This window comes from Halichoerus grypus, chromosome 5 (assembly GCF_964656455.1).
Source record: "Halichoerus grypus chromosome 5, mHalGry1.hap1.1, whole genome shotgun sequence".
Classification (NCBI taxonomy): Eukaryota; Metazoa; Chordata; class Mammalia; order Carnivora; family Phocidae; genus Halichoerus; species Halichoerus grypus.
In genome coordinates this window covers 186800093-186916334 of record NC_135716.1, presented here as the reverse complement: position 1 = coordinate 186916334, position 116242 = coordinate 186800093, and the positions used below count along the sequence as shown (strand labels likewise).

The 116242-nt window shown below is 55.6% G+C and overlaps 9 protein-coding genes and 2 long non-coding RNA genes across 22 annotated transcripts; 5 read left to right on the top strand and 6 right to left on the bottom strand.

Moving 5' to 3' along the window:
* Nucleotides 1–482: 482 nt before the first annotated feature.
* AURKAIP1 (aurora kinase A interacting protein 1) lies at nt 483–2141 on the bottom strand. Of its 3 annotated transcripts, none has more exons than XM_036089615.2 (4): nt 1984–2141; nt 1497–1586; nt 755–1185; nt 483–651 (listed from the first exon to the last, which is right to left on the bottom strand). In XM_036089615.2, exons 2-4 carry the CDS (start codon nt 1546–1548, stop codon nt 550–552), a joined length of 585 nt encoding a protein of 194 aa, XP_035945508.2. In that variant the 5' UTR covers nt 1549–1586; nt 1984–2141; the 3' UTR covers nt 483–549. The 3 variants fall into 3 exon arrangements, with proteins under 3 accessions (XP_035945508.2, XP_035945509.2, XP_035945510.2); XM_036089616.2 differs by lacking the exon at nt 1984–2141 and adding an exon at nt 1910–1928; XM_036089617.2 differs by lacking the exon at nt 1984–2141 and having other exon boundaries at nt 1497–1765.
* An 850-nt stretch (nt 2142–2991) lies between these two features.
* On the bottom strand, nt 2992–11456 carry CCNL2 (cyclin L2). Of its 4 annotated transcripts, none has more exons than XM_036089607.2 (11): nt 11114–11452; nt 10751–10825; nt 10393–10502; nt 9428–9548; nt 8414–8478; nt 5871–5970; nt 5560–5664; nt 5332–5473; nt 4373–4484; nt 4196–4288; nt 2992–4019 (listed from the first exon to the last, which is right to left on the bottom strand). In XM_036089607.2, exons 1-11 carry the CDS (start codon nt 11405–11407, stop codon nt 3665–3667), a joined length of 1572 nt encoding a protein of 523 aa, XP_035945500.1. In that variant the 5' UTR covers nt 11408–11452; the 3' UTR covers nt 2992–3664. The 4 variants fall into 4 exon arrangements, with proteins under 4 accessions (XP_035945500.1, XP_035945501.1, XP_035945502.1 ...); XM_036089608.2 differs by having other exon boundaries at nt 4373–4481; nt 11114–11451; XM_036089609.2 differs by lacking the exons at nt 8414–8478; nt 9428–9548; nt 10393–10502; nt 10751–10825; nt 11114–11452 and adding an exon at nt 7406–7817 and having other exon boundaries at nt 5871–6617.
* A 2853-nt stretch (nt 11457–14309) lies between these two features.
* On the bottom strand, nt 14310–18706 carry MRPL20 (mitochondrial ribosomal protein L20). The gene is made up of 4 exons (XM_036089620.2): nt 18546–18706; nt 18343–18453; nt 16126–16203; nt 14310–14717 (listed from the first exon to the last, which is right to left on the bottom strand). The coding sequence occupies exons 1-4, from the start codon at nt 18630–18632 to the stop codon at nt 14544–14546; spliced, it is 450 nt and encodes a 149-aa protein (XP_035945513.1). The 5' UTR covers nt 18633–18706; the 3' UTR covers nt 14310–14543.
* A 134-nt stretch (nt 18707–18840) lies between these two features.
* LOC144382009 (uncharacterized) lies at nt 18841–22476 on the top strand. The gene is made up of 2 exons (XR_013448431.1): nt 18841–19150; nt 19375–22476. It is a non-coding gene; the product is annotated as an uncharacterized LOC144382009 (long non-coding RNA).
* A 3217-nt stretch (nt 22477–25693) lies between these two features.
* Nucleotides 25694–27550, bottom strand: ANKRD65 (ankyrin repeat domain 65). The gene is made up of 3 exons (XM_036089611.2): nt 27280–27550; nt 26618–27149; nt 25694–26163 (listed from the first exon to the last, which is right to left on the bottom strand). The coding sequence occupies exons 1-3, from the start codon at nt 27522–27524 to the stop codon at nt 25723–25725; spliced, it is 1218 nt and encodes a 405-aa protein (XP_035945504.1). The 5' UTR covers nt 27525–27550; the 3' UTR covers nt 25694–25722.
* LOC144382010 (uncharacterized) lies at nt 27351–29959 on the top strand. Its single transcript, XR_013448432.1, has 2 exons — nt 27351–28260; nt 29308–29959. It is a non-coding gene; the product is annotated as an uncharacterized LOC144382010 (long non-coding RNA).
* Nucleotides 29960–30863: 904 nt separating this feature from the next.
* On the top strand, nt 30864–34173 carry TMEM278 (transmembrane protein 278). Of its 2 annotated transcripts, XR_013448430.1 has the most exons (3): nt 30864–31424; nt 32254–33365; nt 33666–34173. XR_013448430.1 is itself a non-coding variant. In XM_036089613.2 (2 exons), the coding sequence occupies exons 1-2, from the start codon at nt 31152–31154 to the stop codon at nt 32506–32508; spliced, it is 528 nt and encodes a 175-aa protein (XP_035945506.1). In that variant the 5' UTR covers nt 30864–31151; the 3' UTR covers nt 32509–33566. The 2 variants fall into 2 exon arrangements, 1 of the variants encoding a protein (XP_035945506.1); XM_036089613.2 differs by lacking the exon at nt 33666–34173 and having other exon boundaries at nt 32254–33566.
* Nucleotides 34174–39720: 5547 nt separating this feature from the next.
* Nucleotides 39721–45072, top strand: VWA1 (von Willebrand factor A domain containing 1). The gene is made up of 4 exons (XM_036089610.2): nt 39721–39888; nt 41020–41577; nt 43273–43551; nt 43681–45072. The coding sequence occupies exons 1-4, from the start codon at nt 39816–39818 to the stop codon at nt 44016–44018; spliced, it is 1248 nt and encodes a 415-aa protein (XP_035945503.2). The 5' UTR covers nt 39721–39815; the 3' UTR covers nt 44019–45072.
* A 5400-nt stretch (nt 45073–50472) lies between these two features.
* Nucleotides 50473–74719, top strand: LOC118534063 (ATPase family AAA domain-containing protein 3A). Of its 4 annotated transcripts, none has more exons than XM_036089605.2 (16): nt 50473–50787; nt 56212–56288; nt 57410–57511; nt 57840–57899; nt 59118–59187; nt 59480–59645; nt 59846–59915; nt 62177–62332; nt 63334–63390; nt 63797–63922; nt 64130–64254; nt 64754–64805; nt 65360–65430; nt 66395–66562; nt 67672–67780; nt 74386–74719. In XM_036089605.2, the coding sequence occupies exons 1-16, from the start codon at nt 50586–50588 to the stop codon at nt 74548–74550; spliced, it is 1776 nt and encodes a 591-aa protein (XP_035945498.2). In that variant the 5' UTR covers nt 50473–50585; the 3' UTR covers nt 74551–74719. The 4 variants fall into 4 exon arrangements, with proteins under 4 accessions (XP_035945498.2, XP_077930048.1, XP_077930049.1 ...); XM_078073922.1 differs by lacking the exon at nt 74386–74719 and adding an exon at nt 73274–73724; XM_078073923.1 differs by lacking the exon at nt 62177–62332.
* Nucleotides 74720–75400: 681 nt separating this feature from the next.
* TMEM240 (transmembrane protein 240) lies at nt 75401–81946 on the bottom strand. 2 transcript variants are annotated; one of them, XM_036089618.2, is made up of 4 exons: nt 81657–81935; nt 81086–81192; nt 76715–76923; nt 75401–76219 (listed from the first exon to the last, which is right to left on the bottom strand). In XM_036089618.2, exons 1-4 carry the CDS (start codon nt 81711–81713, stop codon nt 76071–76073), a joined length of 522 nt encoding a protein of 173 aa, XP_035945511.1. In that variant the 5' UTR covers nt 81714–81935; the 3' UTR covers nt 75401–76070. The 2 variants fall into 2 exon arrangements, with proteins under 2 accessions (XP_035945511.1, XP_035945512.1); XM_036089619.2 differs by lacking the exons at nt 75401–76219; nt 76715–76923 and adding an exon at nt 80418–80679 and having other exon boundaries at nt 81657–81946.
* A 964-nt stretch (nt 81947–82910) lies between these two features.
* SSU72 (SSU72 homolog, RNA polymerase II CTD phosphatase) lies at nt 82911–107381 on the bottom strand. Of its 2 annotated transcripts, none has more exons than XM_078073925.1 (5): nt 107183–107381; nt 98389–98532; nt 85548–85687; nt 84897–85011; nt 82911–83417 (listed from the first exon to the last, which is right to left on the bottom strand). In XM_078073925.1, exons 1-5 carry the CDS (start codon nt 107260–107262, stop codon nt 83261–83263), a joined length of 636 nt encoding a protein of 211 aa, XP_077930051.1. In that variant the 5' UTR covers nt 107263–107381; the 3' UTR covers nt 82911–83260. The 2 variants fall into 2 exon arrangements, with proteins under 2 accessions (XP_077930051.1, XP_035945588.1); XM_036089695.2 differs by having other exon boundaries at nt 84893–85011; nt 107183–107379.
* Between the last annotated feature and the right edge of the window lie 8861 nt (nt 107382–116242).

The following is a 116242-nucleotide window of genomic DNA, read 5'->3' as shown; positions in this document are numbered from 1 at the left end:
CTAGCGGAGGACAGCTCAGAGAGCCACTTGAGGCCCAGGTCTGTGGGGACTGCAGGGCACCATCCATCATCTCTGGGGGCAGAGCCTGCCCCCCTCCCCAGTCTTCCCCATGAGGCCCTCCCTGTCCCCTCTCACATTTTAATCATACCCCCAACTCAATCTGGGCACTCCCTAACCCCCCAGCCTTGTCCCTTGGTACTTTTGCCATCAGTGTGTTTAGAGTCTGCCTTCCGCAGTGGAGTCCAAGTGCCTAAAGGGCAGACCTGGGCCTCTGTTTGCAGCTGTCGTAGCATCATACATTCATAAATAGGGAGGCTGTCGTTCCTGCGGACTTGGCACCAGGACAAGGGCCCTCTCGGGAAAGGGACCCCGATCTGCACCCCGGGACCCTTGTGCCTCCTAGAAAACCAGAGGTTGGCACCAGCTCAATCCCAAGATAGCTCACGCTAGGCCGCAGAGGGACCAGGTCACCCGGGGACAGCTAAGTTCCTAACATTTATTACAGTGGGTCATCAGCAGCAACAGGGGTGGGGGAGAGGAGCACTGGGCTCATTTGCCCTTCAAGTAGATCTTGGGGGTCTGCCAGCCCGCAGGGGCTTCCTTCAGGCCCGCCTTCAGCCAGATGCGCCTCAGGTCTCTCTCGAACTTGATCTGCAAGGGCACAGGAGGGACCACTGACTGGTCTGTGGCACAGTCACACATTTCCAGCCGCCTTGCCCCACCCTAGGCTGAGAGGCCCACCCCCCACACTTACCTGCTTCCGTTTCAGGCGTCCTTCCCGGACCTTCCGCCGCAGGAACCGGGTCCTCTTGACCAGTTTACGGTACTTGTGATGATTCATCTTCCGCCGGCGAATCTTCAGTACGTTTTTGCACTGCACCTGGGGTGCATCCCAGACCTCCTCCATCCCCTGCTCAGCCCCTTGCACTTGGCTAGGTGGACACTCATAGAGCTGAGATGGTGCCACGGTCCCTGGGGTCCCGGCATCTAGTCTGGGTAGGAGGTAGTGGGCGGTCAGCCAGCTCTCCAGAGGACTGATGGACATCTTCCTGGGCACCAGCATCTCCTCAAGCTCCAGCGCGAGCCCCCCGCCAGGCACGGAGGCAACTCCACTGGGGCCTGCTGGCCGTGTGTTGTGGCAGGGCCTGCCTAGCACCCCCGAGACAGGCCAGGGCCGACCGCAACCTGCGCGAAACCAGGCAGCAGTTACCACCCAAGCAGCTCCGCCAGGGCTGAGCACAGCCAACGCCGCCGCCCCACCGGGGAGCAGAGCGGCCGTCACGCACCAGGACGACCCGCACCTTATCCCAGCCGGGATTCAGGCTGATGTTCTCAGGCCCGGACTTTCCCTTTTGGCTACTTGGATGTTTACACGGCGTTTGTGTGGCCAGGCCCCCGCCTCCAGCTGCCAGGTGGGGGCCGCTGGGATTTCTTACCCCACATTCCTAACCCGGGGCGCACCCTGCCCATCTGCCTTGCCCCACGGGGCCTCTCACCTGCCCGAGGAACAGCCCTCAGCAGCGGAGACGTCAGGCGCACCAGGAACATGGTCCGCGGGTGGTGGCGGCCCCAGGTGCTCAGAGCGGCTGCAATACAGGTGCGCGTGGCGGTCACGCGGGAGTGGCCGGGGGCGCCAGGACTCCCACAACCCATCACCCTCATCACCCTCTCCCACCACACAGGGCTCACTCCCTCAAGCGACCAGACTGAGGCGCGAGCCCCTCGTCCGCCGCTCCGCGGCTGCGCCCCTCTGAGCAGTCGCCCACCCCTCCCCGAGCCTCAGCTCCAGCCCAGGGACCCACCACCCGGGCGGAGCCGACGCTCGAGGGCGCGGAAGGCCGGGACTGGCGCACGGCAGCCGCGGCTCCCAGGCCCCGAGCGGGCGGCCCCCGTCCGGCCCCAGCCTCACCCGACCGCCGTCCCCCTGCAGCCGCGGCCTCCCACCGACCCTCCCCAGACCTAAGCCGGGTGACTGAAACTGACCACTCTGTCGCCCAGTTTAGGCACTTCCGGTCCGTCCCCAAACCAGCCCCCAGTCCCGCGTGCGGCCGCCCGGCGGTACCCACTCCCGGCGCCCCCTGGCGCCCTCACGGCGTCCGACTCCGCGTCGGCGCAGGTCCCGCCGGGCCCAGAAAGCAGCCGTTTCCGGCCAGAGGAGCGGCCCACCCCGCCCACAGCCCGCAGGCTCGGCCCCTCCCGGACGGCGGCGAGAAAACTACATTTCCCACAATCCTAAGGGATGCCCTCGACCACATCACGTCCCGACCAACCAGTGGCTAGTCGTCCAAGGCGGGCGGAAGTGGCGTTAGCCCAGCGGCGGAAATAGAGTTCTCGGGGCGACGGAAGCGGCCGGAGCCACTGCGTCCACGGGGGCTGGGCCGGAGTCCCGCAGGAGGCGCGGGTGGTGCGTAAACGCGGCGCGTTTGAAAGCCGACGAGCTCCCCTCCTGTGCCTGTGTGTGCGCGGAACTCCCGGAAACCACCAGCACCTCGGTCTGGCTGAGTCGGCAAGGACAGTGGACCCTCTGCCCCGCGGCCTTCCAGGAGGTGCCGCTCGCTCGGCTTCCCAAGTAGCAGGGTCTCTGAGGTGCCCGCGAGCCCCCTGGGCCCCAGGTGCTGGCCCCGCCGCGCTCACAGCCCCTGGGCTGCGCCGACCCAGCACCCACTCCCAGGGGCGCCCAGCCCCCAGGGCCGGCGCTCCCGCTGCCTCCCGCTCGCCGCCAGCCCGCCCGACACACCCAGGCTGCCCCTGGGACCCATCTGTCCTTTCCCCGCCCGCCCTCCGCGCCCCCGCAAGAAGCGGCCTCTGGCCCAGGCTCTTCAAGGCAAGCCGGCCACGGAAGAGCAGCCGCACAGGGCTCGATACAAAAGCCGACACTGTAATGAGATGAGGGCCAGCAGTGCAGACAGACCACTAGAACGGGGACTGCAGGCCGTGCACAGGAACAAGCGAGCAGAACGACAAACTACACATTCTGGAACGTTCCAAATGTCCTGAGTAGAGAGAATTGTGTTTATTTAACCACGTAAAATGCATATATAGGAAACTTCTCTATTTGGGAGCTGGTGGCCTGCACTCAGCATCGCACAGATAAAAATATACGACTTTCAACACAGATCTAAATACCTTCACATTTTAAAAATCAGAATTCTCTACACAAGTTTTAAGCCGACAGAATTCAAGTTCTGAATTTTCATATATAGCTTTAACTTGTATTAAACACGTTTATTTACAGGGCGAATAGAGAATAAGGGGCTATTAAGGCCATTTTCTCATTGTGAAACACTGCAAAATATGTACATAAGTACAACCTAATATAGGCAAAGGTTCTAAAAGTCATTTTCTTGGTTTAACGTAATCGAGTATTGGTACGGGAGTAAAGACGGCCTGTCGTTAGCACCAAGCCACACCACCAGGACGTACACATCTGCTTCCACATCAAGCTGCCACAGGGCTGCTGCTGAGGCGGGCCCTGTGCTGACACGAGTGTGCGCCGTGCCCAGGCCGGCCTGAAGGGCACCTCGCCGGCCTCTTGAGTCCATCTCCAAACTCATCACAAGGTCCAGAGCCAACAGCCATTTCCAAAAAGAGTTGCACCGCAGGGCCAGTCATGCCACGGGTGCACACCGAGGGGCAAAGGGCAGCACTCTGGGAGCCCAGCGCCTCACCTCCGATGCCTGCTGTGCCCAGGGTGATCCCGCTCATAGCGATGGCTCGTGCGCTCGTACGACCGAGAACGCTCCCTTCGCTGATCTCTATAGTAATGACTTTTTTTCTTATATTTCCCGGAACTATCTGCCCGCTCCCGTGAGCGGCTTCGAGACCGAGAGGAGCTCCGACTCCGGGACTTGTGTGGCTTCTGGGTGGGGTACTTGCAGTCCTTAGACTTCCGGTAGCTCCTCACCTTGGAGCTTTTGTAGGGAACACCTCTGTGCACCTGTCTCGGAGGGGAGTCACTCCTGCTCCGTGAACGGCTCTGCGACTTGGACCCGCCAGACGTGGAGCCGCTGTCACTTTTTCTGTGAGGAAGGACAGCACCACCAAACAGGTGACCACTCACCCAACCACCTGAGGGTCAGGAGTGACTTTCCTGTGAGGGGCAGCCACATCACCAATAGCCACCCTGGGGAAAATATCCCTTGCCAGGTGCAGCCCCGCCCCCCCCGGCCCCCCATGAGCCCTGAGCAGCACATACCTCCTCTTAGGAGAAGCAGATCGTGATGGGGACCTTGAGTAGCTCTGCTCACGACTCCCACTCCTACTTCGACTCCCTCGCCCCTTTGGCAAGCTGAGAACAAATGGTGGGAACAGTTACAGGCTTCAAGTCTCTCCAGCCAACCCCAAAGGCCAGCTGGGGCGCTTGGGTACTCACCCATTCACCGGGCTGTCAGCCTTAACTTTCTTCACGCCCTCCATTTTCCTCTTGGCGTTCTTTACAGAGAGCGGGGAAGGCTTGTTTCCTTTACCTTCTTTAGGGGATTCTGCTAGAATCAAATACAAGAAGTTAAAACCTCACCACCAGGAGAACTGTTCTGAGAGAAAACACATTAGCAGAGCAAGGCAATACCACTTCTATGGGATTTACGGAGACTCCCTGTTCCCGGCCTGGGACTCAGAACCTAAACATGCACCCGAAAGACACAGAAAAGCCACCTGTCTCACTTGCCTTCCCTCAGGGACTGGGGATGTGCATCATGCTTAATTCTAACATGACCCAAAAAACACAATCTACTACCCCAGATTTATAAAATTTTCATCAGAAGACAAGCTAATTAGATGAGCTGGGTTAAAAAAAAAAAAAAAAAAAAAAAGGCATTTTGAAAAGCTTGTCCACGTCCCTCACTAATGAAAATATAAACACAAGGGGTGCCTAGCTGGCTCAGTTGGTGGAGTATGCAATTCTTGATCTCAGGGTTTTAAGTTTGAGCTCCACACTGGGTGTAGAGACTACTTAAAATACTGGGGCACCTGGGTGGTTCAGTCGGTTAAGTGTCTGCCTGCAGCTAGGGTCATGATCTCGGGGATCCTGGTATCAAGCCCCATGTTGGGCTCCCTGCTCAGCGGGGAATCTGCTTCTCTCTCTCCCTCCGCCCCTCCTCCCCACCCCACTCGTGCACACTCGCGCGCATACTCTCTCTCAAATGAATAAATAAAATCTTAGGGAAAGAAAACAAAAAAACTATGAAAACTCCTTTAGGAGTGACCTTCTCACTTCAAAAATCAACAAATGTCCGCTGGGGACCCTGGTGCCTGCAGAGAGCTCAGGCCAGCAGCAGACACAGTTCCAAGAGAAATCTGGAGAAAAGGAGGGCCACACACCCTCACACTCACCCAGCTTGGGGGCAGGTGAGAACCCTGAAGTGCTGTCCAGAACCTGGGTGCCAGCAGGCAGCAGGCCCTTAGCTTGTGCCTTGGCCTCTTCAATGGCGTGCCTTCTCTTCTCGACTTCACTTTCAAGGTGTGTAAGATCAACCTATGGGAGTCAGAATCCAAAGAAATTCAAGACCAGATGCTTCTAGTTAAACACAAATGCATATATTACATGAAAAAACATAGAACCTTTTTCCGAGTATAAAGCTGAAGGATTTTTAAGCAGATTTCCTGAATTTCGTCTTCAGTTGCTCCAAACAAAAGAAACCAATGGGGACGATTGGGCAAAGGGATCTGTAAACACAAATGCCATCACTGTTAATACTTTCTTTTTTGGCCAACAAGATTCTTAGGGCAATAAAAAACAAGCCTTGCTGGTCACCAAGAGACAGGCTTTTTATTGGCATCGATAAGCATAATCTGAAGAACACTACACAGAAGTTTACTGGAGGCTGGACAAAGAATCAGACCAGGATCCCCTGTGGTGGCGCAACACTGACCTCCAGTGTCCGGGCAGCAAGATAAATGCAGGCACAGGCGATGCTCTCAGGCTGGAACCTCACGAAGACATCTGTGCGAAGGCTGTCATTCATGTAATTCCTGAAAACCAAATGCAGGAAAGACTGCAACGCTCCGGGCACCCCCAGGATACCCGTGTGCATCATCTAGATACGATCACTACTCTACGCAGTCTACTCCTAGGCTTAGAGCTACACAGTCCTGTGAGGCTCAGGATTCCTGGAGAGACATTCTAGCTGCTTTTTGTGAGTACAGGGATATTACTGGAAAAAAAAATCTAAAAAGCTGGCTGAATGTCAGACAACACATGTTGCTATGAAAGAGAACCGACTTTAACTTTACTTTTCCCTCAACTTCTGGCTGTTCTCGTGCAAAGCACAATGCCTCAGAGAGAAAATGTCTACTGTAGTGGTTGAAATGTACTTGATGAAAGAAATCTAAATGCTCAAAATCCATAGTGCAGAGAAACATGCAAACTCAAATGAATGGGCTGAGCAGGCAGCCTGCGAGGGCTCTTCTGAGACAAGCCGTCCTCTTGCATCCCTTTTCCTCGAAGAGGTGCTCAGGGCCTGGCCCTTCTCCTTCCATGAGGGAGTCCACTTGGAAAGGGAAAACACCCCTGGGCGCATGGGAACATCATGCAGAGGAAGACTCAATGCCCAAAGGGAAGTCCTCTTCTCAGGCATATCAAAGAACCGTTTCCAAATTGTCCCATCTCAATAACGAGTCTTAAAATGAACATTCATAAAATCAGACAAAAGCAACAAAACACTACAAATTTCATCATAATCAATACATTTAAAAAACATTATTGTACTTTAAAAAATATAAAAATACAAAACATTTGCATTTTTAAAAGTTTAAGGGTTTTAAAATTGGCTACATTTTCAACATTTTCTTTTAGATATTATTTGTCTAGAATTTAATAGACCAAAATCAGGATCTCATATTCACATATCTCATCAATATTGCAAAAACAGATTCCATGAGAAAACAGTCGGATAAATGATACATTTGCTGCTCCTAACATACCCCACTATGGCAACCCTTGAGAGTCAGGCCACACACAGGGTAGCCGCATCCTGCTGTGTGATTTCACTGATACACCCCCACCCCAACCCTCGTAACTTTGCCTGAAACCCTGGAGAAGGTGACACACAAACCCACTCAGATTTCTCAGTGATCTATTCAACATATGCCAACTAGTGGCACCTGGCTCTGGAAGCTCTTGCTCCAGGCATCAAGAGATAATCAAGGAAAAGACCTACATGATGGCCCCAAGGCCATGGGTCTCAGAGCATTGCAAGCGAACAGTTCAAACACGTCATAAACATAAACATCAGTAACTTTTTTCGTTCTAATAAATTTTCAGTACTCAAATAGTGATACCATTAATCTATTAACTTTTAAATCCTAAAAACAAAACAAATGAAGTCCTTGAAATGTATATTTAAACTTATTGCTTATCTAAGTTACAATATAAAAAGTGTCCATGAAATAATTTAAAGATGCACACCTTTTACTAAAACGTGTCAACACTTAGCTGCTAAAAAGAGCAACTTTAGGACTTCTAGGAATACTGGCACAATCCCGTACTGAAGTGTGAATCCCCATCAGCCAATTCGTACAGCTTTCCACAGAAATGTTTTTAGGAGACAGGTACTGCATCTTTATTGCACACGTACAGCAGTTTTAAAGGGACAAGATTCAAGTCAAGACAGTGAACTCTCATCAATACAATTACCAAGCACGACAGGGTTAACAAGCAGCGCCACCGTCAGAGAACCACAGCAGCAGTCGGCCAGCACTATACTACCGTGCGCATACCACCATCTAGAGCCGGCCTTCGGTGGAGAGCCTGCACTGGATTGGCTGAGGACGGCCGCTGTCCCTGCACCAAAGCGCTTGGACAGTAGAGGAGAAGTCTTAGTCACTTACCCTCAGAGGCTACCCTTTGATTGAAAGAGTACAGAAAAGAAAAGTCAAAATAGGTTCTCTATTAGATAGGGCATAGCACCAGACAATTCAGGCAGCAAAAATATGACCCTTACAGACTTAACTCCGTGGAAAAAAATTCACAAAGCACCCAGCACTATTACTTCAGGTTTCATTTCTAACATATGCATTGTTAAAATCAGTCCCAGAGAAAGTTTATCCTAACCCTCCTTTTCCCACAGGATCCTCTCTAGTAAGAGGCAGTTAGAAGCAACTTCCAAGGAGACATAAAACCACTACATCGACGCTGGCACCTGTGGGAAAGATCCCGATGTGCCAAGTCACCAGCCCTCAAAGGGAAGCCCAGTGAATGCTCTCCTGGAAGGCCGGGGGAGGGTGTGGGCCACCTTACTGTTACACTAGTGCCTGATATTTTGGGAGGCTGGTTAGAATCTACACAGCAGGAACACTGGGCACTGAGACAACTCCAGCCCACAACCGGACTGACTACCCACTGCCCAAGTGCCTCAAATCAACATATTCCTGCACTGCCCTTGCTGGTCTCATAAAACAAGGAAGGTCAACTCACCATGAGGTCTGGACCAGGTGCTGGTTACGCTCACACTCTAACACCTGAAGGTACATAACGATTATCTGGAAGATACAGGTCAGCCAGTTATTACCAAGAACCCCGAGAACCCAAAATTCAGATCTTGAGAGCATCCATGCAGTAAATATGAGCCTCATGCTAGATCCCAGGGGTGGCTCCTGGTCATATGCCCGGTGCACAGCTCAGCTGGAGGGGAGCTTTTGCTGAGAGGCCCCGCTACCTGCTTTCGAACCCAGGCTGCACCCACAGCAAAGGCAGCTGCATTTTTCATGGCCATCACAAGGCTGATTCTCATTCTCATCTTCGACATAGTTTCCACCAGTGAGATCAGCTTGTCCTAAACATCTCTGTACCCTCGTCACCACTTTACACAAAACATGGTGTGAAAATACTTTCAGCAAAAAAGAAAAAGTCTAAAATCTATGGTAACTTATCAAGAATTTGAATTAATACCAGAAAGTCAAACAAACAAGAGAGAAAAAATATGAAGAAACCCACCAATAAAAAGGGAATAAAGGAAAGGTGCAAATTGCAATCTTTTTTTTTTTTTTTCAAGTTTATGCGTCACATAAAAGGTTCCCGTGGTACTGTATGGCAGCCGTGCTCAACTGTCATGCGCTGCAAAGCTGCTTTAGTTCATTTCCAAATAAAGGGTTCAGAATCCTTCCAATTCCCCACTAGAGAAAATAAAGCTATCACTAAAGCAACTTTACAAAATAAGCTGTTGAGAAAAAAAAACGTAAACTAACAGATTCCATTTTTACAAATTCACTATTTTTTTTGAAAGCCCAAACTTAAAAAATAACCATTCCAAAACTCCTGAAAACATAAAATTAACAGGTAGTATAAAGACAACTAACAAACTACTTTCAGACTTTAGATATAAACTGGAAAAACAAGTCAGGAACACATTTACTCTTCTTCAGAGTTTTCAATCTTGGTGAGAACGGAGCAGTCAGGTGGGCTCCCGTGGCAGCTGGGCCCCATACCCACCTTGTGAGGGTGCTTCACGTGGACACAGAAACCCAGCTCTTTGAGAACTCGTCTTTCTGCCTTTATAATCTGATTCTTTAAGTTAACGTAATCTTGATCCAACAGCAGAGGCACAGGTTTCCTACACAGACAAAGCACACGTCCACATAAGGGTCAAATAAAACAACGTCTTTCAAATCCCAGTTACCTCCAAGTGGTGAAAATCCACTGTAAACACCACAATATAGATGTAGCCTTTAACAAAACCAGAGACTCTTCCTCAAACCCCAGTGCTAACCTGCTTATCCCTTCTCAACAATATTTTCTTTTCCTTCCAAACAGTTCTCTGATGCACAACGAACACAGGGCGGAAGGTTTCAAAATCTCATCACACAAGTACTAACCGCACATTACCCGGCTCAAGACAAAAGTGCATGTGTTATGGGTGAATGGAAAACCAAAGAACCAACGGCAGTAGAACATGTAAACAGCCTGAGGCTCTATTTTCCAAAGGACCGTCCACCTGAGGAGCATAAAGTCTGGGTTGTCCAGGCAGTGGTTCTCAACCAGGGACAATTTTGCTATCCCAGGGCCAGGTCTGGGGACGTTTTTGGCTGTCACAACTGAGAGATGAACCGTTAGCACCTAGTTTGTAGAGGCCAGGGATACTGCTCAATATCCTACAATGCACAAGACAGTCCTCACAACAAAGAATCATCCAGCCCAAAATGTCAACAGTGCGAAGACTGCGAACCCAGCTCTAGGACATTCAGCGACAGGCATGGGCGAACAGGGAGACCAATGTCGACAAAGCCATAGCCACAGTTCCCTGCCTTTTTTACTGTGGCTCCTTCACTCATTACACAGCATCTGCTGGGTACCTCCTGGGCAGCAGGCCCTCTCCTGGACACAGCTTAACACCTCACACCCTGAGTTTTGTTTCAGAAACGTCTGTGGAACTTAACCATAAAAACAAGGAGACTCACTTTTTCTCTCTCAGATGCCGAAGGCGATGAAACACATTGATGACATCCCGGATCCGTCTTGGAGCCTCCTCTATTTTGGAGGCCAGGTGAACACAAGCCATTGACACATGCTGAAATGCAAGCATTGCAACACACACGTGTGTTCCTTCCACTCATCACCGTCTCCAACGGCTCAAGAGGAGAGATGAAGAGCGAAGAGCAGGGGCACCCAAGGAAAAAGCCACCGCGGGGAAACCACTCTACGTCCAGGGGGCTAGGATCCCAATCCCTCAGGTACAGCACTCCAAGCCCCAAAACAACAAACCCGGGGTTCCCCTCCACGTATTTCTGCGGGAAGGAAATACCAGCAAACCCTTACCTCCATGGAATGCTTCACAAAAGACTTGGTGTAGAAAAACCGCTGGAACAGCACCTGCCCGGTAGCCATAGCCACCTGGAGAAGAGAAACGTTCCCATCACTTCTAAAGGCACAACTCGCAGTTAAGTCTCTTGTTTCGTGCAACTGACACAGACCCAGACACTAAAACGTTCTGCAAGCCCACAAAGGCTCTTCGCGTCCCGCCGCCTCGTCCCCCTCATCGCCCCCGAAGGACAGCAGCGGTGAAACGCGGGGCCGGGGTCGGCGCTGGACCCGGCCCCACCGCCAACAAAGGGCCCGGCCGCGTCCCCCGGCGCCGGCGCGGCGGTTACCTCGGCCCGAGGCTCGCGGCCGCGCCCTCACCTGCGGCAGGCGGAGCAGGATGCCGGCCGCCTGGATGAGCTCGCAGCCCACCACGCGGAGGTCGGTCTCCGTATCGGTGTCGAGGCCGCTCGACATGGACGGCGTGAAGCGCAGCTTGTCGTCAGGCAGGAGGCAGTTCTCCAAAGTGATGAGCACCCCGGAGTACAGCCGGTCCCCGATCAACATCCCCTGTGACCCGGGGGCTGCGCTCCCCGAGCCCGGGGCACAGGCCGCTGCGGCGGGAGCCGCCGGCCCCGGAGCGCCGGCCGCGACCGTCGCCGCCGCCGCCGCCATTTTGTGCCGCCGACTCCCCTTCGGGCTCCTTCCCGGCAGGGCGGCTCCTCGCGACGCACTACGTCCGCGACCGCCCCGCCCCTCCACGTGTCATTGGTTCGGTCTGCGGACGACCCGGCGCCGCCTTGCCGCGATTGGCTGGGCGGCCTACCCGTCAGCGTTGCGGCCGACGTCGACGCCGTAGCCCAGCGCGGGCGGGGGCGGGCTCGTTACCCAGAGAGCCCCGCGGCGCCCGGGTGAGCCCGAGGTCCACATCCCGACCCGGAAGCACTACCCCGGGGGCCGGCCCAGGCGCCCTTAAACTCCGACTTCCCCGGCGCGGCCGTACTTTCAGCACAGAGACCCGGCAGCTCGTGGAGCTCCCACCCCGCAACCTCGGCCTGCCCTGAGGGGGTCCGCGAGGGCGCGTGCGGGCGCACGGGTGCCGGCGGGGGTCGTAGGCCTCCCCGGGGGGCCGCGAGCGCGAAAGGATTGGCGCGCGCCGGTGAGTTGTCCCCAGCCCACGCCCGCAGCAACGGGATGCGGATTGCCTGCGTCCGTACGGGGCGGCTGGCGTGGTCATTCCTCTCCGGTCCTCACTGAGCCCGGGCTTCGGGGGGCAGATACTAACACGGGGTTCCTGAAGTTCTTGCCTCCAGAACGGAGTCCGCAGGGAGAGGAGTAACTGAATGCGAGGTTTCTGCAAAGCCTGGGGAACAGCAGGAGTTGCTCCCGGGATGGAGGGGAAGGGAGCTTGGACTTCGTCCTGCAGTGGGAGCCTTCGGAGGAAGCCCTCTGGATTCCTCAGCAGTCCCACCGGGCGGCCTCAGGGGTGTGCTCGCGGAACCTGACGGCAGTGCTGCCAGAGTCCGAGCTGCGGTACTCGCTCTCTGTTGCTGCACGGTTAACCCAAACTTTCAGCACGACTAGTGCAAGAACCCACGTGAGGGTGGTGGGAAAGCCTGGGTGGGGTATGCTGGGGAGGAGATTACAGGGTAGAAGCCTGGGTGGGACAGGTCAGACACTTGGAGATACTAGCGGCTGCACCCAACTCAACTGCCCAAACCGAGAGGCCACCACTGGCTTTCACTCCTGGTGAAACTTACCCTGCAGCTCGTATAGTGCCAACCAAGACCCAGGCTCTCCGCTCCAGGATGTCCCCGCTCTGTGGACTGAGCAGCATTGTTCGGGAAAGGAGGAACTTTCTCCTCAAATAAGGAAACAGCTTATTTCTCATTGGCCCTGCCTGGGTTGTTCTACCATCCGCTAAGCAGTGGCCAGGAAAGAGGGAAAAGCTGATGGCTCTAACCAGTCAGAGCCAGGCCATGCACCCAGGCTTACCTTAAGGAAAACTTGGGTCCTGCTGCTGGAGGGGGAGTGGGTGCTGGGAGCAGCCCACAGTTGTTTACCATATCGTTGTGTTCCTTTATTGAGATGGACAAAGGAAAGGCAGCTCCCGTGTAGGAGCTCATTGTACAGAGCTCAGTTCCACACACCAAAGGAGGCTTTATGTGCTCCACCTTTGTGTGTATGCCAAACCCATTACCGATGAGTGGTGTGCTCTGAGCACTTTGTGTGCATAGCCAGGCACTAAACTAAGTACAGCCAGGGACACTGAATAAGACTGAACAAGCCCCACACCTCCAAATGGTCTGGTGGTCATCAGACAGAGTGACAAGAGCCAGGAGGAGGGGCCTGTTGGGCCAGTACAGTAATTGGAGCCAGAAGAGATGCTGGGCTGTAGTGAGGATGAAGAAAAGTGGACAGATTCAAGAGATCACCAAGTGGTAGGTGGCCAGGATTTGACTGGCTCTCCATGGGTCTGGGAGTGGGTCTTGAGTCTACAATAGGAACCCAGAATGACTTCCAGGGGACTGCTAGCAAAGGATGGAGGACCCAGCATGGGAGCATTAGGAGTGGGGGGGGGGGGAAGGTGGGCACTGCCAGATAAATGCAGACAACTGCTACTGTGGGCCTCAAGAACAGCTGAGGGCAGAGGGTGTGTGTGGAAGGGTGAAGTCAGGGCCGAGCAGAGGGAGACAGTGCAGAGAAGGAAGAGGGGAGGAAGTCCATGGTCCTTGGAAGGCAAGGACTGACTCTCTGTTGGATTGTGGTTCCGGATGGCTTTGGTAAAAGTTACCCGGGCATGATGGGGCCGACTACAGACCCAGTGGCAGGAAGCAAGAGGTAGAGACCAGAGCTGGCCAAGAGGGGAACAGACTCAAGCTGGAGGGAGCTCAGAGTACATGCGAGAGAAGCTGAGGGTAGAAGCAGCTCACCAATAGGGTAATGGAAGGGACCTGGACCTGAGCAGGGAGATGGATGCCCCTGTAAGGCAGCAGGCAGAGATGGATGGACATAAGGGAGGTGCAGAGTTAGAGCTGCTGTGAGTGAGCATGTTGGGAAATTGTTCTTGGACTTGACTCTATACTTAATGAAGTAGAGTATCTGGAGAAGGGATCCAAAACCCTTATGTTCATGTCTCTCCACAGGTGATGTGATGGTCACCTGTGAGCACTCAGGTGAGACTGGAACCAGGAGAGCCACCCAGCTTGCTGCTCTTACTGGCCTGGGGAGTGAGGTAGAAAGCAGAGAAACTGGAAGTGGGGCACTCAGAGTGGCCAAAGAGCTGAGCAATGGAGTCCCTGCTGGAAGGTGGAGACCAGGGGAGGGCTAGAAGGATAGAAGACTAAGTCAAGCATAGGCGGGGCCAGAGTGGGGTTGGGAGGCTTTGGGTTCTGGACAGGCTACCAGCACAGCCCTGAGCGGGGAGCCAAGGTCAGAGTTCACAGAGATCTGGCTCAAACTCCCCCAGCTGTAGAAGATCATGCTCAGCTGACCCCTCACCCTTGCAGTCTCTCCCCACCTCCGACAGGGCACCCAAGGCATGTGTGCTTATGCCAGAGAACACAACTCAAAACGCTGAACACCACACGAGCTTTATTTGTACAGTCTGTAAGATTTCTAGATCTGTCCCAGTGAGGGAAAGAGGAGCCTCGTAAACCTGTTACTAAAATGCAAATTAATAATTGTTGAACACACAGTGTTGACAAATAATTCTTAGCCCCTATTTTAACTACTGTGATTATCAGGGGAAAAAAAAAAACCTTTTCCTAAGACACTCAGCTGCAAAGGGCAGGCAGTGTTGGAATCCCCCTCAGTGATCCTGCACCACTCTGGAAAATACGCCTTCGGGCTCTTTCCCATCCCCCAGGGCAGCAGCAAATCCTTCCTGTCGCCTCCTTTTGGCCAAAGCAGCCAAAGATTTAAAAGTCTTTGGTTCATAGATGGCTAGATCCGCAAGTACTTTCCTGTTGAGCTCCACCTGGCACTGGGAAGAAAATCAGAGCCCGTGTCAGAATCAGAAATATGTTTCAGTGAAAAGCGGCAAGACTGAATGCAGCCGAGAACCCTATGGTTTGAGTTGGCGGGAAGCATCTCCTCTGCTGAGCACACTCTGCATGGCTCCAGGGCAGTCTCTGCCCTCAGTCTCATGCCCTCACCTTTGGGGAGGTGGAAAGCGTGTGGCGAATGTATCCAAGCAGGATGCTGGAGGATAAATGTGCACAAGGGGAAGGCATCCCTGCAAGAGGTGATGTCACATGAGCAAGGATGTTTGGCATCCGGTCCTGGTGCCAGCCATGGAACTAACAACCTTGTTAGGGTCAACAATCGATCATCAATCACCCAGACAGAACTATGACTGCTGGCCTGGGGTAACCCTTTAAGTCAGCTTCGAACAGAAAATCACAATTCCCCTTCTACGAACAATGAAATGAGACACAGAAAAGTATGAGATGCAGGCAGAGGAGTAAGGAACAAAAGCAGGTGTTCTCAATTCCCACAAGGGAGCGAAACCAGATCATCTATCAAGTAAAACTGCATGTGACTTCCAAAAACTGACGAACTTGAAAAGCAAAAGAAAGGTAGGATGATCCCTGAGTGTTAACCACAACTATGCAGGGGTGGTTCCTGCTCTACTACCTGGGCCTTTTGTGTCTTGGCCAAGGTTCGCTCTTCTAAGCCTCAGGCTCATCAGTAAAATGGCAATGTCACGCACGAGGATACTTGCAAAGTACCAAAGACAGGATCTGGTACAAGCTAGAAGCACAACACCCACTCCCCTTTTTAAGAAAAAATTTAAATGCACACAAAAGCAGAGGGATTAGCATAAACACTAGATTCAACAATTAACCAAGATTTTGTGACACATGCTTAATCTCTCCTGTCCAAGACCGTCCCCGTGCTGTTTGACTACAAGTTTCAACTTCATCTGCTACCTCATCAGAAATCTTTCAGTGCAGTGGGAGGATGGGTTAGCCTGGTGATGGGTATTGAGGGCACGTTCTGCATGGAGCACTGGGTGTTATGCACAAACAATGAATCAGGGAACACTATATCTAAAACTAATGATGTAATGTATAGGGATTAACATAACAATAAAAAAATTTTAAAAAAAAAGAAATCTTTCAGTGCAAAACTTTGAAATTACACTTTAAAGTTAAAGGCAAGTTTTTGCCCCTTTTCTCTTGATGGGGAAACACAAGGGCTCATGTCCTGGTATCAGTTGCCCTATTTCCAAGGCAAAGCAATTGTGATGGGTCCCTGAACCTGCCAGAACTCCACCTTGAGAACTTGTCAGGGAGCCAACACTCCACTGCCCATTGTACTGGACGACGTCAGTTAGATCACTTTCTATAGATTTCAACATCTCAACAGGACCACATCCTCAACCATACCTTAATTAAATTGACAATGAATGCGGGGTACTTCAGGCCGTGTTCCTGGGAGGCAGCTGTAATTCGATTAATCCAGAGCTGAAATAAGAAAACATCGAGATGCTTAAGAACTAGTTGTGCATTATGTCCACACCTACCAGCAAAGGTTCTGAGTCAACTAAAAGTCAAACTAAACTCTTTTTGCACAAGTAAATAGAAAAATCAGTGATTTCTCTTCAGGCACATTGGCCTGCAGTACAGTCAGTTAACAAAACTTGATGCTCTTCATTCAAATGCCAGCTTCCTTCTAAATAAGTAGTTAAGGGGCGCCTGGGTGGCTCAGTTGTTAAGCGTCTGCCTTCAGCTCAGGTCATGATCCCAGGGTCCTGGGATCGAGCCCCGCATCTGGCTCCCTGCTCGGCGGGAAACCTGCTGCTCTCCCACTCCCCCTGCTTGTGTTCCTGCTCTCGCTCTCTCTGTCAAATAAATAAATAAAATCTTTAAAAAATAAATAAGTAGTTAAGTCACATGCTGTAAAGCATTAATTCAATACATATTTTTAGGCCCTGAGAATACAAAGGTGAGCAAAAGAGTCTGTGGCAGACACAGCTCAGTGCAGAAAGGATCCATGTGAATGAATTACAACAGCCACTGAGATCAGTGCTACCAGGTGGGGATGAAAAACTTGAGGTTGAAGCTTCACGGAGGTGGAGGTAAAATGGTCTTGAGGGAAGAGCAGGGCTGGAGGGGAGAGGAGGCATCAGGAGAACCTTCCTGGCAAGGAGTAGCAGGGTAAGTTCCAGGCACAGCAAAAGGTCTGAAAACTGTAGGGAAATCAAGGCTAGTGGTTAGATCCAGAATGATCTGTCAGAGTGATATGGAAGCTTCCGAATAGATTTGGTCTGTTAAACAAGGGGGTGGATTATAGGGCTCAGTTGGTAGAGCATGCAACTCTCAATCTCAAGGCTGTGCGTTCAAACCCCACACTGAGTGTAGAGATTACTTAAAAAAATCTTAAAAATAAGGGTTTGGATTCTTAAGCCATTCTTTACTCAATCTTAAGACAGTACTCAAGTGTATTTCTTCCTTCAGTGATTCTAAACTTTGAATATGCATGAGAATTATGTAGAGGTTTGTTGTAACATTTCTAGCCGCCCCCTGCCCAGAGTTTCTGATTGAGTAGGTGTGGTGGGGCCTGAGAATCTGCATTGCTAACAAGTTCTTAGGTGAGGCCGAAGCTGTACAGGGACTCCACCCCACCTTGAGATACTCTGCTCCCGTTAGCAGCAAACACGTGTGTGCTACCAGACACTGCTCACGAGTCTTCCCATACACATGTGGACTGACCTGATCCCTGCAGGGTCATAGGAAGCAGCACCACCTCTAGCATGCTGAGTAAATGAAACGCATAAAGAACAGAGCTGGGATGCAGAGGTCACTCCTGCACACGAGACCGTCGTGCACAGGGATAGTTTGTCATGCTGTGACCCTGACCGACAGTTAATGAAGCACTTCTGACTTTAAAGGGTCAGAATTCTCCTCTCTTCCTTATTCGTTCAGCCAATATTTACAAAGTGTTACCGATGTAGGCCGGAGGTTACAGCCTTCAACAGAGCGGAGAGATCCCTCCTAAAACTTACACTGGGGGCGGGGAGCAATAACCAACCAACCAAGTCAAATACGTGGTATACTGGTCGCTAAGTGCACGAGAAGGGAGATCCACTGCAGGACAGTGAGGCGTGACCGGAGAACGCAGAAGAAACCGCAAGCGCTAGACGCGAGAGGAAGCAGGCTTGGCTTCTTCCACGTGCAGATCGAAGCCAAGAGCGGCCATGCAGCCGGTGGGCGAGGGGGTGGCCAGAGACAAGGTAACCGAGTCGGGCTGAGGTCGGCCCTCGTTAAGGGTGTGAAGGGACGCCACCAAGGGCTTCAAGCGGAAGAGGGGTGCGCAGCAGAGAGCAGAGCGGTGGAAGCAGGGGGACTGGCGAGGCGGCTTTCACACCGGCCCAGGCGAGATCTGGACATCCCAGACTCCGTCTTGGGGCAGGCGGACTCTGCCGGGGGTTCGCATGTGACGTGTGAGAGAGAGAGTCAAGAGAACCGAGGGTGGTACTGAGAACGGAGAAGCCATCCCCTGAGCTGGGCGGAGAGGGTCAGGACCGAGCGGCCCCCTGGGGCCCAGGGGAAGGGGCGGGTGGAGGGGCCGGCCGAGCCCAGCCTCCCCGGGTCCGCGCTTACTGTCCTCATGTTCCTCTTCTTCAGCCTTCGCGCTTCCGTGCATTTCACAAACGCTCTGGTCACAGCTCTCACCGCCAGCTTGTAGCACCGATTCTTCCTTCCCCGGAAGTGCTGGGTCAAGAAACGGGAGGGGAGGGTTGTCAGCGCGGCCCGCAGGCTCCACGGCCCGCCTGCGCGCTCCGCGCCGGGAGGAGACGACTCACCCGCGCATGCTGCAGCACCTCCTGCACCCGCCAGTAGCGGTCAGTGAGGCGGCTCCGCAGCCAGAGCTGCGCGCTGAGGAAGACCATGGCGCCCGCCGGCCGGCTTCTCCGCTCCGCCGCGCACGCGCCGCGCCGCACCGCCTGCAGCGGAAGCGGTGGCGGCGCCCGAGCGCTTCCGGGTCAGCGGCCCGGCGGGACTTCCGGGACGAAGGGAGTCTTGTGGCGCGGTTCCTTGCGCGGCTGGTCCGAGGCGGTGGGGCTCGGGCGGGCTGCTGCGGAGCGCCGTTTCCGGCGGCTGGCTGCACCTGCGGCGGTGGGGCTCGCAGTCTGGAGAGTGTAGCGGGTCAGGCGCGGCAGGTACGGTGGAGGAAGTAAACACTAGCGGTTCCGTTCGTCCGAGATGCCCGGGGTACGCCGGTCCGCAGAGGGCAGCCGGCGGGGAGGGCTGCCAGTGGGCACGGGTGTGATGGAGGTTCTGCAACAGGATACTGCTGAGGGCTGCCCAACGTTGTGAAGATGCTAAACACCATCGAATTGTACGCTTTAAATGGTCAAAACGGGTACTCGCTTCGGCAGCAGTTATACAAAATGGAAATGATCGAATGGTAAATTTTATGTGTGTTACCACCTTATCGCTATATTACCATGATAACGAAGTGGGGGGCAGAATGGGAGAGTGCACTTTCTTTGTAACTTTTTAAACGACAGAAAAGTTGCGAGGCTACTTCATGGAACTCCCCAATGCGCTTTACCCAATAGCACCAATTGTTTACCTTTTTTTTTTTTTTTTTACATTTTTTTTAAAAGATTTTATGTCTGTATTTGACAGAGCACAAGCTGGGGGGGCTGCAGGCAGAGGGAGAAGCAGGCTCCCCACCAAGCAGGGAGCCCGATGTGGGGCTCCATCCCAGGACCCTGAGATCATGACCTGAGCTGAAGGCAGATGCTTAACCGACTGAGCCACCCAGGTGCCCTTTACATTTTTAAAATTATTCTTCCTGTAAATGTTTATAAACTCAATAGTAGGGTTTTGGGTGTTTTTGTTTTTGTTTTCTGGACTATCTGCAAGGAGGTTGCAGATATTTAAATACTTAACTATATATTTCCTAAGAACAAGGACATGCTCATGCAAACCATAGTTAAACTATCAAAATTGGGAAGCTTAACATTAATGCTGTTATCTAACCTACAGTCTATATTCCAACTTTGTTAAATGTTCTTCCTTTTTTTTTTTTTATTTTTTTTTTAATGGGCTCCACACAGGGGCCACACGCTCAGGTCACCTGGGTGGCACAGTCAGTTAAGTGTCCAACTCTTGGTTTGGGCTCAGGTCCCGAACTTGGTGTTGTGAGATCCAGCCTTCTGTGGGGCTCCGCGCTCAGTGTGCAGTCCGCTTGAGGATTCTCTCTCCCTCTCCCTCTGCTCCTCCGCTATGGACGCTCTCTCTCTCTAAAATAAATAAATAGGGGCGCCTGGGTGGCTCAGTCGGTTAAGCTCAGATCATGATCTTTGGGTCCTGAGATTGAGCCTGTGTTGGGCTCCCTTCTCAGCAGGGAGTCTGCTTATCCCTTTCCTTCTGCCCCTTCCCCCCCACCCCGCTCATGCTCTCTCTCAATCTCACTCACTCTTTCCCAATAAATAAAATCTAAAAGATAAATAAATAATAAAATATAAATAAAAGAATCACACACTCCACTGATTGAGCTAGCCAGGCACCCCTGTTGAATGTATTTTATTGCTCTTTTCCCTGTCCAGGATCATGCACTGTATTTAGTTCTAATTTTGAGTTTATTTATTTATTTTTTTTAAGATTTATTTATTTATTTGACAGAGAGAGACACAGTGAGAGAGGGAACACAAGCAGGGGGAGTGGGAGAGGGAGAAGCAGGCTCTCCGCCGAGCAGGGAGCCCGATGCGGGACTCGATCCCAGGACCCTGGGATCATGACCTGAGCCGAAGGCAGACGCTTAACGACGGAGCCACCCAGGCGCCCCTAATTTTTAGTTTAATCCTCAACTTTTCTTTATCTTTCTTGACTCTGGATTTCTTGAAGAGTACAGGTTGTTTTGCAGGATGTCTGAATTTGAGTTTGTCTGATGTTTCCTCATTATTGGAATCAGGTTATACATTTTCAGCAGAATACTACAGAAATTATATTGTGTCTTTGTCAGTTCATGCTATCACGATGGCAGCTTATCCCAACATGGGTGCTGTCAGCTTTGACCACTTGGTTAAGGTTTTCTTTACCAGGTTTCTCCACCGTTTTTATGCTTGTAAGTAATACGTAGCTTGTAAAGAAATACCTTGTAACTCATTACAGGGGTTCCTGTAAGTAGACCCTGAGATAGAGGTAGGAGTACAGAGGTGTCTTGTCCAGAGGGAGGAAGCAGTGATGTCTGGGTGGTTCAGTAGGTTAAGCCTCTGCCTTTGACTCTGGTTATGATCTCAGGGTCCTGGGATCGAGCTCTGTGTCAGGCTCCCTGCAGGGAGCCTGCTTCTCCCTCTCCCTCTGCCATTCCCCCTGCTTGTGCTCTCTCTCTCTCTGTCAAATAAATAAATAAAATCTTAAAAAAAAAAAAAAGAGGGAAGAAGTGGGATCAAACAGGGAGGGCCTCAGATAGGATGCAGATCAGACAACATGTCAGCTCACCCGGTACTTCTGAGCAAAGATTGCTATTAGAGATGCCTTGTGTTGGGCGGAAATGGGAGACCCCAGTAGCTTTGCCGTGCTCAGCCTGTGTCTGGAGCCACCAGGAGAAGCATACCGTCCGGTGAGAGATGCTGCAGTGGACTTGAACCTGAATGGCGAATGCAGTCTGGAATAGGTACCTAAGCAGCACCCCTCCATGGCCACGCACTTTGAGACAACATAAATATCCTGTTTCCCATCAAATTTGCATTCATTCATTGTTGATTTTCTAACCCCATCATTCTTCCCATACTTATTGGTATTCTACTTAAGAGCTTTCTCTTTTGGAGGGTACAATTTTAAATAGTGTTAGAGCATGCACTGAGGGTGGTGTTGAGTAAAGAAGGAAGTGACTGAGGCAGGCAGATATCTGTGGGAATAGTACGGCAGGCAGAGGAGTCAGCAAGTGCAAAGGACTAGAGGCAGGAGGACACCTGGTGTGGTCAAGAACAGCAGAAAGGCCAGTGTAGGGGCACCTGGGTGGCTCAGTCGTTTGGCGTCTGCCTTCGGCTCGGGTCATGATCTCAGGGTCCTGGGATCAAGCCCTGCATCAGGCTCCCTGCTCCGCGGGAAGCCTGCTTCTCCCTCTCCCACCCCCCCACTTGTGTTCCCTCTCTCGCTGTCTCTCTTTGGCAAATACATAAATAAAATCTTAAAAAAAAAAAAAAGAAAGGCCAGTGTGGTGGGAGTGAGGCAAATGAGAGTCCCATGGGCCCCTGAACCTCAGTAAGCAAGTCAGAGGCCAGAGATGGAAATTGGTGAGGATGTGTAGGCCCTTGGTCATGTAAGGACTTTGATGTTCTGGTTACCATGCTGCATTTAGGCTTCCTCACACCATGGTGGCTTCAAGGAAGTCATTCCCTACATAGTGGCTGAAGGGCAAGGTGATATGGATGCCTTATCGTGCCTTCTTGGCTTACCCTGGAGAGCCACACAGCATCATTTCAGCAGCCCAAATAGTCACAAAAGTTCAGTCAATGTCAAGAGGCAGAAACATGGACTCTAGTTCTAGATGAGAGTGTTAACATTAAAAATTAAACTGCCAGGGGCGCCTGGGCTCAATCGGTTAAGTGTCTGTCTTCAGCTCAGGTCATGATCTCAGGGTCCTGGGATCGAGCCCTGAGTCGTTCTCCTTGCTCAGTGGGGAGCCTGCTTCTCCCTCTTCCTCTGCCTGCCGCTCCCCCTATGCTTGTGCTCTGTTTGTGTCGAATAAGTAAATAAAATCTTAAAAAAAAAAAAAAACTGCTCGTTGTTTTACCAGCAAAAAATAGGTTTATTTGAAAAAAGAAGAGAATTGCAATCCAGGACAAGCAAGCTACTGCAATACTGGGAGAACAACTAAAGGAGGATCTTTTATAAAGGAAAACAGAATTGGGAGGGGCCGTTGCAAACAAAAAGTTCACTGGAGTAAACTGAGAGTTTGAAATACAGTGACTTCTCATTGGCTAAATTGTGGCTGTCTCTCTTTTTTATTAAAGATTTTTTTTTAATTAATTAATTTATTTATTTGAGAGAGAGAGAGAGAGACATCACAGACAGGCGTTTGGGGTAGAGGGAAAGGTAGGCTCCCTGCAGGATTCAATCCCAGGACCCTGGCATCATGAACTGAGCCAAAGGCAGATGCTTAACCGGCTGAGCCACCCACGCACCCCCCGCCCCCCGCACCACCACCCCTCCCCCTCCCCCTCCCCTCCCTACCCCCCCCCCCCCCCCCCCGCAAGCTGTGGCTGTCTCTCATTGGCTAAATTGTGACAGTCTCTCATTGGCTAAGTTGTGGCTGTCTCTCATTGGCTAAGTTGTGGCTGTCTCATTGGCTAAGTTGTGGCTGTCTCTCATTGGCTAAGTTGTGGCTGTCTCTCATTGGCTAAGTTGTGACAGTTTCTCATTGGCTAAGTTGTGACTGTGTCTCATTGGCTAAGTTGTGACAGTCTCTCATTGGCTAAGTTGTGACTGTGTCTCATTGGCTAAGTTGTGACGGTCTCTCATTGGCTAAGTTGTGACGGTCTCTCATTGGCTAAGCTGTGGCTGTCTCTCATTGGCTAAATTGTGACAGTCTCTCATTGGCTAAGTTGTGGCTGTCTCTCATTGGCTAAGTTGTGGCTGTGTCTCATTGGCTAAGTTGTGACAGTCTCTCATTGGCTAAGTTGTGACTGTGTCTCATTGGCTAAGTTGTGACGGTCTCTCATTGGCTAAGTTGTGACTGTCTCTCATTGGCTAAGTTGTGGCTGTCTCTCATTGGCTAAGTTGTGACGGTCTCTCATTGGCTAAGTCGTGGCTGTCTCTTAGGCTGAACTGTTGCTGGGCGGATGAGGAAAGCCTTTCTTCCTCCTGCTGGGGTAGTGAAGTAACATCCCCCTGCAGGGTCCCTCTCTTCTTGTTGGGTCAGCAGTTGATGAGGAGTGGTAGGGCCTGAGAGCGCCCCCCCACCCCCCACCCCCGCCCCAAACCTCCCAACTACATTTTAGTGAGGCTGTTATTAATTTTCACAGGAGGACACGGAGATCCCATTGTAGAAAGAGCATGTGAGCTGGGTGAGGTCCCTGGGGCATCTGAACAATACAATATCCCACATTTGGTTTTCGCTTTCATTAAATGAGGAGTCGTTGGGGGCATTTTGAGCAGGAGAGCAGCAGCATCCAACTTATTAAATAAGCTTATAGCTGCTGTTTTGGGAAGACTGCAGAGAGGCAAGGGCTCAAGCAGGGAGACCAGTTAGGGTGGGAGCTGGCTTGGCTGTGGCAACATTACATTCCAGGCAAAGCTGACAGTGGCTTGGACCGTGGTAGACCCAGTGGAGGAGGTGAGAGGCCGCTGGGTGCTGGGCATGCTCTGTGCTGGCCAGCTGGTGTAGGGCCATCCGGCACCTTTGAAGACCATTCTCACTGAGGATCCCCGAGATGTCACTCCAGCCCTCACCTTTCCCCCCGTCTCATCCCCTGTGTGTCTGCTCTCCCCATGGAATAAAAGGTCTAACACCCACCCCCCAACCCAGGTCTAGGTCTCACAGGGAGTCACTGTTATCCCCCCTCCCTGGCCTCCCATGTCCAACCGTCAGCAAGTCCGAAGGACTCTGCCCTCGGAGTCAGCCCGACTCTGCCTGCTTACCCCAACCCCTGCTGCCAACGTGCCACCATCTCACTGGTTTCCCTGGACCTCCCTTCCCCAGGTGCCATCCGCTGTGTATTTGGCAGGTTCCTGAGCAGATCAGACCATGTCACAGTCACACAAAGGCTTCCTCAAGGCTTCCTGTTACCCTGGATGTAAATCCAAGCATTTCCATGGCCCGTGGGCTGAGGAGCTAATTTGGCACAACTCGCACTTTCGAAAAATGAAATTTGTCCCGTAAAGCCGTTCTCTGAGAAAAACTACAGTTTTAAATTGAATAATGGTGATGATTTTCTATGAGGATCCAGAGGTGGGTCATCAGAAACAACTGTCCCTCTGTTTCAGTTGTGCCACAGAAGTTTTAATTTATGGAGCTGGCTGAGTGATGACAGGGACAGGCTGACATCATTGAAAGGACATTTCTTACCACCTGCATTTCCTGAGAGGAGAGGACATGCCATGCCTTACAGAGCCCCAGAGAGAGGCACCAGTGTTCTCTGGAGGCAGAAGCAGGAAGGAGTGGAAAGCTCGGGCCAGAGCCTTTATTGGGGTTCCCACAGGAAAGACAAGGCAGGGCAAGGGAAACAGGTTAGGACTGGCTTATCTGAGAATCCCAGTGGTCCTCGGTGCATAGGGCCTGTCCCTAGTTGTCTGGTACCTGACCCTAGATAGTTCAGGACAGGGGGAATATCAACTGGGTGTGTGAGAGATAAGACAGCAGTTCTGAGGGCGCCTGGGTGGCTCAGATGGTTAAGCGTCTGCCTTCGGCTCAGGTCATGATCCCAGGGTCCTGGGATCGAGTCCCGCATCGGGCTCCCTGCTCTGTGGGGAGCCTGCTTCTCCCTCTCCTCCCCACTTGTGCTCTCTATCTCACTATCTCTGTCTCTCTCTCAAATAAATAAAATCTAAAAAAAAAATTAAAAAAAAAAAGCAGTTCTGAGAGCGGGCCCTGGATCACAGGGGAGATGTAAACAACTGTGGCCATTAGTTTGGCCCTGTGATAAATGGATGCCAACAGACAAATCCTGGATATAACAAAACACAGGAAGAACATCCCCATGTACAGCGAGAGCAGCTGAGAGTGACAATCCCAAGTGGACACAGGGGAGACTGTCAGGTTTTAGTCAAATCTATTGCCACGACTTAGTCTCTCTGCTAAAGAGTGTGGAGAAGGCTAGAGCTGCAGGGGTGATGTGCCCCCAGGGGGCAGTGGGGCAGTCCCAGGTCCATTACTGGAGCTCAAGCCACTGCCCCCTTCTCTTCTGGGAACCTCTCAGCTGCCCTCCCCTCAGGCAGGCAGCCTCAGTCCAGAAGAGAGGAGCCTGGCACACTCGGAAGGCTGTGGAAGCCCGAAGACTTCTGTCCAGCTCAGGGCCTCTGGGGCTATGTGCCGCTCCCACTCCTGCTCTCGGCAAAGGGTGGGCAGTACCTGGGGCAGACCCCTTCGGACACCAGGTCCTGGACCGCTTCACCCCATTGTGTCCTCAGGGTGAGGCTAGCCCCTCGGCTCAGCAAAAGCTCTGCGGTGGGGCCATGGCCATGCTCCGTGGCAAGGTGTAGGGGGGTCTTGTGGAGCCATCCAGCAGCATTGACCTGCGCTCCCCTGTCTAGGAGGTGGCTGGCGACCTCTGCGTGGCCTCCCCGAGCAGCATGGTGTAGGGGTGTGAGGCCCAATGAGTCTCGAGCATCCACCTCTGCTCCCCAGGCTGCTAGCCGCTGGACAGCAGGTAGATGTCCCCCAGCAGCAGCCCTGTGGAGTGCAGAGCGACTGTGCCTGTCCTTGAGGCTGGGGTCTGCCCCATGGTCAAGCAGCACCTCCATGTCCTAGGAGAGGAGGGAGGGAGAGGACAGAGGCTGGCCTCCCCCACCCAACAGCCTCTTTCTCAGTGCTGCTTCCCTGTTGGGTAAAAATGAGCCCGCACCTCTGCCACTCAGGGGGGCGACTCCACTCCAAGACAACCACTTGTCCTAAACATCCTCAGATAAAATCCAAGACTAAGCAGTCCTCGGCCTCCCTTCCCACGCCTAGGGGCTCGCTGGGCTCAAGGACAGCCCTGGTGCTCGCTGCGTATTTGTTGCTGCCCGTCACCAGGATAAAGTCCGAATGCCCGGCCAGGCATCCTCACCGGCCTTCCAAGAGAGGTTACAAACGGGAGAAACGGTCAAGGGGCCCCTGGCAGCCGGGCCCTCCCAGCCACCCTCCCACCCTCCAGTTTCCCTCCACCCGTCCAAGGGGCCCACCTGTCCGCTCCCTCCCCGCGGCCAGGCCGGGACGTACCTGCCTGCGGCCCAGGCTCGCCGCTATGCCGAGCGCCGTGGTCCCCATGCTGTCCCGGGCGTCCACCCGCGCCCCGCGAGCTAGGAGGAGGCGTAGCGCCGCCGTGCGCCCGGCCGCGGCTGCCACCATCAGGGCGCCGTCCAGGCCCGCGCCATCCGCCGCCAGCAGCTCCAGCACCGGCAGCCGGCCGCCCGCGGCCGCCCAGTGTGCCGCCGTCCAGCCGCGCGCATCCGCCGCCGTGGGACCCGGTCCCGGCGCGCCCAACAGGCGCCCGGCCAGCAGCGTGCGGCCCAGTGCAGCGGCCCAGTGCAGCGGCGTGAGGCCGGCCCCCGAGCGCGCCGCCGCTGGGGCCCCATGCTGCAGAAGGAGCTCGGCCACCCGCGAGTGTCCGTGCCAGGCGGCCTCGTGCAGTGGTGTGCGCCCCGCTCGGTCGGCAGCTCCCACCGCGGCCCCGCGCTGCAGCAGGAGACGCACCAGGGCCACGTGGCCGAGCAGCACGGCCAGGTGGAGCGCTGTCCTGCCCGTGTGGTCCCTGTGGGCAGCGAGGGTGGCATGGACTAGGGCAGGAGCGCCAGTAGAGGGGCCCTTGCTGCCCTGCCCAGAGAAAGGACCCCTGCCAACTCCGCCCTGGTGAAGATTCTTGGTCCAGCCCTGGGGCTCACCTCTCCTCCACACTGGCCCCTTGACGCAGTAGCTTTGTTGCCAGGCCCAGGTGACCCCTCCACACAGCTTGTAGCAGGAGCCCCCAGGCTTGCGGGGCACTGGGGCCCTCTGTCCTGGCTTCCAGGGCCTCCTCTGAGCCCAGCTCCACCCACCGAAGTTCCTGCTCAGCCCCTGCCTCTGTCATGTCTTGCTCCCCTGGCTGGGAGCTCTCGGAGTCCATCTGGGGAGAACAGGAATCCCTCATGGATACTGGGGGCCCCTGGCCATCCCCAGTCCATGTGTCCCCAGCCAATATGAACTGCCCCCCCCACCACCACCATCTCCTCAGGGGACCCGACTACCACTGAGCCTTCTGGAGGGTTTAACTCCTAGTTACCCCAAGGGGGAGTCCACCCTGGGGCTCTGTCCTCCAGTTGGGGGTCCTCTCCACGTGGTTCCCGGGCAAGCCACAGCCTGGTAGCCCTCTCATGGAGGCCTTCTGAAAGTGTGGAGGTGGGGCTGTCTGCTTCCAGAGGGCTAGAAGGCTGGGACTGCAGCCGTGGGGTAGGGAGAGCAGTGCAGCCTCCTGGGCCAGGCACTGTTTACCCAGCAACTTAAAGGGACACCCTGCGGGCTGGCAACAGCCCCTGCCCCAGCACCTTTCCTCCCCTGCCAACTGCCAGGGCTCCTGGCTTGGCCTCCCTCCTGGGAGACAAAGGCCAGGCAGGCAGAAACAGGCCCACAGCCTTTGACGTGCCATGACTTGCCCCCGAGAGGCACACACATGCCTTCCCCTGGGTCCCTCCCTCAGGCCCTGCTCCTCACCCCCACTCCTGTCCCTGCTGGGTCTGGAGCTTGGCTTCTCTCCTGATTCCAGGCTGGGGAGATGAACAGGGTAAGTGGGACCCCTCCCCCACAAGCAGATGCCACGCCAGGATAGAAGATTTACCACGGATGCCAGGCAACCTGGATGACCCTATGGAGAGTAGGAGCCCCTTGGGGTAGGTTGAGGCAACTCAGCAGAGGCTGTGAAAGGGGCAGAGCCCTGCCTGAACACTAGAAGGAGGGAGTCAGGCAAAGAGAGGAGAGCCAAGTCTAGAGGAAGGGAAGTGGTACTTCAGAAGGGGGCCTGAGTAAGGCCTCCAGGATTGGTCACCTTGATTCTGGGGCCCTGACCCCGAGGGTACCTTACCATCCCCAGTCCCTGGGTAAGGCCGCCTGTCCAGAACCCAGACAGAAGGGGGTATAGCGATCTCCTGAGCCTCCCCCTGTCCAGCTGCCTCTTGTCACTGTCCGCTGGGAGGCAGCATGGCTTTGGGTGGTCATGCCTTTCCCAGCCCCCTCAGCCCCCCATCCCCGCACACACACTCCCAGGGATGAGGTGTCCTGAAGGCCCTGCCCTGTCACACAACACACACACACACACACGCTCTAGAGGGGCAGCTGAACCTTGACCTTTCCCCCACCTCCCTGGAGAGCAGCCTTTCCAGGTGCCAGATCCAGAGGGTGGGTCTCTGGCAAGGGGCTGAGTGGCCGCATCTCACCCCTAAGCCACATGGACTCTATCCATGAGCCTCAGTCACTCTGTTCAAATGTCACCTCCCCGGGGCGCCTGGGTGGCTCAGTCATTAAGCGTCTGCCTTCCGCTCAGGTCGTGATCCCGGGGTCCTGGGATCGAGCCCCATCGGGCTCCCTGCTCAGCAGAGAGCCTGCTTCTCCCTCTGCTGCTCACCCTGCTTGTGCGCTGTCTCTCTGTGTCAAATATAATTAATTAATTAATTAAAATTAAATGAAGGTTTTTACTTATTTATTTGTCAGAGAGTGGGAGCACAAGCAGGGAGAGCGGCAGGCAGGGGGAGAAGCAGGGGGGAGGCTCCCTGCTCCCCACCCCCCACCCCACCCCACCCCCGCCGAGCAGGGAGCCCAACGCGGGACTCGATTCCAGAATCCTGGGATCACCTGATCCGGAGGCAGACGCCCAACCGACTGAGCCACCCAGGCGTCCCAAGTATCTACTCTATTTTTAAATGCTTGCCTTCCTCTTCTAGAATGAAAGCTCCATGAGGACACACCACACAGGCTGACAGATTCAGCGGGTAAGGAAGCAACATGATCTGGGTGGATGAGCACGGTTTACAACCTAAGTAGCCAGCAAAAGCAAGAGAGCAAAGCTGTCAGTTCCCTGACTCCCTTGACAAGCGGCAGGCGTGGGGGTGGGGGGACAGAGGGGCTGTTGCTGCGACTTCCATGCTTCACTGCGCCCTGGGAGGCCCAGGGGAAACTCTCATAGCTCCTGAGAGCCAGGGAAGCCTAGAAACCGCCTTCCTGAAGGCAGAAGTCCGTGAGAGCCAGCTGCGTGGCCGTCCTCCCACCTTCTGCCACAGCCTGGCGCGTGGCAGCTCACTCAGCTATGGAACTGTGCAGGCCTGTCAGGGCAGCCGCACAGAGCAGAGGCCCACACTGGCCCCCTTCACCACTGAGTCCACAGAGCCTAGAGCAGTCCTGGCACACTGAGGGAGCTCAGCGAGTGTTGACTGCATGAGCAAATGAATGCAAGAGGGACCTGAGCAGAGACTGGAGCTTAGGAGATTAGACCGGCACCCTCTCTACCTGAACTGTGCATCTGAACATTATCATTTGCAACATTTTCTACCCTAAGTTCATTATCTGAATAAATCAGCAGCTACTATAAGATCTGGATATGTGTGTGCCGGTGAAAATTAAATCGTGTATGTGTGTCGGGCAACAGGGCTTGGCATGTGCTGCAGGGAGCCTCAGCTCACGTCCTCACAGGGGCCTGACTTAGGCTTGCGTTCCTTAAACCCGCTGTGCACGATCGCTGCCATCCCCCATTCGTATGTGTCTGAAGGGAATTTACGCGCTGGAAAATGTTAGAAGAAAAGTTGGACGTGATAAAGCCAATGGTGGGAGAAGGTGTGAAAGGGAGACGTTCATATCTGATGCCACACAGCTTGTTCATTCAGCTCACAGGCAACCTACTCCAAGTGTCAGCTAGTTATGTAAGTGGTGTTTAAAATGCCAAGTGCTTCTCTCTGTGTCAAATAAATAAATAAAATCTTTAAAAAAAATAAATAAGATGCCAAGTGCTATGCAAGAAAAACCTAACATCTGATAGGAGTTAAGAGCATTTCAGTAATATTTGGGGAACTTAGTTGGGGTTTACGGAAGATCGGGGAATGCTTTCTCCCCGGTCGAAATAACAGAGTGCATGCTCCCACTGTTTTCAGGATGGATGAGACTCCAACACAAAGGATGCTTGTCATCGTAGCTGCTATTATTGAGCACCTACTGTGTGCTGAGTCCTGCAGTAAACATTTCACATGCATTGCCCACATGCCCTCTCAACAGCCCTACAGTCCAGGCACCCAGTGTTTTCCCTGTTTTACTGAGGCTCAGAAAGGCTGGGTTTGGGGATGAGAGCACCAGCAGGGACTAAGGCGGGGAAGTGTGGTGAGTGGCCACCCCAACACGGCAGCAACTGATGGGGCCGCTGTCAATGTCAAGACCTATGAAATGAAGTCGTTGTGTGGGGGAGCGGGAAGCGGGGCAGAGGGCGGGACCAGGAGGGAGGAGCGCCCCAGTGCCAGGACAGCTGTGCAAGCCCTGACCACAGGAGCTGGATGGGGAGACTGACCAGGGCCGGAGCTGCAGTCGCCTGGCAGAGAGAGGCCCAGCCTGGCAACAGGGGAAACTGAGGCAGCGGTGTGGCCCTGGAGACTGAGGGTCAGAGCTGGACCTACTGGGGCCAGGGCGCTGTCCTCCGTCTGGGTCCACAATGGTTGCTGGGGTCTGGGTGGGAGTCTGACCTGGGGACCTAGGTCCTGCCGTCTGACTACCTCTGGGAACCCACCAGGCCTGTTGCCCGGAGAACATGAGTGAACAGGAGAAGGAGATGGAGGAGGATGAGGGAGGGGACGCTTCCGACACAGCGCCCATGCTGCCAGGAAGACTTCCTGACTGCCAGGCCTCAGCCCTGATGTCCCCAGGGTGGGTAGGCCTGGCTGTCCAAGGCTTCGGGACCCTGTTGCTGCCTGGCCAGGCCCTGGCGGGACTCCTGCTGGTGCTGCTGCCCGCCGCCGTGTTCCTGCTGGTGCTGCTGCCCGCGGCGGCCATCGTGTACCTGGGATTCCTGTGCCACTCAAGGGTGAGCTAAACCCCGGGGGGGGGGGGGGGGCTCCTGCAGAAGCGCAGGGCCCTGGGGCTGTAGGTGAGTCTCACCCTTTCAACATGGCCCCCTTGTCCCCAGAGACATATGTGCCCCTCCCTGGAAAGCCCCTTCTTCTGCCAAGCACCACCCCCCCCCCCCCCCAGCCACAGCAAAAGAAGGGCTTTTGTTTGTCGCTGGAGCGCACAGCTCCCTCCCCTTGCGAGGCCTCCTAGCCTTGTACCAAGGGCCACCAGGGCCTGGACAGCTGGGCATGGTGGGAAGAGGAGGGGGGTTCCAGGACGAGAAGGTGAAGATATTGCCCAAGTTCTCCAGTGCACCACCCCTGCCCGTCCCCGCGGCCCGTGGGAGACGCCTCCTGCCCTGGGCCGGCTTTCCCCGTGTGGAACGGGCTATGGCTTGGCCTAAGGAAGGGGCGCGTGGGCAGACGTGCCCCGGGTCCTCCTTCCGTAGGCATGAGGCGGGGCCGCGGGAGAGAAGGTGGCGCCATCGGAGAGCGGCACGGGTAGGACGCGAGGTCAGATGCCAGCATAGGGCAGGGCCCCAGGAGAGCCCAGACGGGAGGAAAGCCGGGATGGGACAAACGGGGAACAAGTCTCTGGGCCTCCCCTCAAAGGACTCCCACTCCGGCCATTTGCCGCGTGGGCCCGGATCTCGCATTCTCCACTCGGAAGTGCCGGGCCCCAGCCTGCCCCAGCCTGCGCGCTCCGCCAGCCGTCAGACCCGCGCCCGGGCCCCACCCCGCCGGCTGCACCCACTCCCGCGCGCAGGCGCCCCCGGCCCGCCTGACCGCTCGCCTCGCCCCCAGGTTCACCCGGCACCCCGCCCCGCGTGCCGCGCGCTCCTCTCGGACAGAGGCTCCGCGGCGCTCATCGTCCTCGGCTTCCTCTCGCTGCCGCCGCTGCTCGTGCTGGCCTCGGCCGCCCGCACCCGCCTGGCCCGGCGCCTCCTCACGCTGCTACCCCCAGCTTGGACCCCTGGACCCCGCCGCCACCCGGGGTTCAGCGACCGTGGGCGAGTGGGACACGCCGACGGGGAGGAGCAGCTCTGCGCCTGGGTGTGAGCCCCAGAGGCCTCTCCAAAGGACAAGAACCCCAGATCCGGGAAGGCCCCGAACTCCTCCCCCCGCCCCATAAGAGAGCCCCAGGCCTGCGAGCTCGGGGTCTGCGTCCAGGTTCTGTCCTCCAAGATCGCGGGCATACCTCGGGGCTTCGTACGCAGTGCTTCGAGTGGCCGCGAGATGGCACCAGACTCCCCCGAACCGAGGTCCCCCCCTTCCCCAAGGTCTCCCCACCCCCGCAGTCCCCTCTGATCGGAGGGGCTGGGAAGCCCCCAGGGAGGAGGGAGATGCCTCTCAGAGAAGGGGCGCCCGGCCAGGCTCAGAGAAAGGGGGCCTTCCTGGCTTCTGTCCGCAGACCTACGGGCCCCTTGTGTGGTCAGAGGGCCTCCAGAGGGTTCCAGAAGTGGCGAGACTTGCCCGGGAAGAACATGGTTCCAGAAGCTCAGCAATGGCCAGCAGCCCCAGGCCTTGCAGGGCTCAGCCTGGGATGGGGTTGCGGGCTCAGCTTGTGACCCGGGCTAGCATCTAGACAGGTTGGACAGGTTAACTCAAGTCTGTTCTCTCTGGATAAGTTTAAGATCTTCTCTGTCTTTTCCCATCTTTGGCTTTAAGCATGTTTCTAGTTGTGGATATGTTCTTATTCATCCATTTGGTATATAATGTGTTTCCTGTTCCTACAGATCCCTATCCTTCATCAGTTCTGGAGAATTCTCAACCATTACCTCTCCAAGTTGGCCTCCGGTTCATTTTTTGGGAGCATCTCTTCCCCTTCGCTCCCAGTGTCCGCTGGCCTCTCTTTTGTATTTCCATCTCCCCAACTCTCTGTGCTGCATTCTGGGCAATTTCTTCATCTTCTTCAGGTTTCACTAATTATTTGATTGTGTCTAATTTGCCAATTAATGTGTTCATTTAATTTTAAGTTATTATCATATCCAAAAGTTATACTTGTTTCTTATTCAAATCTCATCATTTTTGATGGTCTCCGTGCATGTTCGATTTTTGGATCCCAGTTTTGCTTCAATTTCTTGAGCATTTCACATATAGTTATTTTATATTCTGTATCTAAAAATTCCAGTTTCTTACTCTTTGGGGGAGGGTGTCCAAATCTATTATTTGTTGTTTCTGATGATTCTCACTAATAGTATATTGTTTCTTTGAAGGGATGCTCATTTTACACTGTCACCCCATACCTGTGAACATCCTGAGGACACATCCCTCCGGGAAGGATTCCCTCTGCAAGGCATGCCCTACCTGGGCCCTGCTCGGGTCCTGTGTGGGCTTTCATAATTGCAAGTTCGCCTCTCCATCCCTGTGTAGAGGGGCCTCCCTGCTATCCCACCTGTTTCCTTTCATCTTCCTGGGTTTCTGTTCATTACCCTTCTGTTTCTTTCTTTATTTATTCTTAGTGTTTTTAATTTTGGGGGAGCCTTGAAGATATTTACTTCCTTGTAAGCCCAGCAGTGTATTAAAAATGTATTTCTTGGGCGCCTGGGTGGCTCAGTCGTTAAGCGTCTGCCTTTGGCTCAGGTCATGGTCCCAGGGTCCTGGCATCGAGGCCCACATCGGGCTCCCTGCTCAGCGAGAAGCCTGCTTCTCCTCCTCCCACTCCCCCTGCTTGTGTTCCCTCTCTCACTGTCTCTCTCTCTCTGTCAAATAAAATCTTTAAAAAAAAAAAAAAGAGTCATATGCTCTGCCGACTTGAGCCAGTCAGGTGCCCCAAGAAATACATTTTTTTTTTTTTAAGATTTTATTTATTTATTCGACAGAGAGAGAGACAGTGAGAGAGGGAACACAAGCAGGGGGAGTGGGAGAGGGAGAAGCAGGCCTCCCGCTGAGCAGGGAGCCCGATGCGGGGCTCCATCCCAGGACCCTGGGATCATGACCTGAGCTGAAAGCAGATGCTTAATGACTGAGCCACCCAGGCGCCCCCAGATTATTTTTTTATAAAGGTATTTGCTTTTATTTATTTTTTTAAAAGATTTTATTTATTTGAGAGAGATTGAGATAGGGAGAGAGAGCACAAGCTAGAGGGAGGAGCATGCTCCCCGCTGAGCAGAGAGCCTGACTTGGCCCATCCCAGGACCTGAGCCAAAGGCAGACACTTTACCAACTGAACCAACCAGGTGCCCCCAGATTACTTTAAAAAAAAACAAAAACGTGTTTCTTGTAATTTGTCCAGAATTAGGGGTAAATGAAAGGCCTCTTAAAGGATCTAGCATACTATTTTGCCATCAGGGCTCTGTGTGTGACCAGCAGGGTCAGGACTCAGATATGCCCAAAGATCAGGGCTCAGGGCTCAGGCTCATTCCGTGGCCTTGAGCAGACCCGGTGTGTGGCTGGCTCAGATCCCACAGGAGTTCTTGGGGTTTTCCATTTGTCTGCGCCCAGTCAGACAGGAGCCTGGCTGGCCGCCCAGCGCCCAAGGATATCTTCCCCTGGTCTAAAGCCGCCTTCCTTCCCCTCCTGCCCAAGGTTGGGCAGGCTCTGGCCAGGCTTCGAAGATGAGGACTCTCCTGAGGATCCGCCTGGGCCCAGAGTCATCAAAACAACAGCTGGGCCTGATGAGGGGGGAGGCCTTGGTGGGGAGCTCAGCTGCCAGAGCCTCAAGGGTTCCTAAGGTGTGTCCCAATTTCCCAGGCCTGCCCCGGGGCTCTGCATGGCCTCTGGCTGACCCCAGGGATGACCTGCTTTCAGCCCCAGCTCTGCCCCACCCACTCACAAAAGGAGCACCTGTGGGGGGCCGTAGGGGGTTAACAGAAGGGACCTACTGGTCTGCTTTTAGAGGGCCAGTCAGGAAGGTCAAGGGCAGAGGCACTGAGTTACTGGTGGGGCAGGCAGAAATCTCTACTTTGGGCAACAAATGCTTTTTTCCCAGGTGCCCAGGCCCCTAACCTGTAAGTGTGCCTGGTCACGGGGGGGTCTCCAGAGTGCATGTTTGTGTGTGTGTGCGCCTATGTGTGTGTGCACTGCGTGTTTGTGTGCATGCATCCCTCTGCCTGCTTCCCCTAACACTCCAGGCAGAGACATTGTCCCAACCCCACAGATGGGGAGATTGGGCTCTGTAAGGTTCCTTGACCTGCCCGAGGTCATTTATTCATTCACAAAGTATTTCCTGGGATGGGAGCTCAGGTGCGTGCGGGCGCACCCTCAGACGCTGGTGGCAGCTAGTAGGCGTCCAGGAGATTTGGCCAGTTCATTCCCCCCAGCCACCCACCTGGTGTAAGCCCTGCCCCCATCCAGGCATGCGGGCCAGGCAAGGGGTGCTGGACTGCAGCTGAGCCGGGTGGGTGAATTGGGTAGTGCCTAGTGCTGGCTCTGAGGGCTGAGTTCCTCCCCCCTGCCCCCTGGGCCCTACCCTGACCTCTGGGGAGCCCCCCACCAAGGTGTTGACGCTGGTCTGTTCCTCCCTAGTCTCTACTTACCAATCCAAACTGGTCTGGACCCTGCCTGGGGCTGGGGCTGGGTGCGATGATCATCTCCCTGTTACAGAAGTTTCCAGCAGAGGGAACCAGAGCAGGGGTCCCAGCTCAGGAGGGGCACACTATTCAGGTCTCTGCACAGGCCAGAAACAGGGGTCTGGATGCCGGCCTCCCTTTCTGCCTCCCGCCCCCTGTCCATTAGGATCTACCTAAGACAGCAGCTACCTAGGGGCCCCTTAGACACCTGGCATCAGCCGCCTGGCATCACCCTGCCCCTGCACACACCACGGGCCCTTGCCTCCCCCATGAAAACCCCACAACCTGCCCCACCCTTTCTGCCCCCAGGCCTCCTTACTGTCCTGACACACCGGCCAGCTTCCACCCTCGGGTCTTGGCACTTCCTGTAGCTTGTGCCCACCTGGTCTGACATGGCTCACCCTTGTCAGGGAAAATAAGTAGACCCACATCTTGGCAAGCACACCACTGCTTGCCCCCCATCAGCCTGGCAGCCCTCAGAGGACAGGGTGTCTGCATGTCCCCAGAGCAGAATCTGGCATGTGGCTGACCGCAGCAGAGACCTAATGGGATGAATGCAGACAGGGTGGTACCCACCCCACACCCAGGCTGCCCACCCTGCTGTTGCCAGCTCTGGGATCACAGGGGGCAGGCCTGGGCTCCTGGGGAGTGAGATAACAGGGACTCCAGACCCTCAGGCCTGGTCCCTTAGGTGCTGGCATGTCCCTGACCACAAACAGGCAGGTGGAGTCTAGAAGGACACGTGGGTGTGGCAGCTGGGTGGGTGGCAGAAGGGGCCTCTGGGCCCTGCTGCTCTGGCCGCCCCCTCCCTCTGCCCCCCTTACTGTTGTGGGTGGGTTCTGGGGGCCTCCGGCTTGCCCCACACCCCGCCTCAGGACCACAGCAACCCCTGTTCCTGTTTCCGTGTCCCCCAGCACGTGCATGGTTGCATATGTAGGTACAAACACATAAAAAACAGCGGCACAGGGCACCCCACCGGGTGAGGGCGGGGACCCACACTGCTCTGCCCCTCCGGCCCAGAGTGCCCTCAGGCTGGGGTCAGAGGCCCCGGGAGCTGCCCTTTTCCCTAGGGTCAACATGACCACAGTGAGCTAGGGACAAAAGGCCCTTCTTCTCTGCAGAGGCCCGGGCTGTGCGGAGGAGGGAGTGTTCCTGTGGACCCTGTGGGGGCAGGGGCAAGGCCTTCGGAGAGCAATGTCCCTGGGTGTCACGGAACCCCCTCCACCTGCCTGTGAAGCAGCGGGTGGGGTGGGCCAGTGCCAGGAAGTGATGCTCTGGGGCTCTCAGACGGGGCCAAGGCAGGGGCTGGACCTGGGGGAGGGAGAGGGCGGGCGGGCAGGGCCTGCTGTATCCTGGCTGCCTCTGTCCTTCTCAACCCCCCAGCCTCCCAGCCTGTCTTTCTTCTGAGAGGAGGCTTCCGGACAATTATATTTGTGCTTCCTCTGGCGTCTGCCTCAAGCGCAGCCCTGACCCTGACTGTTGCACTCCTGGCTGACCCCCAGGCTCCCTGGGGACCCTCCATCTGCCGGGGTCTCCCGCTGGGAAGTGCAGGACGCTGGAATGAGACTGGCCAGGATGCAGTAGCAGGAGAGCCTCGGGGCAGAGCAGGGGGCCAGGGGAGCACAGCCGACCAGATGGGGGGTGGGGGGCCTCTCCCAGGGGTCAGGTGAGAGCTCAGCTCAGCATGCGCAGCAGGAACGGCAGCAGGAATGACGAGCGGAGCTGAGGAAGAGCTCTACCAGGGCTGGTAGCCGAGCTCAGCCAAGTCTGGGCAGAGGCCCTGGCAGGCCAGTCCTAAGACCGGGCTTCTCATCCTTTCTCTCTCTGATGGAGAGGCTGGGGGGAGGAGGGCGGCTGCTTCCTCGAGGGCCTGAGTCATGGCCAAGGAGACCCGCTCAGTTTTTCCAGAAGGGACGGAAACTTCCCTGTCAGCCCTGCTGCACAGGCCCAAGTGTGACTGGCCCGCCTGCTACATAGGAGTTGGGAGACAGGCAGGGGTAAAGCGCTGCCTTACCAGTGGGCAGTCCACCATGGCCCGGCTCCCTGCCCCTGGCAGCGGGTGCCCAGTGAGAGGGAGGATGAACCAAGGAGGGTTTGCACATGTTTACCTGGGTACCTCAACCCCAATGCCCCCTGCCCGGGTCAGCTCTCGGCTGGTGCCCCAGCCTGCCTGGCCATGGCCTCTACTCACTGTCCCCAGCAGCAGCAGCTGTCCTGGTCAGCCTGGTGTGCTCCGGGGCTGGGGGCCACACGAGGCCCCCCTGGGAGGCACACCCTGGACTTCAGGGGCCCAAGCCCATTGCCGCCCACCCCCAACACCGGGGTTCAGGCGGAAGCACCAGGCAGTTTCTGGTCCCAGCAGAGGCCTGAGGTCTGTGGAACTGAGCCAGCACCACCACTGCCAAGACTCCCTTCGAGGGGGTGGGGGCGGCGGGGACATAGTCCTCGCCTGTTCCTGCCCCAGCTCCTCCAGCTTGGCTGGGCCACTTCCTTTTTTAGGCAAAGTTGGAGCTCCGGCCTGTCTCACAGAGCGTCTCACCCTCACCTGCCATAAAGGGAGGAAGGAAAACCATTGAGTCCCATCCGTCCTTGCTGCTGAGCATCCTCCTGGGGAGGGGGTAAGGGAGGGGACATCCTGGCAGAGACGCCCCTGCCACCTTGCACTGGGGGACCTGTGTCCTCCCAGCTCCACAGAGTAGTGGCTGGGAGAAGGCAGTGGTCTCCCTATAGTAGTGAGAGACCTCAGGATGCCCGGGTGGCTCAGTAGGTGAAGCGTCTGCCTTGGGCTTGGGTCATGGTCCCGGGGTCCTGGGATCGAGCCCCGCATCGGGCTCCCTGCTCAGCGGGAAGCCTGCTTCTCCCTCTCCCACTCCCCCTGCTTGTGTTCCCTCTCTCGCTGTCTCTCTCTCTCTGCCAAATAAATAAATAAAATCTTAAAAAAGAAAAGAAAAAGTAGTGAGAGTCCTCATCTGGACCCTCAGCTCCTGCCCAAGGGGAGGGAATCTGCCCCAAGGCCTGAGCGGTCTCAGGATGCCCCCTGCAGTCGCCACCTCTGGTGCTAATGGGTCCCTCCAGAGGGCTGGGGGCCTGCCCTCGGTCCTGGAGTTGGATCTTGGGTCAAGCCCTGGGCCCCTCATTGGGCAGGGTGTATGGGGACAACAATAGCTCCAGCATGGTCACACTGGACAGGTCCTGAACCAGCTATTCCCAGCTCCCATGCCTCTTCCTCCAAGAAGTCCGGTAGGGTGGGGGGCTTTGGGTCCCTCAAGAAGCTCCCCTTCAGGCCTCTGCCCCTCCCAATGTCCCATTTTCTTTCTAAGTGTCCAGCCCCTAGTACCTACCCCTCTCTCAGCCCTGTGGTAGAGGTGAGTCCAGGGCCTGGGCCTTGCCAGGGTGACCTTGTTCTCCGTGTCACCCCACCCCGTCGCACCCCTGGGTTTCCCTTGGGCCTGATTTCAGAGGCTCTTAGCACTCAGGGGTCACGGGCGGTGGGCCTGGGGATGGTCCAGCTCCATAGCTCCCTGCTCTGCTCCTGGCTGGGGGCAGGGGACAGTGCGGACCCCGAAGCCTCCCAACCCGGAAAGAAAGCTGCAGTATCTGTGCACGCGCGCGTGCCGCGGTCGCATCCCCGTGAGTGCTGCGTGTCGCAACCCGCCCGGGTCCCTCCGCGCGCGCCTCCCGCCTCCCGGAGTCTGTGCGCCTCAGCACGCGGGGTGAGTGTGCACCGGGGGCGGGGCCTCGGGGACGGGGCCTCCCGGGGGCGGGGTCGGGTCCGGCCTGCGCGGCGGCGCGCCCTGCAGTCCCCGAGCGAGCGAGCTGCGAGCGGAGGCCGAGCGCGCCCCTTCCCGTCGCGCGATGCTGCCCTGGACGGCGCTCAGCCTGGCCCTGAGCCTGCGGCTGGCGCTGGCGCGGAGCGGCGCCGAGCGTGGTGAGTGAGGCGGGCGGCGGGCTGGGCTCCAGCTCGGGCGGCGCCCCCACCCCCTGCCGCCTGCGCGGGGCAGTCTCTTTCCCTCCCGCGGCCGCGGGGTAGGGACGGCCGCGGGGCACCCCACCCACCTGCGGTGGGCGGGCCCAGGTGCCTCAGGCGGCTAGGGGGCGCCAGATGTTGGGGAGGGGGCTCTGGAAAGGAAGGGGGTGGTGTCTGTCGGGGAGGAGGTCCCTGCCTCAGTTTCCTTCTCCTTGGGAGGACGCTTAGTAGAGGGATGGGATGGTAGGAGGGCTAGAGTCGCCCCACCGGATTGGAGGATACAGAGGCCGCAAGGCACAGATCAGAACCGAGACACCCCAGCTCCTGTCTGCCCTTGGCCCAGCGGTGGAAGGGGTCCTTTTGCCCCCTGGGGTGCCGGGAGCAAGGGGAGGCCTTGGAGGGGCTGGTGGGCCCTCAAGCTGCTCCAGCAGGTAACCTGCTTCCTGGGTCCAGATGGAGTAGAGGATGGGTCCAGAGGAGGGGTGACATCATCTGTAAGTGGGGTCACGACTCCAGCCTGGCCATATGGGCTGTGGGAGGGGCTGGGATCATGCTCTGTCCCTCTCATCTATCCACCTCAGCTCCCAGTCTCCGCAGGGGCTTCGTGCCCCACCCCTCCAACAACTAGTTGCTTTACCCGGAGGCCGGGCTGTGGGCCTGAAGCCAAGCCTGAGCAAACAACCCCCCTGTGACCCAGGCCTGTCCATTCACACTCCTGGGTGCTGGGCCAGGACCCTTGACTCCAGCCTGCACAGAGTCTGCTGAGCAAAGGGAGGGTGGAGGGGCTTAGAGGGGTTGGCTCTCCTTTACAGATGAGACTTGAGCCCAGAGAGCACCCCAGGTACATGACCAGGGTGCAGAGTTAGAACCCACTGAGACTGTGGGCCACTTGTTGGCTCAGGACCCCTCTCCCCCTTCCCCCAGGGCTGCCACCTTCAGGACCTTTGGGCGTGGGGCTGAGCAGGCTTTCAGGGCCTACTTGGGTAAGGGTAAGCTCCAGCTTAGGGAAAGCTCAGACCCTGGGGGTTCTGCCCTGGGTGTGGGGCTGTCTGGGGGCCACCACCTGGGGCTGAACCCTCCCCTCTCCCCCAGGCCCCCCAGCATCGGCCCCCCAGGGGGACCTGCTGTTTCTGTTGGACAGCTCGGCCAGCGTGTCTCATTATGAGTTCTCCCGAGTTCGGGAGTTTGTGGGGCAGCTGGTGGGCCTGCTGCCCCTGGGTCCTGGGGCTCTGCGTGCCAGCCTGGTGCATGTGGGCAGCCGCCCGTACACCGAGTTCCCCTTCGGCCAGCACAGCTCAGGCGAGGCTGTCCAGGATGCCGTACGTGCTGCAGCCCAGCGCATGGGCGACACCAACACTGGCCTGGCGCTGGCTTACGCCAAGGAGCAGCTGTTTGCAGAGGTGGCGGGGGCCCGGCCAGGGGTGCCCAAGGTGCTGGTGTGGGTGACAGACGGCGGCTCCAGCGACCCCGTGGGACCCCCCATGCAGGAGCTGAAGGACCTGGGTGTCACTGTCTTCATCGTCAGTACTGGCCAGGGCAACCTCCTGGAGCTGTCTGCTGCCGCCTCGGCCCCCGCTGAGAAGCACCTACACTTTGTGGATGTGGATGACCTGCACATCATTGCCCAGGAGCTGAGGGGATCCATTCTCGGTAGGTGGGAAGAGGCAGGGCCTGGGGGGACCCCAGCAAGGAACCTCGGAAGAGGTGCGGGGAGAGGTACTCGAGTGCCTGTAGCAGGGGCCAGGGCTCCGGGGACAGTGGCACTTCGTGGGGGTCCGGCAGGGAGGCAACACACATGGCTTCTCTGTGCATCCTCCAGGGACGCGCTCCAGCTGTGTGCCCCGTAGGCCCCACTGCCTGGGCTGTAGTGGGACAGAGGGCCAGGCCTGAGTAGACATCTCCAGGTGGGGTTCTCTGCGGACAGCGCCACCCCAGAGTGGAGGGCCTGGAGTGGGCCGAGAGACCAAGGGGCTGCCTCTGGTGGGATGTGGTTAAATGGAGAGGAAGAGGGGGAGGGTCCAAGCCTGAGGACTCTGCAGATGGACAGCACAGGCTCCTGTATGTGTGTCAGGTGCTACCATGCCTGGGGGTGAGAGAGCCAGGTCGGGATGGGCTAGGATTGCCTCCCACAGCGCTGGGGCCCTACCACCCTAGGGGTAGAGACAGTCAGAGGAGTGGGAGTGGGTTTGCACCAATGGTGGTTTTGGGAATTCCTAGAGAGGAGGCTGGACCAGGGAGGGCCCACTGCAGGGGCCAGCAGCTCCCCACCAACTTTCTTACAGACCACCCCCGCACCGCCCATCCCCAGCCAAACCTCATGGTGGGAGGGGCTGGAGATGAAGGGCCTGATTACCAGCTCAGCCGGCTCTATTCACTGAAAAATGCCACTAACCCCAGGGTTCTTCCTGAATTCTGCCTGTGGGTTAATCATCCACCAAAAACCGGAAGGGGTTGGACTGTGGATTGCAGAAAGGTAGAGGGTCCTTCCAAAGGTTTCCCCCGGGGACGCCTGGCCCCTGGTGGCCCCTGAGTCAACCACTGTGGCTGAGCCTGGAGGGGACACCAGGAGGAAGGGCAGCAGCTGGACAGGAAGAACCCAAGGCTGCAGGGCAGTGAGGCAGTAGGGTGGGGGCTCCTGGGATAGGGGTGGGGTGGGGTCTGAATATGGGGGATGCGTAGGAGAATGAGTGCCAGGCTGACAGCTGGAGCACCCAGCATTCAATAAGGAAGCATCAAGATCCCGATGGGCATAACGCTGCCCAGACATTTATCAACCTTACCTACTTGCGTGGTCACTCACGTGGCCATGTGGTGTCATGGGCTCAGGAGTAATGCACACTTGGGGGTCCCACTCTGGAGCCCTCCTCCTAGAAACCTGAGGCAGGTGGTACTGTGAGCCCACATCCAGCTACTCCTGGAGTTGCCCCGTCATCACTCCCCAGGGTGTCCCCCCACCCAGAGCCTCCCATCTTCTGGCTGCACCGGTGCCCCTTTGCCTTGACTGTCCAGAGCTGAGCTGACCCCACACTCTGTGCTGGCCACTCGGGCTAGGGAGGGTGGCTGGTCCTCTGTTCTCAGACACCACCTCTGAGGGGCCACTGGAGTGGTGGGAAGTGGCCATGATAGCTCCTGTCTGGGTTTGCAGCTGAGGCAGGCAAGGAAGCACCTGATGGAGTCCCAAGTGGGCGACTGCACTCTTTTCCTAACCCCAGCCCTGTCACCGGTTCGTGTTATCATTAGCACTGCCGGGGCGGCGGCGCCTGGGCTGTTCCCCACGTCTCCTGCCCGGTCAGTCAGGGCCCCAGGCTGGGCGAGAGGAGACCTGACCCCCTGCACCACCCGCAGACGCGATGCGGCCACAGCAACTCCGTGCCTCTGAGGTCACGTCCAGCGGCTTCCGCCTGGCCTGGCCGCCCCTGCTGACCGCAGGCTCTGGCTACTACGTGTTGGAGCTGGCGCCCAGCGCCGAGCCGGGGACCGTGCGTCGCCAGCAGCTGCCGGGGAACGCCACGGGCTGGGCCTGGGTCAACCTCGACCCTGACACCGACTACGACGTGGCGCTGGTGCCCGAGTCCAACGTTCACCTCGTGAGGCCGCAGCACCTGCGGGTGCACACGCTGCCGGGTGAGCGGGGCGCGGAGGGCGGGCTGCGCGGGGGGGGGGCCGCGGGCGACCGGGCGGGGCGGGGCGGGGCGGGGCCAGACCGAGGCCGCGCCCCCACTCCGCTCAGGCGCGCGCTTCCCCCCCCCGCAGAGGAGGCCGGCCCGGAGCGCATCGTCATCTCGCATGCCAGGCCGCGCAGTCTGCGCGTGAGCTGGGCGCCGGCGCTGGGCCCGGCCGCCGTGCTCGGCTACCACGTGCAGTACGGGCCGCTGCTGGGCGGGGCGGCGCAGCGCGTGGAGGTGCCGGCGGGCCGCAACAGCACCACGCTGCAGGGCCTGGCGCCCAGCACCGCCTACCTGGTGACCGTGACGGCAGCCTTCCGCTCGGGCCGCGAGAGAGCGCTGTCGGCCAAGGCCTGCACGCCCGACGGCGAGCGCAGCCGCGCCCCGCGCCCCCAGCCGCAGGGGGCCGGGGGCCGGGAGCCGTGAGCCGGCCGCCCCGCCCACCCGAGGGCCCCCTTCTCCCCACCGCCAAAACCTGGGCCTTGCTCCGCGGCGACTCCGTCCGAACCCCCCCCCCCAGAACTCTCCTGCGGCGGCGGAGGGCTCCCTGCTCGGGCGTCTGCCTTCTAGGACCCAGGGCTCGCCTGACCCCCCGGCCATCGCGACCCCCTGCCCTGCCCGGGCCCAGAGCTGGACACGCGGTGCTGTCCTTTGGGCAGGAATTAGCAGGAAGATGGACAGGGAGTCTGGGGCGGGCTGAGAACATCAGATGCAGGACTGGCCTCGAGCGCAGGACAGGAGGCAGCTGAGCGGAGCGGCTGGACCTCTCACTTGTGTGAAGGCCCAGTCCCTCTGGTCGCAAGGGCTGGCATCGGTCTGAGAGGGCTTGGTCCGGCTGGCCGCGCTGCGTCCCTGCGGCCTCAGGTCCTAGATGTTGGTGGAAGGTGGATGGGGGAAGGGCGGGAGCTGGCTCCGCCTGGGTTCCAAAGGCTTCCCGGAGGGGACAGGTTCTGGAAAAGGTCAGGGCGTTGTGGTGGCAGGTCGATGGTGTGGTCAGCAGCTGGGTCAGCAGAAAGGTGGTCTTTACCAGGGTGTTCAGTTGGCCTGCTGGGGACAGTGGCCCTGCCTTCCTGCCCAGGACCCAGCTGGGTCCAGCTACAGCCACAGGGATGCAGATGGCACCTTCCTGGAGGAACAGGACCCTGGAGACAGGAGGGCTCCTTGCCCCTGCAAGCCCCGAGGCTTGCACTCACAGGGAGCCTCCCTGCTTCTGGGTGGCGAGCTTCCATGCATGGGCAGGGACAAACAAGGTTCCCCTGGGTGGGTTCACCCCAGCGATTCTCTACAGCATCTTCTGACCCCACCTCCTGTCACCACTACTCTACTGGGGCCACCAGACGAGTCCTAAGGGCAGTACCTGCTGTCCCTCAGCCCCGTCAAGGCATGTATGTACTCCCGTCTGCACCAACTCCGTGCTCACTTTGCCTCTTCCCCACTAACACCCCAGACTTTAAAATACAGTAAATTAGATGTAAACTGAGCTGTGCCGTCTCAGAGTGCTTTACTCCGTCCCCACACTCCAGCCCTGTGAAAGCTCCCGGACGGAAGGCCAGTGTTCTGCGGCTGTGCTGGGGAAGGGGAGGGGAGCCGAGCCCCTCCTGGTGCTGGGGCTCAGAACACCCTGCCATCTGCACCTCCTCCTCAGAGGGCCCTGGCCGTTTCCGTGGGCGGGACTCTGCGCTTTGGAGCAGAGTTGCCAGAGGCAGGGACGGGGACCTGGCTGTGCAGGGCTGTCCCCACCACAGCCTTCAGATCAGGGGTGGGGCTGTGGCGCCCTCTGCTGGCCAGACCACTCCCTCAGCAGCACTTTGACTCGCCGGCCGCCTGCTAGTGGGAAATGGACACCCTAACCCAAGCAAACTGCAGGGTTGAGAGAGGTGGTCTTCAAGTCCCTGACAGTGTTCTCAGTTTGCCCACTCGGGTTTGGTGGGCAGGTGTTTGGGGGCAGCCTTCAATCGAGCTGGCCTGCCACCGTCTTTCAAGGACCAGACTCCCAAGAATCACATGGCTCCCTAAGCACCTAAGGCCTGCACCACACTAGTCTAGTGTACTGAGCATTTGTGGGGGCCAGCAGTGCACGAGCCCACCATCTGCTTATGTGACAATGGCGTGGGAGACAAAGGGCTCCTGCCCTGTGTGACCAGGGCAGGCAGAGTGGGCAGGGGGGGCTAAGGTGGTGGGTCCAGGGTCCCCTGGTAGTGCCGGGCCAGGCCAGACTTGGTCAGAGGGTAGGGAGGCACTGCTGAGTGGGCGTTGGGTTTCTCCTACGTGTCCCCACAACCCCTGGGGAATCAGGCCCAGGGAAGCCGAGTGGCCTGTGTGGCCTCTACCACTGCGGGCATCTGCTTACCCCCGACCAGTGGTTAGCAGGCAGCCCAGAGTCGGCGGAGCCCTCCCTAGGCTGGTGGGTGTGAACAACAGGGTCTAGGCAGCATCGACCGGAGAGGGAGACCCTCCCCAAGGCTGATCCGAACTCCCCACGTGCAGGCCAGTGTGCCCCACCCTGATGCCCCGGGTCCCTGTAGGTCCAAGCCCATTGGGCACCTGGAAAGGTCCCCCTTCCACAGAGCCTCTCAGCCCAGCCTGCAGAGTGCTGTGCGGGCGGCAAGAGAAAAAGCAAGAGAATACTGGCAGGTGCTTTCCTAATGGCTCAGTCATGCACTTGAGACAGATGAGCTCCTTCCCCCAAACATACCTACAATCCCAAGCGAGGGCAGAGTGGCCAAAGACACACGGCCCTACTCCCTGGAAGAGGCTCCGGCTTCAGCTCATCACTGCTGGGTGCTGAGGGCAGGGAAAGGAGCCCCCACTTCTGTGCCAAGGAATGCCTCTTCTGGAAACCCTTACCTTGGAAGTGCTGCCCTTTGCACTGTTCTAGGCAACTTTTTTTTCCCTTAAGATTTATTTATTTGAGAGCGAGCACGTGCACAGGGTGGGGAGAGGCAGAGGGAGAGGGAGAATCTCCAGCAGACTCCACACTGAGCACGGAGCAGGATGCGGGGGCTCCATCCCACGACACTGAGATCACGACCTGAGCCGAAATCAAGAGTCAGACCCTCAACTGACTGAGCCACGCAGGCAACTCTTAAAGGTTGGTAAGTCTGGGCCATGTCTGGGAACAACCTCCAGGAAAGTTCTGTCCTGGCCTTCCCCCACACCCCCGCAGGCTGCCACCTGCAGGCACTCATACACGTCACTCCGTGTGAAGTGATACGTGGCACTGTGAGCTTCTGACGCAGACGTGAAAATCAGAAAGGGCTGTGGCTGCTTCTGGTTAAGACAAGGAAAGCGAGAGGTTGCATCCCGCAGCGTGTGCCCACTCACAGCCCCTCTGAGAACACACCTTCCTCAGGGGCCATGGCTTCAGAGGACATTGCTTCCAAGGTCTGTCCAGACTGCATCTGCCCCTGCTTTTGTTGTGGGAAGGGCAGGCCAGTGCTCGGTGTGTCTCCTGCCAGCCGGGTGGGGGCAGCTGAGTGCCTGTGCACTCATCCGTGGGGCTGTCCTGGTTGTGAGGTGGACCCACGGGGGAGAGAACAGCAGGCCAGGGCATCTCAGTAGGCAACTGCCTACCTAGAAGCATACGCTACTCGGGAAGACAAGACTGGAGGGGTAGTGAGCTCTGGGCTCAGTCCTGAGTCACTCTCCATCCTGGGCCCAAGGTAGCACGTCTGAGGGCTCAGCACTCTAAGCCCCCATTACCTCTTCTGACTCTCTGGAGGCACAGGGAAGAGCTGCAGGAGCCCTGTGATCTGGGAGCCCTGCTTGCCCTGCTTTGCTGGCTAGGATGGGGACCAGCAGCCCAGGGCCCCATTTTGGGAGGGCCAGGCTGGGCAGCTTTTCTGTTGGCAGGGTTGGAGTCTGTCCGGTGGGGGTGTGGGTGTGGGTGTGGGTGTGGGTGTGGCCTGCATGTGGGTTTGGGCGACTGTGAGCGACACCAGAACCAGCAGGTCCTTTTGGAAGCTGGAGAGAGGGAACAGAAAAGGGACCAGCTCGTTACTTTTGAAGGCCTGGCTGTCCTAGGAGTCTTAAATGTGATAAGCAGGCAGGCTTCTGCACAGGTGCTGTCCATGGCAGACACCAGGCAGGTTGAGCAGTGGGCAGGTGCAACCTTGGTGATGGGACACCCTGGGGTTCAGTGAGTGGGGGGCTGTGGGCCAGACTGGAAGGCCACAGCTCTGGTGTGCCATGTGGCTCTCTGGAGGTCCGGCTGGAGCCAGGGGTCCAGAAACCACACCTGCTGCCTGGGCTTCCCAGGGGCACCTATGTCTTCTCTCTTTGGACTCGAGGACAGGCTGTAGGCCAAGCTGTCCACCTGCATCTCCAACTTCTGCAGTCTTTCCTCCAGGTGTTAAATGCTGGAGGACTCCCTCAGAGAAGAAAGCCACATGTTGTGGGGAGGGTGATATCAGGAAATCTGTCAGCAAAACAGCTCAGCACAAGCAGCAGAGAACTCCACATTTGTCAGTTAAATGTGAATGCATCAGGTAAAAAGCATCATCATAATTCCATTTTATTAACTTAGTGTTTTTAGGAAAGGTTTGTCTGCCCTCCTCAATGGCTCCCAATCTAAGATTTTAAGTGACAAACACAAGTGGATCGGATGTTTTCTATGGCCCATCAGAAATTGGAAAGTACCCGGCCGGCGCCTGACTGGCTCAGTAGGTAACAGCACAAGACTTTTGATCTCAGGGTCGACCTTGAAGTGCCACATTGGGCAAGGATCCTACTTGAAAAAAAGTAAAAAATAAAAATATGTATATAAATAAACAAATGAAGGGGGACTGGAAAGTATGGAGCTCACCTAGTCAGATGATGGAGACTGGAGGGGACCCCACTGTCAAAGGGAGTGCCCTTACCTAAATCCTTAAACAACAATCAACTCTGTTTTTCAAATTAAGTCAAGTTAAATGAAACTGACTGTATTTTTTATTTTTTAAAGATTTTGTTTATTTGAGAGAGAGAGCATGTGTGGGGGTTGTGGTGGTGGGTGCGTGGTGGACAGAGGGAGGGAGAACAGCCTCCATGCTGAGCACGGAGCCCGATGTGGGGCTCAATCCAGTACTCTGGGATCATGACCTGAGCCGAAGGCAGATACTTGACTGAGCCACCCAGGCGCCCCTGACTTTATTTTTTGAAACTGGCTTTTTAAATGCAGAAATTTATTCTCAGTGATTCCTTTTTTTTTTTTTTTTTTAAGATTTTATTTATTTGACAGAGAGAAACGCAGTGCGAGAGGTAACAAAAGCAGGGGGAGTGGCAGAGGGAGAAGCAGGCTTCCCGCTGAGCAGGGAGCCCGAGATGCGGGGCTCGATCCCAGGACCATGACCTGAGCCGAAGGCAGACGCTTAACGACTGAGCCACCCAGGCGCCCCCCAGTGATTCCTTTTTAAATAAACGTACACAAGCTTGCCAATACTGGTCTGGGGTGGATGGAGCTAGAGGGGCACATGGCTGAGCTGTGTTTGGACAAGGACTTCCTGTATCTTACCCATTTCCTTTTCTTCATGCAGCAGAGCCCTGCTAGGGGGGCTGTGGGAAGTATATAGTTTGTGGCTAATCCATAAAAACCTTGATGGCCACTGGTGTGGGGGAGGGGGGCGGCATCTGGCTGGGAAACTCATTTGGCTTTCTCTTCATTTGAGGGTGAAAGATCACAGAATCATCTTTAATTCTTTCCCCTATTTTTATTCAGCATTAAAACTGTTTTCAGTCCACTGGGGGCAACTCCATATAATTCTGGGAACTCAACCAATTCCATCAAGGAAAGACTAAAGGGGCAACTTGGATGTTGGCCCTAGAAGCGAACTTTGCTAGCTTTGGGTACTGTGGGTTCTAGAGCAACGCTGGCTCTGCCCATCCTTTCCTCCCTCTGCCCAAGGCGGGGTCAGCCTGCCCCTTTGTCCCGGAAGCAGGCACGTGGCCTTTGGAGGTGCGCCAGAAGACTGGACCCCTCCTCCAGCAAGGACGCCCTCTTGTGGGACGTTGGGGGGGCTGCTCTGTCTTTCCACGCTTCTGGGGTTGAGATCCGTCTCCCTCCAGTTGTGAGCCACTTTGAAGTAGCCTCCACACCCAGTGTGGAGCCCAGTGCGGGGTTTGAACTCATGACCCTGAGTCAAGAGTCGGATGCTCAACCAACTGAGCCAGCCTGTGAGCCACTGCGGATACAAAGGATCGTGCGAGCGCGGACCACTGTGGCTTCCTGAGATACCTAAAAGGAGGCCGGGGCGAGCTTGTTCTCCGGCCGGCTCTTCAACCTGATGGCGGCTGTAGGGGACGGGCAACGACTGCGTTTCTACCCTTCTAACATCTTACTAAGCGCCGACTACGTGCGCGAGCACCCAGACCCACTGAGCGCAGCCTCAACCCTCCAGGGGCCCCTGCGGCCCGGTCGCGGGCGGCGGGTCCGGGGCGCGGAGTCGAGGCCCCGCCCCGCGCCTGCCCCGGATTGATCTTCCCTCGCGGATCAGCCGCTTTCTGCAGGCTCTCCCTCCGGCGGCCGCTCCCTCCGTCCGGGGCTCACCGCCCTGTCGCCGGGACCTCGCGTACCAAGGACCCCCGCGCCGGCTCCCCGGCACGTGCCTCTCCGTCTCCGCCTCGTCGGGATTCTGCGGGAACCCACGGCAACGCGACACAGAACTGACGTCTAACCAGGAAATGACGTAAACAAGGGCACACATGCACCCAACCCATTTTGTCCCTGATCAGGCCCCGTAACTAGGCGTTTCGGCCGCCCCTCGAGGGCCCGCCCCCAGAGCCAGTTTGGGCAATCCTGGCGACGACGCCGGTGACGTCACGGTAACCGCGGCCAGTCAGGAGGCCGCACGGTACGCGGCCCTCATGCGCTTCCGTCGCCTGGGAGGAAGAGGCGTTGTCGCGCCTGCGCAGGACCTCTGACCACCGGCTTGCGGCGCGTGGAGGCTGCTCCGATCCGCGCGCTTTAACTCGGCTTCGGCTCCTGGCGGCTGCCGCGGCGCGCGGCGGTCGCGCGCCATGTCGTGGCTCTTCGGGATCAAGGGTCCCAAGGGCGAAGGCGCGGGGCCACCGCTGTCCCTGCCGCCCGCTCAGCCTGGGGCCGAGGGCGGCGGGGACCGTGGCGCGGGGGATCGGCCGGCGCCCAAGGACAAATGGAGCAACTTTGACCCCACGGGCCTGGAGCGCGCAGCCAAGGCGGCGCGAGAGCTGGAGCATTCGCGTGAGTGCGGCGGCGAGGGTGGGGCCCGGTCTGGGGTGGGGCCAGGGGAGCTCGGGGCTCCTCCGCGGAGAGCCAGTCCACCGAGCCTCCGGGCATGCCGGGTCCTAGGGCGCAGTTAGCTCCGCAGTCGTCTGAGGGGTAGGCGGCTCCCTGCAGTCCCACTTGCCGGGTGAGGAAACTGGTCTACAGGAGTAAACCTGGCCAGAGCCACCTTGCGTGCGGGGAGGTGGGGGGTACCAGCACCCTTGGCACCTTCCAAGCTGTCGAGCGTCCTTCAGTGAGGAACTGGTGCAGATGCGATTTTGAGAGGTCACAGGTAGCAGGTGCCCGGGCTGGAGCCTGGTCTTCAGTTACTGTCGAGTAGGGAAGCTCCTTGGGCCTCTTGCTGCCTCCACGTGGCCAGAGCGTGGCCAGATCCGGTCCGTGTGTGCTGTTAGCAATTGTCCACTTGAGAAGGGAAGTACAGTTGAGGGCTATTGGTTTTATGGAAAATACAGCAGCTTTGTGCTTATTTTTGAAAAGCATTAGCGTTCAGATTGAAGGGGTCTGTAATGCAATGCAGGTGAGTCTGTCCTGGCCCCTCCAGGTAGCCTTCCTGACTTAGGGCCCTCAAGGCACGGTAATTGGCTGGACCTTCACTAATCCTACCTCCTTTCCTCCCATCTTTTGTCTTATTGGCTTAATGATTTGTTCTAGGATGTAGTCTAAGTGTTTGAGAACCTAGAATGTAGAAGACAGCGAATAAACACTGATTGAAAGAACGCAATAGTTCTCAGATTTCTGCTTAAGCAGAGATGCCCTTTTTTCAAAGGAGGCTGTATTAAGAAACCATGTTATAAACAGGTATAAAGGAGAATCTGTTTGAGGAGGGAGAGGCCTGGCACGTTGTGGTTCAGTCCCTGCCCTTCCCCAGGGGCTGCAGGAACATCCTGGTGCAAGGGTGCCTGACCCTCAGATCCCCAGAGGGACATTAAAACATCTGGATATTTGGGCCTGGGCTTAGGATGGCCTGTTGACTTAGGCCTGCTGGAAGACCATCCTTCTCAGACTAGGTGTATTGAGTTTGCAAGGTAATTTCAGTTATCGGGTTGGGTTGAGAAACCCACGTTGGGCTGGGCATCAGGGCACCTCAGATGATGACAGACTTTGAACATGTGACCCAATTTGTTGTTAAGGGCTTAGTGGGGGTGGCACCTTTCTGCCCCAGCTCCGGTGACATTTCATTAACTCAATCGTACACAGAATTTCAGAGTTTTCCCACTTTTGGAAGCTGAATCCTACTATCCCCAAATCCTTGCAGTTATGGGGGCCTTTGTGAATAGCCTTGAGTGTGCCTGAGGGGAGGCAGCTGAGGGGCCTCTCTTCCTCATCTGATCATGCCTCTGAATAGCTCCCATGTCTTTGGTACCAGGTGCCCCACAGCTACTCCCCCAGAATATTCTCCACCTGGCCCCCAGGGGCCACTGTCTGGGGGGACCATACCCATAAATAAAATCTAAAAAAAAAAAAAAGATTTTATTTATTTTACAGAGGGCAATAGAGTACCAGCAGGGGGAGCAGCAGAGGGAGGGAGAGAGAAGCAGGCTCCCCACTGAGCAGGGAGCCCCATGCGGGGCCCGATCCCAGGACCCTTGGATCATGACCTGAGCTGAAGGCAGACGCCTAACCAACTGAGCCACCTGGGCGCCCTACATCCAATGATTCTGTTCTAAGTGTGACCTCTACTTCATTTAATTTTTTTTTAAAGGTTTTATTTACTTATTTATTTGACAGAGAGACACAGCGAGAGAGGGAACACAAGCAGGGGGAGTGGGAGAGGGAGAAGCAGGCTTCCCGTGGAGCAGGGAGCCCGATGCGGGGCTCGATCCCAGGACCCTGGGATTATGACCTGAGCCGAAGGCAGACGCTTAATGACTGAGCCACCCAGGTGCCCTTCATTTAATTTTTAAAATTTTTTTTACATTTTAAGTAATCTCTATACCCACCAGGGGGGCTCAGACTCACAAACCCAAGATCACGAGTCGCATGCCCATCCAGCTGAGCTAGGCTGGAGCCCCTCTACTTCATTTTGTTCCTGCCATCCTTCCTGGCCTAACTACTGGCCAGTGGGAGAGGTTTTGCCTTGCTGAACCACCTCTTCCTGTCCCCAACCCCTTCTTCCCAGGGTGCCTTTTGCCTCTCTGCTCAACAGCCCCTCTCCAAAACCTGTCTTCTTGGTACTCACTGCTCTCTCCAGGCAAACCAAGATGCCCTCAGCTGCTACCCTGTAATATGACTGCCTGCTCTGTCCTTTAGGTCCAGCCCGATGCTCCTTCATCCCCTAAGTCTCTGGGCCTTCCTTGGAGGTCAGAGCAGCACATTTGGCCTTGAGCTCTCTGAGTGCTCCAGTCCATGTGTCTGTACACTCCATAAAGGTGGAGGTGTAAGAGGCTCCAGCCCGTATGTCCGTACACTCCGTGAGGGTGCAGGTGTAAGAGGCTCCAGCCCGTGTGTCCGTACACTCCGTGAGGGTGCAGGTGTAAGAGGCTCCAGCCCGTGTGTCCGTACACTCCGTGAGGGTGGAGGTGTAAGAGGCTCCAGCCCGTGTGTCCGTACACTCCGTGAGGGTGGAGGTGTAAGAGGCTCCAGCCCGTGTGTCCGTACACTCCGTGAGGGTGCAGGTGTAAGAGGCTCCAGCCCGTGTGTCCGTACACTCCGTGAGGGTGGAGGTGTAAGAGGCTCCAGCCCGTGTGTCCGTACACTCCATGAGGGTGGAGGTGTAAGAGGCTCCAGCCCGTGTGTCCGTACACTCCGTGAGGGTGGAGGTGTAAGAGGCTCCAGCCCGTGTGTCCGTACACTCCATGAAGGTGCAGGTGTAAGAGGCTCCAGCCCGTGTGTCCGTACACTCCGTGAGGGTGCAGGTGTAAGAGGCTCCAGCCCGTGTGTCCGTACATCCATGAGGGTGCAGGTGTAAGAGGCTCCAGCCCATGTGTCCGTACACTCCATAAAGGTGGAGGTGTAAAGGGCTCCAGCCCGTGTGTCCGTACATCCATGAGGGTGGAGGTGTAAAGGGCTCCAGCCCGTGTGTCCATACACTCCATGAAGGTGCAGGTGTAAGAGGCTCCAGCCCGTGTGTCCGTACATCCATGAGGGTGGAGGTGTAAGAGGCTCCAGCCCGTGTGTCCGTACACTCCGTGAGGGTGCAGGTGTAAGAGGCTCCAGCCCGTGTGTCCGTACACTCCGTGAGGGTGGAGGTGTAAGAGGCTCCAGCCCGTGTGTCCGTACACTCCGTGAGGGTGGAGGTGTAAGAGGCTCCAGCCCGTGTGTCCGTACATCCATGAGGGTGGAGGTGTAAGAGGCTCCAGCCCGTGTGTCCGTACACTCCGTGAGGGTGGAGGTGTAAGAGGCTCCAGCCCGTGTGTCCGTACACTCCATGAGGGTGGAGGTGTAAGAGGCTCCAGCCCGTGTGTCCGTACACTCCGTGAGGGTGGAGGTGTAAGAGGCTCCAGCCCGTGTGTCCGTACACTCCGTGAGGGTGGAGGTGTAAGAGGCTCCAGCCCGTGTGTCCGTACACTCCGTGAGGGTGCAGGTGTAAGAGGCTCCAGCCCGTGTGTCCGTACACTCCGTGAGGGTGGAGGTGTAAGAGGCTCCAGCCCGTGTGTCCGTACACTCCGTGAGGGTGCAGGTGTAAGAGGCTCCAGCCCGTGTGTCCGTACACTCCGTGAGGGTGCAGGTGTAAGAGGCTCCAGCCCGTGTGTCCGTACACTCCGTGAGGGTGGAGGTGTAAGAGGCTCCAGCCCGTGTGTCCGTACACTCCGTGAAGGTGCAGGTGTAAGAGTCCCTTGCCTGTAGGAGGAGCTACATTAGTGCTTTGGAATGCATGGCTCCTGTTAGATGACTTCAAGGTGCTAAGTTACCGTTGGCAGTGTTGAAGTTGTAGCTTGTGGTTAGTGGGACACGTGGGTGCCAGGCACTGTGCTGAGGTTACCTGCTCTCACATTTCCCTCTCTCGAGAGTCAGTGGCTGAGGGATCTCTAATTGCCCCATTTTCAGGTGAGGTTAACCTGGCTGACTAAAGTCATGCTGTGAGTGACAAGGGCAGCTGGGACCTGGTCTCAGCATTGTCACCCTGAGGCACCCACGTTCCTGTCTGCTGCAGCAGGACGAGCACTGTTGTACTTTCACTCCCTCCTGCTCAGAAGGGGCTCCTAGAGTCTGTTCGAGCCTTGGCTTTGTGGCTTCCCAAGTTTACGGGGAAGGATGTGGGACCCTGGCGCCTTTGTGCCGCCCCTCCTCGGGCTCCTGTGCCTCTGATCGCCAGAGACCCAGGGGAGAGCCTTGTAGTGAGGTGTGGGAGGCCGTGTCAGCTCAATCCTGACTGGCTCTGAAGGTCCTTCCGAGGCTCAGGCACTATGTGCTCTCCACACCGCTGGCCCTAGTGGACCATCAGATACCGCAGCTTCCTCCCCGTCCATCTCAGCGTGTGAGGGTGCTCACAGACCTGCACACAGAAGTCATGCTCTAGGTAATGGTGCGTTTGCCGCAGCTTGGGCGTGATGGGTACTGGGGTCTGCAACTTACTTCAAAGGCTTCAGAAAGTAAGGTCACGGGGCTCAGGTGGAAGGATAGGTGTGTGGTACACAAAGGGAGAAAACCAGGTACGTTGTTTCATCAGGGAGCTGGGTTCACAGGGATTCCCTACTTTCCTTCCATACTGTTACGTATTAGGATATTTCTTTATAGTAAAATCTCATGTATGGGAGAACTGTGTCATCACCAAAATATTTGAGAAGCCAGATGCATGGGCTTTTTGGCTAGGAGAGCACCAGAAGTTAGCTTTTTTTTCAGAACACTCAAGTATTGGTGGATATGAATTGCACCTTATGAATAAAATACACACAGAAAAGCTTTATAATGTGTGTGTTTGTAACACAAGGTCTGTGAAGAGCCATCATTCTGTGTGCATTGGCTTATTTTTAACTTGTTTACTTGCTATTCATTGTACTACTTGCATGTGTTTGATAGCAGGTTAATAATAATAGATATCGGGGACTTAAGAGAAATGTACGTACCACGAAAAATAAGGTATTCTAGCTACAGGCTGCTTTTTGTTTAATCGGGACCGTGACTGCCATGTTGACCCTCCTACTCTCAACTAGCGTGGGGCAGCCTTTCTGATAGCTCTCTGGGACGTGACAGCTGCTGGGGGGGTAAGGTCTTGTGTGTGGGGCTTTCTGTTGGGAGTGGAGCAGACATAGGTGAGGAGAAGGGGGCAGTGGTCTCGGAGGACGGGGTCACCAAACAAGATCTGGTCCAGGAATGAGGGTGGGCACGTGTGTTTTCTGGTCGAGGTGAGCTGTGGCCTCCCTGAAAGCCCCTGGCACACAGGAGTGCTTGCCTGGTGCCCAAGTGTCCTAATACCCACTCTCTCCCTCTGCCCCACAGGACATGCCAAGGAGGCCCTGAGTCTCGCACAGATGCAGGAGCAGACGCTGCAGCTGGAACAACAGTCCAAGGTCAAAGTGAGTCGTGGGGCTGGTGCCGGCTGAGGCAGGCCACGTCCCTGTGGCGGAGGGACGACCGCAAAGAGAAAGTGCATGTGGGCGGTGGGCACAGGGCGGGTTCCTCAGACATCTCCTTTCTTGGATTTGCCTTCATGCTTGTGGTTAAGAGGGAAACAGGAGGAGGTCAAAGACGCGCTGGTTTGTGGCCTGAGTCCTGGCAGCAGAACCACCTGGAAGGGCTGCTGTGGGTGAGGACCATCTGGTCTCCCCAAGGGAGGTGCTTACCTGTTTTCCCTGCATTCGGCAGGACCTCTATGCTGAGCACATAGCAAGCGTAGAAAAGACACAGGCTCTGCCGTCTGTCGTTGGCTGTTGTAAAGCGTAGTCCAAAAGTGAGCACGTGGGGCGCCTGGGTGGCTAAGTTGTTAAGCGTCTGCCTTTGGCTCAGGTCATGATCTCAGGGATCAAGCCCCGCATGAGGCTCCCTGCTCACTGGGGAGTCTGCTTCTCCCTCTGCCCCTCCCCCTGCTTGTGCCCTCGTTCGCTCTCTCTCAAATAGTCCTTTAAAAATCTGTATTTATTTGGGGCGCCTGGGTGGCTCAGTCGGTTAAGCGACTGCCTTCGGCTCAGGTCATGATCCCAGGGTCCTGGGGTCAAGCCCCGCATCAGGCTCCCTGCTCTGTGGGAAGCCTGCCTCTCCCTCTCCCACTCCCCCTGCTTGTGTTCCCTCTCTCGCTGTGTCTCTCTCTGTCAAATAAATAACTAAAATCTTAAAAAAAAAAAACAAACAACAAAAGTGAGCACGTGACATAAGCCACCGTGGAAACAATGTTGGGGAAGGGAGTGACAGACACCCCAGGAGACCATCTTGCTCCTTTGCAGCCCAGCCCTGTTTTCCTGGCACTTCACTACTTGTGGTCTGGGTCGCCCTGGGCCTTGGTGCCCATGCAGCTGGGAGCTGACGGGCATGTGGGGTGCTGGTCTAGGCTGTGTTTTTTGGATGCCCCTCCTGCTCCTGTCCAGCCCCTTTGGAGCCTACCTGGGAAAGGGTTGTTGAGGCAGTGTGAGCCCTGAGCCTCAGAGTCCTGAGAGGGGGGCCCCACCAGCTCTGGACTTGCAACCACTGGTGTGTTCTACAGGAATACGAGGCCGCTGTGGAGCAGCTGAAGAGTGAGCAGATCCGCGTGCAGGCTGAAGAAAGGAGGAAGACTCTGAATGAGGAGACGAGGCAGCACCAGGCCGTAAGGACCACATGGCCCCACGGGCACAGGGTGACCAGGGTGGAGCGCTGGTGGGGCACACCATGGCCCCAAAATTCAGTCTGGGTCTGTTACCCATCGAGACTCTGGGATGACCTTGTGCAAATATCAAAAGCCCGTGGATCCCTCCGTGCTGAGCGTGACGGGGAGCACACGTGTACCAAGCGTGTGTGCTCATTAACAGCAGGTAGAGGTGGGTGGCTTATCTGGGGGCCCAGCACCCAGTAAAGTCTGGATTCAGATGTTGGTTTCAGGCCGTCCACCAGCTTTTTCAGCTGAGCTGTATTCACACTGCCCTCTTCCTCCCTAGAGGGCCCAGTACCAAGACAAGCTGGCCCGGCAGCGCTATGAGGACCAGCTGAAGCAGCAGGTGAGCTTAGCACATTTACATGGGAGGGGAGCTGCCTCTGTCCTCCCCGAGAGCACAGGCATATTTGGGGGCAGCTGTTGGGCCAGAATTCAGAGTTGTTTTACCAGCGGTAGGTGCTAGGTCCCAGGGACGCACACACACACGGGACACACGGGCCTCCAGGCTCTGGCTGTGGTGAGGGTTCTTCTGGGTGAGAACCTGGGAACCTGGCTGTGACAAGTTCATGGTAGAGGTGGTTTCCAAATGCTTGTACCTGTTTGGGCATTCCAAGGAAACCCAGCCATCAAAAAGCATGAACCTTACCACTTGCTATGACGTGGATGGAGCTAGAATATATTGGACTAAGTGAAATAAGTCTGTCAGAGAAAGCGTGATTTCGTTCATATGCGGAATTTAAGAATCAAAACAGATGAACATAGGGGAAGGGGGGAAAGCAAAGGAGAGAAGGAAACAAACCATAAGAGACTCTGAATGATAGGAAACAAACTTAGGGTCCCTGGAGGGAGGGGTGGGGGAGGGGCTAGGTGGGCGACGGGGATGGAGGAGACACTCGTGACGGGTACAGGTGTTGGGTGTAAGTGATGAGCCACCGAATTCTGGTGAGGGCGATATTGCACTGTATGCTAACTAGAATTTAAATAAAATTTCTTTTAAAAATGTAAATTTAACAGGGGAAAGACAATGTTTTGAGGACAGCTGTGAGTCTGGACTAGAGGTGCCCAGAGGTCTATCCTGTGGCGGAACTGTGCTAGAGGCGGGAGCTGCTGCGCCGCCCACCCCCCCCAGTGCATGTGTGCATATGTCCTGGGTGGGGTTCACACCTGCCTGCCAAGGGCTGTGGAGTGTGTAGGCCCCGGGGCATCATTCCCAGAGAGGTTTGGAGCCCCCGGGGGCAGCAGAAGCTTCCCCACAGGCTGGAGCAGCTCATCTCTTAGATTGATTGTTGATCATTTCCTAATATATTTTTTAAAGTTTTATTTATTTGTTTTAACGAGAGTGCGCGTGCATGAGCGGAGGTGGGGAGGCAGAAGGAGGAGGAGAGACTCGGGCAGTCTACCTGCTGAGTGCAGAGCCCGACATGGGGCTCCATCCCACCACCCTGAGATCATGACCTGAGCCGAAACCAAGAGTTGGATGCTCAACTGACTGAGCCACCCAGGCGCCCCAGATCAGTTTACTAATTTTGAAAGCTTTTCCCTTTCCCCTGTGGCTTCTCAGCAACTTCTCAATGAGGAGAATTTACGGAAGCAGGAGGAGTCGGTGCAGAAGCAGGAGGCCATGCGGCGAGGTAGAGTTGGGCTTTGGGGGCTATGTCCTTGGAGCCGCCCTAGGCTCGAGAAAGGCCCCTGGGGAAAGCAGGCTGTAGGCACGGATACACGTTGCTTCAGGCACTTTGATCCCCAAGCAACATTTCCAAGACTCTCGATAGGAGCTCTGCGTTCCTTGGTTGGGACTTTGTAGCAGAAGCCTAGGCAGGCCGGGCATTCCCCCAGGGTCTGGGAGGAGGGTTGCCTGGGCCTCACTGGAAGGATTAGGGAGCCGTGGGCTGAACACCCTCCTCCTGCCCTTTCCCTGGGCAGCCACTGTGGAACGGGAGATGGAGCTGCGGCACAAGAACGAGATGCTGCGGGTAGAGGCTGAGGCCCGGGCTCGGGCCAAGGCGGAGCGCGAGAATGCAGACATCATTCGTGAGCAGATCCGCTTGAAGGCTGCCGAGCACCGCCAGACCATCCTGGAGTCCATCCGGTGAGGGCCGGTCCCCACAGGCCCCTAGCACAGCCCTTCACGTGTGCCAGGAGGCCCTCCGTCAGTGCATTGGCAGGAGGCGGCCTCTCAGCAGGTCCTCCCGGGTGCTGACCTTCAGGGCTGACCTTCAACGCCCTTGCCCTTTCTCCAACCAAGGGCCTAGATCGTTCTCCCCGGTCACATCGCTGCTTCCTCTCCAGGACAGCCGGCACCCTGTTTGGGGAAGGATTCCGTACCTTCGTGACAGACTGGGACAAAGTGACAGCCACGGTAAACACTGCTGCTGCGTCTTCCTGCTTGTGGCCTGTGTCAGGGTCGCCGTTGGGTCATGTGCCTGCCCTCAGTGGTGGGAAGTGTGCCAGGCAGGTCCAAGGGGTAAGCATTCGCTGCTTCTCTTCCCTCCCGCCCCCTGCTGTGAAAACCGGATGCGGCGCGGCCTCTGGGTATGGGACGCAGGGAGCAATTCAGTGTTAACACTGGCGGTAGGTTTTTTAACCTTTGGGCTGGAATATGTGGGAAGAGGTGCTAGAGCTTCAGTTTCCCTCTTCCTTAGAAGTGCTGCCCTTTGGAAAGTGTAACTGGAAATCTGCCTGGCAGCCTCAAGGGTGGGGCCCAGCTAAAACTCCAGGGGCGCCCCGGAGATGTGGCCATGAACCCCTTTAAACCATGCTCCTATAAGGGTTCCCACCCTCTAGCGGGAAGCGGAGGGCAGCCAACAAGGCTGTAGGACTCCAGGCACACATTCTAAGGCCCTGTGGTCTGTGCCCTGTGCCACGTGGCTGCTTAGCACTCAGGGTGGAGGGGAGGGCTTCAGCCAGGACTGGTTCCCAAAAAGCCCACCAATTCTGCAAGTACTTCCTAATGTCAGCATTGGGCCGGGCACCGCTCTAGGCTGCACAGTGTGACTTGGCACCTGCTCATGTGGTACTGATGCCCTAACAAAGGGTGAGACAAGTAACCATGCTGACCATGAGCGTCCCTGTGCACCCACATTCCTGGCCTACTGGCTTCTGAAGCCCTTTCTGCAAGTGCCCTGCTTTGGGCATAGTTCTAATCTCTTTCTGGAGACAGTGAGAAGCAGCAGGGGAGGTCAGGCTGTGCCTCAAGGAAAGCAGGGACTGGACTACCGGGGGAGGGCCAGGATGCCAGTTGAGGAAACCGGCAGCTAGTGAGACTGCTGGCTCTTTTCTTTTTTTTTTAAGATTTGATTTATTTATTGGAGGGAGGGAGCACAAGGTGGGGGAGGGGCAGAGGGAGAGGGAGAAGCAGGTTCCTTGCTGAGCAGGGAGCCCCATGTGGGGCTCCATCCCAGGACCCTGGGATCACGACCTGAGCCAAAGGCAGACGCTCAACCGACTGAGCCACCCAGGCAACCCCTCCCCCAGAGTGTTTTTTTTTTTTTTTTAAAGATTTTATTTTATTTGAGAGAGAGAATGAGATAGAGCGAGCATGAGAGGGGGGAGGGACAGAGGGAGAAGCAGACTCCCTGCTGAGCAGGGAGCCCGATGCGGGACTCGATCCCAGGACTCCAGGATCATGACCTGAGCCGAAGGCAGTCGCTTAACCAACTGAGCCACCCAGGTGCCCCCCCCAGCGTGTTTTAAAGGCGTTCTGACTGCTCGTGTGGTCTGAGCACCCTGTGCACTCAGATCTTTCCAGACTTTTCCAGCTGTTGTGAACATCTATGTTGAATCTCTGTTGAATCTCATGTCCATCTTCAGTCTGGGATCCTCACCTGCCCGGGGCAGTGTTGTGGGCTGACAGTCAGTCCTGGCCTGCCCCCGACAGAGCTCCTTGGTGGGGAATCCAGGCACAGGACAGGCTGAGCAGGAAAATGCCCCTTGGCCATCCTTCCTATTTGATCAGCTGCTCATGAGTCAAGAGTTTACCTTCCCAGCAAGCTGGGTAGACCCACGGAGGGGTGGTCATTGGAGAGCGCTGGGCGATGTCAGAGGTTGCTGGATTCTTGGGGCCGGCCCAGCCCCACCTCCCCCATCACAGGCCTCTTGTTCCTGTCATTGTAGTCACCACCTGGTCTCCTGGAACCTCGTTCCTGTGGTCTTAGAGAGTCCTTGCTTCCCCCTGCAGCAGCCCGGCTGTTTGTCTTGTAGGGAAGACGTTTCAGTTTCGTTTCCAGGTGTTGGCATACTTTCCAGGAATCTCTTGTAGTTCTTGGTCACCTGCCCTGTAATTGTGCTTCCACCACAGTGTTCGATTCTGTCTCCTATGAGCCTCAGGGTCTCTCTGTCTCTTTGTAGCTGGGGCTCCTGTTGCCTGGAAGCTTCCCTAATTCTCCTGGAGTGCATCCTCCAGTAGCTTTCTGAGAAAGGGTGGTTATGATAAGCCTTTTGATACCGCGTCTGTCTGGAAATATCTGCGGTCATGCGAAATTGAGCGCCAGCTAGGACGCTGCTCTGTGACCCTTGCCGTCACCTTGCATGGGATGGGATGGGGGGGGGCGTGGTGCCGACTGCTCACAGCCTGGTGCGGGATTGGTGGGTTCCGCCTGCCTTCCCGCTGCCCCGCTCTAGGTGGCTGGGCTGACGCTGCTGGCCGTCGGAGTCTATTCTGCCAAGAACGCCACGTCTGTTGCTGGACGGTACATTGAGGCCCGGCTGGGGAAGCCGTCCCTGGTGAGGGAGACCTCTCGTGTCACTGTGCTGGAGGCTCTGAGGCATCCCGTGCAGGTGATGGTGGGCCCCGTCCTCCCTGGAGTGGCACGTCCTTCCCAGTTCTTTCTGGCATTTCAGCCAGGTTGTGAACACGTGTCTTCATTTTCCCCTCTTTACCCAAATACTGTCTATTCTCTCTGGCATGTTGGATTTGATTGTGGCTTTCTTCTCTCTGATGCTGTTCTGGGAGCCTGTCCACATCAGCACTGAGGAGACCCTCACCCTAGTCCACTCGGTCACCTCTGTGGATTTGTTAATGTGACTGTCCCCCTGGGTAGATTTTGGGTTGTTTACAAAATCCTGGGGCTCCTGTGTGCCATCGTCCTGTGAGAGAAGTTGCTGGAAGCAGCACAGTGTGAGCTTCCTTCCTCGAGGGGAGCCAGGCTTTCTGCCCGGCTTGATGTCCTCCCACGGGCTGTGGCTGGATCTCCATAGTGATCACTGTGGGTAACTGAGAAAATAAAGATCGGTAAAGAATCTTTTTCTTTTTTTTAAGATTTTATTTATTTGAGGGAGAGAGAGGATGAGCTGGGGTGGGGGGGGCGGGGCGTAGGAGCAGAGGGAGAAGCAGGCTCCTCACCGAGCAGGGATCCCGATGTGGGGCTCCATCCCAGGACCCCTGAGCCAAAGGCAGACCCTTAACTGACTGAGCGCCCCAGGCGCCCCTAAATCAGTAAATAATCTGAAGGGGCTCCTGGGTGGCTCAGTCAGTTAAGCATTTGGCTCTTGACTTCATCTCAGGTCATGATCTCAGTGTCGTGGGATCGAGCCCCACGCCGGGTTCCCTGCTGCGGACTTGTGCGCTCTCTCTGTAAGTCGCCTAGGCCAGTAGCACAGACAGCCTCGTAGGCCCCCTGTCCAGAGTGGGAGTGGGGCCCAGTCACATGTGGCCTGGAGTGTGAGTGCCGCGGCAGTTCTGTTCCCACGTGGCAGTCTAGCTGCTCCCGGCGCTCCGTGCCTGGGTCGTGGGCTCTGCTGATAAGCTTGACTGTCCCCATGTTGTGCCCCCCCCATAGGTCAGCAGGCGGCTCCTCAGTAAGCCTCAGGACGCACTGGAGGGCGTCGTCCTCAGTGTAAGTGGTGCTGCCCATCTGGGGGCTGTAATAGGCTTTGGGGTGGGAGGTGCTCTTCTGCCCATGGAGGTTTTCTACAGGATGGGGCTGCTTTTCATTCCTTTTTTTTTTTTTTTTTTAAGATTATTTATTTATTTATTTGACGGAGAGACACAGCGAGAGAGGGAACACAAGCAGGGGGAGTGGGAGAGGGAGAAGCAGGCCTCCCGCCGAGCAGGGAGCCCGATGTGGGGCTCGATCCCAGGACCCTGGGATCATGACCTGAGCCGAAGGCAGACACCTAACGACTGAGCCACCCGGGCGCCCCAGCTTTTCATTCCTAAAGTAGAATGCCTGGGGTAAGCTGCCTCTTGGGGCTGCCAGACAGGCAGCAGAGTGTCCCCCAGCCTGCCATGTCCCCTGGCAGCCCAGCCTGGAAGCACGGGTGCGGGACATTGCCATAGCGACGAGGAACACCAAGAAGAACCACAGCGTGTACAGGAACATCCTGATGTACGGGCCTCCGGGGACTGGCAAGACCCTGTTTGCCAAGGTGAGGGCGCACGGCCGCACAGGGGGTGGGTGCCATGGGCAGAGGCTGCAGCTGTGGCTCTTAGGGATGGGCCACGTGGGGGGGGCAGCTTTCCAGGCAAGGGGCATCCCAGCAGTACCTGGTGGGGGCCAGACTCAGTGCATGTGAAGGGGAGGAGAGTAAACAGGCTTTGCCCTCCACCCCCACCCCTGCCCCTCTCTCGCCTAGAAACTTGCGCTGCACTCAGGCATGGACTATGCCATCATGACAGGCGGGGATGTGGCCCCCATGGGGCGGGACGGCGTGACTGCCATGCACAAGGTCTTCGACTGGGCCAGTACCAGCCGGCGAGGGTGAGCCGGGCCCCTCCTGGGATGGCCCCCTGCGTGCATGCGCTTGCATGGCCCGGGTTCCTAGCGGCCACCGGAGCGCCAGCTGGGGGGTGGGTTTGGGGGGCGGTGTCGGTGACTTCCCCTGCAGCTTGTCTCCATGGTTGTGCACAAGGCTGGAATACTCTGGGGTTGGGAGTCCAAGGGAGAAATTCACCCCGGGAATAGATTCCTGGTGGCTTGTGCTCATCACGGGAGCCTCGCTTTTAACACATTGAAGACGAGCGGCTGCCAGCCCCGATACTAAATTTAGTGCCAAATTAGGATGTTTGGCACAAACCAGTCGCTTCCCCGCAGCACTGGCACTGGGCATTCCCCTGTCGGGTCTGGGGTCCCCAACCACTACTGAGGTTAGCCGGCACTTTGTGTTCCTGAAACTGAGTTTAGTTTTAGCGTGCTCAGCGCCTTAGTGTGCAGCTGGGCGGCCCTCACCCACTTCTTGTTCGTCCTTTTCCCTTCACAGCCTCCTTCTCTTTGTGGATGAAGCGGACGCCTTCCTCAGGAAGCGAGCGACTGTGAGTATTCTGGAAGCTTCTATCTGGCCTGCTGGGCCCAGCCGGCTGTAGGTGAGCGGTCAGGAGTGGTGTCCAGCGGCCGCGTTTGTGCTTTACGGGGAGGTTGCTGGTCACTCACAATGATGTCTGACCCAGACCTGCTTCTCAGCTGCACTTTCTTCATAAATTTGGTCTGAAAAGCAGGAATTGATCCTGGGGTGTCTTTAAAGTCTTCCTTGAAGGGCGCCTGCGTGGCTCAGTTGGTTAAGCGACTGCCTTCGGCTCGGGTCATGATCCTGGAGTCCCGGGATCGAGTCCCGCATCGGGCTCCCTGCTTGGCAAGGAGTCTGCTTCTCCCTCTGACCCTCCTCCCTCTCATGCTCTCTGTCTCTCATTCTCTCCCTCTCTCTCAAATAAATAAATAAAATCTTTAAAAAAATAAAATAAAATAAAGTCTTCCTTGAAGTTAAGTCTCATGGAGACCCTGTTGTGTGGGGCTCTCAGAGGGATGGAGTGGCGCCTTTGTTTAACTTCCCCCGGCTGCCTCCCATCTGATGCCAGAACTTTGTCCACAGGAGAAGATCAGCGAGGACCTCAGGGCCACCCTGAATGCGTTCCTGCATCGGACGGGACAGCACAGCAGCAAGTGAGGGCCACCCGCCGGTGCGAAGTCCCTTTGCAGAGGGAAACTGAGGCTCTGCTTGAGCTCACACGGCTGCTGTGGGGCGGGGCTGGAACAGGGCAGGCACACTTGCCTGGGCGATGGGAAGGGCCGGTCGGGGTGCAAGGGGGGGTTTTTGTGGAAACTTCTGAGAAGATGTGCTGGGGAGTCTCAGGAGAGCCAGGCGCAAGTCCTCGCCCACAGGTCACTGCACTTGGCATCTCTGCTGGCCCTCCATTGATGGGCTGTAGGGGTGGTCACCCTATGGCCAGGTGCCCTGGGGCATAGGTTGCTCTGGAAAGGGGCTCGCTGCTTCTGAATCCCCTCATCTTGCCCTCTTGCATTGTTGAGGGCCCTCCAGTCCTGTGCCCACTAGTCATCCAGGGGGCACGTAGCCCCGCCAGTCAGCTGTGTGGCCCCCCAGTCATATGCTTCCCCCTTGCCTGCCATGGCTACTGCCAGCAGAGACCCCCGCCCCTACTCGGACTCCCTGAGAGTCTGGGCCAGGTTCCTGCTGAGTTGGCCCTTCTGCTCAACTAGCTGAACCCCAGACCCTGCAGCTCAGGTTGGGGACAAAGAGAAGGAGGCTGTGAAGGGAAAAGGACGAACAAGAAGTGGGTAAGGGCCGCCCACCTGCAACCTGAGCTGCAGGGTCTGGGGTTCAGCTAGTTGAGCAGCAGAGGTCTCAGACCGTGGGGTCCCTGTTCCTCCACACAGCAAAGCTTCAATGGCCACCCCATCAGGCTGGGCCCTCGGTCAGTGGAGAGGTGTTCGAGGGAGGGATGGGTAGCAGAGGGCAGTGCTGGGCCTTCCTGGGTTTTTCAGGTTAAAAAGCTGCCAAATAGATTCTCCTAGAAAATTGTCCTGTGTGGGTTTAAGAGGCTCCCTGCCTTGGGGGCCAGTGCCCAGGTCAGGCAGCCCCTTAGCCCCTGCTCTGCGCTGGCTTCAGGTTCATGCTGGTCCTGGCCAGCAACCAGCCCGAGCAGTTTGACTGGGCCGTCAACGACCGCATTGACGAGATGGTCCGCTTCGACCTGCCCCAGCGGGAGGAGCGGGAGCGCCTGGTGAGGATGTATTTCGACAAGTACGTTCTGAAGCCAGCCACAGAAGGAAAGCAGTAAGTGTGCTGATGGCCTGAGCACTGGGGGGCCCTCTGTACCCCACCAGCTCCTGGCCCCGGTGCTACACTCCCATCCTAACCCTGTGGGTCCACATGGGGGTCGGGTGCGCACCTGCGGGCCCCCGTGCCTCCTGCTTTTTGCCAGGTTTTTGACTCAGTGGCCCGTCATCACAAACAAGCTAGCATCTCCATCCTTTTCTGCTACGTGAAGTCTCTTAACAGTTTGGGGCTTTTGAGGAATGGAGGCTGCAGTCAGGCCCTGGAGAGTGAGGGGCTGTGGTGGTGGCTGCAGACCTTGGCTGAGCTTTGTTCACTCTGAGGTGGTCGTGGCAGTCTCGGAGGTGACTCCCCGTTGTTCACTACTCACCCCGACTCCCGGGAGCCGGGCCCCTCGCCAGCACACAGCAAGGCCCCCGTTCTGTAGGAGTCACCAGGCGATGGGGGAGCCCTCCACATTCTGTCCCGGCCACCCTCACTCATTGCTCTGTCCACAGTGTTCCATATAGGCAAAGGCGGATCTATTTTTAACCATCTCCAGGGAGCCGGATCTCGCAGCAGCACTGACCTGAATCCCTCCTGTCGCTGGTGGCAGTGAGAGCCGTGTTCTGTTCTAGGACGGGCTTTGCCTGCCCGTGCTGTCCCTCTGTTGCCGGAGCCCTTGCGTTCCACTATCTGGGCCTCCTTTCTCCTTTGCACCCGGCGGGCCCCAGGACCCCCACCCCCACCCCAGCCTCCCAGTGGCCCGTTCTGGTCTGACTATAGTCCAAACACTGGTTGTGGTCTGAGTTTCTGAGTCCTTTTTTCCATGGGTGTTTTTTTTTTTTTTTTTTTTTTAAGATTTTATTTATTGAGAGAATGAGAGAGAGCATGAGGGGGTGAGGGTCAGAGGGAGAAGCAGACTCCCCGCTGAGCAGGGAGCCCGATGTGGGACTCGATCCCAGGACTCCAGGATCATGACCTGAGCCGAAGGCAGTCACCCAACCAACTGAGCCACCCAGGTGCCCCTTTTCCATGGGTGTTTGACTGATTGTCCTGGTCTTTAGCCAGACCTGACAGACATCCTATACTCCACACGGGAGCACCACGTGGGAATTTCTCCTTCACAGGCGCTTGAAGCTAGCTCAGTTTGACTACGGGAGGAAGTGTTCGGAGATTGCACGCCTGACGGAGGGCATGTCGGGCCGGGAGATCTCCCAGCTTGCTGTGGCCTGGCAGGTGAGCTGGGGACGTGCTCCCTACTACAGGTGTGAGCTTGACCGATAGGGAAATCCTGAGTCATCGGAGGGTAACCAGTGCTGGCCCCTGCTCCCCCCCACCCCCCAGGGTGTTTCTGTTGAAGGGTTTTCTGCACCCAGATGTCATGCCCTGTCCTGCATTCTAGCCACCACCTGCTTCTGCCTGCCCCCACCCCCACACACACGCACGCAGGGAGGGTGTGGAGACGTGTCACTAGCTTTGGGTATTATGGCCTACCTCCTTGTCATTGTGGTTTTGGTCCAAATCAGATAGGGCTCTGGAATCAGGTGGGGTTTCCTGGAAATGAGCCGAGTGTCACATGGGCATCAAGGTCCCACAGGCTCAGGCTTGATGTCTTGGGAATGTCTGGAGTCTGTCCCAAGCTGGGGCCTAGCACATTTGGGGCAGGCGATTCTGTAGTTGGGGGATAGGGGACACAGGGGCACATGGAGCATCACGTGAGCCGAAGGTGGGCTCACCAGAGGGCAAATGAGATGAGGAACCAAGGAGTGAATCTGGTCTGATAAGGGGTTGGGCATCTCCTTCCTAGCTCTTCACCAGATGGAGACCGTCGGTGTTGAGGATTGTCTGCTCCACGCATGATCGGGTTTGCTGTGGGGTCTTGAGGGCAGCATAGAGCACATGGGTTGAGTTGACTTTATCCTTGTGCTGTGGCCCAGGGCACACGGCCCAGAGTGGTTCTTGTCATTCCCCACACCCAGTTTCCTCCTGAGATGTCCACAGGGCCCCCACCCCCACCCCCCAGGGCAGGGGAGCCGGTTGACCCCCAGGAGTCCTGGGTGCAGACATCCAGAAAGCATTTGCAGGGTGGCGATTGCTGAGAGGGGAAAAGCCCTATCAGGTGGAGGTGCCGAGGAGCTCCTGTCCGCCGGCCAGCCCTCGGCTTTGTGTCGGCATCATGGCCTCTGTGGGGCCTGCACTCAGATCTGTCTGGGGCTACCTGACGATCCCACCACAAGAAACGTAACAGTGCTGTGAAGTGAACATGTGTTTGTTAATTAGGCATCTACTTGGATTTGAATGCGGTAGCTTGGATACACAGAGGGACTGTACTAGTCAGAGTGAGCTGGGCTGTGTGCTGTAACAGCTCCAGACTGTAAACTGTCCCCACCTGGATCAGCGGGTGCTCTGCTCCGGGCCACCCTTCCTCAGGACCGAGGCCTCATGACGCTGGCTCTGTTTCCATAATCAGCAGGGTGGAGGATAGGATGTCTGTCAGCTTGGGCTGCTCTAACAGTACCACAGCCCAGGGGGCCTAAACATAACATTCATTTTCCAAGGTTGTGAAGGCAGGAAGTCCCGGGTCAGGGTGCCAGCATGGTGGAGTTCTGATGGTGGCCCCCTTCCTGCCTTTTGGATGGTGATTTTCAGAGCTGGTTGTTGGGCTTGCTCCTGCCTGTCCTGCCCCTCCTTCCAGGCTGGACTGCCTGGGGGGCCCTCATGCACTTGTTCCCTGAAGCCCATGCTGCTTCTACGATGGTTTTATCAATGGAGTTCCTGCTGCCTCTTACCACTTGGTTGTGGGAATTCACCGCGTTGTTAGCATTATTTTTTAAACAAAATTTACCATTTTAACCGTTTTTAGGTACACAGATGAATGGCATTAAGTACATTCACATTGTTGTGCAACCATCACCACCATCTGTCTCCAGGACATTTTCATCTTCCTAAGCTGAAATGTCATCCCATTAAACACTAACCACCCCGCCATCCCCCCCCCATTTCCTGGCTTCTGTACTTCCACTTTCTGTGAATGTGACTCCTCTAGGTAGTGCATGTGAGTGGAACCATGCAGTATTTGTCCTTTTGTGACTGACTGACTTCATTCAGCATAATGTTCTTAAGGTGCATCCATGTTGTACCATGTGTCAGCATTTCTTCCGTAGAATCATAATCCATTGTGGATATATTTCATTTTGTTAATCCCTTCATCCACGGAGATGGACGTTTGGGTGGTTGCTGTGAACATGGGTGTGCGGCTGAAACCCCACTCTTCACCCGGAAGGGAAATTACTAGATCATGTGATGAACTGTCTTAATGTTTAAGAAGCTGCTGTGCCATTTCCTACAGTGGTCGCACACTTTACATCCCCCCAGAAGTGCACACAAGTTGGTTTCTCACCCCCTCATCAACACTTGTGATTTTCTGTTTTTTGGATAGTAGCCATTCTAGTGGATGTGAAGTGATCTCATTGTGACTTGAATTGCCTTTTCCCTGATGATTAGTGATGTGGGTATCTTGTGTGCTTTTTGGCCATGTATATGTTTTCTTAGAGAAATGTCTATTCATGTCCTTTGCCCATATTTGAATCAGGTGGTTTTCTGTTGAGTTTTAGGAGTTCTTTATGTATTGTGGATACTAACCCTTTATCAGATACGTGATTTACAGATATTTCCTAGCCTTCAGTGAGTTGCTTTTTTACTCTTTATTTGGTTGATAATGTCCTTTGATGCACAAAAGGTGTGTTTTGTTTTGTTGTAAGATTTTATTTTTGAGTAATCTCTACACCCAACATGGGGCTCAAATTCACCACCCAGAGATCAAGAGTCCCATGCGCCACTGACTGAGCCAGCAGAGTGGCCCCCCTCCCCCCCCTTTTTTTTTAAGATTTTGATGCATAAAAGATTTTAAGATTTTATTTATTTGAGACAGAGAGCACAAACGGGGGGAGGGGCAGAGGGAGAGGGAGAAGCAGACTCCCCGATGTGCAGGGAGCCCAATGCAGGGCTCGATCCCAGGACCCCAGGACCATGACCTGAGCCGAAGGCAGACGCTCACCCGAATGAGCCACCCAGGTGCCCCTGTACAAAAGATTTTAATTTTGATATAGTCCAATTTGTCAGTTTTGTTTGTCACTTATGCTTTCAGTGTCGTAGACAAGAAATCATCGCTAAATCCAGTGTCTGGAAGCTTACCCTATTTTTTTTTTTTTTTTTTTTAGTAGCTTTGTAATTTGAGGTCTTACATTTAGGTGTGATTCATTTTTTTTTCTTAAATTTTATTTATTTGAGAGTGAGAGTGAGAGTGAGCAAGAGGGAGAGAGCGCACGAGTAGCAGGGGGTGGGGGGTGGGGCAGAGGCAGAGGGAGAAGCAGACTCCCTGCTGAGCAGGGAGCCTGACATGGGACTCGATCCCAGAACCCTGAGATCATGACCTGAGCCGAAGGCAGACGCTTAACTAACTGAGCCACCCAGGCGCCCCGGTGTGATTCATTTTTAGTTAAGTTTTGTGTGTGGGATAGGGCAGGTAGGGGTCCACCTTCATTCTTTTTTGCATGTGGATATCCAGTGTTCCCAGCACCATTGTTTGGAAAAGACTGTCCTCTCCCTATTGAATGGTCTTGGCATCCTTGTTGGAAATCATCCGACCACACATGTGAGGGTTTCTAGGCTCTCCATTCTACCCCATCAGTCTGTATAACTGCCCTTACGCCAGTACCACATTGATTTTGTTACTGTAGCTTTGTAGTAGATTTTAAAATCAGGAAATGTGAGACCTGAAAATCTTATCCAAGACTGTTTTGGCTCTTTGGCCTCCGTTGAGATTCTATATGAATTTTAGGATGGATTTTTTTTTTTTTTTTTTGCAAAAAACATCATTGGGATTTTTTTTTTTTTTTTTTAAAGATTTTATTTATTTATTTGAGAGAGAGAATGAGATAGAGCATGAGAGGGTCAGAGGGAGAAGCAGACTCCCCGCTGAGCAGGGAGCCCGATGCGGGACTCGATCCCGGGACTCCAGGATCATGACCTGAGCCGAAGGCAGTCACTTAACCAACTGAGCCACCCAGGTGCCCCATTGGGATTTTTGATAGGGATTGCAGTGAACCTGTAGATCACTTTGGATGGTAATGACATCGTAACAAGTTTAAGTCTTCCAACATATGAACGTGGATATCTTTCTAATTTTGAGATCTTTAATTCCTTTCAGCAGTATTCTGTAGTTCTTAATGTAGAACTCTTTGGCCTTGGTTAAGTTAATTCCTAAGTATTTTCTTCTTTCTGATGCTATTGTAAATGGAATTTTCTTAATTTCTTTTTTTTTTTAATGTTTTTTTTTTTTTTTTTTTTTTTTATTCATGAGAGTCAGAGAGAGAGAGAGAGAGAGAGGCAGAGGCAGAGGGAGAGGGAGAAGCAGGCTCCCCGCCTAGCAGGGAGCCCGATGCGGGACTCGATCCCAGGACCCCGGGATCATGACCCGAGCCGAAGGCAGACGCTTAACCATCTGAGCCACCCAGGCGCCCTAATTTTCTTAATTTCTTAATTTCCTTTCCAGATGGTTCATTATTACCATATAGAAACACAAATGGTTTTTTGTTTTTAAGATCTTATTAGAGAGCGAGAGAGAGCATGCGTGCACACAAGCAGAAGGAGCTGTAGAGGGAGAGGGAAAAGCAGACTCCCTGCTGATCAGGGAGCCCAATATGGGGCTCAATCCCAGGACCTAGAGATCATGACCTGAGCCAAAGGCAGACGCTTAACTGACCTAAGCTACCCAGGTGCCCCAAAACACAAATGATTTTTGTGTGTTAATTTTGTGTCCTGCAAATTTGCTGAATTTGCTTATTAGTTTTATTTTTTAATCACAGCCCTGAGATCAAGATGTGACCTGAGATCAAGAGCCAGACACTTAACCGACTGAACGACCCACGCACCCCTAGTTATTAGTTTTAACTTTCGAGGGGAATCTTTAGGGTTTACTACATATAAGAATATATCATCTTCAAACAGATAATTTTACTTCTTCCCTGCCAATTTGGATCCCTTTTATTTCTTTTTCTTGCCTAATTGCTCTGGCTACGACTTCCACTACTGTGTTGAATAGAAGTGGTGAGAGTGGGCATCCTTGACTTGTTCCTTATCTCAGAGGAAAAGCTCTCAGTCTTTCACCATTGATAATCTATTTGCTGTGGGTTGTTCATAAATGACCTTTAGAACGTTAAGGAAATTTTCCTCCATCCCTAGTTTATTGTTTTCACCAAGAAAGGGTGTTGAACGTTGCAACTGCCATTTTCTGCATCAGTTGAGATGATCGTGTGGTTTGTCTTTCATTCTATTAACGTGGTGCATCACGTTGATTAATTTTCCTGTAAGCATCATCCTTGAGTCCAGGGCTTGCCTTTTTTTTTTTTTTTTTTTTTTTTAATGAAGTTTGCTATGTTTCAGTAATTTTAGGCTCACAGGAAAGTTGCAAGGTTAGCATGGAGCTTCCCCCACTGTGGTGTGACTCCTCTCACTGGGCACATTTGCCATGTCACTGTGGACTCCACCTCGGACCTGATGTTTTCCAGGACTCCCTCCAAAGTCCCCCATCTCGTTCAGTTGCCATGTCTGCTTGGGCTCCTCTGGGCTGTGACAGTTTTCACATGTCTCGTTTTTGATGATCCTGGCAGTTTTGAGGAGTGCTGGTCAGGTGTTACAGAGATTGTCCTTCTGATGTTTTTCTCACAGTTAGACTGAGATTGTGGGTTTTGGGAGAAGACCCCAGAGATGAGGTGCCCTTCTGGTCACGTCCTGACAGGGGACACGTGACGTCTGTACAACATCACAGGGATGTTGACCTGGTTAAGGTGGTGCCCGCCAGGTTTCTCCATGGTAAAGTTACTCGTTTCCCCTTTTCCTCATTTCTTTGGAAGCCCATTGCTAAGTCCAGCCATCCCTCAATAGGGATCCTGGCCCCCTTGGGCAGATATGTCTGCTCAGATACTCTGGGATTCTGGAAGGGGATCCTGCACTCCCTCTACCTTCCTACCAGGGAAGCTTCCAGCTGCTTTGGGTGCTGAGCGTTCAGGGGCAGTTGGGCCTAGCGGGTTACTTTCTGACCAAGCTAGAATTGCTGGGGGTTCCTGGGGAGCTCTCTTCCTAGGGGTCCTGCCCTCCCCTCAGTGTCAGAATGAACCCCCCCCCCCCCCCCGCCGGCCTATGGTGGTTCTGTTATCTGTGCCCTGGCCCTGAGGGTAGTTTTGCTCTCTGTGAATTAGGGGCCTTCCAGGTCTGCGTTGGGGGTGCTGAGCTGCTTCCTGACAGCTGGCCTCAGACTTTCTATTTTTAGAAAGTCATTGAGAAACTCGGTGATGCAAGAACATGGCACTTGTGCCAACTGGGGATGTGGGCAGGGCCATGGGCATTGCAGGGACGGTGGCTGCCATGGGCTGTGGATTCCCTTGTAAGCACGCATGCATGTGTACGCTCCTGCACACACACGGGAGCAAAGCATGTTCTGCTGGCATGTTGGCATGTGTGTGTTCTGCTGGGAGGCCGCGCCCCTCCTGAGACTGAGCACAGGCCTGTGGTAGAGGGTACGGGCCAGCAATCCTCTTAATGGACTCAACATCCCAGTCTTCACTGCCACCCCTTCAGGTTCTGGAGGGCATCTCCAAGAGGCGAGCTCATGGGTGGGGCCAGCTAGGCTGCCTTATCCCTGGGTCTGGCCCTGTTGTGCAGGTGGGTGGTTCCTGGTGACCGGTGGGGCCCAGGGGCTGAAAGCCTGGGGTGGGAGACCCTTTTTCCCCTGCAGGTAGCCCCTGTGCGTGCCCTGCATCAGTGTTCTCTTTCCCTGCCAGGCCATGGCGTATGCCTCCGAGGATGGGTTCCTCACTGAGGCCATGATGGATGCCCGGGTCCAGGATGCCATCCAGCAGCACCAGCAGAAGATGCAGTGGCTGAAGGCTGAGGGAGCCAGGCCTAAGGGTGACCAGCCCCTGCCCCCAAGTACACAGGCTGAGTGAGCTGGGCCTGGATACCCAGGGGGCGGCACATTGGCCAGGTGGCCCTGCCAGGAAGAAGCACCAAGATGCCCACTTCCCCCAGTGATGGGCCTACACAGCTGCCCACCTCAGCATTTTTAAATATTCCTCGGGTCGGGGCCAGGACAGCATTAAAGGCCTCTGCTTGGGAGCGGCTGCGGTTGTAGCGTCTTTGTGGGAGGGCTGGTCCTCTGTACCCCGGGCTTTTCCCTTCAGGCTGTGGTGCTTGTTGGGTGGTCCAGACTGGGGCCGTCACCTGACCCCCAGGACACTGCTGGGAGATGTGAGTCTCTAAGCCAGGCCCAGTGCTGGGGGGAAGCACTGTCCCCATGCGCAGGGACAGTGGTCCAGCTGGTACTGCTGGTTCTCAGGTGCTGGCTGAGCTCTTGTGGCCGGCTGCTGCATCTGTGTCCAGAGCGGGGCTGGGCATGGGTAGGGGCCTGACCTTGCCCAGTCTCACCCAGCAAGCGAGGGCTGAGCAGAGCAGGCCCCTGTGCTGCTGGGTGGGAGCTGCTTCCCCCCGGAACTAGGGAGAGGGAGATGCCCTGCATACGTCTGGCTGTGATACACCCAGAGCATAAGAACTAGCTGCCAGCGACCGGTGGTGGTGCCTGAAGGGCCAGAGGCCCACTGGCCAGGAATGTCCAGTGCTGGGGGTGCTGTCCTAGCCCACAGGATCTGTGGCCCTCCATCCATTGGAGCTGGGGTCTTTTTATCCAGAATCCAATAAAAACTTGACAGGATACCTCACAATGTGTGTATCTCATGGCTGATTCAAGGGGCAGGGGCTTGAAAGGGTCACAGGTTCAGAGATGAAAGAAGAGGCAGAGACTGGAGCTTTCTGGAGAATTTACTGACCAGCAGGGGTGGGGGTCACAGTGAGGCGCCCGACCGGGGATGCCCTGGGCAGGGTGGCCACACTTGCCGCAGTGGGGCTCGGGGGCCTTATTGCTGCTAGGCCGGGGCCTCCACCAGACCCCTGCCCCCCGCCCCCCACCCCCTTTGCGGCCCGCGGACGCACACGCCCCATGCACATGCTCCCGTGTGCAGACGTGGGCGCGGCTGGGCGCCGGCCCCTTCCCTGCCAAGACCCTCTCCCGGCCTTGCTTCCCTACGCCAGAACTGGTCCCGAGAAGCAGCCGGGCGCACAGGAAATAACCGGGTTTAAGTAACAGACTTGGTCTCAGCCCAGGTGCGGGTGAGACTACAGTGCGCGGGGGCGAGCAGGTGGTCCCGCCCGCCGGCACAGGTGCCCAAGTCCCCCGCCCGCCCTCGCTCAGGGCCCGCCGCCCTGATCCCCGCGCCCTTTCCGGCCCGGGAGGCCGGGGTCCTCCCCCCAGGCCGGCGGCCTGCCCCGCCCCGACCCCCTTTATAAAAAGAAGAGGAGACAGCACCTTCCGCTGGACACGCCCGGCGGCCGCGGGCGCCCTGGCCCGGGGCGGCCGTCCAGTCCCGTGTGCGTGGGCGCGTTGGCCGAAGGCCCCGCGAGTCTTGCGCGCGGCTCAGAGGTGCCGCGGGCTCGGGTGGCCGTTGTGGTAGAGTTTCTGCTTCACGTGCACCATGTTGCCGGCCGCCTCCTCGAAGGGTCTGTGCGGCCGCCGGCCCAGCTCCCGCAGGCTGCAAAGCTTGGGCAGCCAGGTCCACGAGCCGTCTGCGGGGCGGGGGCGCGGTCAGGACGAGGTCAGGGCGGAGGCGTGGGCGGGGCGCGGTGGGTGGGGAGCGCGGCCAAGGAAAGGCGTGGGCGGGTCGGTGTTGGAGGCGTGGTCGAGCGGAGGCACGGCGTGGGAGGGGGCGCGGTGAGAAGCGACGGGCGTGGCATTGGTGGGGGCGTGGTCATGGCGGGAACGTGACCCGGTGGGGGCGTGACCTAAAGGGTTGCGGTGGGGCGGGTGGGCGAGGCGTGGCACCGCGGGGGCGTGGCGATGAGGGCGTGGCCTGGGAGGGAACGAGGCGATCCCTGGTGGGGGCGTGGTGTGGCGAGGGGCGTGGCCTGGGAGGGGTGGTCCGGGAGGGCGCGGCGGGGCCGGTTCTGGTGGGGGCGTGGCCAGGGAGGGCCCGGCGGGGCGGGGCCCGGGGCGGGTGGGACGCGGGGGCGTAGGGTGGGACGCAGGGGCCGGGCCGCGCGCCCCCCGCCGCCCTCACTCACCGTAGCGCCGGCCGGCCCTCCAGGCGCGCACGGCGCAGTGCAGGACGCCGTCCATCCACACCAGGAACCAGCTGATGCAGAAGCCGAGCAGCAGCCCCAACATGAGGTCGATCTCCTGCTTGGTGACGTTGTCTGTCACGAAGTAGTTCTCGGAGGCGTCCACCACCGACTGGTCCCCGTCGTAAGGGATCACGTAGTGGATGTGGTGCCTGGGGGCGGCAGGGCGGGCTGGCACCTCTCCCGTGGGGCGGGCAGCGACCCCGGCGGTAAGCGGCACCCGTTCGCCCTGCTGGCCTTAGAGCAGCCCTTGTGCGGAGCTGAGGTCAGGAAGGGGCCCGCTCACCGGGCAAGAGGCTGCCCGGAGGGGGAGTGTGCGCGGTCAGCGGTCAGAGTGAAGCCTGCCCACGTATCACCCGCCTCCGTCCTCCGCCCGGGGCTCAGAGGCAACCGTGCCGGGTCACGGGAACAGTGCAGGTGAACAAGCTTCCAGGGCGAAGGCCCGGGGCGGGATGTCCCCATCCAGTCGCAGGTTCACAGCCTCCCCTCCCACACGCCCTCTCATCCTCCTCCCTGCTACCAAATGCCAAGTGGGTCAGCCCTGCCCTGGGCCTCTGGTCTTCCTTCTGCTCCTTCATCCTTTGCAGGCACCTCCCCTTCCTCTGTTCTCTAGGCTGGAGGTCCAGCGGGCTCTGTCCAGTGTCCATCTCGTGCCCATGTCCCCACAGAGGTGCATGTCCATGGCCGGCGCTGCGGCTCCCGGGATGCTCCAGCTGCCCCGGGTTCCCTGGACTCCCATGTGTTGCCTCCCCCCCAAGGCCTGTGCGGTGTTTCTCAGCCTCCCTTCCCCCCACTGTCCAGGGTTGCCTCTGAGGAACTTTGAACTCTCCCCACATGCTTCCCTCCAGTTTCAGGCCTTTCTGGATTCCCTCCTCCAGCAAGCCCTCCTGGGCCTGGGTGGGGTGGCCCTACTCAGGAGATCAGCACCCAGGACAACAGACTCTGGGTCTGTCCCCACTCCCGACCCCCTCTTCGGCCTGCAGGAGAGCCCAGGAGAGGGACCGTGGGGTCCACCCTTCGCCCCTGTCATCCTCCTGCCTGGCAGTGCAGGGGCCTCTCTTGAGCCCTCCTGCCCAGGGGGCCAGCTCTCATGGTTCCCCTCCTCCCCAAGCCCCTTTGCTGGTCTTTCCAACTCTCTAGCCCCAATCCCCTGAAGTCCCTGGCCGCACACACTCCCCCCACCCTCCCCGTCTGCTCTGAGCTCTAGCTGCCTGTGTGGCGTCTCCACGTGGGATCTACAGACACCTCAAACTCATACCTAAAAATAGCTCCTCCCTCCCCAAACCTGCTTCTCCCCATCTTCCCCTCACTTAGATGCTGGCACCTCCGCCTGGTGTTCAGCTGAGATAGGTCCCTACCCCCACGCCCCAACCTCGCAACTGGCCATGTTCCACACTCCCCCACAGGGACCGTCTCAAATACGGAAACCCCACTACTCCTCCCTGATTCCCTGCTGTTCCTTCCCTACCGATGTCCCTGCACCAGCGGGGTCCACACAGCGTCTTCCTCCCAGTAGGAGCCCAGCAGGGATGGCGGCAGGCAGGCCTCTCCTCACACCCCTCCTGCTCCTTCTGGGAACTCTGGAGGCCATCCTGCTCAGCATGTCCAGAGTGTGACCAGTCCCAGTGGTGGGGCCTCGGTCACAGCCCCACGGCTCAGAGTCAGTAGCGAGGACGGCCTGATACGTGGCAGCCATGCTTACTGATCAGTTTGTCAGTAGCTGCTGTCAGTCACCAATAAGTGGTGGACAACTATTAATCACCACCCAGAATGAGCAGCAGCTGCGGGTTCCCCAGGAGCGGACGCCATTCGTGACCCGTTCAAGGTCCCCATCACCGGGGGCGCACCAGGCCAGGCAGGCCGCACAGGGGCTGCTAACACAGAGCATCACTGTCCCCTCCTGCTTTACCCAGCCGTCTGGGCCGAGGACCCCTGACAGGGCCTTCCTCAGGACTGCTGCTTCCTGCCCCTGGACACACAGCTGGTCAAGGTAGGGAACTTGAAGGTCAGGCTGCCAAAGAAGCCAGAAACGTGCCTGGTGCCCTGCAAGCAGGGCGAGGCCAGGGCCCCAACCGCCCCCCGCGGCTCAGGACCTCCAGGGGGTCAGGGGTCACCACCTGTGCCCCCATCCCTGGCCTGGCGCCTGCAGCTCCTCGCTGCCCCTCACGCTCGCTCCTCCTTCTCCAAGTCAGGCCCCTGGTCTCACACGTGCACACGGACTTTCATGACGCGTACATACACGGGTCTTGCCTGGGCCACGCATGCTGCATGTGCCTACCTGAGGTCCGAAGCATGTTGTGTATACACGCCGGCCGCATGCACAAGACGTGGCGTGTATACCATGGACTCAGGTCCCCGAGCTCCACGTGTGTGCGTGTGCATGCTTCCCAGGCGCGAGCGCGGCGTGTCGCATGCGGATGCACATGCACTCAGCCTGGCACCCAGCCGTCCCCGCCGTAACGCACACCCCGCCTGCCGGCACGCACACTAGGAGCCTTCATCTACACACATGTCCCCTGCGTGAAGTTCTCCGCATGGCAGGTCGGACGCATACACGTGTGCAGGCTCCACACGGCGCATGCACACACGGACGAGCCACCTGGGGCAGCCTGTGCACACGGTCTACACACGGACACTTCCTGTGCAGCACTTTCTCCGCAGACACACTCGCCGTGCCCACGCGGAGCACACTCGTCGCTGTATGCTGTCTGGGTGCTGTGCGTGCACTGTGCATACACATGTCTGTTGTCGATGTGTAAGAATACGTTGTACACTGAATCCACGTATCCTGTGTGAAGTGACGTGGACACACGCACCCAGAAGCTCTACGTCTGCAGCAGGGGCGGCTCTCCGGGTTTTCTGCGTCCCCAGACGCGCTAAGCTGCGCACACAGGACTAGCTTCAGCCGGCACCCGGCGCGCGAGCGTCCTAGCTGAGTCCGCACGGACTCTGGATGCTGCGGATGCCGCGTCCACGCATCCCGGGCAAATACACGCTGGAAACACCCCCTGTCTGCCCAGATGGGTCCTTGGTGCGAGGTCACAGGCACATACATGCTGGTCATGACAAAACAGCCCACACACATGTAAAATGTGCCTCCGGGAGGGTCTCGGGACCACCCCGGCTTAACCTGCTCGTAGTCGTGGCTGACCCAGGTGGCCATGGGGCTGACCTTGTGCCCTTCCTCAGTTTGGGGCTGTGTGCACCACGAACGAACACAGGGATCTCTGGGAAAGAGTGCCCCCCCACCCCCCCCCAGCAAACTCTTCCGATGGTTCTTGGGACAGCACATGCGAGGGCCATCACACTCCCTCTCTACCTTCCCTAACGTCTGGGTTCTGCTTCCATACGCTGCTCGGTACCCGTGGCACGTAACTGTCCTGTCTCTCTTACACACACCCCCACCCCCAGTGTGTGCACACGTGTCCCTGGGGCAGAAATACAGGACAGGGTTGAGGAACACAGCTTCCGGGCTCGGCCCGCAGTCCCTCACTAGCTGTGTGACCTTGGGCAAGTCTCTATCCACCCAAGCGTCTCTCTGCTTTCTCTTGGTGCCAGCGAGAGGGCTTCCCGTGGAGAGGCTGTGCATGCGAATGTGTGTGCGCTATGTGTACGCACATGGATATGCACAGACAGTACACACATGCGCGTCTCATGAGAACATGTTTATTTTGTACATGGACGTACAAACATGCATGGCCAGGAAGACTCCGTCACTACACGTGCACAGAATGGGGGCGTTCACACAGTGGATGTAGGGGGCCTGGGTTCTCCCACGGCTCTCTGAATGACCTTGAGCAAGCCACACCCAGCTTTGCCTCAGTTCCTCCTCTGTGCAATGACAGGGCTGGACCAGATGCCCCTCGAGGTAGGCTCTGCCCACCTTGACCTTCTGCACTTCCCTGTACCTGGCTTGCAGGAAAGTTCATGAACATTAGTGCAGGGCCCAGGGAGGACGGTGTACTCTGTGGGCACAGCCGTGCGCAGGATCCCTCCTGACACACAGGGCTGGGCTGTGGCTCTCCTGGCCTCCAGGCCCTGGACCAGGAGGCCTGGGGCCCATTCTGCCCATCACCCTGGCACAGGCCCTTTCTCTAAAGGCATTTTGGGAGGGGTCCTAACTACTCAGGCATGCTCCCCCTCCTGGAACCCGATTGGCCAATCCCCAGGTGCCCAGCGGAGGCTGGGCAGTCCTTCCCCCACGGGCCTAGCGCAGTCCTGCAGCCAGGCCTGCCTGGGGCTTGCCTGCGCCCCAGTGGGCCCCGTCGCCGCACATGTGTGATCACGCGTGTGCCCCACCGGGCGCGGACTCACCGGCCACAGTTGCAGTGGCAGACGCGGTCCTCGCCCCGCAGGTGCGGGAGGATGTAGTTGTGGAATCGGTCCAGCAGTGCGTTCATGTCCATCAAGCACGCAATGGCCTGGAAGAGCCCATGACCGGTCAGCGCCGAGAAGCGGGCCTGGCGGGGGCCCCGGGGCGTGGGGTGGGGTGTGGGGGGCGGCGCGCTGGGGGTGGGGGAGCGCAGCCCTGGGATAGGGGTGCCCGGGGCAACCCCAGAATCGGGGAGCTCAGGGCAGTCGAGATGGGAAGCGCAGGCCAAGGATGGGGAGCTCGGCGCTGCCGGGAGACGGGGAGCACAGCCCGGAGATGGGGAGCGCAGCCCGGGGATGGGGAGCGCAGCCCGGGGATGGGGAGCGCAGCCCGGGGATGGGGAACGCGGGGCAGCCCGGGATGGGAAACGCAGGCCGGGGATGGGGAGCGCGGGGCAGCCCGGGGATGGGGAGCGCAGGCCGCGCGGGCCGGTAAACAAGGCGCGGGAGGTGGGGGAGGCGGCGCGCGGGCGCGGGAGGCGGGCGCGGGCGCACGGGAAGCCCCTCCGCTCACCATCACGATCGACGCCCCCAGAATCATGAAGATCATGGTGTTCGCGCTCATGGACATCGGGCGGGGCCGGGCCGGGCCGGAGCGCCGCCCCCCGGCCCCGGCGCCCCCCCGGCCCCGGCCCGATGCTGGGCCCCCGCCGCCTCCGCAGAGGTCAGCCCGCCACGCACCCGCCGGGGAGGAGGCACGGGGCGGGGCGGGCAGAGGACGCCGCCGCTCCCGGGGTCGCTCGGCCGCCGGGCCGCCGCGCTCGCCGCGCCCGCGCGCTCCGCTCCGCCCTCGGCCTCCTCCCTCCGCGCGCTCCGCGCCGCTCCGGCCTCCGCTGCCTGCCCGCCCTCCGCGCCCGCCTCCCGGGAGGGGCCGCGCCGCCCGCCCGCGGGCCCCGCCCCGCGCCGCGTTGCCGGCCGGACCCCTCCCCGGGGGCCGCAGGGCGGGCTCTCGTCCCCATCGGGCCCGGCCCGGCCCTGGTTGCCTGCCCAGCGCCCCTGGACCCTGGGGCCACGTCCAGACCAGACCGAGCGGTCCAGGAGAGGGCACTGGGGTTCGTCCCTAGACCCTCCTCCTGGGCCTCGGGGCCGCCGGCACATTGCTTGGCACCCGGCTTCCTCCAGCAAGTGCCTGCCTTTAGCGGAGGGCCCTGCAGGGCCGCTGGGGAGCTGCCAGGGAGGTCACTCCAAAGCCATGGCCACATGGCCCAGCAAAAAAACAAAGGACGCCCCACAGTGGTGGCAAGGCCAGCCTCAGTCCCAACTTCCCTTAGGGGTCAGCTCCAGGCACCGGGACTGGGCAGCCTGGAAGCCCAGGCCAGTGTCCATGGTTCTCAGCAGGCTGCCCCATGATCCTGGGAGCCTGGGGAAGAGTCCCTGAGCCAAGCTGTCATCCACAGCCCCAAGACAGCACTGCCCGCGCGGGAGTCCCCGACACTTCCCCACAGGGACCTGAGGTTTTCCACAGCTAGGGGTCAGGAGGGGTCGTGGGGAAGTAAGACTCCTTGGGGGACAACGATCTCAGCCCCAGGAGAAGGTGCCACAGGGAGAAGGGTTCCATTCTTCCAGCAGTCCCCGTGGGCAGCAGGACCTCAGGATCCTACTAGGAAGTTGGGCTGCCCCACAGGCCCTGGTGCCCCCATCCCCCAACCTCAGAAGGCCCAAGGGTCCCTCCAGAGGGACCTGTGGCAGTTGGGCAGGAGCAGGCCAGCTGGGGACTCAGGACAAAGCGAAGACGACCAGCAACATGGATTTACTGGACAACTGCAGGTTCTTTCCTCGCAAGGTAAAGCCCATTGCTTTATTCAGGTTATTTGTACATTCCAGCAAGTTTGGGGGGCAGAGGGGAAGGGACCACAATGAAAGCCACAAATGCATGGGGGAAATGTACCATAAACCGTTGTTTACTTTTCTGGGTAAAGAAAAAAAAAAAACCTTTATAATCAACATCCCACTCATTAAGTAAAAGCGGGAGGGAGAAAACGTGATTGTTTTGAATCTGGCATCTGTGTGTCCTCGCATTTCCTATGCACAGTTTATTGGGTACCACTGCCCTGGCCGGCAGAATACCTAAAAGTAAAAACAAATATCAGGAAGGAAAAAGTATTAACAAAAGGAAGCTCAAAAAGACGGCTTCAGGAGGGTGGGCGGCGCGCCGGGCGCCAGGCCAGGTGGGTCAGTAGAAGCAGACCGTGTGCAGGAAGGCTCTGCCGCTCTTCTCCTCGAACTCCTGAAGCAGCTCATCGATCTCGTTCTCCATGTCCTCTGTGTGCTGAATCTGGGGAGAGCACACAGGCCACCCTGAGCCCCGGCCCCACCCCTGCCCCCAGCAGAAGCGAGAGCAACACCTGCTGAGCTTGTGCTGTCCTCCGCTCTGCAGACTCATTCCCACCCACCCCAGGCCGGGGCCTGAGGACAGAGGGGTGGGGGCAATCCCACCAGGGAAGGGAGGCAGAGAGCCTGCAGCCGGGCCTGCCCTCGGACGCCCCCCGTACATGAACTATGGAAGCTCACGGCCCCTCCTGCCCCCACTCTGCCAAGGTGCAGTCACTTGCTCAAAGGCACCCAGTGACGAAGCCAGCCCAGGCTCTGCAGTGCAGCTGAACATCTGTGGCCTCCATCCTAGTGCTGCCCCTAGCATAACCCCCACGTTGTGAGACCCACAGATGTGTGCAGATGTGGCCGGACGTCCCCTGGTGGAGAACCACTGCCCTAAAGGAGGAGGTGCGGCCAGCGGCCAGCTCGAGGCTGATTCAGGGCTGGTATGGGCTGGACCATGGCTGAGGCTATTCACTGGCCTGAGTCTTGGCCTGTAAGCAGTGCCACTCTGAAGTGAAGAGCAGCCCCTCTGTAACTCGCTTGTCAACGTGACCCAAATGGAAGTCACATGTGCAACTTCTGGGACTTGTGTTCCTCTTCAGCCCATTCTCCTGCATAATGGCCAGAACATGGGCACAAGTGCTGCAGCTTCAGCAGCCATGCTGGGCCATGAGGCATCTTGGGAACAGGAGCTGTGCTGGACGCAACGAGAGAGGAGGACCTGGGCCCCTCCCGTGGCAAACCAGTCCAGGCCTGCCTGTCTCTGGACTTCTTGGTTAAGCCACATGTTTCACTCATTTTTCTGTCACTCAGAGTCAGCTGACTTAAATGCAGATCTCACCGGCAGAACCTATGGGACAAGGCATATGGGTCTCTCCTTGGGTAGGTCCTTTTGCCAGGCCTAAGAGGAAATGTTTTTGCTCTGAGCATAGCCGCATAGTAGCTGCAAAGCCCCTACGGTTTTCCACACAAGGCAGGATGCCCAGGGCCACTCCAGGAAGGCCAAGGACCGACAGGTCCTGAGGGTGCAGAAGAGGACATGACAGCATCCACAGAGCTCTGGGGGCCCCCGGGCTCTGCTAGACCTGATTGGGATTTTGGCAGAAGCTCTCGGTGGGCACACGGCCAGACACTGAGCAGGACACTGCACTTCCATCACCCGAAGAAAAAGCACAGAAGCAAGTTCTTAAATCAAAGCCGCGTGGTCGATGGGCGCCTCTGTGCTGATCTGGGTTTGAACATCTGAAATTACCCCAACATGAACACGAACTAAACTGCGTGACAGCCCCTTTCCTGGTAAAACCTTTGTGTCAGGAGGAGATGGTCCTGGTCATGTCCCTCTGGCAGAGACTGCTCCCGGGGACCCCAGGGCAGGCACACCTGGACCCCTGGGCCAGAGCAGGAGTGCGGCAGCAGCAGGGGCGGGACACTCACGCACTGGCACAGCTCGCAGATGAGGAACGCCCCCAGGGTGGCCTCTTCGTGGTTGTCCTGGATGTCCACGTTGATCACGTGCACTGGCTGGCAGGTCTCCTGCTCTCTGGAATTCAGATCTAACGGGCCCAGGACGACACGGCGGTCAGAGGCCGTGGAACCAGGGCACCTGCTCTACCCGTCCCTGGCCCTGGGGTGGTCAACCAGGCCGAGCACTCCCAAGCCCGGTGTGATTCAAGGAACCCTGGTGATCATCAGCCTCAACGTGCCGACCAGCTGGTCTCACTCACGAACAGCCAGGCTGCCTGGAGTAGAGCATCCGACAGCATTTTCACTCACCAAGTACCAGGCCCCTGGTTCCTTCGTTTCACACATACTCTTCATGCACCCCAAAGACCTTAAAACCTGCACTATGTGCTCAGCCAACACACAGGTGGTTCTGCATGGATGAACATGACCAGCCAAAGGCTACAATCTCCCACCCCCCCTCCATCCTCAGGTGGGCCCTGCAGGCTGGGGGCCTCCTCTCTACGGCCCTGACCACCTTCCCCAGCCCTGGAAGCAGCTGCACGTCCTGCCCAGGGAGGCCACTGAGGCCATGACAGGCGGAGAAGTGGCCCAGGCACTCCGGGCACACTCGGGTCTGCAGCCTTACCTTCCACCACCTGATCGTACACTCTCTCTTCACAGGTGAGGATCAGATCAAACAGGTCTCTGCAGTTCTGGAACCTTTCTGGCCGCGGCTTGATCCTCTTATTTCTGTCCAACATATGTAAGATGCCATTCTGCGTATAGCTAAGTGCTAGAGTCAAGGAACTTTAGAAAGACTTTTCTCAAACCCAGGAGGCGCCTAAACCCCCGCCCAGCTCAGCACCTTGAGCATACACCAGCACGGCCCTGCCCAGCAGGTGCATCGAAGCAACGGAAGGGTTGAGGCAGTTCTGGGGAGTGGGCCGTGCCCGTCCCCTGGGTCCTGCAGAAGACAAGCCCGTGGGGAAGGCGCTTGCCTTAAGCCCTGCAGACTGGCCCTGACCAGCATCTCTACACACGCTCACCTCAGCCTGCCAGGCTGGCCACAGCCTTCACACCAACCCCTTTCCAGAAAGCAGAGACCTGGTATCTGCAACCTTCACTCTCCTTTCTTCCGCCTGCTGCTTTGATGACTCCGGCAGCAACGCGGTGACCATTCACCCTGAGCACGAGCTCTTCAGCAAAGACAGAGCCAGTCCCCCACGTCTGCTCAGTTACAGCAGCACCAGAAAAATCTGGAAACCACCAAGAAAGGGAACTTCAGCAGCAAGAAGAGGGTGCAGGGGGCAGAAGCCCCAGGTTAACTGAAAATAGAGAGTGAGGGAGGCCCAGAGCCCCGCGGGGCTGAGGGGACACACACAGGCCCTGCAGCAGAGGTGCGCGGCCTACCCCCACCCAACCCCAGTGGCCCGGTCTGTACTGAGGGCCCCAGGGATAGGGTTCACCGCCCTCAAGAGACTGGGACAAAGGCCCTAAAGACGCGGCCATGGTCTCTAAAGGTCGTTCCTGACAGCTGGGGATAAGCACCTCGTTAATTCTGTTTAAGAGACATAGACTAGCTGACTGAGGATTTCTGAGGGATACATTTAATGGCTTTCCCAGATGTTAAGTTACAATTTGCTTAAGCTCCTATTATTCAAAATACATTTCCTGCCTTTCTAGAGAACTTCCAGAATGTATTCAAGCAGTCTACGGAAGAGTTCTAAGTTGAAAAGACACGTGACTGTTAGCCGGGAGGTGCTTTTCCATCTGGTCATTTTTTAGCCAAGCGTCCCACCCACGACGCACCCCGCCGCCGGCCCACCACCCCCTGCTGCCGGCCCACCCCCCCTGCTGCGCCCGCCCGGGGCGGCTGTGCAGCCACACGCAGGCCGAGCAGCACTCGGCCCTTCACGCGCTTGGCGTCCGAGTCCAGTGTGAACACAGCTCGGAACAGGCCCTGTGTGAACAGGGAGGATAGAGGCGGCCGAAGCAGTCAGGAGGGCCCGTGGTCCCGCTGCCCGAACTCCTGCCGGCAGGACGAAGACCGCCGAGCTCCAGCGCGTCCCCGGAGACAGACCGCCACCCAGGGGCGTGCAGCTCGCAGCTCGCCTCTGGCTCCCAGGCCCCGCCCTTGAGGAGGAATGGGGCCACTAGGCGCTCAGCAGCAGTGCCCCTAGGGCCCTGCCAAACTGCCCCTCCTTTACTTAAGCCTCAGCGATTTACATAGAAGAGGAACAAACGAAAGAAAAAGTGCCTAGTTCAGGGATCAAACCCCAACCCTCAGTAGTGGATGAGGAAAGTAGTGACAGTAGCCCATTTGGACTGACTTCTGGCAAACAACAGTGATGCAAGGCCCGGGCTGGGCCAGGTGGAAGTGCACAAGCTAGGAGCCCTTGGAGATGAACCCACAAACCCACCGGCTGCTCCAGAGCCCCCTGGAAACCACGCGAGGACAGGAACAGGATGTGACAGCCACCGGAGTGCAGCGAGATGCCCCAGCGCACACAGGCCTGGACCAGCCACCAGCCTGGCTGCCCGTGTTGAGTGAGCGGCCAGCCAACTCCCAAAGGCAGGATGGCGCCGCCAGGGACAGCAGGGCAGGAGGCCAGAGTCTCACCGCAGGTCACACCCTCCTGAGAAAGGAGCTCCCTTGACCGGACTAGGAAACTGGGTTCCTAGGTGGGTGGGGGCATAGGATGTGGCATGCGGGCGCCCCCTCTCCCCAGCACCCTGACCAAAAGTGCCCTGGGATGGATCGGGGGGAGCCTCCTAGTGAAGCTTCAGCCTCCACGTGAACCTGAGATACTTCCTGAAGGCCGAGGAGATGGGGATGAAGCCACAGGTACGCATTCCGGCTCTTGTGCAATGCAGACCTCTGGGTGAGGCCCCCCACCCCTGCCCCGCTGAGCAACGTGGTCTGAGGCCGAGGAGCCACCATGCTCTCCTAGCCCCCGGCCTTCAGAAGGCACGTGTCTTCATGCTCTCACCTGCAACAGGTGAAGGAGCACGTGAGTCCGTCCGTCCAACCACCCCCTCCCACAGCTACGAGACCAGCACAGATCTGGGGGCACCTGGAGGGTGGGAGGGCCCAGGGAGAGACCTGGTGCTCTGGGTCCCACCACAGGAAGCACAGAAAAGATCCTCTTGAAACACTCTGGGGTCTTAACCATCCAACGAACAATTCAGACCTTGTCAGAGCGCCACTGCCCCACAGGCCCCAAGTGTTCCCGCTCTGCAACCAGGGGAAGCCAGAAGCTTCACCCTGGGGGGCCCCTGGGCTCCCCTTACACCCACCATAGGGGTTAACACGCTCATGGCGGCAGGGTCAGGCCCTGGTTGGACCAAACTGATTTTCGCCCAGTAAAAGCAAGCCTATTTCAGAGATGCTGAGCGAACAGCCCCGAGGACACACCGGTGGGGTATCAACACCTGCTGTCCCAAACGCTGCCATGCCTAATTCAGGTCTTTCCACTTTCTGGCCTTGGATGTGAACCCAAACCCTATGTAGTTGAGGATTCCCAAGAGTGGGCCACACCTAGAGAACCTGTTCTTTTTGAATCCTATAATCTAGTTTTACTTCCGATTTTAGGCTTGATCAAATGGAAACATAAGACATGGAACAAGAATTCTTATGTGGGGACCCAAGTCCCCTCTGGGGGAAGATCCTCAAAGGCAGCTCAGCTCAGAAGTGCCCAAGCGCCAGCCACCTGCCCTGCTGGCTGGGCCACCGGGGCCACTCCGGACACAGCTGTGGGCGTTGGTGACGCTGAGAGGGTTGCCGCCGTGCTGAACCCAGGCCCATGGTCCCGAGACGGACGACAGCCAGCTGTGCCCCAGGGGCGTGTGGAGCTTCTGAAAGCCCCCCAAAGACTCGAGGACAGAATACAGCATCCAGGTCAGCAGGGCCATGCTCCCGGGAAGCCCAGGGCAATCTCCCAATCCCAAACCCACCACGAGGGACAACTCCCTGGCCCAAGAAATTAGAACCCCCAGTCAGGAGCCTGCCCTTCTCTCTTCTCTGCTGGCCTCAAGAATCCACTGGGACCCCTTCCTGCCCGAGGCTTCCCTCTGGAGTGTGCGACACGTGAGAAGGGGGGGGCGTCCAGGGAACCCCCTACATGCAGCTGGAGTCTCTTAGGCACCTGCTCCCCTGCAGGTACCCCGTGGAAGGGCAGCCCCTCAACGGGGAACTGGGTCTTCCCACCCATCGCAGGAACAATTAGTGTTTAGTTCAGATCTCAGGATCATGTAGTTGCAACATTTCTGCCTTCACTTCAAATCAGCACCAACTGAGGCATGAACGGGGCAGGCCTGCGGCCCTGCGACCTCTAACATTCAGTGGACACACGGGTGGCTGCCCCCCCGGCCCCCGGCCCACACAGCGCGGCCAGGATAGTCCGCTCAGGGCCACAGCGTGAAGCGGTGCCCGGCCCCACACGCCCAGGGCCGGACGCTGTGTGGGCCCTGTGTCACCGAGAATCTGTTGGAACAAAACCTCCCAGGTTTCGTCGAAGGCCTCTTTAAAAACACAACCCCAAGAACCACAGGCAGTGGCCACCAAAGCAGCAGCACAGTCGCACGCCTGCCTTCACGCGGACCTTTCAGGATCATTTCATGTTAGTCAAATGGCCACATCCCCAAAGCGAACAGTGAGGAACACTGGACCCTGCAGACACACGAGCTCGGCACCTCCCAGAGAACACAGCCCCCGAGAGCCCGCCAGGAGATGTCAACATCACCATTTTTAGGCACAAATGTTACTTAGGTGAAAAAATAAAGAACATTAGGAAAACAAGCCTCTGGGTTTGCACATTCAGGGTGTGGGGATCCGAGGCCTCCCTGGGCCACCAACCTGCCACGTGGCGATGCGAATGCTCTAAGTGGGGACCCAGGCCTGGGAGGCGAGGCCTGCGGGCAGCAGGGACCAACAGCAGGCACACCGAGGCAGAGGCGCCCACGACCGCACACACAATCGCAGTGGCGGCGAGGTCCCTTTTGCTGGGCTAACATTGGCAGAGAACGTGTTGGGACGAAGGCCTCTGCGTTTGCGATCACACTGTGCGCGTGCCTGTGGCATCAGCCCCAGTCGCAGCATCGTCCAGGGCGGCCCCCAGCCTCACTGGGGACCGTTCCAGTTCTGAGGAGGGGGCAGCTCTCGTCTCATCTGAGTGATCGGCACTCGGGGCGCGCAGAAAGATGCTGCCTGATCTGCCTAACCTGGCACTTTGCAAGCTGTGCTGCTTGGAACAGATGCTTCTGGGAGGTGCCAGCCGCCCCACGAGGACAGACTGCCCCCCACGCAGCACAGCAGTTTCTGCTCCCCCCTCCGGCTGATCTGCACCAAGCATCGGCGGACTGTGGACGGGAGGGTTAAGCCATCCCATTTCCTCAAAGGAAACACCCCCCTTTGAACGGGGTCTCAAAGTACTGGCCGGACAATTCTTCGATCCTTCGTGCCGGCAGCCACCTGCTCCAAAACCTGGAGGTGGGGGTAGTGGGGTCAAAGTTCAGGACCTTGCCTGAGGCTCCTCCAGCTTTAGAGAGAGAGGGTCTCACTCCTGGCCGCTGTAAGTCGGCGGATGCGAGCAGATGACAAGGGTCCACCGTAATGCACGGTCCAGCAAGGCTGAGTTTGAGTAGGTTGTAGGAGACTTTTAAATAACAGAAGTAGTAGATGACCACTTGTCCAAATAGGGTAAAACACCGTATTCATTTAAATTTGAGAGAATGGTCGCCAAAAAAACTTTTTAAAATAACATGGCTGGATAAATAAATTACAGTGGGAAAAATATTTTGTCTTTGTGCGTGTGTGTGTTTTTAAAGCAGGCTCTACGCCCACCATGGGGATCGAAGTCTCAACCCAGAGATCAAGAGTCACGGCTCCACCAACGGAGCCGGCTGGGCAGCCCCCTTAGGGTCTGTTTCACAGACACGCGCACCTACCCCCAGCTGTTTAATTTTATAAAAATTTTAACCTCAAAACAAAACGCTGAGCCTGAAGATGAAGACTTTTAGTGAACACGTACTTTTTGAAACTTTTTGAAGAAAAAGTTTTAAAATTATGAATTTACTCTGCAATACCATGTCTTTTCTACATAAATGGTTCGAGACTGGACTAAGTCCCAACCAAGCCCCCCGTGGGGAGGAAGGCTGAGTCCAGCAGCAGGGGATGGCGGCCGCCGCGGGGACAACGCGCGGAGCTCTGCCGGCGGAAGGCAGCAGCCTGCGGGCTGGGAACGGCTGCAGCCACCCAGATGCCCGACTTGACTGCAACCGAGTACAAGGGAAAAATAAAATGACCCTCTGCCTCACTGAAATTCTAGTTACTTAGTGATTTAAAGAAAAATAGTTGTCTTACCACAAAATTTAAGAATCTTAAAAAAGGAAAAAAAAAAAAAAAAAGGTAAGCCAAAAGCAGGAACAGGACACAGGAACTAAACCAAGCCCAGGGTGGTCACTGAGCTGCAACGGTCCCTGCCTGACCCCGCCCCTGCTCAGCTGCGACACCGTCCACACAACGCATTTGGCACAACAAACCTGTCTACCTCGGAGGGAGGATGAGGAGTCCATCCAAGGGGCCAATGGTCACCGTAAACCAACCCACCCGCCCCCAGCGGACTCCTCATGGGGACCAGCGGGGGAGGCCAGAGCCACAGGCCTCTGGGGACAGCGGGGACAGCCAGTGGGGAGAACAGCCGTGGCCGAGGAAGAGCGGACGGGGAGGGTCACCATCAGCAGAAATCCAAGCTGAGCAGAGGCCATGGATGCACCCAGAACTGCGTGAAACAGGGCCTGGCAGGGGCTTTTCCTTATAAAGACCTCAAAATCTTACTCTTGGGGGTAACAGTGATGCCCAGTGTGCCCTGAGTGGGGCTGGGACAGGGACGGCTGCCGTCCAGGAAGAGGCCCATCGTCCAGGCGCAGAACGTGTGGCTCAGACCTGCTCTGGGGCCAGGGCAGACACCAGGCCCGCCCCGAAGAAGGTGCTGATGACAGTTCTTTCCCACTCTTCACGATATGTGTCCTCCAAGGCACTCTGACGAAGCTCCTTGTTTTAGAGGTCACACACCCACTGGGAGCCCCCTCTGGACAGAGGGCTGAGGGCATCTGCTGGCGACACAGTGTGGGCAGGACGACGCCCTGATGTGGTGCCTACACTCTACACTCCCAAATGCAGTTGTCTGTACCAAGGGGGACGCAGCTGGAGCAGCGTCTCCACTCGGGGCTCCCTCAGTGGGCACTCGGCCCCCGAGGCTGGTGGAAGAGCCATGCCTGTCACTGTAAGGACCACTGGGACTCAGACCCACACCTCCTGCTTGGCCTGGCATCTCCCTGGAGCCCTCCCACTCAACCCCCTGCACGTCCTCCCGCTCAAGGCCTGGCCAGGCCCCCCGGCCCTGGGAAGAGCATGCACTCCCACATGCCCACCGAGCCCACCCCCATCAGAGCTCACGGCAGCTCACCTGATTTCCACCATCCAGTGCTGGCTACGTGCCACAGGCCACGCCAGCCCCGAGTTTAGATTCAGGGGCGAAAGGCCAAAGGAGACCACACATGTAGAAGCATGCCAAGTGCTACCAAGCAGAGGGCAAAGAGGAAAGGCCCAAGTAAAGGGGGACATGCGGGAACCTGGGCCACCCCTAACCTGTATGGATACAGGAGACACCCCTCAGCCCGTTTTCAGGGCAAAGCACTAAAGAGTATGGAAGGAAGAGATTTCTTACGGCTGCTCTTAAGCCAGCAAACTGTAGGACAGGAGTGGCACGCGGTGGCCTCACCACAGCCCGCAGGTCTGGTCTCCACAGGCCTCACAGGGGCCCACTGCACCCAGCACCTCTGTCCCCCTTCCTCCCTGTCCTGAGAGGAAGAAGACAGCTGGAGAGGCAGAGCCCAGTGCTTCCGGGAGGGGGCAGGTTTGGGGCCACCCTGGGGTGTTGCAGGTCTTCACAACAATACAAACACAGCCCACCAGCCACCAGACGGAGGACTGGTTGGCGGTAGGTGGGAGCCTCGGACAGAGCCCTTGGCACACTGCGGGAGAGTGGGAAAGGCAAAGAGCAAACAGCTTTGAGCCTGGCATCTTCTGAAAGGGCTGTGGGGACAGCTGGAATCCCAGAACCACACTCTGAGAACCACTAAATAAAAAGCTTTCGAGCTAAGACTTCCTTCTATTAAGAAATAAATTCATTTTGGAAATCCAAGCAGTTTTTGCAAAGCACGTAGGTTGCACAAACGAGAACCTGGGAACCCCTGGAGGAAATTTCAAAGTCAGCTCCTGAGCCACTGGACCCAACCTAGCTGCTGCGCCACCATGAGGCTCGGCGGCCAGGAGTCCTGGCTGGTCTACAGTGTCCTCCTCCCACCACCCGTGAGGTTATTAGACAATGTGAAACCACCGGTGTGATCTACTTCATATAACCCACTTTCAACATGCCTGGAGTCAGCATCTCACCTACCGTGGGCTGGGAAGACCAGGTCTGTTCCCTGCCCTGGGCAAGCTCTGGAAGCCGTGGGCGAGGTCAGCGTGGCTCTGTTACGCCCAGATGCGCAAGTGACCCCTGGCAGCTACCCAGCCGTCTCTGTTCAACATCCGGCATCTCCCCAGATGAGACATGATGGCGGCTCTTCTGCCTCCTCTGGAGTATCTTAAGGCCATGATTTATATTTTTAAAACACGAGTGCCTTCCTAAAACCTGAAAGCTTAAATATCAGCAAAACTAGAACAGAGTTTCTCTAGAAATCAGTGTTTGGCTTAGGAACATGCTCATTTGTTAAACAGATAAACACTGTTTTCAAAAACTACTTAAAAACGTAGCTGCCAACCAGCGTGAAACAAGATAGGATCCAATGTTACAGCGGAAGCGAAGACAGCACCCGACACCTCAAGGGCGGCGAGCCGTCCGGGGGCAGGTTAACAAAACACGGGCTTGAGCTGCAGGAACCGTTCCCACGACAGGCCCAGCAGGAGAAGGCACGCTGAGCTTCAAACCAGAGCCCGGGGACACCCCAACAAAAGGAAAAGGCCAGTGGCCCTACTGCAGAACAACAGGGATCAGGAGGCTGTGGGGATCTACAATCTTAGAAATCATCTTTATTTTCAGCTTTTACCCCAAAGCATGAAAAAGTGCACCGTGAAGAACCGGGTATACATACAGCGGACCCTTGAACACCACCAGGGTGAGGGGCGCCCCCTGCAGACGAAAATCCAAGTATGACTGACTCTCCAAAAACTTGACAGCCCACTGTTGACCAGAAACCTGATAACATCAACAGCGCACGAAGACAGTTTGCAGACATCATATACTCTATTCTTAGAATAAAGTAATATGAAGAAAAAATGTTAAGGAAATCATGAGAAAAGACAGTTCCAGGACTGTGCTGGATCATCAAGAGAACTGCCCATCCGTGGCCCCGTGCAGGGCACACCTGTGTCGCTCGGGGTCACCTGCACACATACAGCCCAAGGCCTAAAAGACAGCACAGCCAGAGGATGACAGTGAGTATGTGGTTTAAAAAAGGCTAAATCCCTAAGGTGAGTACAAAAGATGGGAGAACAATTAGGAAAGTGTGCTGGATACAGGCCCCCAAGTGTGTCCTAACTGCGCGGACAAAGTCAGGATCCCAGAAAGTGCTCGTTCTACTTGTGTTTCCAATCAGAGTTTAAGGAGCAACTGGTCTCTCGTATTAAAAATCCCACTATTATTTAAAGATATAGTTACTTGCTTTTTAAGATAAGTGATTTTGTAGTTCCCAAAGCGATGATCTACTGAAAGGTCTGAGATGGGCTCCCCATCACACCTCACGCAGAAGCCCCCCGGGGCCCAGTGATCCTGGGCGTGAGGTCCCAGCCGGGCCCTTCATACATGGAGAAGGAACGACGTTCTCGTTCCAGCGAGGGTCCTCCAGGCAGGCTGAGGGCTCAGCTGCAGACTCCCACTCCCTCAGCGAGGGCAGCCCAGGGCAGCTCCAGCCTGGCACATGGCTCTGGAGGGAAAAGGAGAAAAACTCCCGAAGTCTACCTGGGAGCTGCGCTGAAGCCCACAGGGCAAAACGCCAGGTTTAAGGCTGCTCCGTATTCAAAATAACTCCCAGGCAAAGGAGGACAAAAAGGTGAAGAGAAAGAAGATTACATTGAAAAATAGCTTGATCCTCGCCACCACATGGGCGAGCCTCAAAAACATGCTGGGGGGAGCCCACTCCAGAAGACACCACACGCTGCAGGGCTCCGTGTGTAGGAACCGTGTGGGAGAGGCACACCCAGACACAGAAGGTAGACCGGGGTTGCTGGGGCAGGGGGTTTCCGTGGGGGGGGAGGGGGAATGGGGTGACGGGCACAAAGGGGGGCACGTGATGGAATGAGCATGGGGTGTGGTCTACAGCTGACGAATCACTGAACTCTACCTCTGAAACTAATGATACACTGTGTTAATTAACTGAATTTAAATAAGATTAAAAATGTGCTAGAATCTGCCGTGGCAATGCTGCACAGCCCCGTGAGACACACTGGCGCCCACGGACTGCACTTCACCCGCTACGTGGACTCTCTCCCAACACTGCTCTTCTGTATAAAACCCACGGCACCCCTGGCTAGAGAGAAACCGGACGTTTCCGGTGGCCTGCGCAGGGTCAGGCCAACTTGGATTCCCTGTACTACAGGAGATAATCCCCACAGGGAACTGGTAACCAGCCCAGTCTAGCTTCACTAATTAGTTTAGGGTTAGTTTAACAAGGTTTCTAACCCAACTCGCGTCCCTGGCCTCCTCGGTCTCCCAGGGGCAGGTCCTCTGCAGGGACCGCAGGCCAGCGCTTGCCCCCGAGGCCCACCCTGCTCACAGACCGAAAACCACAGGGAAAACCACCTACAAAGAGCCAAACAGTTTCAGAAATAAGGTGCTTTCACACTAATAGGACCACTGGCCAAAACGTACTGAGAGCTTAATAACGTCAGGGCCCCACACTCAGCCTCAGGAGCGCCGTGCACGCACACACGGGGAGCCCGACCCCCGCCACCAGGCCACTCCGCCTCACCTCCCGGCTCCCACAGAAGCCCCACTATTCTAGGTTGCAGACCTGGCTTCTAGTGCTTCTCTGCTTCTTGTCTCAGATGCCAATGCAGAAGCGACCAAAACACCAGGGCACCCCCCACAGCCATCACTAGTCAAGTATTCCCCTCCCGTGTCCTCGGGGCACCTCCCAAGCCAGGTGTGACTCCCAACACACAGCCGATCCTCCTCCGCCTCCTTCCCTCTGTTCCCCTCAGGCGTGAAAGACCTGTGCCCCCGCCCCCAGAGTCCTGCCAGTGTGCACACCGACCCTGCTGGAGCAGATGCCCCTTCTTCACTGGCCCAGAGCTGAGCTCGGCACCCTTCCTAGAAGACAAAATCCCACCCAAGTGAAGTCAACAAACCGACAAAGGTGTCTCTCTCCCAGTGCCTCACGAGGGGTAATCAAAAGGGGAGGTCCGTGAAGGTGACCTTCCTACGCAGGGTCTCAGGAGGCAAATACTGCTGGTGACAGTGGGAACAGCCATGTCCCCCCAAACACCACACCTTCCCCACGATGCAGCAAAGGCACACATGTGTGGCCGTCTCCTGGACTAGATGCTCCGTGGGGAGACTGTGCATCTGTACGAGGTCAGACCCACAAAGGAGATTCTGAATTCTGAGCATATATATGGTCTCTGCTCCTTCATTCAGAACTGCTAAGACACGCACATCAACCCTCCTACTCCAAATCCCTCTTGTTCCAGTCTTAAAAAGTGGTTAAGTGCTGCCCACTCCTAGAAACAGAAAGATCACGGTCAGCTCCAATGTCAGAAGGCCTCATCTGTAATAACTAAGGTAGTATGATGAGTGCGTTATTATCTGTTTTTGTTTCTCTCGTTGAGTACGAGAGTTTAAAAATGAATGGTGCTAGCTGAAGAATCTTCAAAAACAGACACAGTCTCGAGATAAGCTTAACAACACATGAAGAGTTCATAGCAAGTTAGAAAACCCTGGAGTTAAGGTCACAGGTTTCTCCAGGATAAGGGGCTAGTGGTCAACACTTCTCTGCAAGGCTGAAGGGCGGCTCTCAACACAAAGGAGAATTTCAGGGAGAGCAGCCTTTCTGAGATGCTGCCTCTAGCGGAGCCAGAGCCCGGCCCTCCCTCTTGGCCCAAGGACGTGAGCCGTGCATGGCCCTGCGATACGGAGACCAGGGCACAGCTCACCAGAAATACGCAGGCTCTTCTCCCCAGCGCAGGCTCTGCGGCTCCTGGGAAAGGGGGGCACCCAGGACGACCTCGGGGATGCCGCACTGCAAGTCCTGGACTCCCGCCTCCCACAGACAGCCCCACATGCCCCACTACGGCACTTCGGCCTCAACGCCCCGACCGCTAATTGTAGGAGAGACAGGAGAGCACCGGGGGCAGATGGAGTGACTGTCGGGGTCCAGTTTTACACTTTGCTAGAATGACCTTTGGGGCCACACTCCCCACTAAATAATCTATAGATTTACAGAAAACACGTGTAGTTTATTAAAAATTGCAAAAGCACCAACATGAGGACAGGGTTTTCTCTCTGGTGTTTATACTCCTCTCACTTGGCGTATGTTTGGGCTCCGTCCTGAGAACTAGAAGTCCCTCACTGTAACAAGGAGACCCAGAAGTCCCAAAGCAGCATGAGTGATCATGAAGCGTCCCGGGCAAAGGCCAGGAAACAACGATCTGAGCCACTGTATGGCCTGACGCCACATTCATAACATTTGTTTAAAAAATACCTTTCTGGGGGTGCTGGATGGCTCCGTCGGTTAAGCGACCGACTCTTGGTTTGAGCTCAGGTTGTGATCTCAGGGTCGTGAGACTGAGCCCCACGGTGGGCTCTGCGCCCAGCGCGGAGTCTGCTTGGGATTCCCTCTCCTTCTCCCCCTGCCCCTCCCGCTTGGGCACACACTCTCTCTCTCTCTCAAAATGAATAATAATAAAAAAATACCTTTCTTTCACATGAGTCTTAAGTAGCAGATCCAGTCTGTTTTGCCTCTTCCTGAAATGAAGTTCTCTCAAATTATGTGCTTCTAACATGCTTCCTTTGGTAGCAAACATGGCAGAGATGTGTGAGGCAGCCTGCCTACGTGTGCCTCGACGCACACTGTGCTCACGTGTGCATTCACACACCTACCTGCGGAGGGGAGCAGCGGGCAGCCCTGCAGTGAGAAAAGCAACTCCACTCTGTGGTTTCTGCCTTCCTCACCCACGCTGCCCTGTTTGACGTTACGTCGGAACCCGCCCTCACCTTGTCAACATGGGCTGCACGTTGGCACCTGCGTGCCCTACACGTCCACCTCCGCGTCACGCGTGCCGTGACTCAGCACACCACGCAGAGGCAGCCGCTAAGTACCTGTGTCACAGACACCCCTAAACTGGAGGTCAGAGTGACACACACGTCAGATGACACCTGACAGAGACAAGCACGTGGGGTTTTTAAAGGGGCGACCCACTGGGATACAGTTCTTTGTCCTTCCTAAGGAGATCATTGTACATCTGATCATATGTAGTTTTGAAATCATAAACATTTGGCTTGTCGGGTGCTGGTCCTGGGAGCTTCACGTGAGTTCCTGTTCCAAAGGACCGGACACTGAATCCCCGTTTGCTGAAAGACACAGAAGCAGAGAAGAAAAAATCACAGTTGGATTAAGACACAAAATTCTAAAACCAAGGAATATGAAATGGAAAATAGACAAAATGAGTAACTGTTGATACTACTGACATGTTTTTAAATTCTTAACTTTAAGCATTTTCATCACAAATTTTTAAAAATCCTATAGCATACTGGGGCGTCTGGGTGACTCTGTTGAGCGTCCGACTCTTGGTTTCAGCTCAGGTCATAGTCTTGGGGTCGTGGGATCCAGCCCTGTGTCAGGCTCTGCGCTCAGCGGGGAGTTTGCTTGAGATTCTCTCCCTCTGCCCTCCCCCCACTCACGTGTGTGCACGTGTGCTCTAATAATAAATAAATCTTTAAAAAAAAATCCTGTAGCGTATTACACAAAAACTGGATGAAACCAGTCGAGACAGAAGACAGAGGGTCTGCTAACGCATTACCAGGTGGCGTGTGAGCACCACAGCTGTTCACTGCATCCCTCCAGAACCTCTCTGACCCTCAGAGGCCCCACAGACATGCACAGTTAGGCAAGATTTCCTCTGGAACATACCTGACCACTGCCCTGACCTCTGCAGAGGGTTCAGGTTCACAGGACCCCCTAGTGTGTGACTCCTACAAAACTCCCACAGACGTGACAGCCCGCACCACCACAGGGAGCACGTGCCACGCGTCCAGTCCCCGACTTCCTGTGAGCCGGGGCTTGCCGGGAAACCAGAACTGAGAGCCCAGGGGCATCGGGCCCACAGGGGCACCCCCGCAGCCTCTTACATGGTCATGTCGGCCACAAGGCTCCAGAACAAACAGCTCCCAAGCTGCTGTGCACTCTTGTAACCTGGAGTCCAAGGGCAGAGAAGGGACCAAATGTGTCTCCTGACAAACCTGGGGAGTGTGCATGAAGCGCAGCCCGTGAGTGACAACTTGCACTGTAACAAATGTCATCTGAAAACAAACCTCACAGACATAAGGGCCTATGGTGCCCTGTCACCACAGATAACCTCTCTCGGGTCGGCTGCAGTCCCGTGCCAAAGTTAGTCTGGCGTAGAACTTGCAAGCTTCCAAACTCAGAGTCAATAAAATTTTTAAGTGTTAAAAGCATCTGAAAAAGACCAGCCTTCTCATCACAGCTCTCTATCTGTAAACCATATTAACTTCTGCATCTGAAGGAACTCCCCGGGCGGCAGGACCCGCGGAGAACACACGTGTTTTCCGCTGGTGCCTCCATCCTTCTCACAGGCCCGTCTGGCTCTGAAATCCCCCGTGATAACAGTCTCAAGTTTTTCTAGGTTTTGACTATGGAGATATTTTTGGTTTTCACAACAGAGAGGTGCTCCTGGCTCTAGAGGCCAGGGAGGCTGCTAAACCACAGTCCTCCAATCCAAAATGTCAACAGTGCCAACGTGGAGAACACCCTGACATAGAGAATGAAATGAATAAACCCCACAGAGGGGAAAAGGTATGAGCATAAAAGTCACAGGGAAGGAAATAGCTTATCTCACTCATCGTAAGAGATGCATCATATGAAGGTCAAAGTCTGCTTATGGGTTAGCACTCCCCCACTGCCTCGTCAGCGCCACACGGTAAGGACATCGTCCCTTCTGCTCACTGCTCTGTCCCCAGCACCCAGAGCAGCACAGAGCGGGCACATAATAAGTATCTGGCAAATGGCAAATGAGTAACAATCTTACACAGGAGGAAAACCTCACTCGGAGGACTTGCGAGCCTCCGGAGAAGGCACCAACGTCCAGCAAGTGGAAACCGCCGTCCCCTCCAACACAGACACTTCACGCTGCAAGTCCATCCTACGGGACACGTGCAGACACATCTGCAAACGGCCCCACCGAAGGACACTCACTGCAGCCCCGGATGTAACCAAAGAAGACAAGAGCCAACCTGCGTGTCCCTCCACCCGGCAGGGTCCTGTTGCCAATGTGAAGAAGGTGAGGGGTGCCACACACGCCACAAATCTCCTGCATTTATTCACAGGAAAAGCGAAGAGTGGAAACGCGTCCAGCTCTAGCGGCACAGGGGCCCGGGAGGCGCTGCGTCCCCGGAGGAGGAGAAGCCCCCACACCTGGCACCTACACGAAGTACCGAGTAAGCACACACCGGAACAGTAACCTTAAAGAGCATCTTGTCACGTTTCATTTCAACACCTCACCTGAGTCCTCTGAGGCTGGTAAGAGCTGAGTCAGGTGCCTGCGTCGCTGAAGTCCAAGCTGTGCAAGCTGGCCCCAGAACATCACTCGTGACAAAGAGCACAGCTAACAGCAGATTTCTGGTTAGCAAACCAAGGCCCACGTATACCTGAACCGTTGAAACAACCCTCAAGATAACCAATGTTTCTGACACTCGATCACACGCGCTCCTGAGACTCACCCTGGGTCGGCAGCATGACCCTCCTCGAAGCCTGCCAGCCCTCAAGTCTCCTTTGAGTTCCCTGTGTGACTCAGGGAAAAGCAAGGAGCCCAGAAGCGGCACAAGTATCCTGGGTGCTGGTAAGCCAACTCCACCGACAATTTCACCTGTGTCCAGGGCTGGTCTACTTCGAGGGCACTGGGCCGGTCACACACCCAATACCCGTATGTCAAGGCACTGCCTCTCCAGCAGGCGGGGGAAAGGAGGGACGTGTGCTATGAAGCCACAGAGCCCACAGAAATAAGACCCCCAAGGACGGGACTAAAGCTTCAAAAACTAAAAACCACCACCCCTTCCACCGGTGGCAGGTTTACCATTCCATTTTGATTCAACAATGTTTCCTAGAGCTTACTATGTGCTGGGGATACAACAGTGATCAAAACAGACCCAACTCCCTCTTCTTCGACAGTTGCGGGGGGGGCGACAAAGTAGGTAAAATGTCTGGTACACAGGACAGTGAGAGGACAGTGATGGAAAAAGCCACAGGGCAGGAGCAGAGGGGGCCCTGGGGGAGTGGGAAATAGGAGACAGGGCACCTCAGAGGGCTTCACAGCACACACCCCCTGATGCAGAGACCCTGGACAGGGCCCTGGGGTGTTTCAGGTTGGGGTAGGGCAGACAGGCCACCTGAAACCTACCCACAGGGCTCCTGGGAGGCTCCAGATGGAGAGCCCCTGGTGCAGGGACTCACATCCCCCATCCTGCTGGGGCAGCCCGAGTCTGAATCTCCTGGACGATGCCACCTGGCAGGCCCACCTATCTCTTCTACACATCTTCCGTCACAGTAGGTTGAGGCTTGCATTAGGTGTCCGAGTGGAAGATTCTCCACTTTAGTCTGTTCATATCCGTAAAAGTAGATCATCCCAAAGATAATCTAGCCCAACATTCCACCTGGCTGATCTTTAATAAGGCTTCCGAGGGGGTGACTGCTGGATCTCCAAAGGGACAGGGGCGACTCTGAATGAAGTCAGCTGACCCCCGACATTAGGAACAGTCTAGGGGCCTCTCACCGCCCACCCCAATTTTCTGAAATGGCAGTCAAGTGTATTTAAAAATAAAATGAAGTGCAGTTTGTTCTTCCCCCAACAGAATGTTCCCAAGTGGCAAAAAGGCTAATTAGCAACAGAAGCGCCGTTTCTTCAAAACTGATGCAACTGACCGAGCAGCCCAACCTGCAGCGTGACAACCGTCTTACATAAAAGAACCAGTGCCATAAAAACATTCCTGACAACCTAGAGGCCTCGTCTCAAGGGCCAACTATTTTGTATGTTTAACTAAGCTTCCAGACAAAATGTTTATCAAATGTCTTCAAAAGTACCAACAACCCTATCATAAAGAACCTATCACAAAAAATGTCCAATTTTGGGAAAGAGAATTGTTTCCATTGTTATCCCAATGGCTAACGGTAAAATGACGACGTTCAAATGAACATCAAAAAGGATCATAAGCAAACATCCAAGTTAACAGCATGGGTTACGTTATGCTTTCTGTTTTCCATAGTGCGATGATTAATCAATTTCAAGCATTTTTTTTTTTTTGGCCAAGACTGAAATCCTAGACCTCCAGCCAAACTTCAGAAAGCACACGCTGACTCTAAGTAGGGCGCGATGCACCCGCAATCCCAGGTCACCTTCCCTACAGGCACATCACTCGCTGCTGCTACGTGACGACCTCACACTTACAGAACACAAACCAACCGCTCACGAGCCATCGCACTCGGGGGCCTGCCCGCAACGTCACCGTAGCACAGCCAGAAGACCGCAAGATGAACGCTTCCGAAACGAGTGCGCCAGTGAACTTTACGTCATCACCTGCTAAACACGGGCTGTACACACATCTCAGTACATATTTTCTAGGGTTTACACCTTATTCTTATCCTCCCACAAGGTCAACAACAAAACTGAGCAGCTAAGCACGAGATCATTGTGTCAAGCTTGTAACAAGTGTGCCTTTATGTTTAGCCCCCCCAGTCAGCACCCCGGCTTAGACGTCTCTCCCTCCACAGCTGCTTTTCCTCAACCTCGGCTTCTTGCTGGCCACCCTGCTCTGCTGGTTGCTGTCAGCCTGTCCAGTGTCCCCCCTCTACCCAGGGCCGGCACAGCAGGCCCTCAAGATCTGGGACTTAGGATGGTCCAGCGACAAACGACCACCAATGTGCTGCTTTCCTGCTCCAACCCTAAGTGGCCCCAAGCAAGGATGTGTTACTAACAGGTGTGAAACTGCTGAACGATCTTCCCTGCTCTAGGCTCCACCTGTTCTCATCTGTAAAAGATTGCAGATGCAGCAAAGAATGTTTTAGCTGTTGGTGCTGTTACCCTGGTCTACCCAGTTTTGAATCCATGTTTGCACAAAAACTGACCCCCCTCCACCGATCCTCCTCACTTTAGTTCTGCCTCCTGAAGATAAAAAACAACGCAGTCCCTTAAAACCTAGGAAGGCAAATGTGTTCCTCTGTAGGCGGCTCTTCTGCATTCTCTGCCATTCTTAAAGTCATGATTTTTAATCCTTTCACCTTCTTAAATGGTTCCCAGTTTCCTTTCTTCAAGGATGCCTAGAACCAAAATATCAAAAGGTGCAGGCAGAGAGGCTTCAGGGCATAACTGACTATCCCTCCCTGGTAGAGGACAAGAGACTTCCGGAAATGGGTCCAAGACCAGGGCGTTAAGTTCGGCACCGTGACTGGGCACACTCCTACAGCACAACCAGAAGCAGCCTGAGACCTGGTCCCATCTGGGAGAGGACATCCAATCTCGCCCCAAACACAGTGTGGCTGGGAGCCCACACGCTCTGGTCATGATTTGAGAGCCCTACCCCAAATTGGAGAACCATGGGACCTTAGCCGCTTGTTGCCCTCCCCTCACCCTAGCCCCTTCTTCAGCCCATGCTTTCTGGAGTCTCAGCTGTTACTCATCATAACCAGAGCCCCTTATGTCCAAATCCTTACTGTCACTCACAAGCAAGGGCTTCCTGTTCTGGGTACTGTCTTCTCACCTGTGTTAAGTGTGGATGAAATCAAATGGCATTTAGAAAGCACCTGGCAGAGAGCAGCTCAAGAGACTGACTCTCAAGCTGGTTTCCTCATTTGCAGCCTCTGCTCATGTTCCCCAAATCACACTGCCTTAGGACTGAAAACAGACTTGAAAACTCAGTCCAGCAATATGCAGAAGTCTGTCTTTAAAATTTGTTTTGAATGGCTACAATCAGAGAACTTCCAAAAATCAACATGCCCTTAACATCTAGACCGTTTTGAATAAAAAATAATTGGCTCCAAAGGGAAATCTCAATCTACAGTGTACAAATAACAGAAGCCTGTGTGGAAAACACTCCTAAAAAACCTAAAGAGCTCCCAGGGCTGGTATTTGAAACAATTTAGTCTCAAAAGATCAAAAATGATCACCCCAGGGAACATTATGACTAAAAATGCCAACATTTATTACCATTTGTATTTGACTTGTCAGAAAATAGTCAAAGCTGATTTTCAATAGGGCAAAAATAAAATAGGGCTTCATTAATAAAACTACCCCCTGTGCAGGTTCAATTAACTGCATTCCTTTTGATATTTGTCTTCCTGTGTTTCACAAACATCCTCTGTAAGGCCCTGACGGTCATAAGGTCTCAGGTGGTAACAAAACCACCATATCAAGTTCTTAAAGATGCTTTCAAATGCTGTAAATAATCCAAATAGAGATAAAGCCATAAATAATTGTCAAAAGTGAAAATGACATGAGAACTTGTTCCATCTCAATAGCTATTTCAAAACTAAAGGAGGGTGAGATCCTCTTTTGCCCTAGCAGCGTGAAAAAATGAAAATAATGCTCAGACTGAGAAAACAGGAATTCTATAAATAGGTACTTTTCTGGAAGGCAGTCTGGCAAAATATATGAAAATGTAAAATATGCCTACCTTTTGACTCAGCAATTCTATCCCTAGGAATTCATCCAAGAAAACCATCAGAAAACTGTGCAAAAATATTTATATGGCACAAGGATGTTGACATTTTAAGAGTGAAAGATAAAAAACAGCCAAAATGTCTACTAAGCTGGGGTTGGCTACAAAATTAATTGCTGCACAGAATTCCTCTGGATTACTGTATCCTGATTTTGTAACCACTGCCATTACTCAATATGAATAAATGTATTCAAATTCAATACATCAAAATAAGAACTAAAATCTAACATTATGTGAAGAGAAATGACCAAACATTTTAATCTGCCTTCAGTTTAGGTACACACAGGACACACCCAGAAGGTGCCACACCGGTCCCGTGAGGAACGGTCGTCGCCTCATTCTTCAACGTATTCTGTTTACAGAGAGATCTTTTTATAAGCAAACACTATTTTCTAACAAAGGAAAACATTCCCCAGATACAGGTATTTTAGCAATTAAAGATTTATGTCTAAATTAATGTCACATTCACGATGTCAATAATACAGGTTACCCTAAACTTACCTCTTTTTGCCTTCGTTCTGCGTCTTTTTGAACTAAATTTGAAACACAGTAAAATGGGTACAAGCACACCTAAGCATTTCGACTTGCCGATTATTTGGAGGGGTTCTTCTGTACCCCCATTTCCAAAGGAGACCCAGCGCTGTGCCGGCTACCACTGCTTTGAACTACACAAGGACGTGTCACCTTGCAGTGATCTCTCAGGGAAGTATCAGATGGGCAAGTTTTGGAAGTGGTTTCACTGCAAAGCTGCTTCAAGTTAACTAAAGAAACATTTCTCTTTTGTTAGATTTCATCTCAACTTTGTTATGTTGATACTCAGAGCTTGAACTAAAGATCACCAGCCAGAACCAGCAGAAGGAGGCGGTCTCCAGATCACCTGTTCTGAGGACATTAAACTTCATTTTCCTTGAGTAACTTTCCAGGAGTGTTAACCTTACATTCTTTTCCTTAAATTTACTGAACTTTAAATCACTGTAAACTTGATACTAGCACATTTCTAGTTTTAAAACAAGTTTGCGATTTTAAAGGTTTTCGTTTAAAAACCACCTTCACATTGAATCGTTAGGTTCAAAGCATCCCATTCTAACAAAAAATGACATTAACTGAATACTGTGGGCAGTGTGGGGATAGGTTAGGAAAAATTAAACTCCTAACTAACTAGCAGATCCTGGAACCCTGACACTTCTACCTTCGTTAAAAAAAGGAGAGAAGGGGCAGGAAATGCTAAGTTTTCCGAGTTACTGAGGAGAGTTCAAGCTGGAATGTGGTCACTAAGAGGAGCGGCACTGTCGTCCTCTACGCCATGTGGAAACTTCGGGAAGAGAGGCAGTTTCAACTGCTTTCCCGTCAAAGCTGACATGTCTACCAAACTTTAACTGTAACGCAAGCAGTCAATTTCACATTTTGTGAAGTGATTTTGAACGAAAAAACTTACCAAGCGGGAATAAACTTTTATTAAACGACGTACAACGCCAGGGTCACAAAAGCAGTCAGTACTGACATGTGAACCTGAAGGCAAAACCGAACTCACGTGCAGTCCGGACACTGGCGGCTGGAGGCTTTGGGGAGGAGGGCATTTTTCTGCTCAAGCATCAGTGTAGAGAGGGACAAATACACAAATCCACGAAGTTAACAAAATAGGCCGTTTCGGTGTTTTGGGGGTTTGGTTGTTTTTTTAAGACTTGCTTTATCCCGAGGTTACGCAGTGCCAGTTTTCCAGCAGACCTGGCAAATACCACAGCCGGAGACAGCCGTCGGACACGACCGCCTCGTGGACTCCTAACCGGTCTCGGCACTCCCCGCCCCGGGTGGCAATCCCACAGAAGGTCCGCTATTTTCAGATGCACAGATATGCCAGCGAAGTGGATGCAAATCCACCAAACCTTTGGGTTTATCGAGAGTTTTGAGCGACTGGGAACCGCTGGGCTCAAAACCTCAATTTTCCCGCGACGCTTAGAAACATGTGGGGCCCCCCGCGGACGACCGAGCCTTGTGGACTCCTCGCTGCGCTCGGCCCCGGGACCAGCGAGCCCAGCGCGGCCCATCCGGCGTCCTTCGGCGGCCGCCTCGCCCCGCCTGCCCGGCCGCCGGCATCGGGCCTAAGGGAGCGGGGACCGGGACGGCCGCCCAACACGGGCCCGGGCCGGGAAGCGGGGCCGGGACCACCGCCTCGCCGCCCAGCACGGGCCGGGCAGGACCGGGGGGAGGGGGGCGGAGGGACGGCCGGTCGGCAGGCGTCCGACAGGGCGCGCTAGGCCAGGGCGGAGGCCCCAACTACCTGAGGATGTTGTGCGCCTCCATGCTCCGGTTCTGGTTGCTCGAGCACACCACCGCCACCCGCAGCGGCGACGACGGCATAGCGGCGGCCTCACCGACCGCGACGCAACCGCTCCGGGACCCCCACCCAGCGGTGGCGCTTCCGCGCGAGCAATATGGCGGCCGCGGCGCCCGGAAGTCATGACGCCAAGGCGGCGGTGGCGGCGGCGACGTAGAGCGTCAGGGCGCGAGGCGCAGGCGTGCACGCGGCGTCCTGGCGGCCTACCCGCGCAGGCCCACAGCGCCGGGCCACGGGAGGAGGGAGGAGGCAGGAGGGAGGCCCCGCCCCCGGGCGCCGAGTCCCCAGCGAGCGCGCTGCTGCTCCGGGCGTGCGCGGCCGCGGCCCGAGCTCTTCTCAGGGGCCTCCCTCGGCCCGGGGCCCCGCTACGTCACAAAACCCTGCCGCCGTCGCTGGGAGTGACGCGAAGGCGTCGCGCCGTCGCCCATGACGCCTGGAATGTGCGGCCGTCGTCCACCAGCGTGACGCGCTGGGCGCCGCGCCCGCCGGGTCGGGAGCCGGAGTCGCCTGGGTGGCGACGGGTTCTCGCTCCTGCGGCCCGGGCCGTCTCGCCTCCCGAGGCCCGCTCTTCGCTCACTCTCAGCCGGTCCCCGAGAGGCCCCCGCCGCTGTAGTCCCAGACCCCGCGCCTCTTCTGCAGCAGCCTTGCCCGCCTCGCGTCCCCAGGCTCGCACAAACGTCAGCACATCGCCTTCCTCAAAACCCTGCGGAGTTTAACGTGTAGGCGAAGCTATGGAAGCTTTTGGAGAGAGAAGTGAAGGACCTCCCGGGCGGGAGAGCAAATTGACTAGGACCTCGGGTTGGTTTGGAGGCACTGGGGGCTTGAGATAAAGGGTCGTGGTATGACCGTGAGAGAGCGCAGCCGGCTCTGTCCTCCAGCCGTGCCCAGCCGCCTGGATCCAGGCTGAGAGCGGCAGTGAGTTGGTGTTTTGTAGGGGAGCGCAACAAAGGGGGACGGGAGGCCAAGGAATGGCGATGCTCCACCGTGGGCTCAGAACTGGGTAAGATGAGAAGTCCGGACGTGAAAGGATGGCGTCAGTGGAAGGGCACTCTGTGCGTTGACTCGGAGATCCCACTGGAGTGGAAGAACGCCGTGGAAGAGTGGGATGCTTGGAACCGAGGACGTGAAGGTGGCTGCTCTTCGAATACCTACCTCCGGGCGAGGTGTGACGGTTGGCGCGATGGAGGAGAAGCTCCCTATTGCAGAGGAGATACGAAACGCAGAAGTCAGGTGGTGAGGGACCAACCTTACTGTGACTGAAGTTTCCTGTCATTGCTCATGTCTTCAGGGAGAAAAAAAGCTGAGAATGAGGCCCTCAGAATTTTTTTTTTTTTTTGAGATTTTATTTTAAGTAATCTCTACACTCAACATGAGGCTGGAACTCACAACCCCCGAGAACAAGAGTCGCATGCTCTTCCGACGGAGCCAGCCAGGCGCCCCTAGGCTGTCAGAATCTTGCAGGACTGCTGGACACGATTGGTGGGAGCGGGGTTGGGGTGAGGAGAGGACAGTACATGACTGCAACAAGAAAGCATTTACTTGGAAGGACTTGGGGGTTCGAGGGTGAATGAGAAGGAATGAGGACACTTTCCCTGCCTGCTCTCTATTTGAATATATGCAGAACATAAGAAAAAAAAAAAAGACACCAAAATGTTAATTTGGGGTGGCAGGTATTTATGGGTGGTAGGATTAAGGGTGCTGTGAATGTCCTTTATATATTTTTTTAATTCCTTGACTTAGTTTTTTATGATGAACATGTATTTTTTTTTTAAGAATTTTTTACCCATTTGAGACAGAGGGACCATGAGCAGGTGGAGGGGCAGAGGGAGAGGGAGAAGCAGGCTCTTTGCTGAGCAGGGAGCTGGATGCGGGGCTCGATCCCAGGACCCTGAGATCATGACCTGAGCCGAAAGCTCACACTTAGCCAACTGAGCCACCCAGGTACCCCTGAACATGTATTTTCTTTTACATTCACAACAAATACTAGAGCTATTCACATTTTAAAAACAAACACCTTGGGCACCTGGGTGGCTCAGTCGTTAAGCGTCTGCCTTCGGCTCAGGTCATGGTCCCAGGGTCCTGGGATCGAGCCCCGCATCGGGCTCCCTGCTCCGCGGGAAGCCTGCTTCTCCCTTTCCCACTCCCCCTGCTTGTGTTCCCTCTCTTGCTGTGTCTCTCTCTGTCAAATAAATAAATAAAATCATAAAAAAAAACAACAACACCTTGATGGCTTCCCCAGTGCGCTCAGAACATACTAACCTGAATTCAAAGGCATTGTGGTCCAACAGTACCAAGCTCTCTTACCTCCTTCCTACTCCCTGTTTGGAACTTAATGGCCCAACAACTGAAAACTGCTTGTGTCATGCCTTTCTTACCTCTGCATATATCACCCCCCAAACTCAAGTCTTAGTCCAGGGGTTGAGATTCAGATAAATGTCACCAACTTGAAGAAGGTTCTCTCTCTCCCTCTCTTCTCCCACTGGCCTTCCTGTGCTCCCAACACCGCATTCAGCTAGTTCTTGTGACTCTGAACATTCTTTTTAGCCCTCTGTTCCTCTTATCACCACATTCACAGGCGCAGCTCTAAAGGCCTCAGGCCTCTGTTTCCGGATGAGATGGCGTTTTTGCTTTATTTAGAGCTGTTGTCCCCGTGGAGGCACTTGCTTGTGCAGCAGATGTTGCATGAATCAGAAGTGGCTCATTTTATTATGGAAAAGTAGTCGTATGTGTGGGCCTTTATTCCTCTGTTGACAGACATTTGGGTTTCCACTTTTTAGCTGTTACACATACAGCTGCTTTGACCGTCTATATGTGAGTCTTTGTATGGACAGATTGTTTTATTTCTCCTGGGTTAATACCTAGGCGTAGGATGATGAGATCATGTTTGTGTGCATATTTAACGTTTGAAGAATCTGCCAAACGATTTTCAAAGTGGATGTGCTATTTTGCACACCAGCAGTTGCAGTTACCTTACCAACACTGGGTACGGTTAGTCTTTTTAGTTTTAGGCATCCTAATAGGTGGTATCTTACGGTGTCTTAATGTTTTAATGTGTATTTACCTAATGACTAATGAAATTGAACATATTTTAATGTGCTTCTTGGCCATCTCTACATCTTTGGTGAAGTGCCTGAACCATTTATGTATTTATCATCATGTTGTTATTAAGTTTCAAGCTCTCTCTATATTTTGCATATATACACACACACATATATACCAGATATGTAATTTACAAGTATCTTCTACCTCTCATTAATGCCTTTTTTTTTTAAGATTTTATTTATTTATTTGAGAGAGAGAGAGAAACAGCATGAGAGGGGAGAGGGTCAGAGGGAGAAGCAGGCTCCCCGCTGAGCCAGGAGCCCGATGTGGGACTCGATCCCAGGACTCTGGGATCGTGACCCGAGCCGAAGGCAGTCGCTCAACCAGCTGAGCCACCCAGGCGCCCTAATGTCTTTTTTTTTTAAGATTTTATTTATTTGAGAGAGAGAGTGAGAGAGCACGAGCAGGGAGGAGAGGGAGAAGCAGGCTCCCCGCTGAGCAGGGAGCCGATGCGGGGCTCCATCCTAGGAACCTGGGATCATGACCTGAGCCAAAGGCAGACGCTTAACCGACTGAGCCACCCGGGTGCCCCTCATCGATGTCTTTTGAAGGACAAAAGTTCTTAAGCTTGATACACTACATTAATCAATTTGTTTTGTGATTTGTGCTGAAATATCTATATGAAAAATACACTGGGTGGAAATAATGGTAGATTAGACATTATGGAAGAGAAAGTTGGTGATATTGAAGATGTACAAAGAGAACCTATAAGCGGAACAGAAGAAAGGATAAAAACAAACAGCATCAGTGAACTGCACAGCAATATCAAACAGCTGATGACATGTGTTATTAGGCCCCAAGGAGCAGGTGTGCACTCTGGCTGCTTGTTCGAGGTGCTGCTCCTGGCCCTGCTTGAACTCTGGGAGTTTTCCCTCTAATCCTTTTTGTTGGTTCTTTTCTTGGCCTCATAATTCCCTCACACAAATGCTAGTCAGTACTAAGCTACACATCCATCTGTCCTCTTTATTCTTCGGTGTTTTGCGCTGTGAACTCGGCCACATTGGCCTCCTAGCCTCCCAGATCCATGCACTCAACTCACAGAGACCACTGGGCTCTGCCCGAGTTCTCCCTCCTTGCTGTGCATTCTGAACACCAGATGGAAAGCTGGAGCAGTCCTAGAACTCAACTCAGTTCCTTTTTCTCGGGGGTCATGGGCCTTCAGTGTTTAGAACTGTTGTTTCACATATTTTGTGTTTTTAGTTTTCAGGTGGAAAATAATTCTAGTTCCTGTTACTTCATCTTGGCTGGAACCAGAAGTCTCATTAAATCCATTTTTTTTTTTTTAAAGACTTTATTTGCGGGGCACCTGGGTGGCTCAGTCTTTAAGCATCTGCCTTCAGCTCAGGTCATGATCTCAGGGTCCTGGGATCAAGTCCCACAATGGGCTCCCTGCTCAGCGGGGAGTTTGCTTCTCCCTCTCTCTGCTGCTCCCCCTGCTTGTGCTCTCTCTGTCAAATAAATAAATAAAATCTTAAAAAAAAAAAGGATTTTATTTGAGAGAGAAAAGGGGCAGAGGCAGAGTGAGAATCCCAAGCCGACCCCACGCTGAGTGCAGAACCTGCCACAGGGCTTGATCCCATGACCCTGAGATCACGACCCAAGCTGAAACCAAGAGTCAGTCGCTCAACCGACTGAGCCACCCAGGTGCCCCTCTTTAAGTCCATTTTTAAAAGCATAAAATGTGGAAACCCACCCTACAGATACTAACATATTAAAGTTATAATAATAAAGATAATATAGTGCCATTGTAGGAAAAAACAAACAGAGCTACAGAATGCAATAGCCCATAAACAGACCCATGTAAATGTGGGAATGTGGTAAATGATATGGGGGCACCACATACTGGAAAAGAATGGATTGTTTTTGTACACTGGGTTAGGAAAATTGGCTCAGTTTACGGATACAAAAAGCTGAATCTCAACTTCACACCATATACAAAGTGACCTCTACATAGATTAAAGACATATATAAAAGGTAAAATCATAGATACAATTAAAAAAACATAGGAAAAAATACTTTTTTTAAGTAAGCTCTACACCCAACATGGGGCTTGAACTCATGACCCTGAGATCAAGAGTTGCATGCTCTACCAACTGAGCCAGCTGGGCGCCCCAGGAAAATATTTTTGTATTCTTTGTGTGTGCAAGGATAGCTTAAGACCAAAAAGATGCATACAACACATAGAAGAAAACGATAGGTCTCATGTCACCAAAATTAAGGATTTCTTTTCAACTGAAACTTAAGAGCAGCGCGAAACAGATTTTCCCTCAGTGCCCTCAGAAGGAACCAACCCTGCTGACCTTTCGATTTCAGACTTCCAGCCTCCAGAACTGTTAAAATGTCTGCTGTTTTTACCAAGTTTATGGTGATTTGTTACAGTAGCCAGCACAGATAAAGAAGAGTTTCATAATTTCAGAAACTCCTATTGGACAGTGCTAATTTTTTTTTTTTTTTTGAGAGGAGAGAGGGAGAGAGCATGAGGGTGGAGGGGCAGAGGGAGAGGGAGAAGCCGACCCCCCGCTGAGCAGGGAGCCCGACCGGGGCTCGATCCCAGGACCCTGAGATCATGACCTGAGCCGAAGGCAGAGGCTTAACCGACTGAGCCACCCAGGCACCCCTGGACAGTGCTGATTTAGAATATTTGTGAAACTCTTGAAAATCCAGAAGAAAAATTCATAGCAATGGAAAAATGTACAAAGAATAGGAATAAACAGTTCATTCAGGGGGAAATTTAAGTGTCTAATGAGAATAGTAAGTGGGGCGCCTGGACGGCTCAATGTCGGACTCTTGGTTTCGGCTCAGGTCATGATTTTTTTGTGGTCAGCTGTAGGATCAAGCCCCAAGTCGGGCTCTGCGCTCAGCAAGGAGTCTGCTTCAGATTCTTTCTCCCTCTCCTTCCCCCACCCCTCCCCGCTCACTCTCAAATAAATAAAAAAAGAAAAAAGAACAGTAAGTGACTTGTGGCCTCTCCTGCATGAGAAGAAAGCAAATTCAAATACAATTGGGTCACTGCTAAACAGCTAGCAGACTGGCAAAAAACCCCACAAAAACCAAAACCTGATACTCAGTATTTGTGAGAAATTAGGGAAATAAAAACCCAAGTGCACTGCTGGTAGGAATGTTAGCTGCTCTAGTCATTCAGAACAAACTGACAATCTTGGTGAAATTAAGTATGCATACCCCTCAATTCTCACACACATCCCTGAAGAGCATGACTGAGGGTTTTCATGGAGAATCATGACTAGTACTGCAGCCACCTGTGTTCTTCCCAGGGGTGAGGACAAGCGAGTGGGGTGGGGCCATACACTAGAAATCCTATGAAACAGAGAGAAGCGATTAAATATTTGTGCTTTCTGCAACATGGATAAATCTCAGATGTGGTGTTGAGTAAAGACAATAAAGATCGCAGCAGAACTTTGAGGTAAGTTAAAAAAAACACAGATGTATCTGAGAACACATCAGAGTGGTTGCTAATGAGGGAAGAAGGGGATGGGCATGAATGAATTTGTGGGACTAGAATCCAAACTGAGCAGGATGGAGACACCAGGGCAAAGGACAAGGAAGTCGAGATAAAAGTGGATGAGGGGAAAGGCAGATCCCAGACACCGCGAGGCCACGTGTTTAACGATGCAGGGAAAGGGCATCTGGGTGGCTCAGTCAGTTAAGTGTCTGCCATCAGCTCAGGTCATGATCTCGGGATCCTGGGATCAAGCCCCACATCGGGCTCCCTGCGTGGTAGGGAGTTTGCTTCTCCCTCTCCCTCTGCCCCTCCCCACAGCTTGTGCTTTCTCTCTCTCCTCTCTCTCTCAAATAAATAAAATCTTTTTTAAAAAATGATGTAAGAAAATCATTATGGTTTGAAGCCAACCGCCAATAAGGAATTCTTGAGACGTCTTTGGTGCAAAAGGTGATTTTATTAAAGTACGGGGACAGGACCCGTGGGCAGGAAGAGCTGCAGTGGGGTCATGAGGAGTGGCCCATTATATACTTTCAAGTTGGGAGGGGGTTAGGGATAGAGAAAGTCTCTAAGGAATTTTGGAAGCAAGTTTTCCAGGATCCTGAGGGGCCTAGCTGTTGTTGGGAAAGATCGTTTATTACTATCTAATAAAACCTGAGTCATGAGACCCTTCAGATGTATATCAGTGGGTCACATGCTTGGGAGATGATTGCCAACATGTATCTTGGGGGGTAGAGATAAAGGAAGTTTCGAAAGGAATTTCTTTTTTTTTTTTTTTTAAGGTTTTATTTATTTGACAGAGAGAGACACAGCGAGAGAGAGAACACAAGCAGGCAGAGCAGGAGAGGGAGAAGCAGGCTTCCCACAGAGCAGGGAGCCCGATGCGGGGCTCGATCCCAGGACCCTGGGATCATGACCTGAGCCGAAGGCAGATGCTTAACAACTGAGCCACCCAGGCGTCCCTCCAAAGGAATTTCTATATGTTAAAGTAGATTTACAGGGTCCTGGGGGTCGGCCTAAAACCACCTTTTGCCCTTAGCAAAGTACCAACATTGAGGCAGCTGAGTTCCTAGAGGAAAGTCACTCTGCCTGTTTCCAGGACTTGTCGATGGGCTGTAACGGGCTGTAGGTAGTAGGAAATTTAATAATTTTTCTTCTGCCTTTGTTTCCCACATCATTTAACAGTGTTAACAGAGTTGGGAAGTCAGGGAAGCTATCTCGGCCCACCCACTCCTCACCTAAGAGCCTAGGGAAACCCGTCTCTGTTACACATGACCAAAAGAAGAGAGTAGCAGTTGAATCCCACGCAGACTTACGGAGAGAAAGGCATAGTAACATCCCTACAGATAAAAGAGTCATGGCAGAAATCCACGCCCAGAAACAGATAAAAATCGTAACCACCTTTTATCAAAGCTAAACAGGAAATGGCCACAGTTAGGAAAGAAATGGATGCACCAGAGGTGTGGCAAGGCTGGGAGGCTGGGAGTGTCAGGGGCCCAGCGTCTCTCTAGATCCAGGTTGAAGTGGCCAAAACTCCGGTCCCCCAGGCCAGTGTCCTCGACAGCTCCTGGCTGTCCCTGAACGCCAGATCCAACAGCCCTGACCCCCAATCCTGAGATGAGCAGGGAAATGCCAGCTCTACAACCTGGTCCTCAAGAAACTTTTCCTCTCTTTGCCTTTGATCCTGTCTGCTGCCTTTTGTTGTCCTCCCCCACCCCACTCCAGCTTAGCAGCCTCCGAGAGCGGGAGGTCTTCCCAAGGGCCAGCACTGAGGAAGCCCGAGGCCTGAATGGCCTCCCAGCACGGGAGGACCTGGGCTCACCCTCAGAGACCAGGGGAGCAAGCAGTTGCCGCAGGCTGTGGGGAGGGGTCTGGGCGGGCCGATCAGCACCCCGCAGTCACTGCTGGGGCCCCAGCGCCGGCCACACGGGGCGTTCAGCAGGAGTTCATACAGGCTGTGAATGAGCTTTGGGGAGAGAGCAGGGAATCAGTTCTGTTTTGTACACAGAAGCCATCATAATGAGAATTTCAAGAAAGGCCACATGTCTAGATTTTGCGTAGGGTTAGGCTGGGGATGTGGCTCTGGGGGTCTCGGCCCAGAGGTTACTTCCAGTGGCGGCATGGACAGTAATAACGATGGCTGTGTTGTACTCATCTCTACCTGCCTGACCTCATGTAAGCTTTGCAACAAGCCTGTGCATTCGGTTCCATCACTGTTACTATTTTACGGGTGAATAAACAGGCTTTCAAAGGCCGCATGGCTCTTCAAAGGCAGAGCGGGGCTGACAGCCCCGGAAACCCTTCAGTGTTTCAGGATCAGACCGGTGGTTTCTGTTCCATGTCAGAAAATTGTAAGCTGAAGTATCTTCGGGCACCAAGGAGAAAGGCAAAGTCTCGACCCACAACTGAGGCATCTAGACCCCAGCTGCAGGGCACAGGGAGGC

What these genes read in the sequence shown, in the direction of transcription:
- AURKAIP1 (XM_036089617.2), bottom strand. Translation starts at nt 1,662, where the DNA reads ATGAGGGTGATGGGTTGTGGGAGTCCTGGCGCCCCCGGCCACTCCCGC. An exon ending in GAGGGCTGTTCCTCGGGCAG is followed by an intron (nt 1,186 to 1,496) that starts GTGAGAGGCCCC and finishes GGTTTCGCGCAG; the next exon opens with GTTGCGGTCGGCCCTGGCCT. An exon ending in GACGCCTGAAACGGAAGCAG is followed by an intron (nt 652 to 754) that starts GTAAGTGTGGGG and finishes GTGCCCTTGCAG; the next exon opens with ATCAAGTTCGAGAGAGACCT.
- CCNL2 (XM_036089607.2), bottom strand. Translation starts at nt 11,407, where the DNA reads ATGGCGGCGGCGGCGGCGACGGTCGCGGCCGGCGCTCCGGGGCCGGCG. An exon ending in CGGCATCTGAGAGAGAAAAA is followed by an intron (nt 9,549 to 10,392) that starts GTGAGTCTCCTT and finishes TTGTCTGTGTAG; the next exon opens with GAAACCTGTGCCTCTGCTGT. An exon ending in CTCACCTGCCCCCAAGCTGG is followed by an intron (nt 4,485 to 5,331) that starts GTGAGTGTGAGG and finishes ATTTGATTCTAG; the next exon opens with CAGAATCCCCTAAAGAAGGT.
- MRPL20 (XM_036089620.2), bottom strand. Translation starts at nt 18,632, where the DNA reads ATGGTCTTCCTCAGCGCGCAGCTCTGGCTGCGGAGCCGCCTCACTGAC. An exon ending in AGAAGAGGAACATGAGGACA is followed by an intron (nt 16,204 to 18,342) that starts GTAAGCGCGGAC and finishes TTCTTATTTCAG; the next exon opens with CTCTGGATTAATCGAATTAC. An exon ending in TCATTGTCAATTTAATTAAG is followed by an intron (nt 14,718 to 16,125) that starts GTATGGTTGAGG and finishes TTTTCTTCCCAG; the next exon opens with TGCCAGGTGGAGCTCAACAG.
- ANKRD65 (XM_036089611.2), bottom strand. Translation starts at nt 27,524, where the DNA reads ATGAGGGATTCCTGTTCTCCCCAGATGGACTCCGAGAGCTCCCAGCCA. An exon ending in GGGGCCAGTGTGGAGGAGAG is followed by an intron (nt 27,150 to 27,279) that starts GTGAGCCCCAGG and finishes CGCTGCCCACAG; the next exon opens with GGACCACACGGGCAGGACAG. An exon ending in CGAGCCTGGGCCGCAGGCAG is followed by an intron (nt 26,164 to 26,617) that starts GTACGTCCCGGC and finishes CTCCTCTCCTAG; the next exon opens with GACATGGAGGTGCTGCTTGA.
- TMEM278 (XM_036089613.2), top strand. Translation starts at nt 31,152, where the DNA reads ATGAGTGAACAGGAGAAGGAGATGGAGGAGGATGAGGGAGGGGACGCT. An exon ending in GATTCCTGTGCCACTCAAGG is followed by an intron (nt 31,425 to 32,253) that starts GTGAGCTAAACC and finishes CCTCGCCCCCAG; the next exon opens with GTTCACCCGGCACCCCGCCC.
- VWA1 (XM_036089610.2), top strand. Translation starts at nt 39,816, where the DNA reads ATGCTGCCCTGGACGGCGCTCAGCCTGGCCCTGAGCCTGCGGCTGGCG. An exon ending in GCTGAGGGGATCCATTCTCG is followed by an intron (nt 41,578 to 43,272) that starts GTAGGTGGGAAG and finishes CACCACCCGCAG; the next exon opens with ACGCGATGCGGCCACAGCAA. An exon ending in GCGGGTGCACACGCTGCCGG is followed by an intron (nt 43,552 to 43,680) that starts GTGAGCGGGGCG and finishes CCCCCCCCGCAG; the next exon opens with AGGAGGCCGGCCCGGAGCGC.
- LOC118534063 (XM_036089605.2), top strand. Translation starts at nt 50,586, where the DNA reads ATGTCGTGGCTCTTCGGGATCAAGGGTCCCAAGGGCGAAGGCGCGGGG. An exon ending in GCAGGAGGCCATGCGGCGAG is followed by an intron (nt 59,188 to 59,479) that starts GTAGAGTTGGGC and finishes TTCCCTGGGCAG; the next exon opens with CCACTGTGGAACGGGAGATG. An exon ending in ACGGGACAGCACAGCAGCAA is followed by an intron (nt 65,431 to 66,394) that starts GTGAGGGCCACC and finishes CGCTGGCTTCAG; the next exon opens with GTTCATGCTGGTCCTGGCCA.
- TMEM240 (XM_036089618.2), bottom strand. Translation starts at nt 81,713, where the DNA reads ATGTCCATGAGCGCGAACACCATGATCTTCATGATTCTGGGGGCGTCG. An exon ending in TGGGGGCGTCGATCGTGATG is followed by an intron (nt 81,193 to 81,656) that starts GTGAGCGGAGGG and finishes GGGCTCTTCCAG; the next exon opens with GCCATTGCGTGCTTGATGGA. An exon ending in TGCCACTGCAACTGTGGCCG is followed by an intron (nt 76,924 to 81,085) that starts GTGAGTCCGCGC and finishes TGCCGCCCCCAG; the next exon opens with GCACCACATCCACTACGTGA.
- SSU72 (XM_078073925.1), bottom strand. Translation starts at nt 107,262, where the DNA reads ATGCCGTCGTCGCCGCTGCGGGTGGCGGTGGTGTGCTCGAGCAACCAG. An exon ending in GTACGATCAGGTGGTGGAAG is followed by an intron (nt 85,012 to 85,547) that starts GTAAGGCTGCAG and finishes TGGGCCCGTTAG; the next exon opens with ATCTGAATTCCAGAGAGCAG. An exon ending in CTCATCTGCGAGCTGTGCCA is followed by an intron (nt 83,418 to 84,896) that starts GTGCGTGAGTGT and finishes TGCTCTCCCCAG; the next exon opens with ATTCAGCACACAGAGGACAT.